The following is a 127,509-nucleotide window of genomic DNA, read 5'->3' on the forward strand; positions in this document are numbered from 1 at the left end:
AAACACACAACCTTGTGATTGCCAGACAGGCACTCTGCCACTGAGCTATATCCCTGGCCTCTCTGTCTGTCCTTGAACTCACTGTGTAGCCCAGATTGGCCTCAAATTCACAGTGATCTTCCTGCTTCAGCTTGTAAGTGCTAGGCACAGCCCCAATTAATTCTTGACTTTCTCTCACTCCTTTCCCCTATAGCCAGATTTTGGTTGCTTATATTACTGAGGTTATTAATAACATTTACAGTATATTCTATTCTGGAGTACTAATTTTTTGCTGTTTAAATATTTTCAATGATAACCAATAATTTGTGTATGTATCTGTACACGTTTGTGTGTGATACTGGAGACTGAATCCAGGTCCTATATCCCTAGTCCCTCCCTTTTATTAAGTTTATTGATACAGTTTAGATTTGCATATGATCAAATTTGTCATAGGGGATTTGTTCCTATATATCCTATATATATCTTGATTGTTTTTCCCATTCCCTTCCCCTCCCACAACTCTTCTTCCCTTTGTAAAGAAGTTACAAAAGCTCTGTTTTTTCCTTCTTTTCTCATTTTTTTCTTTCCCCTTCTCCCCTCCCTGTTCCCCTTTCCATTTGAGCACTTACTTCCTATGTTTCACAATATCTATTATACTTTTTGGTCCTTATTTAACTCTGGTTTCTCACACCAGAGAGACAATGCAATATTTACAAGTGTGTCTGAATTGTTTCATTTGTGTATGGTTTCGAGGTGCATCCCCTTATCTAGAAATGACTCAGTCTCATCCTTCCATTGTATAAAAATACATTTCGTTATCCATTGATGAGCATTGGATTGTTTCTAAGATTTAGCCATTACAAACTGTACCACTATAAATATGGTAATGCATATTTCACTGTGCCATGATGCTTTTATTTCTTTCAGGAAGATACTAAGGAGGGGAATAGCTGGACTGAATGGAACTTTTAGTCTTAGTTTTTTGAGGAATCTCCACACTGATTTCCACAGTGGTTGTACCAGTCTACACTCCTACCAACTGTAGAGAAGGGTTCCTTTTACCTCACAGCCTCCCCCTCAGCATTTGTTAAATTTTTTGTTTTTGTTTTTTTGGTGCCAGGGATTGAACTCATGACCTCATGCTTGCCAGGCAGGCGCTTAGGCCACTGAACTAAATTCCTGGCCCAGCATTTGTTAATTATTGATATGTTGATAATAGCCATTCTTTCTGGAGTGAGATTCCCAGCCTCTTTTTTTTTTTTTTTTTTTTTTTTTTTAAGGCTAGTCAAGTGAAGCAGTGGGAGTGGAGAAGGAACAAAGAAATCTGTAACTGGTTGTGATCAATTAGTTGTAAACACCACTGCACTCGGACCAGCCCCAGCCTCCTTTTTTTGAGACAAGGTCTCAGTATGTAGTTCAAGCTAGCTTTTGAACTGATTGTGTAGTCCAGGCTGGCCTTGAACTCTTGTTGCTCCTCCTGCCTCAACTGCCCAGATGGAATTACAGACGTGTGCCACCACTTCAGCTTCTCTAGGCCTTTTAGAAAACATGGGGTTGTTCCTTTGGCCACATATATGCAAATCTTTCAAAGGGTCATATTATAACATCAAGGGAATGAGTACTGTGCAGAAAGGAACACCACACAAATGTCACCATGGCAAGACTGGAAGGGTCTGCAGCGTCACTCAGCATGCTGCTGGCATTGCCGTGGACAAGCAAGCAAGTCAAGGCCAAGACACTTGCCATGAGGACTGATGTGCGTATCGAACACATTAAACTCACAGAGTTGGGATGGCTTGCTGAAACAGGTCAAGGAAAATGACCAGAGAAAGAGGGACCCCAAAGAGAAGGCCACCTGGCTTCCACCGAGCGCCAGCCAGCCCCGCCCAGAGGCGACTCACTTCGTGAAAGGAGAGGGGCTGGGCAGGCTCCCATGTGCCCCGTGGAGCCTCAAAAACAAGATGGCCCAGTGTTGAAAGGATGGTTTTCCTAACTGACAGATGTGTGGCTCCTTTATCTAACAGAAACAGATGTTTGGAGCAGATGCTCATTGTACCTAGTTCATTGTGTCAGGCTTTTCTTCAGTGTTTCTCTTACTGAATGATGTACGGTATTGTGCAGGTATATATCCAAATGGTCAAATATTTATGAAATATTTATATTGGCTTGGGGGTCCTCTAAATCACCATGGGGAAAAGATGTATCAAAATAAATAGAAGTCAGTGTACAGCATTTCAGTTAATTGTTTAAAGCAAAAAAACCAAAACAAAACAAAAAAACTTTTAAAAAAATAATGTTTTTTTTTTTCTGATATGGTAGACTGAAGCTAGAGCATTCATACTGAGCTACATCAGACCTTTACTTTTTTTTTTTTTTTTTTTGTCTTTTTCCTTTTTATCGGTACCGGGGATCGAACTCACAACTGCCTGCTTGCAAGGCAGGTGCTTATGCCGCTGAGCTAAACCTCCAGCCCCCACTTTTTTTTTTGTGGGTACTAGAAATTGAACTCAGGACCTTGCACTTGTCAGGCAGGCACTGCACCACTAAGTTATATCCCTGGCTCTTTTACTTTTATTTTTTAATCTATAAGTGTGTGCCTGTAAATTAATTTTTTTAAAGCTGTGATAACATTTACTTGAAAAAGTAAAAGTGAAGAGTGAGAAAGAAACTATCTCTGCAGAGCAAGTTTGGGCAAGTAAAAGTGGAAAAAAACAAGATAAAAGTTCGCCCTACAGCACATGAGACAGGCATAGCCACGATGATCTCTTATTTTTAATTGTGATAAAAAATGCAAGGTAGGGTTGGGACTAAAACTCAATTTTAGAATACTTGTCTAGCATGTAGAAGGCCCTTGGTGTAATCTCCAGCACTGAAACAAGACAAAACAAACAAAAAGAACCCATCTGAGCATAGTGACACAAGCTTGTAATCCCAGTACTCTGGGAGATTGAGGCAGGAAGATCACAAGTTTGAGCCCACCATTGGCAAATTAGTGAAGCCCTGTCTCAAAAAAAAAAAAAAAAAAAACAGGGGGCTGGAGGTTTAGCTCAGCGGCATAAGCACCTGCCTTGCAAGCAGGCAGTCGTGAGTTCGATCCCCAGTACCAATAAAAAGACAAATAAATAAATAAATAAAAATAAAAAGAGAGGAAGATATAGCTTAGAGTAAAGGAATCGTGGTTCAGTTCTCAGTAACAAGAGAAAATGGAAAAGAAACCCATAAAAAATTTACCACCTTATAAAAAGAAACTTTTACAATGCTGACAGCCTTTATTCCAGAAATCCATGTAAAGCACTTGATCCTGGTTCTTAAACAAAAAGGTACATCTGTAAAAAGAAATGTAGTATTACCTATATCATAAATGTGAAGTGTCACACAGAAATTTCTACTGGCAGCAGAAACCCACTGCTGCTGACATCTGGTCCTCCAGGATACTGACCTGAGTTGTATGGCAGTGTTCTGTGACCACCACAGCCGCTCACACTGCTGGGTATTTCACTTCTGGGATGTCATTAACCAGTTTCTGGAAACTTTTGGGGAACCTTGCTTTTGGCCATTACCAATCTCAGAACTGACCACCGACTTCTCACAGAGAACTTTGTTTGCCTTTCCTAGGTCAGTGTATGTCAGACTCATTTGCTTTTTCGGATGTTGCTGATCTGTGTGACAAGAGCTCACTTAGTGGGTGTCTGCAGTGGGAACCCACTGAACCAGAAAATAGTTATGGCCCTATATATGATGGCACTAACTTTCTCTGGGACCCACAGGACTCTGTATTTTGTCATTAGAGTGCTCCACAAATTTTCCAGTTCCTTTCCTTCCAGGCTTGTGCAGAGTTCTCATCTCTGACCTCTTTTTAAGTATGGTTGTGACTAACAAAATATGAAACTTTTCATGTGTCACTTGTGAGCACAGTTATAAAAGTCAAAGTGTGTTTCACTAAGGTTTCCTGTTCCCAGTGATAATCATGGAAGCTCATATGGAGATGGATGGAGCCTCTTTTTCCACCTTATTTCTTGAATAACAACGAGCAGGGCTCCGCCGCTGAGCAACACTGGACCTCTCTGGTTAAAAACTGAAGTGTTGTTACGGTACATCCTGGCCTATGCTAGCTGACATGGAAAACTGAACTTCGACATAGACTAGAAGACTAAAAAGGAAGAATAGCTCTTCCTAGAAAGGAACCTCAGGATGAGCAGGCACTCCATCTACTGAATTCAGGGAATACATTCCAAAGTAGTAGACAGTTCTGTAATAGTCACTTTCCAGAAACCTACATAAAGCACAATATTGTGCTTACCAGATAAGTGCTTGAGCCACTGAGTTAAAGCCCTGGCCCTGGGGCTGGGGATTTAGCTCAGTGGCATAAGCGTCTGCCTTGCAAGAAGGCAGTTGTGAGTTTGATCCCTGGTACCGATAAAAAGGAAAAAGACAAAAAAAAAACAAAAAAAAAAAACCAAAGCCCCAGTCCTAGTAGGCAGTACTGAAAGCAGTGATGTGCCCCCTTCCCTTTTCTTCCAGCTTGTGAAATTGGTCATGACCAGCTTCTGAAACTGGTCTCCACCCTTTACCCTACGTGATTTCCTATGTGGTTTCACGCAGGAAACCACCACTACTGAATGATCTTAAACCATCCTTCCAAAGTTCTTAAAACTGAATGTGCCAGCCATTGTGGTACATGGCTGTAATCCCAGCCCTTGGGAAGCTGACGCAGGAGGAATACTGTGAGTTTGAGGCCAGCCTGAACTATATGGTGAGACCCTGTCTCAAAAAACAAAAAAGCAAATACACAAAGGAAGCAAAGGACTATCTGTCTATCATTTATCATCTCTCTATGCAATTGTATTGATAAAACTGGCTATAAACTCTTGGGTTCAAGGGATCCTCCTGCCTCAGTCTCCTAAATAGCTGGAACTATTGATGTGTGCCACCAAACCAAGTTCCAAATAACATTTTTGTAGACAGAAAAAAGAACTTATTGGGGATCACTGATGTTATGTTTTCTGAGTTTACTTATGTTTGAGATCTGACTGTTGTCTTTATATCTTAATGTCAATGTGGCTATATGATTTTTTCTTATTTTTTAACTAATTAAATTTATTGTTACATTTTAGGTACACATAATGCTCGCATTAATCATAGGAAATTTGTACCTGTACAGGATATATCTTAATTTCTTCTTTTTCCTAACCCCCTACCCTCTCTTCAACCTTTTGCCCCCTCATTTACAAGCACTTTGTTTAGGGGCTGGGGATTTAGCTCAGTGGCATATGCGCCTGCCTTGTAAACAGGCAGTCATGAGTTTGATCTCCGGTACTGATAAAAAAGAAAAAGATAAAAAAGAAAAAGACAAAAAAAAAAAAAACCCCAAAAAAGTGCTTTGTTTCCATTTTTTCCTTCTTTTCTCTTTTTTTCCAATTGGATTGTATTGGTACATTTTATATATATGTAATGGTTATATTACATATATATATAATTCATAGAGAATTTATACCTGTACATGCTATAACTTTTTTTCTCCATTCCCCTTCCCTCCCTTCAATCCTTCTCCCCTCCCTATTTACAAAAGCTTTGTATCCATGTTTTCCTTTTCTCTTGTTTTCTTTCCTCTTTTCTTCCTGGTTCCCCTTCCCATTTGAATACTTTTTTCCTATGTCACAATTTCTGCTTTACATTTTGGTTCTTATTTATACTTTTGGTTTCTCAAATCAGAGAAACGATGAGGTATTTACAGATGAGTGACCAATTTGTTTCACTTAAGAGTATGGGCAAGGTATATCCATTTAGCTAGAAATGTCTCAAGCTTATTTTTCTTTATGGCTGAGTGGTATTCCATTGTGTTAAAAAACACATCTTTGTTCAATCATTGATTGATGGGTATTTGGGCTGTTTCTAAAATGTAGCTATAAAGAAAATAAAATTTAGCTATTACAAGGGCTGGGGGTTCAGCTCAGTGGCACAAGCGCCTGCCTGGCAAGTACGAAGTTGTGAGTTCAGTCCCCAGTACAAAAAGTAAAATAAAATTTAGCTATTACAAATTGTGCTGCTATAAACATGGGTGGAGTTGGGCATGGTGTCAAATGCCAGTAATCCCAGCACTTGGGAGGTTGGGGTAATCTTCACAGAAAGATTTCTGTGCATTCAAGGCCAGCCTGGGCTACAAAGTGAGTTCAAGTCCAGCCTGAACTACATGGCAAGATGCTGTCTCAAAAAAAGAAAAAGAAAAAAAAAAAAAAGAAAACAGTGTTGGGGATATAGCTCAGCAGGACATCACCCACATGGCAAGTGGGAAGTGATTTCCGGTATAAAAAAAAAAAAGTCCATGGATAACTATTTCGAAAAGAACGAGAGACATTATGGCAGCCATTGTTGACTTCCCTATTGTCTGGTCTTGAAGACCTAAAATGCCTTCATCACTCTGTTCTGATTAGTTTAGTACTATATTGTTCAGTATGTATTCACTGTGTATGAAGATGTGGACAACTATTTGGAGGAAAACAAGAGACAATATGATAGATAGTGAAGATCTCCAATGGTCTTGCTTTGAAATCTGTGTTTCTTTCTTTCTTTTTTGTCTTTTTCCTTTTTATCGGTACCAGGGCTTGAACTCAGGACTGCCTGCTTGCAAGGCAGGCGCTTATAACGCTGAGCTAAATCCCCGGCCCCGAAATTTGTGTTTCTTAAAATTGTTTCTTTATGATTTGTTTTGTTGTTTAATTTTACCCTTTTTAAAATTAAAAAAAAAAAGTCCACAAAAACATGGGTATGCATATATTACTGTGGTATGATGCTTTTAGTTCTTTGGGAAGATAACAAGAAGGTGAATAGCTGGGTCAAACGGAATCTCTAGTTTTAGTTTTTGAGGAATCTCCACACTGATTTCTACAGTGGTTGTACCAGTCTGCATTCCCACCAACAGTGGAGAAGTGTTCCTTTTCCCCCACAGCCCCACCAACATTTGTTATTGGTGATTTGTTGATAACAGCCATTCTTCCTGTATGATAGTATTTTTCAACTTACATTTTAAGAATAGATAATTTTTGCTTATGATAAAAATTTTACTTATAAAGAGAAAAGTTTTTCCCATATCTTTTTTTTTTTTTTTTTTTTTTTTTTTTTGTCTTTTTCCTTTTTATTGGTACCAGGGATGGAACTCATGACTGCCTGCTTCCAAGGCAGGTGCTTATACTGCTGAGCTAAATCCCCAGCCCCTTATTAATTTTTTTTGTCTTTTCCCCATATCTTTATATGCAGCATCACTCTATCACCTTCCTTTCCACCCATAACAGTATGAGAAAGTGGACCCTCAATGGTCTTATTTTGGCTGCCTTAGGTGATAGAGTTGGGCTCACCATACTTACTTTAAGAGGAAGAAAGTGGGGTGGTGACTGTGGTAAACTAGGAAGTATGTGTCTTGTCCAAAAGGAGTAGCTACTGCCCTCCTCCACTGTTCTGTTCAAGAAATCCAGATCCAGTATTGCTATATTTCTGGATTTTGAAAATGGAAATAAATCCATTTTTGGATGAGAAATTTGTTGCTTTTGCTATGCTAAACTAAACACATATGGCTGGAGACCAGTCTGGGCTACACAGTGAATTCAAGATCAGTCTGGACAACATAGGCCCTGCCTGAAAAACAAACAAAAAACCCCAAAAAACAAACCTCCTCCCACCAAAAACCAAATATGGCTGGAAATGATCAGTCTCTGAATGTTGTAGCTCTGAGTGTGGGCTCTGAACTCTGCAAACTGGAATCTAGCTCTGCCACTTATCCCTTGTATATAGTTGAGGTGCCCAGTTCCCTGCCTCCATACAATAGAATTCAATGTTCTAGGATTTCTATGAGGATGTGTGACAATGAAAGATAAAAATATGATCACTTGGTAACATGTGAGATGGGCATCTCATAAAACAAGCCAGTGGAACAGACAATAACACACGAACTTCAGCTAGGAATTACAAAAAACATTCCTTGGGACAGCAGCATTGATTTTTTTTTTTTTTTTTTGGTAAGGATTTCACTATGCAGTTCAGCCTGGCCTTGAACTCATTTTGTAGCCCAGGCTGAACTTGAACAATTCAGCGACTGTCATGACTCAACCTCCTGCGTACTGGATTACAAACTGGGATTACAAACGTGGGCCACCACACCCAGACAGCAGCATTTAAATAGAGACCTGAGGGGCTGGGGATTTAGCTCAGCGGCATAAGCACCTGCCTTGCAAGCACGCAGTCGTGAGTTCAATCCCTGGTACCGATTAAACAACAACAACAACAACAACAAAAACAAAACAAAAAAACCCCTTTGAAATAGAGACCTGAAAGTAACAGTTAACTGGCTGGAGAAGAGGGATGGGAAGTGGAGTAGAGCACAACAGGCTCAGAAATCAACTCTTGTGAAAGCCCTGATGCAGTTCTGCAAGCTGAAGCAGTGAGAGCAAGGAGACAGATAAATCTCCAGAAGCCATGGATTTCTTGACTCCCGATAGTGTGCGCTGTAGAGAGCTTTAGTTTGGCTTAAGGATTGTCTCTGCCAACTTGGGACTTCACACTACATTGGCCAGTGGTAACTTCCTGACAGAAAAACCACACCCACCAAATATTCCGCAGGGCCCCTAAACGTAAGAGAGGGAAGCAAAGGGGGCTGGCGTGGGGTCAGCAGTGAGCAGTTTTCCAGGCGGAGCAGGAAGATCGAGAAGGCAGGTAAGATAGCGCCGTGGTGGGAAGCGATCCCACCAGCGTTGGTAGCTGAGGTCTAGGGCTGCGGAGTGGAAATCGAGCAGAGCAGGAGGCAGCGTTTACAACTTCAGGTTGAGGAATTTGGCCAGTTTGCAGGAGCTCATTTAGATGGAGGTGGTGCGCCCCCTGGGAGCAGTGTTTGGTAGTGGAGGCTGGATGACCCAGATAAGGAGGAGTGGGGGGCAGCTCAAGATGGGGGTAGCTTGCTTGGCAGTTTTCTTCTCATAAAAGCTAACTGTCCGGTATGATGTACTCCTGGGGTCCTAGAATGGCTAGGTTGGACGAGACCTTGAGAAACGAACTACCGTCGCGTGCCACATACCAGAACTGGGAACTTTCCTGAACATTGTTACTATTCCTAACTCTGCTTCGAGGCGGGTATCATCAAACCCATTTTTCAGGTGAGAAAACCGAGGTTTGGTGACTTCCCAGGGTGGGGCAGGGACTCTTTCTAAGACCTCAGAATCTTCCCTGGGGCCTTCACGACTCGTAAGATACTAATTTCCAGAGGTTTGGGGGGTAGGGTGGGGAAGCATCAGGTATGAGACACCCAAGCCTTCTAAGGGACAACGGTATGGGTGTATTTTCTGGCCAAAACTGCGCCTCCCTTGTCGTGACAGTACTGATTACTGTCGCTTTCCTTTAAAGGCCTTCCCTTGAAATACGAAATCCTCACCATACGGGGACTCGGATATTTCTCTCTCACCCGCACTGATCCCCACTGGTGACACCAATTCTTCACTGTCGAGTAGAAACTTGGGACTACATTTCCCTACATTTCCCTTCAGAAGGGATGGCGAGAAGAGGAGGAAGGAGACTTTCCGTTTCCAGAGGCTCGCACTTTGGCTTGTCCGCGGTGATGCACATTACTACAGCCCAAGTTCTTTCTCTGTAGCGCTCAAGAGGGGACTACGTCCCCCAGCAGGCTCTGGCGCACAGGTCAAGTGGCTCTGCTGCCATCTTTACTGTAGTTCGTCCCACCCACTCGCCCCCCTCGTTTCCGCTGGGGATGACCTTAGCTCCTGGACTACAAATCCCAAGTCGCCGCCCCCTTCCCTTCGGCCGCCATCTCGGCCACAGTCCCCGCCCCAGCCCTTTCCATTGTCTCTGCTGAGGACAGTTAAGGCGGCCGGGAAGACTGCAACTCCCGTCGGGCTTTGCGCCTCCGGGTGTGGGATTTTGATAGTAGAGGCGGGCGACGAGGCACTCAAGGTGGCTGAATGAGGCAACCAGGAGAGGTTAAGTGGCCTGCCATCTTTATGGTAGTCTGTTTGTTCGCCCGGTTCCGCCATCCTTAAGGAACAGTAGAAGGTTAGAAAACTACTATTCCCATCGCACCTCATGAGATCGACTGCTAGTCAGGTGTACGCCCCTCTTCCGCCATCTTGCTTGTAGTCCTCGTTCCTTTTCACCTTTCCATTGTTCCTGACGAGTAGAAATGGCAGCGGGAAGGCAGCAGATGGACTGCGACTCCCGTCAGGTACTACACACGCGGAGGGTTGTGGATAGGAGGGCGTGTGAGTGCCCGGGAAGGAGGCCGGGGCGGGGGAGAACGCCATCTTGTTTGTAGTCCTCGTTCCCGCTCCTTTTCTATGCTCGGCAACAGGGAGCCTCGGGCCAACTGGACTAACACTCCCGGCGTCCTCAGCGCCGGGCTCTGCGCGCCTTCCGCCATCTTGTTTGTAGTGCCCGCTGGCCCGGGGCTCGCTTGTTTCCGCAGCAGCGCTAGCGTCCGCAGAACTACAACTCTCGTCGTGCCTCGCGCGCGCTCATCCTGGAAAGCGGAGGTGGTCGAGGGAGGCGGGGGCAGGGGGCGGGGTTCCTCTGGGAGAAGGAGGGAGTAGGAGAAGGAGGAGGGAGGGGAGGGATAGAGAGAAGGAAGGAGGAAGGAGCTGAGGAGGGATGAGAGAGGCGGCCAGGGCCCCGGGCCGAAGCTGCGCGGGGCCGTGGGACCAGGGGGGCTGAGACACCCCAACTGCCCCTCCCCCCTCCCCTGCCCTCTCTACCCTTTCTTCCCACGCTCCCGCTCGAGGAGGGGGTTTATTCAAATTTTATTTAAATTTCTATCTCCCGAGGGTCGCGCGCTGGGGTGGGGGGCGAGGGCGGGGGCGCGCGCTGGCTGGGGGGGCGGGGCCGGAGCAGCTTCCTTCACCCCCTCCGCTTGCCCGGTCGCCGTAGAGCGGGGAGCCGCTGTCCAGGGGCGGGCCCAGGGGAGGGGGGCAGGTTACGGCGACCCCCCCCTCCCCGGGAACCGGAGGTGGGCGGGGCTTGAACCCCGGAAACGGCGGGGGGCCCAGGCCTGTCCCTGGATCCCTGGGCAGTGGGAACCGGGAAGGGGCCAGTTAAAGGGCCGGGGGCTCTGGGAGAGGAAGAGCAGGGTGGGGGAGGGGAGCTGGGACTCGGACCCGGGACTGAGTGGGGCCCGGGCAGAAGCTGAGCACCCTGCGCCCGAGGAGCCCCGGTTGGTCTGGGGGGGCTGAGGGTCTGAGCCCCCCAGAGGAGGACCTCCCCCTGGAAGGGCCGCGCCGCAGCCCGTGGGAGGGCCTCGCCCCCGGCGCCCCCCATCTCCACTCGCCGCCGTCCCGGCCTCCGCCGGAGGGAGGGGCCGAGCGCCCTCGGGGGGCCGTGGACCCCGGCGTTCTGAGCGTTCCGCGCCCCGCGCCGCCCGGCCCCCCCGCTGCCGATGGCCGCCGACCCGCCGGGAGCTGCCAAGAAGGGAGAGATGGCTCCCGGGACACGTGTGAGGTGGGTTCATGCGGCTCCTCCTCACCCCCAGACTCGGGCAGCTCCCACTCCCATTCATCCTCAGCCCAAGCTCTTTCTACCTTCCCCGCCCCTAGCCTCACCCTACCTCTTCTCCAAACGCCTCATCTTTAGCATTCCTTCCTGTGACCTCTCAGCCCGGGAACTGGCCTTCCATCCCAGCCCCTTCTTCCCCTTCTAGACCCCTCTACCTGCCCCCAGCGGTCGCCGCTCTCTAGGCCCCTCCCCTGGAGCGCTGGAGGGTCCTTTACCCCCGTGGATAGTCCCTGGAAAGGGGGAAACTGGAGTAAGACTGCACTGGAAAGAGACCCTCCAGGCCTGCTGAGCCCCTGTGGGATCTTGGAGGATCTGGTTTCCTTGGGGAGGGCAGCCCCCGAGATTCCAGACAATTAGGTATGGAAAGCAGCCTGAGAAGCTGGGGGGCATTTAAGACTGAGCCCATCCTGAGTTCTGTGGAGACAGGCTGACTTGTAGAATCCCAGGAAATGCGGGAGATTGCCCAGGTTTACCTGAGAGAGCCCAGAGGATGTGAGGGGACTCAGGACCAGAGGAATTGAGAGGCTGGGCTGAGGAGGCATTCTGAGGAAACATCTCAGGGGGTCAGAGGCTTGAGAAGTGGAAGGGGCACAGTGGATCATTAGGGAGGAGGGCAAGAATCCCATTGGATCTGAAAGGATGCTGAGATTTGGGAGAAAGAGATTGGATGGCTGTTACTGATGAGAAAGGGAGAGAGGGAGAAAGAAAAGTCTGGCTCTTCAACTTAGGAGTCTGTGGTGTCTTGGAGGTGAATCTGGGGAATTTTAGGTTGGTGAGAGCTTGGGCTATTCTACATTTGGATAACAGGGAAGAGTTGGGACCTCTGTGACATAATGTCAGACAGGAAGCCCCTGGCTTTTGCAGAGAGCTTTAGCTTGGGAATGTCAGGGGAGTGGCCTCAGTATCCCCACTTCTGGACTAGGGAAGAGGCACTGAGGAAGTATTAGAGGAGCAATGAGATTGCAAAGTCAGTTGTCATAGCTCCCTGAGGAGCTGGATAAGCTGCTGCAGGGAGAAGCCTTGAATAGGGAGAATGGACCCCAACCCTAGCACGCGCACACACACACAGACACACACAGACACACACACATACACACGGGAGAGGTGACCTCCTTGTCCCCCTAGGTAGGCGAGGGCAAGCTCTGGCTCCCCAGGGTTGGGGCTGAGCTGCCAGGAATCTTCCAGATCATGGCCCCCGTGGGCCCATTTGACCATGCCACTATCTACCCACAGCCCTCGGCGTTGCTGACGCCCCCAATGTCGTCGAGCAGCCGGGGGCCGGGGGCCGGAGCGCGCCGACGCCGAACCCGCTGCCGTCGCTGCCGGGCCTGTGTGCGAACTGAGTGCGGGGACTGCCACTTCTGCCGAGACATGAAGAAGTTCGGGGGGCCCGGGCGCATGAAGCAGTCGTGCCTGCTCCGGCAGTGCACTGCCGTGAGTTCTGCCCCCACTAATGGAGGGCCCCTTTGAAGTGCTGGGCACACTTTCCCAATGGTTACCTTTCACACTGGCCCATGCACCTTTTGGGGTGACTGGTAGCTGCTTCCCAAAGTTGCTGTTCATTCACTTCCTTTACTCAGTTGCTGATTTGTTGAACTGTCCATTTTGACCCTTATCTACGAGTTGGGGGGCAATGTTAAGGTAACATAAAAGGATCTGACGTAGCCCCTGCCTTTCCTGTCCCCAGCTTTCAGAAGCACAGGCCTACAGAAAGCTCAGCCCCAGCTCTGGCTCCCCAGTTACCTGTGCATGCAGTCTATTCCCATTATCTGTCTCCTAGGAAGAGCTCTTGTCTTTCTCTGGTCTCTTCCCCATCAGGGTAGTCTTGAATTTGAGACTAGACTTCCCCTTTGTTTCACCTTGAATAAGTCATTTTGAATCTCAGGTACCTTCTCCATAAAATACTCCCTTTGCTGTCACATGCCGGTAATCCTAGCACTCGGAGGCTGAGACAGGAGGAGGATTGCTGCGAGTTTGAGGCCAACCTGGGCTACACTGTGAGATCCTGTCTAAACAAGTTTTTTTCCTTTGCTGAGTTGTAAAGAGTAAACAAATCCCACAACATCCAGCACATAGTAGGTATGAGGCAAACGTGGGCTTCCTTAGCTTTTGAGAGGCCCCAGGCTCTGATGGTCATGGGGAGCCAGCTGCATCCTGCATCACCCTCCCACACCACCACTTCCCTTTCTTCCCCCTGCCACTCTTTCCTGGTTTGGACTTCTTATCCTGTAGCACCGCTCCTCCTCTGTCTCCCAAGCCCTTGCTTTAGTTTTCTGTTTCTTCTCTCTCTCCTTACGTTTTTTCTTGATCCTGTCTGGCAGCATCCCTCATGTGGTTCCATATCACCATTGTCCTCCCAGTGTTCCCATTATCTGAAGACTGTGCCCATTTTTCCCAGGATTAGGCAGTTGGCTCTAGTGTTCTCAGGCCTTGCCAAAATTGGGTTCACTATAGGATTTGGAGCGACCCTTGTGCTGCTCATTGAGCACTATCAGAGTCCACCTAAGTTGCTGCTGCGTCTTCTCCAATTTTTCTCTGCAGCAGTCATATTTCCCTTTCCTTGAAGCCAACTTTAATTTCAGGGTCACATTTGCCTTAGATATGGCTGTAACAGTCATAGCAGTGATAATAACTATGTATCGAGTGCCTTTCATCCAGTATCTTGCCTTGCTACTGTCTTGTTACAAGGGGATTCTCAGCCCCATTTTACAGATGCAGAAATAGAGATTTGAGGTTCAGTCAGTCTCTGGGAAGTGATACTGCCAAAAAGAAATTGGGGATTTTATTCAGCTTTGTAAATGGGTTCTGAATCTCAAGCAGCTGGTCAGGGTCCCCAGAAGGAAGACTTTCCCCTGTTTGCTTTTGGGGTCCCTAATGTCCCCTCTCCCCCAACAGCCCGTGCTCCCACACACAGCTGTATGCCTCTTGTGTGGGGAGGCTGGGAAGGAGGACACAGTGGAGGGAGAGGAAGAGAAATTTGGTTTGAGCCTCATGGAGTGTACAATCTGCAACGAGATCGTCCACCCTGGCTGCCTGAAGGTGATAGCTCTGGGAACCTTGGAGTCTGGGGTGGGCCAGATGTCAGGGAGCAAGGAGGTGGACTGCATTCTCCCTAGGTTTACCGGGAGCCCCTCATCCACTCCCTACCCTCTTGCCTGCAGATGGGGAAGGCTGAGGGTGTCATCAATGCGGAGATCCCCAACTGCTGGGAGTGCCCTCGCTGTACCCAGGAAGGCCGTACCAGCAAGGTAGGGGCACAACTGGGCTGAGAGCTGCCTTCTGGGTAGGTAGGGGGTTGGTAACGGTATCCAGGACCTCACCCCCAGCTTCCATCTCCCCAGGATTCAGGTGAGGGGCCAGGCCGCCGCAGGGCTGACAACGGCGAGGAGGGTGCCAGCCTAGGGAGTGGATGGAAGCTGACGGAGGAGCTGCCGCTTCCACCGCCTCCACCCAGGCGCAAGGGCCCTCTACCTGCTGGCCCCCCGCCTGAGGACGTGCCTGGGCCCCCCAAACGAAAGGAGAGGGAGGCAGGGAATGAGCCCCCCACCCCAAGAAAAAAGGTGAGCCATGAGGCATGCTCACTAGGTCCAGCCTAAAGGGTTCTGGGAGCTGTAGTCCTCTCTTCTGCTGTGGGTGGGCCTGGGAAGCAGCCTCCTTGAGTTTCTCCAGGGATTATTGGAACATGTAGTTCAGTAGTTTAGAGGTGGGGCATGCTTGCTGTGAAGAAAAGCAGGTGAGGGGGAACTGGTACAGGCCAGGAAACCTTGGGAGCTCTGCCTGGGTGGGTTAGGGAGGAAGAAGAGAGCATGCTCAAACTGCTACAGAGGAGGGAGGGGTTGGAAAGAGCCTGAGGGCGAAGAAAGAGGAGCTAAGAGCATGCTCAGTAAGCCAAGACTCTGTAAGGTGAGCATGCTCAGAGTTCTCCATGGGATGGGGGCTTCTGGGATTTGTAGTCTTAAGAGGAGGGCAAGGACCTTAGTTTTGCAGGCATTGGGGGCCTAATGGGGTCTGTCCCTTCCCCCATATCTCCCTCTTGCTCTGGTAGGTGAAAGGAGGCAGAGAGAGGCACCTGAAGAAGGTGGGTGGAGACGCCTGCCTCCTCCGAGGATCGGACCCAGGCGGCCCAGGCCTTCTGCCCCCCAGGGTTCTGAATCCGAGCCAGGCATTCTCGTCCTGCCACCCTGGGCTCCCTCCCGAGAGCTGGGAGGTGTGCCAGGGACCTCCCTCCCTTTCCACCTTTCCTTACCCCACCCTCCACCATGTTGATTAAGTTCTGTCCCTTCCTGCTCCCCTTGTCCTAGCCCCTGGTTACTCCATGGGTGGCTGGACCCCTGGGAAGAGTTGGGTGGGAGAGTGGGTTGAGTCCAGGCAAAAAGAACCTCTCAACTCCCAAGAATACCTAGGATGTCATCTGGCCCATTTGCTTCATCTCTCCAAGTTTTAAAGGGGAAAGAACTGAGTTCAAATTCCTGCCCAACTACTTCATTAGATCTTGGCAGCTTGGTAGCTGTTCTGAGCCTCAATTTCCTCATCTGTAAAATGGAGACGAAGCTATATACCATAAGCTACCCATCCTATATTATTGTATAAGTCTGTTAAAACAATGGAAGTAAATAAGCTTCGTAAATTACAGTGTTTACCTGGATTCAAGAGAAATGAAGCCCAGTGAGGTGGAGAGAATTGTCCAGTGTCACACAGCAAAGCCAGAATTTAGATATTACTGTGCACTGAGTAAATGCAAGGATCTATCTGATTGTTGTGTTCAAACCCTGTCTCCACCATTTGTCAGTTTTTACCTTTGGATAAGTTGCTTAGTCTCTTGGAGCCTCAGTTTACCATGTCTAAAAAGGGTGGCTCACATTGCCAGTACATTACACTGTGAGGACCTAATGAGTCAGAGAGAGTGTTCCAGTTCCACACAGGGCCAGATGATCATGTTACTCTCATGTTGTGGAGTAGACCTTCAGAGTTGTGTGGTGTAGCCTTTGCATGTTATAGCTGATGAAGCAGGGACTTCCCAAGATCAATCAGTTGATTGGCAAGCCAGCACTCCGAAATTTTCTTTGTATCTCTCTGTTTTGGGAAGTTCACAAGCCAATGAAAGCCATAAGCCTCTGAATCCTTGGAACTAACACCTTCATAGTCCAGATAAGGAAACTGAAGTCCAGAGATGGCCAAGGTCTCACATTGTTTGGGAGCAGTGTGGAACTCAGGCCTGTCCCTTGGGCTGTCTTCCCCTGGTCACACTTCATGGGTGGAGGGTGGATAGGAACGTGTGTTCTAGGTCCTAGAACAGTGTTACCCTGTCTCTTTGCAGAAACCAAAGCCTCCTTTAGCCTCTGCTGAGGGCCCAGCGGTACCGTCGCCATCTCCACAGAGAGAGAAGCTGGAACGATTCAAGCGGATGTGCCAGCTGCTGGAGCGGGTGCCTGACACCTCCTCTTCTTCTTCAGACTCAGACTCAGACTCCGATTCATCAGGCACATCGCTGAGTGAGGATGAGGCCCCTGGCGAGGCCCGGAATGGGCGACGGCCAGCCCGGGGCAGCTCTGGCGAAAAGGAGAACCGTGGGGGGCGGCGGGCTGTACGCCCTGGCAGTGGGGGACCCCTGCTCAGCTGGCCCCTGGGCCCGGCTCCACCACCCCGGCCTCCACAGCTGGAGCGGCATGTGGTACGGCCCCCACCTCGAAGCCCTGAGCCTGACACGTTGCCTTTGGCTGCTGGATCCGACCACCCTCTTCCCCGGGCTGCCTGGCTTCGTGTCTTCCAGCACCTCGGGCCCCGAGAGCTGTGTGTCTGCATGCGAGTTTGCCGGACTTGGAGCCGCTGGTAAGTGACTGGACAGGCTGAGTTTTGTTGCTGACACACTTCTCTCTTGCTGTATAACCTGCAAAAGGTTATGTAGTCCTCTCTGGGCCTTGTACGTCTGCAGTATGTGTCATAGTGTATACTTTCTTATTTACTGTGCATAGGCTGCTTTCCACTTATGAACTCACTCAGTCCTCATAGCAGCTTTGTGAGGAGGATATTAGTCCCCCATTTCAGATGAAACTATGGCCCAAAATCATGTGGAAAGGAAAGTGGCCAAACCAGGAATTTGTTGTTTTGTTTTGGGTACCAGGTATCGAACTCAAGACCTCATACTTGTCAGGCAGGTGCTGCACCACTGAGCTAAAACCTCAGCCAGGAACCAAGAATTTGAACCTAAGCTCTCTGGCTCCATTATTTTTCCCCTTGACAATAGTTGTTGCTATTGAGTGGGTAGTATATGCTAAGCACACTGTTAAATGTTGTAATGGGTGCTGTCATATGTTATCTCACTTCTGAAGACAATCTATTGATCCCCTTTACATATCAGAAAGTCCTGCACTGGGGTAGCCTCTGCCCTAAGGTAACTATACTTGGACTTTCCAGTGCGGTTCTCCCTCACCCCCCACTGCCTCCTGGACCTTGGTCAGAAATTTCTGTGATCCTCCCAAGCCTCTTGTTTTTTTCCCTGATCCTGCCCCCAGTAGGATTCCTCCTCCTCTCCATCATACTCTCCTAGCACTCTGTTCCTCTACTTGAGCGCCCAGAGGTCATCTGTTGACAAGCCTTTGTTCATTTACTTATTTTTATGTCTATCAGTTGCTGGAACATGGGGATGGATACTTTGTCTATTTTTTTATCTTCATGTACCCAGCATAGATGAGACAAAGGGCAGTGTAGATTTTTTTGAAAAGATTCTTTCAAGAAATGTTTAATGCAAAAATTCAAGCTTTTTCCCATTGCTCACTGTGGATTAAGCTTCCTGTTGGACACTTCATAGCTGTTTGCTGATTTAATTTGTTCCTCATAATAGCAGCTCTTTGAGGGAACAAGGGAATCTGAAGTAACAGTACAATTTAGTAGCTGAACCCTAACTCCAGTCCTCTTTTTGAGGACTGGCTCTAGAAGGCTAGAGCCCAGGGGATTAGAGTGCAAGCTCTGGAGGCAAATTACCTGTGAAAGCTTATTGTTCTTTCTCTGAGGATCTGTATACCTTTGGGTCAGTTTCTTAACTTCCCTGTGCCTCAGTTTCATTTTGTGTATACCGAGGATAATTAAAGCTGTCAATCAGTGGTTTTGTGTGTTGAGGCACATAAAGAACTGGTAAGAGTACCTGAAAATTAAAAAAATAGTTAGGGCCTTAACTGATCATTGTTACAAATGAGTTGCAAGTACTTATTGAAAGTCAGACTTTCTGTCCTCAACATAGATCTGTGCCCTTGAATTTCCAGTCAGTCTGTAACATAGAAGAAGATAGTTACAGCAGTTGCTGGGAATTACTGCCCTCCTCATGTATTAATTGAGAAAATGTTTGTGAGGCCCCTTCAAGGTCATCTCTGTGCTTGGCATGTGAGACTCAAAATTGAAAAGGAATTGATTCCTGCTTTGAGAGAGACCTGTGAACAAAGCAGGCTGAATTGCACAGGGGTTTCCAGCATGAGCCCTGGAACCTATTGCATACAGTTTTCATCAGTTGTGAACTCTATGGCCAAACCTTAAAAGACTAGTTTCTCATTTGTAGTCTGGGGTCACTTTTAATACAATGGTGCTAAGTGTATGGTGCACACTTATTATCCTAGCACTGGAGAGCCTAAGGCACAAAGGTCACAGCAAGTCCCAGGCCATCTGGAATACATGGTAAGACCCTGTCTCCAAATGTTAATAGTCTTTACCTTAGTAGCCACAGCTGACTCTGAGATACATACACACAGATACCAAAATCTAAAGATGCTCATCTTTTATGTAAATTGGTACCAATATTTGTATTTAATCTATGTACTCTCCCATATACTTTGTTTTGTTTTTTGAGACAGGGTCTCAGAAAATATGTAGTTCAGGCTGGCTTTGGACTTAATATGTAGCCAAGGTTGACTACAAACTTGTAGCATACTGCTTGCCTCAGCCTCCCAAGTACTGGGATTAGAAGCATGTGCCACCATCCCCAGCTCTCCTATATATTTTAAAACATCTGTAGATTACTTATGATACTTATTATAGATGCTATATAAATAGTAAGTACTGCTTAGAGAGTAACAACCAAAAAAGGTGTGTATATGTTCAATATAGATGCAATTGTTTTAGTATATTCTCCTCTCTTTCTTTCTTTTCATTCATTTATTTAAATTTTTTTGGTGTTACTGGAGAAAGAAGCCAAGGCCTCACACATGCTAGGCTAGTGCTGTATCACTATGCCTTCAGGTTTTTTTTATTTTGAAACAGGGGCTCACTAAGTTACTTAGGCTGTAGTTGAACTTGTAATTTTCCTGTCTCAGCCTCCTGTGCAGAAGGTAGTATATTCTGAATATATTTAATCTGCAGATGGTGGCAGATATGGAACCCATGAATCCAGAGGGCCAATTGTATTTATTTAATGCACATTAACTAAGGTAGTTCCCACAAAATCCATAGCACAGTGCCTGAAGGATACTAAACACTTAATAAAATGGTGCTTTTCAGGGCGAAAGATAAATGTGGGGCAGAGCAGGGTCCAATAGGACCATAGTGTGAGACAAATTAGGTTTTATAAGGTTGCACATAGTGGCAGATGTGTGGGGTGGGGCTTGAGTTGAGATGATTTATTGCCTTTTTGAGACAGGGTTTGACTATGCAGTTCAGGCTAGCCTCAAACTCACTGTATAGCTCAGGCTGATATTGAACTCATAGTGATCCTTCTGCCTCAGCTTCCGTAGTGCTGGGATTATAGGCATGTATCACCACACCTGGCTAAGAATTTTTTAAGTATAGGAATGGATTGGATGTTGTGACTCATGAGCTATGAATGTAACAGAGGAAATCTCAACTAAGTTTGTAGCCTAGGACCTGGATGAGAAACTATCCTTCCCCAAACTTGAGGATCAGAGGAATGGGCTCCAAGGGAGAGTGAAGAACTCAGGTTTGACCTGTGAAAGGCAGGTAGGCCAAGAAGATGGAGCAGGAACAGCACCTGGAATTGCTGACTCAATGCTCAAGAGAAAGATACACGTTGGGAGTTTTCATCCTGTAGGTACCAGCTTCAGTGGAGAAAGGGTGTCAGTGTTTGTGGTTAGAGAAAGTAACCCAAGAATTGGAGGAGATCAGGATGGAGATGGGCTTTAAAGAGAAGAGAGAGTGCTTTAAAGAGACGAGAGATTGATCGAGGAAGGGAGGGAAAAGGAAGAAAGGGTGGGTGAATAGGGATAGATAATGGTGAGAGGTCATGGGAGATTAAGGACAAGAAGGTGGCAGTTGAATTTTGCTAGAGAAGGTCTGGGTGTCTTTGTGCTGTGTGGGATTAGATTCAACCAAAGCCAGACTGCATGGAGTTGAGCCTCATCCCTGGCTCTGTTTAGAGTTCCAGCTCTTTGCCCAGACCAGCTACCCTTTAGTAACACGTGCTTGCTGCTTTTTTTTTTTTTTTTTTTTTTAAACAGGGTCTTACTGTGTAGCCCAGGCTGCTTATAAATTCGCATTGACCCACCTGCCTTAGCCTCCCAGGTGCTGGGTTTACAGGAATGTGCCACCTCACCTGGCTGAACAAATTTTGTTTTTTGTCTTTTTGATGCAGGATTTCACCATGCAGTTTAGGCTGGTTTTGAACTCACTTTTTTTTTTTTGTCTTTTTCATTTTTATCGGTACCAGGGATCGAACTCACGACTACCTGCTTGCAAGGCAGGTGCTTATGCTGCTGAGCTAAATTCCCAGCCCATGAACTCACTTTTGTTGCCCAGACTGGCCTGACTGTGGTTCTCCTGCTTCAGCCTCTTGAGTGCTAGGATTACAAATATGTGCTACCACACCTGGCCGAACAAGTTTTTTAACTTCTCTAACTGTAGGAAGGAAGAAGATATGCCAGGCATGGTGGTACATGTCTGTAATCCTAGCACTCTGGAGGCTGAAGCAGGAGGATCTGCAAGTTTGAGGCTAGCCTGGGCTACAAAGTGAGTTGAAGGCTAGCCTGCACTACATAGGAAAACCCTATCTCAAAAAGACACACACACACACACACAAATAAAAATGAACAATAACAACAACAAAATAGGATGGATTGCCCTTGGTTCCTGCTGCCTAAGGTTCCTAGAGGTCTCTGTGTAGATTGTGTCCTGTGCCTAGACACAGGCTCCACACTCCTCCCCTTTCTCTGACATAACACCTGCTCTCCTCACAGTTCAGGCATCATCTTCCAGGATACTTGCCTGTCTTGTCCTTGAGTTGACTTACTGTATCTCTTACTGCCTCAGTAAATTTAAAGTGTTTCTTTCCTACTTGTATAGCAAGAACCCTGCCATCTTTACCTGTTCTCTGCCCAGTCAGTGAAGCTGGATACTTGTTGTCTGTGGACCTTTCAGTGATCACTGGCAGTGACCGTCTAATCCCAGTGTTGTAGGACTAACTGCAGTAGCAGAGACAGGCTTAAGGAGACTTTCTGAGCAAAAATACTGAGCTGAGCCTTGATGCCATTTCCAGTAGAGGCACTGTGTGTGCCAGTTGGCCCCAACAGCATTGCTTGTCTGTAGAGAGGCAAGATGGTTTGGCCTTGCTCTTGTGAAGTATAACACAAAAATACAGTTAGGGACTTGGGAATGTCCTCCAGGAGAGGGTTCTTTTCCAGGTAAAGATGATCTAGTAGCTCCAAGGCAGGAGGATTGCTGTGAGTTGGCCAACATAGGCTGCATTTTGAGCTCAAGGCCAGGCTGAACTACATACATAGTGAAGTCCTGTCTCAAAACCAACCAACCAAACAAAAAGATAACCCAGGGAGGGCTTTGAGGAAGTGGTAGCATTTGAGCCAAGGACTGAGGGCTCAGTCAGAGGGGGCAGAGAGAGGCTTTGCATCCAGCAGTTCACTGAATGGAAAGAAAAGGAAGAGAGGTTGGCTTGTGTTTTCCTCTACCACCACCCCCTTTTTTTTTTCCTTTGAGCCAGAGTCTGTGTAGTGCAGGTTGGCCTTAAACTCACTATGTATCGTAGGCTGGCTTCCAACTTTGAGTAGTCCTGCTTCAACCTCTAGAGTACTGAGATAACAGACATGCACCAACATGCCCAGCTGCTTTACTGTTCATTCTTTTTTTTGTTTTTGAGATAGGGTCTCACTGTGTAGTTTAGACTAGCCTAATTTTTTGTTTTTGTTTTGTGTTTTTTTTGTTTTGTCTCTGTGAGACAGGGTCTCACTGTATTTTAGACCTTCCTTGAGCTCACTTTGTAGCCTAGGCTGGCCTTAAATTCATAGCAATCCTTTTGCCTCAGCCTCATGAGTGCTGGGATTACAAGCATGTGCCACCTCTCCTGATTTTTTTTTTTTTTTTCTTTTGAAGCAGGTTCTGGCTTTGTAGAGCAGGCTGACCTTGAACTCTTAAGTAGCCTAGGCTGGCCTCAAATCACAGGGATCTTCCTGCCTCAGCCTTCTGAGTGCTAGGCTTACAGGTGTCCACCACCACACCCAGCTTTCACTTTTCATTCTTAAAATTATAAAGATTTGCAAATGTTGACTGAGTGGAGGAAATCAGGAGAGATGCAAGTGGTGGGGGTGGAGTGGGGAATGGTTGGAAGGGACAGGTGGGGGGGTAGCAGAGGGATTTTGTTCTCACTAAAGCCTAGGTGAATACTTCCAGTATTCACTAAAATGTCACGTAAGGATTCTGAAGTGTACTTGGCAGTCTTTGTTCATTTTTGAGTCAGAGTCTAGCTAAGTGCTCAGTCTGACCCAAATCATGGGCTCTAGCAATCTTCCTGCCTCTGGTTCCTAAATAGCTGGGACTACGACTGTCTGCTACTTTACTTGGCTATATGGCAATTTTTGATTGGAGGGTGGTGGTGTTTTGTTTGTTTGTTTGGTTTTCTTAGCCAGGGTCTCAACTGTGTACATAGTTGAGGCTGGCCTAGAACTTGTGGCAATTCTCCTGTATCAGCTTCTCAAGCACTGGGATCACAGGTGGCACCACCATGTCTGGCTGCCTGGCAATTTTATGTTGTTGTTGTTGTTGTTTTTGGTACCAGGGAATCAAACTTACGACTGTGTGCATGCAAGGCAGGCGCTTATGCCATTGAGCTAAATCCCCACCCCTGTTGTTTGTTTGTTGGTCTTGCCAAGTAGCCCAGGCTGGCCTCAAACTCATGGCAGTCCTCCTGCTTCACCTCCCGAGTACTGAGAGTACAGGTGTGTGCCACCATTTGTGGCCTGCCTGGCAATTTTTATTTTATTTTATTAATTTTTGGTACCAGGGATCAAACTCATGACCTTGTACTTGCCAGGCAAATGCTATAGCACTGAGCTGTATCCCTGGCCCATGCCTGGCAGTTTTAAGTAAAGAGTGGATAATTTGAAGGTAAATTTCGTGTTCTGTATGTAAGAGGAGACCAAATGAGGGGAGTTGGGATATCTGTGCTTCAGCCCAAGGCTGGAAGGGAAAGCTTTTTAGACTATTGAGGAATGAGGAAGGGCATAGAGTTCTTCCCAGGCCCTACCTGTTGGTTCTGACAGCCCATTCAGTTCAGTAGGTATCTTCTGACATTTCCTTCAAGAACTACTGAACTAGAAGACAGTTCTCAAACTGAATCCAAGGCACTTTAGCGTACTATAGGTTGTTAATACTAACACCAATCACTTTAGGAGAGGTGGGAAATGGTTCTGTGATGAAATAAGTTTGGCAAGTCCTTCTCTCATTCATAAGATGCAGACTACTTGAGGCTCTTGAATGCTGGTGTTAGAAAACCTGTTTTAACTCAGACCGAATTTCTGTTTTTTTTTTTAATTTTAAAAATTTTGTTTATTGAGGGCTGGGGATTTAGCTCAGCGGCATAAGCACCTGCCTTGCAAGCAGGCAATCATGAGTTCAATCCCCAGTACCAGAAAAAAGAAAGAAAAAAAAATTTTGTTTATTTAACTTTTTGTTTCACACCTCATTTCTCTTTGAAGCTTCAGTACCTGGGACCTACTATACCCTCCATAAACACTGAGTGAATAAATGCAAAGCTGCAAAGGAGGTGTCAAGGGGAGTGCTTGGTGGAAGCATTAAGTTCATTGTTTTTACAGATGTGCTACTAACAAAACTATATTTTATACCTGAAAAAAGCTGAATCTACCTTTGTGGAGTTTACATTCTGATTAGAGGAACACAGTAATCAGAGAGAGAACATATTGGGGCTGTAAGTCCAGCATTAACAGTCATGATGGCAGAGATGAGTAGAGGAGATGAGATGTCCATAAGTCACCATAAGTTGTGACAGGGAAATTAAGAAGCCCAAAGACAGGGAGCTGGGGGCTGGTCACAGATCCCTTTGGCATTACATCAAATAGTGTTGCTGGTGTTCGTATAGTTATTTGGCAAAACTCTGTAAGTTGTAGGGCCTGCAGTATGTAATTACCTCATTTGATCTTGTAGCACCCCTGTGGGGCAGTCTGGGTTATTATCTTCATTTTATAAAGGAGACCTCTGAGGCTCAAGGAAAGGAATAGACTTGCCCAGGGCATTGCCATCTATTCAGTAATGAAGTTGGGTCCCAAACCCAGTGCTCTTGGCCCCAAGCCTGGAGCTTCTCAGTGCCAGAAAAGAACTACAGTGAACTGTTGCGAGTACGGGAATTGTGATTTCCCCAAGAGCTGAGGCTGTCTCTGTCTCCTCCATGTGGCTGGCAGGTGCTATGACAAGCGTCTGTGGCCGCGAATGGACCTAAGCCGACGGAAGTCACTGACACCACCCATGCTTAGTGGGGTGGTTCGCCGTCAGCCCCGTGCCCTGGACCTCAGCTGGACAGGTGTCTCCAAGAAGCAGCTCATGTGGCTTCTGAACCGTCTACAAGGTAGGGTAGGGTAGTGGGTCAGGATAGGGTAGGGACAGGGACAGGCCAGGGGTGGAGTCCCTAATGTACAAATGAACTCTGTTCTGGGAAAATGTTCCTAAGTTGGATTCGTTTGTAAGTCTGACAATAGTGGGTCCTGTGCACCTTTGACATAGATACACAATGTAAAGCATAAAAACCAAATATGATATCCATTTATACCTGTAAAATTTTATAGCTCGAATGTTTTGTAAGTAGGGGACTTACTGTATTGCTTTCTGACACCCCCCACAACACACACACCAGGCCTGCAGGAGTTGGTGCTCTCCGGCTGCTCCTGGCTGTCTGTCTCTGCCCTGGGCTCAGCCCCACTGCCAGCCCTTCGGCTCCTGGACCTCCGCTGGATTGAGGATGTCAAGGACTCCCAGCTCCGAGAGCTGCTGTTACCTCCACCAGACACCAAACCAGGTGTGGTGTCTGTGTGCTCATCTGTGAAATGGGTCGGCAAGATGGGCGTGTAGTCCTTCGAAACCTCTCATGACTTAAGTTGGGTATTGAAGGATGAAAGGGATGAGCACGTGAGTTGAGTAGGGAGGCCCTTTCTGCTACTATTTGTTCATTCATGTGCTATGTGCTTTGAACTGAATCTTGAAAGGACAGTGTTTTTCCAGGGAGTATGAGGCACAGGCACGATATGAACAGATGGGTGGGACAGGAGGCCCATGCTGGCAGAAGCGGGTGCTAGGAGCAGAGGCCTGATCACCTTAGGGGTCATAAGAAGGAGGTAGAGGGACAGGGGCCCTGAGATCTCAGGGCTCATTGTAAAGGCAGGAGATGGGATACTAGCTACATCCTTTCTGGCTCTTGTTAGTCTTTTCTCTGCCCTGGAACCAGGGGAACCACCTAGAAAGGGGCATATCTGCCCACGTCCACCTTGTGCTCTGAACTGCCATTATTCCCAGTACTTCTTGGATAAGGGCCAGTATTTTACCTCAGTTGCTGAGACCTAGTATGAACTGGCTCCCACTATTACTGTCTCTGTAATGTAGCCTAGGTCCCTTCCGCTTTCTTCTTTTTGTCTCTTATTCTCTGTTCTCTATCTAATTGACATCTAAACTTCTGTCAGGCCTCAGCATAAATGTCTCTTCCATGAAGTTTCCCTGACTACTCCTCACCCTCCCTCCAAGTATATTACCGGGCAAGTGAGAAGTGATCTGATGCTTACATTAGGCTCTTACAGGCAGTCCCTTATAGGCAGGGACTGTCTGCTCACCTAATAACTTAGCAATGTATTCAATAAGTATCTGTTGAAAGAAGGAATTGAATGAACAAATAGGATGTGAGAGATCCACTTTGAGGGGAGCGTTCCCAAAGGGGATTTACTGGACCCCGAAATAAGAGAATAAAAGAATCTTCCTTCTCAGAGCTCCTTTATGGCTCTTTGTGGCTCTCTTTCAGCAGTCCTTGAAGAGTAGGGATCTAGGTTCTTCCCATTTTCTAGATACAGTACTGTAGACCCAGTTCAATGAGCAAGGGGTTGAGTGGTTATTGCCAGTTAACCACTTTCACTAGAATTGGTGAAAGACAAGAGGATGAGGTAGGGATTGGGACCATATGTCTCAGGTGGTGAGAATATGCACCAGCTGGCTAATAGACCAACATCTCTTACGCTGTGCACAGTTCAGTTCAAGCCCTTTGTCTGGAGCTTGCAAAGAAGAGCTTTCCTGGCCCTCAGGCCTGTTGTGCAAATTAGGGTTTCACACTCACCTCTCCTCTCCTGGTTCCCTGGCTCCAGTAGGATTACCCTAGCAAAACAAAAAATTCTGCTTCCTGGCTTTTGCCCTCTGCCTAGTGTATTCCTCTCCCACACTGGTATACTTTAAACCTTGAAGGCCCAGCTTAAGTGCCACCACTTCCTTACTGATGCCACTCTACATTGTCAAGCCACAAGTGATCTCTTTTGCTCTACTGACCATTAGCTGTGGTCAAGGTTGAGGGCATCTGCACGTTCCCCCTCTAGGCTCTCAGCTCCTAGAACCAGGAAGAGAGAGTAGAACCTAGGCAGACCTTTTAGAGCCTTCAATAATAAACAGCTGATTCCAGTTACATGTGCCATAGGTTTGCCACCACTGAAATAGGGTGTGCCAAGCTGAGCATACACAGAGGTAGCTTGGCACTTAAAACAAGTAATGTGTTGGTGCAGGAGATCAGAGAGTGGCACTGTCAGGTCTGCTATAGCCAGTTGTCACCAGGTGGGCTGGGAGCCCAGTGATACCATATTGATAGTCACTTAAGAAAAATTTTAGCACTATGCAGATTCCATAAATTGCTTAGAGGCAGGTTTTATGAATCTGACATCTGATGGAGTTTCTGTCAGGGTGGGGATACTGTCTGACAGTCAGGTAGCCTTGTGTTAAGAGCTTGGTTGCAGTCACCAGGCCTGGGTCCCCTGGCTCTGTTATTTCCTAATTGTATGATCTTGGACAGAAGGCTTTATGGTACGAGCCTCAACTCTCTCTCTCTCTTTTTTTTTTTTTTTTGTCTTTTTGCTTTTTATCGGTACCAGGGATCGAACTCACGGCTGCCTGCTTGCAAGGCAGGCGCTTATGCCGCTGAGCTAAATCCCCAGCCCCAACTCTCTCATTTTTTAACAGTGTTGATAATCAGATAACTTGTCTTCCAAGGCTGGAGTTTTTTTTTTTTTTTTTGGTCTTTTTCGTTTTTATCAGTACCAGGGATCGAACTCAGGACTGCCTGCTTGTAAGGCAGGCGCTTATGCCGCTGAGCTAAATCCCTAGCCCCCAAGGCTGGAGTTCTTACAGTTTGATTTTTGGCCCTGTGGCATCAAGGAGGATTGGTCAGAAAAGTAAACCCTGCTGGTATGGTGGTGCACATCTGTAATCCCAGCACTTGAGAGGGTGAGGAAGAGGATCCTCAAAGCAAGACCCTGTCTCCAAAAACTTTTAAAAAGAAAAGCCAACTCTAAAGGTTCACACTAGACACTGTTACAACTCTAGGGTAGGACCAGCAGCTCAGCCTCCCAGGGCAGAGGAGCAAGGTGCTATGCTTTGGGTTCAGGGAGGGGAGGCAGTGAGCGCTTCACCCTGGAGTGGAGAAAAGGAAGCCTCTGAGCTCAGACCTGAAAGCTGGGCTTGGGGACAGTCTCTTATGCCGAGCCTCTGTGGAGTGTAGCCCAGTGGTTGTGGTGATGGAGAGGAGTTAGAAGCTGAGCTGGGGATGAGACCTAATAGGAAATGGAATGTCCTACAAAGGAGACTGGATTTCTTTGAGTTGTTCTCAGTTACTTTCTAGTGGAGGAGACATTGCCCCATTGGTATTTGAAACAAGCTCTCTGAGTGTCAGGAGAGATTGGAAAGAGTAAACAGGACAGGAGCAATTCAGAAAAGTGTGGACCTAGTGATGACCAAAGGGGCTAGAGAGCTCCAGATGGTGACTTTAGTGATCATAGGAAGGAGGAAGGAGGGGAGTGTGGGATGGGAGTCCTTTTAAGGATTCTTATGTTGGGTAAGTGGATGAAAATACGTTGAGCACTCTGCTTTGTCTCAGTTGCTCGGGCTGCAGCAGTGAAGAAAAAGTCTTGCCTTCACAGACCTCACATTCTCATGGGGGAGAAAGAAAGGTTAAATATGAAAAAATGCATATAATGTGTCAGGTTATATTTTATAATATTTATACATATTACAAAAATTATATGCCAGATAAAGGGGGTACAGGGAAGGGCTAGGAATGAGAGGAATATTTCAAATGTCCCCTGAGGTGGTAATGTGAGCCGTGGAGAGAGGCAGTGTGGATAATGGGGAGAAGAGTAAATCATTCAGAGTACAGAGCCACTTGTGGCTCCTGTATGGCAGGAGCAGGTTTAGAGGAGTGTTAAGGAACGTGAGTAGGGAGACACTGGTTTGGATGTAGAATTGGGAGTGGCCAGGAGTGCTGATCTCTCTTCTCTGTCCAGGGCAAACAGAGAGCCGTGGGCGGCTGCAGGGGGTGGCAGAACTGCGCCTGGCAGGCCTGGAGCTGACAGATGCTTCCCTGAGGCTCCTGCTGCGCCATGCACCCCAGCTGAGCGCCCTGGATCTGAGCCACTGTGCCCATGTTGGAGACCCCAGTGTCCACCTCCTCACAGCTCCTACTTCTCCACTCCGAGAGACCCTGGTACACCTCAATCTTGCTGGTAAGCATGGCCCCCTGTCTCTCTTGAGTCTTTTGGTCTCTGTGATTAGCGTCTCCTGCCTACTTACTACCAGCATCTCAGCTGCCACTACCCCTTTTCCAGGTTGCCACCGCCTCACGGACCACTGCCTCCCGCTCTTCCGACGCTGCCCACGTCTCCGCCGCCTGGACCTGCGCTCCTGCCGCCAGCTCTCACCTGAAGCGTGTGCCCGGCTGGCAGCTGCTGGGCCCCCTGGTCCCTTCCGCTGCCCTGAGGAGAAGCTGCTTCTCAAGGACAGCTAGTTGGGTGCCCCCCACCTTCCCCCAGGACTCATCAGGAGCCTGGACCTCAGGCCTTCATTTCACCCCCTGCTGAGAGGCCAGGTTACCCACCTCATGACTTGGGGTTCCTCCCCAGGGACTGGAGCCAGCCTCCTCTGTCCTCCCCCTGCACTGATATCTCTGGGGGTCTCCTTCCCATCTCTTCCCTCTTCCACCTGCTTCATTGTCCATCCCCTGGGGAAGTGGGTCAGAGGTCCTGGGGGTGCTGAGCCAAAGGGATGGTGGGAGGGGGGTTAAAAGTGCAAGTTGGAGGGAGGGAGAATGGGAAGAGGGTGTCTGCACACAGTATACTAGGAGCCAGGGGCCTGGGGGAGGTGGAAGATGGGTGGGGGAGGGGCAAAAAGCAGAACCACCAAGGGTTCAGGGAACAAAGACCAGAAACTTGGGGGGGGGGATCAGAGGAGCAGTTGGCAATCCAGGCATCAGTGGTACAGGGACCTGGAGAGCCAGCCTGAGGGACAAGAGTGGTTGTGGGGGCAGTAGCAGTCCACTGTGGGGGTCACCTCTTCATCCCTCTGCCCAGATTTCAGTTCCTCCCCTCACCCCCACCCCTGACTCCTTGAACGTCACTGAAAATGGCAGCTATTGCGAGGAGTGGGGCTGTGGGCCTACCTGCGTTCAGCTCTTGGCCCAGGGGAGTGGTGAGGGATACCCCAGCCCCTGCTGCCTCTCCGCACAATACTTGAACATTCATCTGTACTGAAGTGTTACTTGAACCGGGGGAACCTTGGACCTGGGGGAGCCGGAGTGGGAGGAGACAAGACCTGCTCGGACTGAGACTGAACCAGTGGTGGCACCCAGTTTGGATTGTGCCACCCCAGCGCTCTAGCAGTTCCACCTCACCAGACCTGAGTTGGGGGTGGGATGTGTCAGCCCAAGGATGGGGAAGATGGGACTCCTCCAGTTTGGCTCTTCCCACTGTTTCATCGTCATGGAAACATGTAACCCATTTGCCCAGGGAACTGCCACTCCTGGTTGCCATGGAAACCGCAGCCAACGGACACCTCCCTATGCCAGTGCTATGGCTGGAAATGGCCCCCTCAGTTGCCATGGGAACTTAGTCACAGATTCTCAGCCTTTCTCTTACCCACCCCTTACTCTGTTGTAGAGGTGGGGTTTCTGGGGGGGCCAAGGGGGAGTTGGGGCCAGGTCCCGCCCCCTTGCTCGGGTTTGGAGAAACCCGGGTTGTACCGTGGGGGGAATCTATCCACATACCTCAGGTAACGGGGAGGCAAGAGGGTGGGGGGAGGGACTGGGCGGACCAAAGGCCGGAGGGGAGGGGGCCCTGGGGACGGCAAAATGCTTGAAGAGGCCACTTGTGGGAGGGGGACAAGGCAACCCGGCACAAGGGCAAGTAGGGGACCCAGCCGGGTTGGGCCCCTGGGTCCCGGGTCTGTACAATGTGGTTTACTATAAAACTCAAACTTCCAGCCGGGACCGCTGAGTTTGCCTGTGTATGGGGGGGGGGTGCTTAATGTATGAGGTTCCTACAAAAGATATGGGCTCACTTTGAGAGTTGTGTACTTGAGGGGCTTGAGGTTCTGGGTACTTGGTGATCTGCACATGTCACTTGCTCTGGGGATGTTGGGACTGGGTGTTATCCTCGGTGGAGCATAGGCCTCTACATATATTGGGCAGAAGGCGGGGGGGGGGGGGGGATGCGGGGGTCCCCTTGGGACTTAGACGCCTCTGGCCTGGGACCACGGGACTCCCTACCAGCTCCACCCAGTCATGTGGTCGCCCAGCTCCGCCTCTGCCCCAGTTCCTGTTTCGAACGCGGCCGTCTTGCTCCGGCCATCGAAGCAGCCGATAGAGGCCAGCTTGGTTTGGCGGGGCTGTGTCTACGCGGGCGCGTGCCACTGCACTCTCGCCTGCCCGTCCCGTCGGGGAATGGGGCCTACCCCCGGCTTGGGCCGAATTTCTGGGGGTCCCTGAGGTGTCTTGACGTCATCGTGACTATCCCCAGAATGAGGGGCGGCGAGGGGGATGCGGCCGAGCAGGCCCCGCTGAACCCTGAGGTCGAGTGCCCCGCGGGTTCAGCCACGTACCGGGAGTTCGTGCACCGCGGCTACCTGGACCTCATGGGGGCCAGTCAGCACTCACTGCGGGCACTCAGCTGGCGCCGCCTCTACCTCAGCCGGGCCAAACTCAAAGCCTCCAGCCGCACATCCGCTCTGCTGTCGGGCTTCGCCATGGTGAGGGGCCACATTGTTTGGGGCACGGGGTTCGGGCGAATTGAACGGGGCTCTAAGAGAAAGTAGAGGAAAAGTGGGTTCTCTAAAGGGAAAATAGAGCCAACACGCCCAAAGGACTTTTCTATTGGAAGAGAAGTGTAAGCAGGACCCCGGAAATATGAACTGGATTGTAGGAAGATTAATCCCAAAGATGTGGGGGAAGGTGGTAAATCCTGGCAGAAGTGGTTACAGCGTCATGAGAATTTCAAAGGGAGATCAGTTGGGTGAGGGCTGTATCAAGGAGTCAGGGGGTTAGGGAGAAGACACTGCAGGGAAGGGTCACAACTGAAGAACTCATCCGAGGCACTACTGCCTAGCAGCTTCGAGGGGTGCTAAAGTCTCAGGAACACTCTGAGAAGAGCTGAATGTGGGAAAGCTGCTGGGGAAGGAAGCTGATGACTGATACTCAAACTGATAAATTGAAGGTGTGGGAGGAGAGCAGCTAACGGTCCCAGCAGTGGCCTCAGAAAGTGGGACTAAGGAAGGTTCCAGGGCACAGAGTTAACAGATGTTAAGTCCTAGTTTCTCCCTGCAAGTGGCCAGCAGTGTGATCTGGGATAGGCCTCTACTCCCTCACTGGCCGTTTTGAGATCATGTAGATCAGATGCATCTTCGGTAGCCTGGGAATCACCCACCCAGCATGAGCTGTGACTGTGTTGTCAGCAGAAACCCTAGATCCAGGGGTGGCAGAGCATGACCTACATACCAGGTGTGGCTCAGACCACCATGCCAATTGGACAGGTGTGGAAACAGGCTCTGCCAAGGATTCTTAGCAGAGCTTTCAATGACACAAACAGGTTGTGCCACAAATGCCTTGGTTTGCCACCACTGTCTGGGGTTTCCTCACTCTTATCACAGGGAGGACGGGCTCCTTTAGGAATGTGCTCCTGTGTGGGGGAGTATTAGAAGCAGCTGAGGTGGGGGTCAAGCATTAGGTGATTTGGCTTAGTCTCTGCTCCTCTGTGCCACAGCCTCTGTATCTGATAGGGATGACGGGAACTTGAGGGTCATACTAGATCAGTGGTGGCAAACATATAGTACATGTGCTGCAGCTGGAATTGAAAGCTCTAGAAGGTAGGGCTGGGAATTTAGCTCAGCGGCATAAGCGCCTGCCTTGCAAGCAGGCAGTCCTGAGTTCGATCTCTGGTACCGATAAAAACGAAAAAAAAGACCAAAAAATAAATAAATAAAAATAAAAAAAAGAAAGCTCTAGAAGGTTTTCCATCACTGTCCTAGACCTAAGTGTTCTGTGGGGCTTCCCAGAATTCATAGATCAGCCCACTCCATATTATGAGGATGATATCTTGGGACTGGGAGTTAGTTCTCCATCTGTACAGCCTACACAGGAAAGGGAATTGTCACACAGGGACCTAAGTGAAAAGGGTCAGCCTCATGGTCCAATGTACAACCTAGAACACAATCTGGCCTACTATAGAATTGGCAGGTTGCTGGGGGACAGCTTAGGGCCCAAAGCCTTTTATCTGCAGGATCAAGAGGCTGGATATATAGCTTCTGGAGGCATGACTGACCCCAGTTGGTAGGGAATAACAAGGTTGGGCCACGCCCTGGGAGAAATCAGGACTAACAAGTTTGGCCCAGATCCTTTTTTCTGGAAAACACCTACTGACATCCACCATGGCCCAATTTCCCAAAATATTCAGCCTTGTCTTCCTTCTATCCTCTGCCAACCTCTACATCTCCTTCCTCCTCCCAGCCTAAGCCCCAGAGCAATCTAATGGATTCTGCAAGACCCAGGGAAGGGGAAGGATCCAGATTCAGAAACTCAAGTGGCCTGACTTAGAATAACATCACACAAACTATTCAACTGTCAGTAACAGAAGTTGAGATTATGTGCATCACCTTTCTGTTTTCCTATGAAATAAATACCACTATAGTGGCCATTTTTGAGTCAGAGATGTTAAGATACCTGCCCAAGTTCCCATAGTAAATAAGTGGCAGGAATTGTATTTAAGCAGTCTGGCTCTAGAGTTCAAATTTATACATTCCTAGAACAAAGTCATCAATTCAAATGTTTGAAAAGGCCAGGCAGGGAATATGAATGCCAATTTGGCTAATGGGGACTCAATCAAAAGACCTCATAAACTACCCAAACCCAGAAATTCGATCATGATTCAACTCTAAGTAACAGTTATCACATAAGAATGTGGGCCTGATGTAACCAGGTCTCCCAAGTTTTCAGGAGACTCTTGTAATAGGGATATTTATGTGAAATTCCTTGAGGTGTGTGTGTGTGTGTGCACGTGTGTGTTTTGTCTTTTTGAGAAAGGGTTTTGCTTTGCATTCAGACTGGCCTTGAACTTAATTTGTAGCCCAGGCTGGCCTTGAACTTTCCATGTTCTGCTTCAGCTTCCCCGAGTGCTGGGGTTACAGGTGTGTGCACTACACCCAGAAAAAATAAAGCATACTTTTTTTTGAAATAGGATCTCACTGGGTATCCCAGGCTGGCCTTGAACTCAGTATGTAGTCTAGGGTACCCTAAAATGGCAATCCTCCTGCCCCAGCCTCCTGATTGCTGAGATTACCGGCATGTGTGACAATGCCCAGCTCTTGAGTTTTAAAAGTTGGCAGTTCATGATCTAAGTGCACTGTGGCTGTTTGGTCAGGACCTTACCTTGTGGCTATTTGGTGTGTACCCTCTGCTGTAGAATCCTTTGCCATTATCCACACACAGGACTTCCTGTTTCATCCTCCAAAAGATGGGCTTCCAAAGCACTGTTGAATACTGAGAATTTTGTTTTTGATGTGAATGTTGAGTGAGTTGAATTGTACTTTTTTTTTTTGTCTGTTTTTGAGACAGGGTCTCATCATGCTGTTCAGGCTGGCCTTGAGCTCACTTTGTAACCCAGGTAGGTCTCAAATGTGCAACAATTTTCTTGCCTCAGCTTCCCAAATACTGGGATTACAGGTGTGCACCACCATGCCTGGCTTTTTTTGATGGGAGAGGACAGTCTTGCCATGTAGTTCAGGCTGGCCCTGAACTCACAGCAATCTTCCTGCCTCAGCCTCCCAAGTGCTGGGATTACAGGCATGCACCATCACACCCAGTTGTGAGTTGTACTATTGTAATCCCAAATACTATGTACAGTCATCCAAGTATTGTAATTTTTAAAATTTTCCTCACAATCCAAAAGGTTATATTTGTAATCTCACTGAGATGTTATTGGAATCCCAGCAAGTTAATTTTAATCTATTGCCACCAATGAAACCCACAGCAAGAGTAAAGACACCAAGACATATTTTAAGTTAAGGGCAGCCAAGGAGTCTTAAGTCTAATCCTTAAGAGGATGTGTGGACAAAGGCCTCTCCCAGAATTTATTATTTTGCGAAGAAGGGGTGGTGGCTCAGGGATAAGTGACAGTGAGGATGGTGGGAATTATGTAACTAGCCAGCTGGGGAGAAAAGCATTTTTATAAATTGTACAGATTAAGATATGTAGAAGGATCAGTTTATATAATCTAATTAAGGTAGCAACTTAATTGTTTTGAGAGGCTGTCACTTTGGTTTTTGATATGTAAATTCTTGTGTCCTGGGGAGTCATAGCCTTTATATCTTGGGGCTCATACCCAGTTGACATTCCCGGAGCTATTTTGGCTATAACATCCCCCTGTGTTCATATCTTTTACACAGAAAACATCTTACGAAAAACAGGACTGTCTGTCAGCTTTAGAGGTTTTATTTACAATACTTAGAGCCAATTAAAGAAAAAAAAATACCATAGCCAGCTCTCTACATATCAATATAGTAAAATAAGTCTCCAAATAATCAAAGTTGCAGTAATTGCTTTGTATTCAAGGGGAGACACTGGAGTTGTCTCCCACATTGTACTTTAAATAACAAAGATTATTAAGTAAAGACAATGTTTGGTTATTTATTTATTTATTTATTTTGGTCTGTTTTTCATTTTTATCGGTACCGGAGATCGAACTCACGACCGCCTGCTTGCAAGGCAGGTGCTTACGCCGCTGAGCTAAATCCCCAGCCCCGTTTGGTTATTTAATAACAAAATACTGGCCATTTTGCCAGAGATAGTAGATGACTGCCCAGCACTCAGGAGGCTGAGGCAGGACTGTCTCAAACTTGAGGCTAGCCTAGGCTACAAAATGAGTTCAAGTCTGGACTACATAGTGAGATGCTATCTCAAAAAACAAACAAAAAAGTTGGCGATTTATTCAGGTTTTTGTTTTTTTTTGCTCTTTTTTTCTATTTTCTTTTATGATACCAGGAATCGAACTGAGGGCCTTGCACTTGCCAGGCAGGCAAGTGCTGCTGAGCTGGCAATTTATTCAGTTTTTAAAAATGCACACTGTGTGGACCAACCAAAACATGTCTGCTAGCTGGCTTTGGTTCATGATGTGCCAATTTGCAAACTCTGGCCTTGAGGGATTTTAGCATCAACTTTAGTAAAAGACAAATACCTAGTGCTTACCATATTCCCAGTACTATCTATACTCGATGGTACTCTCTGTACTCAATGTGTGTTATTTAATTTTGCCAACAACTATATAAAGCAAGTAGGTGCTACTTTTAATTCTCATTTTCCAGATAGGAAATTGAGGCACAAGGAGAACTAAGTTACTCGCTCAAGATTACATAGCCAGGGCTGGGGCTATAACTCAGGGGTAGAATGGTAGATTGTGGTTCAATCTATAGCACCACACACCCACACACACAAAAAAAATTACAGTTTGCTAGATGTGGTATGCACGTCTATAATGACACCTCAAGAGGCTGAGACAAGAAGACTTCACAAGCATCCTGGGCAACATAAGAGCCCAACTCAGGGCTGGGGATTTAGCTTAGTGGCTTAAGTGCCTGCCTGGCAAGCACAAGGTCATGAGTTTGATCCCTGGTACAAAAAAAAAAAAAAAAAGAGCCCATCTCAAAACAAGCAAAAATTCTTGCAGTGTGTAGAGCTGAGAACCTAGGTATCCTAGAGTTTATAGTTTTTCTGTTAATAAAAGGTAGCATAATAAAAAGGTAAAACTGTAGGAAATGCCAGCTACTCTGCGCATGGGCACACACACACACACACACACAAGTGTGTGTGTGTGTGTGTGTGTGTGTGTGTGTGGTGTGTGTGTGGTGTGTGTTGGAGATTGAATTCAAGGCTTTTGCACTAAATTACATACCAGTTTTTTGGGGTTTTTGTTTTTGGTACTAGGAATTGAACTCAGGATCTCCCATTTGCCAGGTAGGCACTGTGCCACTGAGCTGTATCTCAGCCCTTTTTTCCTTTTGAGACAGGGTCTCATTGAGTTGCCTAGACTGGGCTCAAATTTGCCCATCTTCCTGCCTCAACCTTCCACAATGCTAAGGTTAAGAGAGTATGGTACTAGGCCCTGCTTATTGTATATGCATTTGTTTTGACTTTTTTGAGACAGGACCTCACTATATAGTCCAGGCTGGTCTCAAATTTTAGATCCTCCTGCCTTAGCCTCTGAAGGCTGAGATTATAGGTGTGTTCCACCATATCCAGATTTTCATTTAGTCCTCTTGATGACTAGATGGGGAAACCAAGGCCAAGGACAGGACAGAGCCTTTTAAGACCAACTATATTTTCTGTCAGGCACATTGTTCTAGGTCCTAGAGATAAGAATGGTATGTCCAAATTGGCAAAAACAAAACAAACCTTTATTATGGAGGACATGGGATTCAGTCTGTTCCCTTTTATGCCTACAGGTGGCCATGGTGGAGGTACAGCTGGAGAATGACCATGAATATCCACCAGGACTGCTGGTGGCCTTCAGTGCCTGCACCACTGTGCTAGTGGCTGTACACCTTTTTGCACTCATGGTCTCCACGTGTCTACTGCCCCACATTGAAGCTGTGAGCAACATCCACAACCTCAACTCTGTCCACCAGTCGCCACACCAACGACTCCACCATTATGTGGAGCTGGCCTGGGGCTTCTCCACGGCCTTGGGCACATTTCTCTTCCTGGCTGAAGTTGTCCTAGTGGGCTGGGTCAAATTTGTGCCCATTGGGGCCCCCATAGACACACCAGCCCCCATGATACCTCCATCCCAGGTGCCTGGGACTCCATCACCTATGGCTACCTCCCTTGGTCCAGCTTCTAGCCTCCTACCATCATCTGCTTCTGCATCCCCATCACAGGCTAAGCCTTCTGAGGCCTGCCCACCTCAGCAAGCATGTGGTGGTGATGGGACCCATGGGCCAGGCTGGCAAGCAGCAATGGCTTCCACAGCAATCATGGTACCTGTAGGACTTGTCTTTGTGGCCTTCGCCCTGCATTTCTACCGCTCTTTGGTCACCCACAAGACAGACCGCCATAAACAGGAGCTAGAAGAGCTGAGTCGCCTGCAGGGGGAGCTGCAGGCTGTATGACCCTACTGTTTGCTTCTGCTGCCAGCACTGCCTCCCTCAGGGGTCTGTGAAAGGGCCCCACCAGCAAGTGGACCTCATTTCATGTCCCTGGCAAGAGCCACTTCCTGTGGCCACTCTAGGGTAGAGACCAGGTTCCTCTCCATAGGGTTCCACATTCCCAGGGATTGTGCCTGTCAGTCTGTTTTGCAAGCTCAACACCTGGGCTGTGGGACAGTGGAACTTCCTTAGTCCAAAGATGTGGGGTAGATGGAGGGGAGGCAGGGGAGCCCCTGTGGGATCTCTGGTGCTGACCCTCAGCTGCTTGTCTCTCTATAGGATGTGGAAGTCAGATGGTTACATGTCCATACGGTTGCCCACTGAATGCTGTCAACCCTTGTTATAGTTTAATCTATTTCATGGTCTGCATTTTAGGGCAAGTCTTTCCCATTCCCCAAACTTGCTTTGGTTGCTGAGGGAATTTGGATGTTGCTACAGCAGTCACAGGTCCAGCCTTGGCTAGAAGACTTCCTATTTTTGGAGAGTCAAGCCAACTCCCCACCATTGATGAGGCCACATGCTTGCACTAGTGTCATAGGCCTACACTTACACATTTATATCACAGTGGGCCAGGCTGGGAGTTGGAGGGGTAGTCTTTGAAGATTGAGGATCTTATGTGCATGGCCTGACTCCTTAGAAAGGATTTGGGGAGAATGTTTTAAGGGAGAAGGTCCAGTCCCCAGCCCTTGGAATGCAGAGCTCTTCTGACACTGAATTTTTGATGCACCTTGTTTTGTATAATAAATTGTATTTCACAGATATCCCTGTGGCTATGAATGGGGTGGAGGGAAGGCCTTCTGGGTAGTCACTTATTTTCTACAGTTCTGGGGATTAAATTTAGGGCCTTTGCACTGTGCTACATCCCTAGCCCTTTTTAAATTTTTGAGACAGGATATCAGTAAGTACTAAATTGACTGGGTGGAGCTTTAAGTTGAGATCTTCCTAACTTAGCCTGCCAGAGTGTGGTAGGACTGCAGGCTTTAGCACCACACCCAGAAAGTTTACTTATTAAGAGTCAGATGCAAGTGTACTTGGTGGGGAATGGGTTCCAGGTGTGGCTCCATTAGGTGCTGACAAGGGTCAAGAGCTGCCAAATATGGAGACAAGCTATTTTAAGGCTATAGATCTGTGAACTTTCTTGTTTTGAGATAGTGTCTCAATACATTCTGCTGGGATTACAGTGGCAGGGTTACAGTATACATCACTGCACCTTGCTCCAAGTGTTTTTAGTTGTCTTTTTGAAACAGGGTTTCACTATGTAGTTCAGGTTGGTCTTGAACTCACTTTGTAGCCCAGACTGGCCTCAAACTCATTGTAACCCTCCTGCCTCACATTCCCAAGTGCTGAGATTACTGGAATATACCTTGTTTCTGAGCTCAGGGTCTCTGTTTTCTTCCATTAAGGATTTCCTATAAGTTTCTCTCTTGATGACTGTGTCCTAGGGGCTTTTCATAGGTAATCTCATCTAACCCTCACAATCGCCTCAAGAGACAAGTCTTTATCATTTCCATTTGAGTTAAAGAAGCACCAAGAAGGCTGATGAACTTTCCAAAGCTATATAGCTAGTCAGTGAGACTGTACCATCACATGGGAAACTTTCTGATTAAGATAAGGAAATAGTACCTTTCATTTGGGGGAAAAAAGGAAGCTTGCTTTCATCCTAAGCCTGCATGTACATATTTTTTTTTTTTGTCTTTTTGAAACAGTTCAGGTTGGCTCACTTTGTAGCTCAGGCACTGGTCTCAAACTTGCAACGATTCTCCTGTGTCTGCCTCCCAAGTGTTGGATTTACAGTTATGCACCACTATTGACCCGGCTAGTGGATCTGAAACTTAAAAAGGATAGGTAAATGGCTTGCCCAAGATCATATATCCAGGGACAATTGTATGGATGTCAGGATCTCAGGACATCATCACTCAGGCAGAGCGCGCTGGTGAAAATCCAGTTCTCCAGTGGCCAGGGTGCTTGTGATCACACTGCAGGAAGGCAACTTCAGCCCCAGGCGATGAGATCTTGTAAGCACAGGGAGCCCCAGCTGAAGACAGTAAGACTTGTAACCTCGATGAGGGGATTCCTGTAGGATCTTCCTTTTTACAGGACCCACTTAAGGGTCTTTAGGTCCACTTAAACTCATCAGAAAACCCGGCGACGACCTCAGATTGAATCACCAGTGGTAGGCTGAGCATGGTAAAATCTGACACCTTAAGAGGTCTGTCTCATTTGTCAAATGATAGTTTAAAAGGGCCAGACGAAATAACGGGAAATCGCTTCCTACGTTCTTTACGACGCCAAACAACTGCCTGAATCATCGCTACTATATTCGGGGAAGCTTTCTGCCTTGAGAGCGCCAGTCCCAGCCGGCCGGGTTTTGCGGGTCCTACAGGAAGCGCCCCGCGATGCTGAGCTCTGTACACTCTAGCCACACCCCTTTGCGCGCGGCGCCTTGGTCCCGCCTACAGCGGGGTCGGCAGATTCGCTAGGTCGGGTCCCCAAGATTCTTCGAGCACTTCTTGGTTGAAAATTCTCATTAGATTCTACGGGACTTTTGGGCTGTAGTTATTCCTGCTGGATAGGAAGTAGGCTGTCCCTTGAGTTGTCCTAGTAAGGCGACCTGTCCGAGTCTGCCACCTTTGACAAGACTTGGCTGACCCGGAGTTATTTTCTTGATTCCACCAGGGCAGGTGAAGAGAGGAAGCAGTTAAAGCCAGGGACAGTGGCGAACTTGCAGGTTTTCAATCCTTTGGCCGCGTAAGGAAGGAGCAAGAGAGACAGGCAAGGGAGCGTGCATCTTAACTGACTCGCCCCGCCCGCCTGACGAATCTGCGTCTATTCAACGCGCCACTCAAGCCTCCCGAGTTCTGGCTGGCCTCCTCCCCCTCCGCCCCGCCCCCTTCCCCTTAGGGACTAGTCGCAAGTTTCATCGCCGCCGATTCGTCAAGAACTCCAGACGAGAGCAGCTAGATACCAGTGGTGAAGTCTGCCCTCCAGGGAATGCGGCCAATCTCCAGGTCCCCTAGGCTGCAATTTCAGAGCCTCCCAAGGCACCGACCGAGGCAAGGTCGCTGTCCTCGGCTTCGTGGATCTCCCGGCAGCACCCGTGGCGAAAGTGCGAATGCAGACGCTGTGCTCGCTGGACCTCGCGCAGGTGGCGGTGGTGTTTGGTGCGCGCGCCGGGGAGGAGGTGGTGGTGGTGGGGGGGCGCCGCCGCCGCCACCGCTGCGGGGCCGGGTGTCGCGCTGCCGCCGCCGCCTCGCGCCCCTGAGGTGCCGCGCGGGTGGGGGGAGGGGGAGCCGCTCGCCGACAGCGGGTGAGTAGGGCCGCGGCGCGCGTGCGCGGAGACTGGGGGTGCAGAACGCGCCGGGGCGGGAGAGGGTAGCGGCGCGCGTTCCCTCCACCCCCCCCGCCCGAATCCGGGGCTGAAGCCGGGTCTCGGGCTCGGTCTCGCGGTGTTTCCAACGCCCCGAAGAGGTGCCACCTCTTGGCCGAAGGATCGGGGCGCGGGGACGGGAGCGGCGGTGTGGGAGCGGGAGCCGGGCTTGGCCCGGGCGGCTGGCCGGTGAGGAGGCGGGAGGGGGCGGGGCCTGCCAGGGGGCGGGGGAGGGGTCTTGCGCGGAGGCCAAGTGGGGCGCGCGCTGGGAGGACGGGAAGGGAAGCGGGCGCGAGATGGGCCTGGGAGCTGGAGGGTAGAGTTGGGAAGTGGGGAGAGAATGGGGTGTTGTGAAATAGGGTACTTGGGGCAAAATTTGAGGGAGCCCCGGGTCATGGTGAGGTGGGGAAACTGGAGTGATGGGAGAACCTGGAAGCTGTGCTAGCCAATGGAGGGACAGCAAGGGAGTCAAGCTAAGTGCTGGACCCCTCTGCGTATCCCTCTTTTCCTAACAGTGTAAATGAGCAAAGATGGATCAAGAAGGTGGGGGAGATGGGCAAAAAGCCCCAAGCTTCCAGTGGCGGAACTACAAGCTCATCGTGGATCCTGCCTTGGACCCTGCCTTGCGCAGGCCTTCTCAAAAGGTGTACCGTTATGACGGAATCCACTTCAGTGTCAACGTGAGTGCCTCTTGTTTTTTCTAGCCTTCTAGGGAATGCCAGGCCTTCCTTTTCTCTGTTACTCTGTCCAGCACCATACTCATAGCTTGCCTTGTCAAAAATGAGTGAACCCAGCTCTTTTGCATGCAGGATTTCTAAATGGGCTTCTTAGAGCTTAGTAACTTGGTTCCATCCTAAGCAGTCTTTCTGTTCCTGCTTTCTAGGACTCCAAGTACATACCAGTGGAAGACCTCCAAGACCCCCGTTGCCATGTCAGGTCCAAAAACAGAGACTTTTCCCTTCCAGTCCCTAAGTTTAAGGTAGGTGTCTGTTGGTTCCTGGTGTAGTGGCCCTTGAATAGTATGGAGGGTACTGTCATTCTGCTCTTCAGATAGCCCAGTAAAAAGGGTAGTTCACTGAAAGATCTGATGACCTCTGTATCTGTGAGACTGAAATGTTCTGGATAAAAGACACATTTGTATAGTACGGGTGTCCCAATTGTATCACCGGTGGTAAAGGTGTTGATTCTTAAAGAATGAGGTAAGGACAGACAGATTTAGGTGCTATATCTCTCATTGTGTGTTCTTAGATAGTATGTAGCACAATAAGATAGTTTAGTTTCTTAGTAAATAAGGAGAGCAACAACCCCACTGCTTCCCTGGAATCTTCTTTCCTTACCTCTTATTTGGCCATGTGACCCTCCATCTTGGTTCCCAGGAGCATTCCCATATCCCTTTCTAAGCAGGATAGTTACCAGGCCTTGACCTAAACTTAGTGGGTTTTGGATTTCTTGATTCGTTCTTTGTTTTGTATTTTTTTTCCCATTAATTCTTCTTTTAAAATAGTTTTTGGGGTCCCCTCATCCTGTTTTTATTTGGTACATTTTCCGTGCATTCTGTTTCACAGCTATGGTTTTGATTGTTGTCTTGGTGTTGATGACTGTTTTCAGCTATCATTATTCTTAAACTTCAGACTTGTGTGCCTGGCAGAGGAATAATTCCATTTGTATGCTCCATAGACACCTTACACTTTTGAGATTTAAAGTAATTTTTATTCCAACAATCCTGCCATCCCTTTCATTTTCTCTTTATTGATAAATGACAGCACCATCTACTGAGTTACACAGGGTAGGCACCCAGTGTTTTGTTTTTATCTTAATCTTTCTATTTTCACTGCAGTTTCCTTAATGCAGATTTTAATATTAAATTTACTTGATTTCCTTGCTTCCATACTATTTCTTTTTTTTCCTTTTCTTCCTTTTTTCTTTCTTTCTTTTTTTGGTACTGGGAGTTGAACTCACAACCCCACATTTGCCAGGCAGGTGCTTATGTCACTGAGCTAAATTCCCAGCCCTCCATTCTATTTCATACTGACTACTGCTGTTACTTATTTCTTTGACTTTAACTTTTTTTTTTTTAATCAAGTCTGTTTCAGGGTATAAGGTTATTGATCTAAGCTTTAGTCTCTGCCTTGACATTATTCCTGTGTTATATCCACACCATACAATTACACAGTTTTTAAAAATACCATGTTCTATAGTTTTTTTCTTTTTTTTTTTTCTTTTTTGGAGACAGGATCTCGATATATAGTTTAGGCTGTCCTTGAACTCACTGTGTAGCCCACGCTGGCCTCAGACTCACAGTGATCCTCCTGCCTCAGCCTCCCAAATGCTGGGTTTACAGAAGTGAGTCACCTGTTTGGCATGTTTTCTAGTTTCTTGTCCTGAAAGTTGTTGTTATTTTGATGAAATCGCATATAACCAAAAAGCACAGTAAGAATAATGCCATCTTTATTATTCCTTTCCTGATTGTCCACTATACAAAGGTTTCCTTCTCTGTCAGTTCTGCTGACACTCTGGCATATTGATTATCTTTTCTACTTTCCTGGATGAGAATCTCTTTCCAATTTTGTATTTCTAGTCCCTTGCCCATGTTAGTAACTCCTGGAGCCAGTAGATTGTTTCCTTATAACCAGTTCCTTTTATGTTTATTCCTGAGTTGTGCATTTTCTTTCTTGGTTCTTGGCATTCTGTGGTGAGAGGAATTCAGGGAAAGGGGAATCAGGTAAGCCTTTTAGAGAGTCCACCCACTTAAACCCAATTAAACCTGAATGTTAAGGTTTTAGTTTAGAAAAAGACAACACATGCATGCATATTTTTTATTTTAAAAACAAGTAACATGAGTGCCATAGGTTCACTACCACTGACATAGTCTCCAGACCAACTCCTGTCTTGTCCACAGCTGGATGAGTTCTATATTGGGCAGATTCCACTGAAGGAAGTGACTTTTGCACGGCTGAATGACAACGTGCGGGAAACCTTCCTGAAGGATATGTGCCGAAAGTATGGCGAGGTGGAAGAGGTAGAGATCCTTCTTCACCCCCGTACTCGCAAGCACCTGGGCCTGGCCCGTGTGCTCTTCACCAGCACTCGGGGTGCCAAGGAAACAGTCAAAAACCTCCACCTTACCTCCGTCATGGGCAACATCATCCATGCCCAGCTTGACATCAAAGGTGAGGGCTCCCCTGCCTGCTGCTCAAGGTTGGTCTTCAATTGAAAGTGTACTTGTTAATGCCATTGAGATCAGGCAAGTAATCAAAATCGCAATTTTATATCTGAACTTGGGGCTAGATGTGTTTCTGAACTCAGAAGTATTTTGGAGAATTATGGTACATATGTGATATTTTTTGTATCTTTGGGGACATGGTTAGGACTATACCCTGTAATCAAGCCCCCGACTAGATCCACAAGAAATTGTGTGAAGGACAGAGTGAATATAGTTAGTGTTGTAAATCAGGACAGAATTTTTTTTTTTTTTTGGTAGGTACCGGAATGGAACTCAAGACCTCATGCTTGCCAGGCAGTTGTTGTGCTACTAAGCTATATCTCTGGCCCAAGGACAGATTGTAATACCAAATTTTTTAAGATACTGAATTTTCAGGGTTTTTTGGTTTTGAAATTTTACATGTTAATTCTGAAGATTGAGGGTATATAGCTCAGTAGTAGAGCTTTTGCCTAGTTGATGTGAAGCCTTGGCTCAAAAATTAAAATATAGCCAGAGATGGTGGCATATACCTATAGTCCCAGCACTGCTGAGCCAAGGGGATCACAAGTTTGAGTTTAGCCTGGGGAACTTAATGGCTTAGTGAGACATTATCTCAAAAAATAAAGGCTGAGGTTTAGCTCAGTGGAAAGGCTGAGTTCAATTGCTAGTACCACCAAAAATCAGTCAAAAATTAATTAATTGATTTATTTTCTTGGTTTTTTGAGATAGAGTCTCACTGTGTAGTTTAGGCCGGCCTTAAACTTGAGACTATCCTCCTGCCTCAGCCTCCTGAGATTTCAAGAAGGTTTTCAGGTGTGCACCACTAAGCTGGCCTCAAAAATTAAAAAAAAAGAAAATTAAAAGAAAAGGGCCTGGAGATATACCTTAGTGGTAGAGCACATATTTAGTATGTTCAAAGTCTTAGATTCAGTCTCTACAACTAACAAAATAATTCTAAAAGAAAGACCTGGAAAGATAAATGAAACAGTCCAAACTGCTTTGTTAAGGTACTATAGGATAGAGTAGGATCTAGCAAACTTAAGTTACAGTGCTATCTAAAGGAGATACCTATTAGTTGGCATTAGTCAGTTTGCAAAGGAAAAAGGACTGACAATTTCAAATTTGATTTTGCTTTTTTTGAGTGTCTCACTTTGTAGTCCAGGCTGGCCCAGCACTGGGGATAGTCCTGCTGCCCCAGCCTCCTATGTGCTGGGACTGTAGGTGTACATTGCGATACCCAACCCAAATTTGATTTTTAAAAGCCAGAATAGTAGATTTTTATATATAATCTTAAGAATTTTAAGTAGTACATCCCTTCCAGGGTTTTTTTGTTGGCGGCAGGGGGGCGGGCTTGGTCTTTTATTTTTTGAGATGAGCTTCACATAGTCCAGGCTGGCCTCAAACTTAATGATCCTCCTACCTCAGCTTCCCAAGTACTGAAATTATAGCCTTGCATCATACCTGGCTCCTTTCAAGATTTTTTTCTTTGTACTGGGAACTGAACTGCGAGCTTTCACATTGAGATACATCCCAAACCATTTTTAAATTTTTTGTTTTGAGACAAGTTTTATGAGTTGTCCAGGTTGGCCTCAAACTTTCAGTCTTCCTGCCTCAGCCTTTCAGAGTGTGGGATTACAGGCACCAATCACTTTCCATAGGTCCTCCCAAGTCATTATGCAAGGCGAATAAAATTAAATCCTTGATTGGATTTAGTCTTCAGGTTGTCATCTTACAGTCTTTGTAGGATAAAGAGCGTGGAGGTATTTAGCCTCAGACAAGCTGGGTTTGAATTCCAGTTCTTCCACTGACAATTTTGTGACTTTGTGCAGGTAAATTTTCTTTAATTCTTTTAAGGGGACAGTTTCCTGTTTATCATCTGTTGTAGTAGTATGGGTAGATGTATATTTGTAAACTGGGAAATGGTGTAGAATATGTTTACTTGTAGTAGTTAATTGGTAGAGATGAGATAGTCTCAAAGATAGAAATAAGAGAGAATTGAAGTCTCTAAATCCAAGATTCTAAGAAATTGTAGGAAGTGTGAGGCCTAAGACAGAAACAGGCCTGCCAAACTGGAGAAGAGTTTTATTGTTTTGTTTCAATACTGGAGATCAAACTGGAGTATTTTACCCCTAAAATACGTCTCATTTGTAGTTTTATTTTTTATTTGAGGCAGGATTTCACTGAATTGCTTAGGTGGGCCATGACTTTATAATACTCCTTCCTCGGCTTTCTAAGAAGCTGGGATTTCAGCTGGGATGTCCTTGTGCCTGGCCTGGCTAGGCATTGTTTTTTCCTTCTGATTATTTGTTCTAATTTCTCTCCCCACAGGACAGCAGCGAATGAAGTACTATGAATTGATTGTCAATGGTTCCTACACCCCTCAGACTGTGCCCACTGGGGGCAAGGCCCTGAGTGAGAAGTTCCAGGGTTCTGGTGCGGCCACTGAGACGGTGAGAAGCTTGTGGTTGCCACAGCCCTAGCCATGTGGACGCAGTGCCTAATTGCCAGGAGCAGGAGCTGCCTTTGGGAGGATCTAGACTTTACTGTTAAGTATGGGAAGAGCCAAAAAAGATATGTAGAAACTTTCAAAAAACAGGGCTCTAGGATTCTTTTGGAGCAAAGCAAGTTTTTGAATGGTGCCTGATCTTTTTTCTTTTCTCCTTGCCCCACTCTCCCTCTAGACCGAATCCCGCCGCCGCTCATCCTCTGACACGGCTGCCTATCCATCAGGCACTGCTGTGGTGGGCACCCCTGGCAATGGCACCCCCTGCTCCCAGGACACAAGCTTCTCCAGCAGCCGACAAGATACCCCCTCTTCCTTTGGCCAGTTTACCCCTCAGTCTTCCCAAGGAACCCCCTATACATCTCGGGGCAGCACCCCTTACTCTCAGGACTCTGCCTACTCTAGCAGGTACAGGGCACACACCATGTAGATTCTGGGAGCTTCCATCACGAAGAAGTATGAAGTTTCATTGAGAGAGAATTGGCAGTTATCTGATCTACTCTTTGTAGAGTCAGCCAGCAAAATTTTATCTTCAGGGACACTCCATAGAAACCTGACCTACGGTTTTTTGGGGGACAGTATAGAGAGGCTTTGGCTTCGGGAGCTGGGATGGTCAGGTTTGGTCATACAGAGATGAGCCCAGTTAACTCTCACACTTGTTTTCTAGCACCACTTCAACCTCCTTCAAGCCCCGGCGGTCAGAAAATAGCTACCAAGATTCCTTTTCCCGTCGTCATTTCTCAGCATCTTCAGTCCCCACGACTGTCTCTACAGCCATCTCTGCCACCACTGCAGCCACTGCCGCGTCCTCCTCTTCTTCCTCCTCATCCTCATCTTCATCAACGTCCTCTTCTTCCTCATCTTCTCAATTTCGTGGTTCTGACTCAAACTACCCAGCATATTATGAAAGCTGGAATCGCTACCAGCGTCATGCTTCCTACCCACCACGCCGGGCAACTCGTGAGGAGCCCTCTGGTGCCCCTTTTTCTGAAAGTACTGCTGAACGCTTCCCACCCTCCTACACTTCTTACTTGCCCCCTGAGCCCAGCCGGTCCACAGACCAAGACTATCGGCCTCCTGCCTCAGAGGCCCCGCCACCAGAACCTCCAGAACCAGGTGGAGGTGGGGGAGGTGGAGGACCCAGCCCCGAGAGAGAAGAAGCTCGGACCTCCCCCCGCGCAGCCTCCCCTACCCGTTCAGGCTCCCCAGCCCCGGAGACCACCAATGAGAGTGTACCCTTCGCCCAGCACAGCAGCCTGGATTCCCGGATCGAAATGCTGCTGAAGGAGCAGCGCTCCAAGTTTTCTTTTCTGGCCTCTGACACAGAGGAGGAGGAAGAGAACTGCAGCGCTGGCTCTGGGGCAAGAGACACTGGAAGTGAGGTGCCTTCTGGGTCAGGTCATGGGCCTTGCACACCACCTCCGGCCCCAGCTAATTTTGAGGATGTGGCACCTACAGGGAGTGGGGAGCCGGGGGCTACCCGGGAGTCTCCCAAGACCAACGGACAGAACCAGGTGATGTTGGGGTCAGCTGGAAAAGGTACCTGGGATCTGGGAGGCAGGGCTGGACTCCTGGGGAGAGGGAAATAAACTAGAGAAGAAAGTGGGTTTGAGGAAAAGTCCAAGGAATGGGCAACAACTTACTGTGACCCTCCTCTACACCCCCATAGGCTTCTCCATGCTCTTCTGGAGAGGACATGGAGATCTCCGATGATGACAGGGGTGGCTCACCACCTCCAGCCCCGACACCCCCCCAGCAACCACCTCCCCCTCCTCCCCCTCCTCCTCCCCCTCCCCCCTACCTGGCTTCCCTTCCCCTTGGTTATCCTCCTCATCAGCCTGCCTACCTCCTCCCACCCCGACCTGATGGGCCACCACCCCCTGAATACCCCCCACCTCCTCCACCGCCCCCCCACATCTATGACTTTGTGAACTCCTTGGAACTTATGGATCGACTTGGGGCTCAGTGGGGAGGGATGCCTATGTCCTTCCAGATGCAGACCCAGATGTTAACTCGGCTTCACCAGCTGCGGCAGGGCAAGGGATTGACTGCTGCCTCGGCTGGTCCTCCTGGTGGGGCTTTTGGAGAAGCCTTCCTCCCTTTCCCACCTCCACAAGAGGCAGCCTATGGTTTGCCCTATGCTCTGTATACACAAGGGCAAGAAGGCCGGGGGGCATACACTCGAGAGGCCTATCACCTACCTTTGCCCATGGCAGCCGAGCCCCTGCCCTCCTCCTCAGTCTCAGGAGAAGAGGCCCGGCTGCCTCCCAGGGAGGAAGCAGAGCTGGCAGAAGGCAAGGCCCTACCGTCAGCAGGCACTGTGGGCCGTGTGCTGGCTACCCTGGTTCAAGAGATGAAGAGCATCATGCAGCGAGACCTCAACCGCAAGATGGTGGAGAATGTAGCCTTCGGGGCCTTTGATCAGTGGTGGGAAAGCAAGGAAGAGAAGGCTAAGGTGAGAGACAGTGCTTGAGATTAGGGAACTTGGGACTTCTGGACGAGGTAGACCTAGTGCTTCTGCAGCTGAACAGCTCAAAATAGAAGAGAGATAAGATGGCTGGGGACTTAGCTCAGCAGCATAAGTGCTTAAGTGCCTGCCTAGGAAGCAGGAGGTTGTGAGTTTGATTCCAGGTACCAAAAAAAAAAGAAAAGATCAAGACAAGTGGAGTATAAGGCTGTGGGCACTCAACAGGACAAAGCAGTTTTGAAGGAAGTTAGGGGACACAGAGCAGCAGATAAGCATGAGCTTGAGAGTTGGAAGAACTTTATCTATACTCCATTGCTGCCATTTATAAATTGACAAAATAGTTGTTTCATAAGGTTTATAGGCTAAATAAGTAGACTTTGAGAAAATTGCCTGTAAGTGGCTGGCAGATGTTAAGTAAGTGAGCAAGTAAATGCATTTCTGTGGTCCTGGGGCCTGAAAGTGGGTCTCAGACGAGGGAATGCCTGAGATCTCGGTCCCCATGCTGCCTGCAGCCATTCCAGAATGCAGCCAAACAGCAAGCCAAGGAGGAGGATAAAGAGAAGACCAAGCTGAAAGAACCAGGCATGCTGTCCCTCGTAGACTGGGCCAAGAGTGGGGGTACCACAGGCATCGAGGCCTTCACCTTTGGGTCAGGGCTGCGAGGGGCCCTGCGGCTGCCTTCATTTAAGGTATCCAGAACTGTGGTCTTGCTAAGTAGTGTGGGAAAAGTGGGGAGAGGGCCTGTTGTCCTTGGGCTGGAGGTATTTGGGAATTGTGTCTAAGTGGGCCTTATTTCTTACCTAATCCCCAGGTAAAGCGGAAAGAACCATCAGAAATTTCAGAGGCCAGTGAAGAAAAGCGGCCCCGACCCTCGACTCCAGCTGAGGAGGATGAAGACGGTAAGTTGGGGGTTGGAGAGAAGGGTTGGGCATTTTAGATTCTGATAGGAAGATGAGAAGCAGAGACAAAGGGATCGATAAGGGACCTTCCTAAGATCAAGGAGCCAAATAGAGATCTTGGCAGAATGTTGAAAGAGAGTTGCTGGTTCATGCCTGTAATCCCAGCAGTCAGGAGGCTGGGGCAGGGGCTCACTGTGAGTTTGAGGCCAATCTGAACTAGCACTTCTAAGAGGTGTCAGAAGCATCCTCTAGGGTTTTCTCTGGATCATAGTTACTATAGTATGTTAATTTATGTTTTTCTGTGTCTGGGTTTTTTTTTTTTCTTTAAAATAAAAGTAATAATTTCAATATCTGATATCACAGAACTCTGAGGTTAAACAAATTGTCTACCCAAGTCTAGCATCTAATGCATACATTTTACTACAGCTTTCCCTGCAGTCTGTCAAGTCTGATCTATTGGCTAAAATTTGCACATGGCTGGGAAACTTCCTTATCAAGTCACGCATACTTCTCTGGAGTCCTATTGGACTTAGTATTCTTTTCTTGGGGGTAGGCATGACAAGTAGCCTCCTTCTTCCACCTAAGTCAGAAAAGGACAAAAGATAAAATGGGCGGGATGTGTTAAAAACTATAAAATGTTAAGTAACTGTGAAATATTTGTTTCTCTGCTGAGCTTCAGCTTCCTGACTATACACAGGCCTGTCAAAGTCAGCAGTAGTGTAAGGAAAGCTCCTTACAAGTGGTAGGGAAGCAGTAATTTGTTGTCGGTAGGAGTTTTTGTAACCTCTGTACAACTGCTCCAGATCCTGAGCGAGACAAGGAGGTTGGTGAGCCAGGACGGCCAGGGAGCAAGCCTCCAAAGCGAGATGAAGAGCGAGGAAAGACCCAGGGCAAGCACCGAAAGTCCTTTGCTCTGGACAGCGAAGGGGAAGAGGCATCCCAAGAGTCTTCCTCTGACAAGGTTAGGAGCTACGGTGTCCAATCCTGCTAGAAGCCTACTTCCCAAATGCTTATTCCATAGCCATCTTCTCCCTGGCCTGAAACCCAGGCATCTGTGGCTCAGGGAGAACTAGCTGTTGCTTTCCTGTTAATCCTGCTTCATTTCCTGAAGGATGAGGAGGAGGATGAGGAAGATGAGGAAGACGAAGATCGAGAAGAAGCTGTGGACACCACCAAGAAGGAGACAGAGGCATCAGATGGTGAGCGCAGAGTTGAATGGAATTCTCCTCCCACCTGAGGAGAAAGGGATTCAGCCACGTGGCTTGCTCTTTGCTGAGCCCACATGGTTTTGTGCAGGACTTATTCTCCACCTTGGCCTTCCACAGTAGCAACTGTTTAGCTATATCCTTTGAGGCACTAGCCCTCTGGATTAAACCTGGTACTTGAATGTTTTCTCCTTACCTCTTTCTGAGGATACCTTAGCAAAACTTGTTCATTTTCCTAAGTGCTAGAGATAAGGAATCTGTATTCCATGAATGTGGCAAGCTTGCAACTTCCCACCTTTGAATACTGCTCTTCCTTGAAGGCACAGCAACCAACTGTGCCCTGCACTCTACCCTTCCTCACAGCTGCCATAACTGGACATTCTTCTGCATGGTTGAACACTTTTTGGCTCCTTACATTCTGCCAGGTATTGAATACGTGGATTGGTTTCTTTTTCATTTGTTCATTCAGAAATGTTGTACCTTCCCTTTGGTACTTGCAACATTGCAGTGACTGAGACAGGTGTGGTTCCTGCTTTTGAGAGGTTGTTGGAAGGAGGTGCAGAGCTTAACAAGCAAATGAATCCTGTCACTTGAGTTAGAGACTATATTTGAAGAAAATAAAATAATGGAGTAGAGAATGACAGATTGTGGACCTGGGGAAAGATGTACTGTTTTCCATGTGGTGGTTAAAGGGTGCCTCTGAGAAGGGTCACTTTAGCACCTTCTCTTCACCAAGACAGAAGGCTCAGTTTTCTGATGAGAGTAAAGGTACAGAGCCCTCCCCGTTTTGTTGATCAAGTCTTATCAGTTTTACCTTCTGGGTGCTTCTTACATCTGTCATCTCTGCTTCTGTGGTTTCTCACTTAGATTCTTGGAGCAGTCTTGACTATTTTGTTGCTATTTCTATTCTTCTTCCTCCATTGTATTCTGGCTTCCAAACTGCTAATGGAATGATCTTTCCTAAAATAACACTTTCTCTTCATACAGTATCCTCCTGGCTCCCTGCTTTCCTGCAGCCTGACTCTGTAGGCCTTTATAACCTAGCCCCTGCTTATGTGTTCAGCTCCATCTCACCATTCTCCAGCCCCCTCCCTATCTACAACTACCTACTTCATTTTCCCAATTATGTTCCTTAAAGATCATAGAGCTCTTAAGAGTTTTTTTTTTTTTTTTTTTTTTTTATCGGTACCAGGGATCAAACTCACGACTGCCTGCTTGCAAGGCAGGCGCTTATGCCGCTGAGCTAAATCCCCAGCCCCCTCTTAAGAGTTTTTAAGGTCCTTCTCATACATTATTAATCTAAGTGTGTAGAGCATGTTGTTTTTGAAGCTTATTTCATACCAGAATCCTTTCTCACAGACTCTATCATGCAGGCTGCCTTTAAAGTCCTCTTTGGGAAGGTTAGGCGTGGCACATGCCTATAATCCCAGCACTCAGGAAGCTGAGGCAGGAGAATCATAAGAAGTTTGTGGCCAACCCAGACTATATAGTGAGTTTAAGACTGTTCTTCTGAACTACATAATGAGACCCAGTCTCAAAGAACAAAAGTGGTATCCATTTTAAGAAAAGCTTTGGTAGTAAGAGCACACTGCTTGCTGGTCACAGGAATCCCTCTTCTCTTGCCTTCAACATCCCTGCTTGTTCCTTGTTTGGCGTGACATCCCATGTTTACATGGTGAGACAATTCCTTGTTCTTTTGATTTAACATCTCCATTTCAGAGATGTCTTCCTTGACATGCCTATCCAGGCAAAATCCAGGGCTTGCTTCTTCAGGATCTCTAGCCCCTTGTACTCATATTTGTCATTTTATGAACAGATGTTTGCTTGTCCATTTCCTTGACATATCAAACTTGCGTGTACCTGGTATAGAGCCAGATACCCAGAATAATGAGTCAGTGAGTGAACTCCCAGCTTGACCAAGTGAGGGTCTTCTCACCTCACCTGATTGCTCCTTTTGGATTTGCAGGTGAGGATGAGGAAAGCGATGCGTCCTCCAAATGTTCTCTGTATGCTGACTCAGATGGTGAAAATGGCAGCACATCAGACTCTGAGAGTAGTACCTCATCTTCCTCATCTTCCTCATCTTCCTCTTCATCATCCTCTTCATCATCGGAGTCCTCAGAAGAGGAAGAGGAAGAGGAGCAGCCAACAACCATTCCCTCAGCCTCACCGCCCCCCAGGGAAGTTCCAGAGCCCCTCCCGGCACCTGCCAAGGAGCCTGAGCCAGAGACTGCAGTAGGCTCCCCTGTCGTGCCTCTCCCTGAGCAAGAGAAGTCTCCGGCAAGGCCTGCAGGTAGGTGGTCCAAGACTTGTGACTCAATCTTTGTATATGTGTGTCTGTGTCTGAAGAACAATGGAATCAGAATTAATTAATTTGGTACAAATGTGTGTGACTGTATTAGTTTTTTTTTTTTTTTTACATTTTTTTTTTCTTTTTCTCTTTTTATCGGTACCGGGGATCAAACTTACGACCGCCTGCTTGCAAGGCAGGTGCTTATGCCACTGAGCTAAATCCCCAGCCCCCAACTATATTAGTTTTTAATATGAGAGCAGTAGAAAGCCCTCAGGAGTGACATGATCAGATTTGAGATTTGAAAACATAACATGAAAACCTAACAAAGAAAAAGTCATTTTCTCTTGTCCTTTTCTTCCTTGGGACCATAATGGCCTAACATACACTATGGCCTAACGTAACACTATGGCCTGCCATAGTGATTTACAGAGCCAAACCAATGTGTTTGGCTCCTGCTAAAGTAAAACAGATAGTCTTCCAAGTGAGTTTGGTAGAAAAATTTCCAATTTAATAAGTTCCTTCTCATTTTTCTTATGCCTGTTCTTTCAAGGGCTTTTTTTTTTTTTTTTTTTTTTTGGTGACAGGTTCTCAGTATACAGTGCAGGGTGGCCTTCAACCTACTTATGTAGCCCAGGCTGGTCTTGAACTTATGTGATCCTTCTGCCTTAGTCTCCTGAGTGCTGGAATACAGGCATGTGCCACTATGCCCAGCTTAAATGGGCAAAGATTAACATTAGCTCAGAATGTAGTTCTACCTTTGCTTTCTTTTGTGACTTTGTACATACCATTGTACATACACATGCATATATTTTTTCCTGCTTTGGAAACTTTGTTCAGACTAGATATTGAGTCAGTAGTAGGTACAAGGGATATAATCGTGTATCCAGCAGATATTTTTCTCACCTCCATAAGGCTTACAGCCCATATTGACAGTCAAGTAGTAAATACATTAGAAAAACTGATAAGCCTCATGAAGGAAAGCCTAGGGTACTCAGAACCTGCATGCATGTGCAAGCCTGGTGACACCTTCCTGCTGAAGCATAGTTGGGTTGAAGTCCAGACAAAGCAGGTAGGAGAGAAAGATCATCAGGTTTAGAGGCCCCAAGGCAGGAGACCTAGCAGGTTGAAAAATCTGCAAGAAAGTGAGTTGAGACCTAGGGTTAGTAGGGTGGCCAGAAATGGAGGGATGGGTGAGGGCCAGGCCATGCAAAAAGTGCATAGGCTATTGAAGAATTTGATTTTTATCTTGAGAGCAGTGGACAGCCCTTGGAGGAGCAATATGATTCGATTTGTGATTTGAAAAGATGCAGTGCAAAGTGAACTTGGCCAGTGGCCAGTGTGATGCAAAGACAGTTGAGAGACTGTGCAGTAAGGAAGAAAATAAGTCACTTCTCACACGGGCCTGCATAGGAGCTCCCAAGTTGGGGAGGGACAACAGGAAGTCCTTCTAGTGTTGGTGTATGCAGTTCAAGTCCAGATCCTACAAGATGAGGAGTTGAGCCTCTCCTGAATGAAATCTCAGATACTTCCAGCCTCTTCTAAGTCAATCAGTAGCACAAATGAGGCTTAGCAAGAGAGCCACACAGGAGTGTGCTTAGGTTACCCAGTTGAGACTGGAGAGACAGCAGGAAGAGAACACGGGGTTGACAGAGGGTTTAGCTTTTCAGAGTAGGTAAAATGTGAATGTGAAGGGAATAAGCAACAGGTAGATGGACAAGAAGAGAGAGAAATCCTTACCAAAATGGCATTTCTGGGAAGCCAGAGGAGGGCCTCTAGATCTGATGCAGGTTATATGCCCTAGTGGAGAAGCAGGGAACCCTGTGCCCCCTTGGGCCCTGTTTCTCCTGTCTTCCAGTCTGCTTCATTCACACACACACACACACACACACCCCTTCAGATAAATCCTCTTCTGCCTGTCTTCCAGTCTGCTTCATTCTTACACACACACTTCATTCATATACACACACACACACCTTCAGATAAATCCTCTTCTGCTTCTCTATTCCAGCACAGAGGGTTTACTCCAAGCGTCAACACTGGCTGTGACAGACCTACTACTGTCCTAGGGACATAGGGACATACATAGGGAAGTTTTTGATGGGGCAGGCTTGGGCCAGGTCACCATCTTAGTGGTCTGTTCCGGGTAGCCCTGGTCTGAGGGCACTGAGAGTAGTTCTCAAAGAAAGGTGAGAGTTCTGTTGACTAAACAACACCCCCATTCCGTCTTCCAAATGAAAGGGCTGAGCAAGCCTTAATCGAGTGGAGGAACATAGTGAAATGCGTGGGGAAATCCTTGATAGAAGGGGAATTAGCTCTCCCTGACAGCCAGACTTCTGAAATACACAGGATCAATCTAAAAGGGTGTTCTTGCCCAGTCTGACAGAAGAGAGAAGAGGAGGGCATGGACCAAGTACCTGGTGCTGCCAGCTTCTAGGTGTGGATTGCTGCTGGTTGAGATCTCAGGTGATATCCAGAGCCTAGCATGCTACAAGGCCAAGGGTCTTCTTCAGGTTGTCAGATCAAGAAGCATCAGTTGAGGCTTTGGACATGGGGTGATTAAGGCCCTCTCAGGCCTGGCCTAGTCCTATGTGCCCTTTAGTTCTGAGTGGTAGAGCCAAGGAGAAACCCCTGAGTCCACAGGAATCCAAGGCAGCATACAGTGGGTGCATGCATTACTGTGTCACTTGCCAATTGTGTGCCTCTGGGGAGGTTATTGACCTCTCTGGACCTAAATTTTCTTGTTTGTGAGATGAGGATAATATACAAGCAGTGTTCAAAATACGCAGTGAATGTTCATTTGTGTATTTATTTTTTTGGTACCAAGGACTGAGCTCATGACCTTGCGCTTGTCAGGCATGCTGCTGAGCTAAATCCCTGGCCCCACTGTGAATGTTTAAATTTAAAAAGTATATATTTATTATACTAAAAAATACATTGCCATTTATCTTTAAATTACTTTGAGCACACTTATCCCATCATTCTTTTTTTTTTTTTTTTTTTTTTTTGTCTTTTTCCTTTTTATTGGTACCGGGGATTGAACTCATGACTGCCTGCTTGCAAGGCAGGTGCTTATGCCGCTGAGCTAAATCCCCAGCACCTTATCCCATCATTTTTGTCACTTTCTGAAGCAATTCTGCAAGTCCTCTTTCCTGGATGTCTTTATGACATGTAATCAAAAGTATAGTGAATGCTGCTGCCAACTGCCATCTAACAGAAAAGCAGGGTTGTAAGAATGTTAGGATGTGTCTTCATCCACCTTAATCACCAGATCTGGCACTGCAATTTCTGACACTGCTCCAAAGTCAAAATGACCATGAAAGATAAACATTTTGAATCAATTTTAGGTCAGTGAGGCAGACTATCAGGAAAGCACTTCTAGAACTACTTCAGAAAGTGAGAAGAATGGTGGGAAAGTATATTGAAAGCAAGGGGGAGTATTTTGAGGGGGACTGATGACTATGTCTTTTAGGCTAATAGATTTTTATTCAACTTTCAGTGTATTTTTTTTTAAAATATATATATATTTTGTCTTTTTGAGACAGGGTCTCACTATGCAGTTCAGGCTGGCCTTGAGCTCACTTTGTAGCCCAGGCTGGTCTCGAACTTGCAACAATCCTCCTGCCTCAGCCTCCCGAGTACTGGGATTACAGGCGTGAGCCACCACGCCTGGCTCTTTCAGTGTATTTTTCAGTCATATCTCAGAGGGCACTAGGGACACTATGTTGTTTGGAGAATTAAATGAGTTCATATGTAGATGTGAGGTGTACTGTACTAGCTGTTAATTTGCTGCAGCCAGATGCAACTGCCAGCCATCTGGCACTGCGAGGAAGGCGTTAGCAATGTCTAAAGGAGTGGGGGGCTGGGGATTTAGCTCAGCGGCATAAGCGCCTGCCTTGCAAGCAGCCAGTCGTGAGTTCGATCCCCGGTACCGATAAAAACGAAAAAGACCAAAAATAAAAAAAATAAAGGAGTGGAACAGGTCTTCACAAAGACCACACTATACACTGGGATGAGAGCTGCATGCATGGATGATGAAGGATGGAAACAAGCTCTCTGACATGGGGTTGAGCTGGAGAGATGCAGTGATACCTCTTGAAGAGATGTGCCTCACCCTTCTCTCTCAGCTTCCCCAGGGACTATCTCCTTACTCTTCCCACTAAGGCACATCTCCAGTTCTGTCTGTGGTAGGTGGGATGGGAGGAAAGCAAGTTTTGTCAATTTTCTTTTTTGATAGGAGGGACTCAGGACCTTGGCACTGAGCTATTATCTCCAGTCTGTGTGTGTGTGTGTGTGTGTGTGTGTGTGTGTGTGTGTGTGTGTGAGAGTGTCAGAGTTTCACTAAGTTACCAAGGTTGGACTCAAACCTATGATCCTTGCTACAAGTTTGAGACCAGCCTGACTACAAAGTGAGTTCAAGGCCAGCCTGAATTGCATAGTAAAAAAGCCAAAAACTCGTAATTCTCCTCTTTTAGCTCACCCACAATTGAGGGATCACAGGAATGCACCACCGTGACCAGTGTATAAAATATTTTGAGATTCAGATTCTTACATTGTATCTTGTTCATCTCAATAAACCAGAGAATATTGTTTATAGTTGAGTTAATGAGTATTTTAGTTCAGTCTGGCTAGAGACCTACAGAATGTGGGTGACAAAAATTGTCTTGGTTTGTGTGCCTAGTCATTGGCTGCAGTTCTGTTACTGCCAGGATAATAAAAAGGCTGGAATTCAAGTGTCCTCATCTTCCAGTGTGTCTGTGCATTTGGTTTGTGTTGTCATCTCCCATTGGACTGAGTTGTGTGAGGACGTGAAGTAACTGCCCAGAGTTTCCACTGCTCCCATTATGGTAGGGCTCAGTGCATGCTCGGCAACTGGATGAGTAAGCAGGTACAGAAACCCATGCTGTCAAGGGAGCCCACTATGCTGCAGCAGTGTGGGGTTGGGGGACTCTGTCCCCTGTGGGCAGTAGTGGGGAGTGTCCATAGGTTGGCCTGAGTTTGCTGGGCAGACTGAGCAGAACCTGTTGAAACCAGGCAGCGATGGCCCAGTTGAGCCCTAAGTCTTTTGACCTTAAGGACTCTGAGGCTAGATCTGGAAGCTGACCTCCTTTCCTCATGTGCTTCCTTCCCCAGGTCCCACTGAGGAACCACCTCCCAGTGTGCCCCAGCCTCCCTCAGAGCCACAGACTGGGCCCTCTGCTCCATCCCCGCACCTGGATGAACGCCCCTCTTCTCCTATACCCCTTCTGCCACCACCCAAGAAGCGTCGAAAAACTGTCTCCTTCTCTACTGCGGAGGAAGTGCCAGCCCCAGAGCCACCCCCAGCTGCCCTCCCGCAGGCCAAGTCTCCTGGCACAGTGTCTCGAAAAGTCCCTCGAGGTGCTGAGCGGACCATTCGCAACCTGCCCCTGGACCATGCATCTCTGGTCAAGAGCTGGCCCGAGGAAGTGTCCCGAGGGGGCCGCAACCGGGCTGGAGGCCGAGGCCGCTCCATGGAGGAAGAAGAGGTTGAGCCAGGTACAGAAGTGGACCTGGCTGTACTGGCTGACCTGGCTCTGACCCCAGCCCGGCGCGGGCTGGCTGCCCTGCCTCCTGGTGACGATTCAGAGGCCACAGAGACCTCAGATGAAGCTGACCGCCTCTGCCCCCCACTCAACCACATCCTCCTGGAGCACAACTATGCCCTGGCCATCAAACCCACACCCTCCACACCACCCCCAAGACTCCCGGAGCCAGTCCTGGCCCCTGCAGCCCTCTTCAGCTCCCCAGCAGATGAGGTCCTGGAGGCCCCTGAGGTGGTGGTTGCTGAAGCAGAGGAGCCAAAGCCACAGCAGCAGCTGCAGGTACAGCAGGAGGAGGGGGAGGAAGAGGAGGAGGAAGAAGAGGAGTCTGAGTCCTCAGAGAGTAGCAGCAGCAGCAGCAGCAGTGATGGGGATGGGGCTGGCCGGAGGCGCAGCCTCCGCTCCCATGCCCGGCGCCGTCGGCCACCACTCCCACCACCACCGCCACCACCCCCCTCCTTTGAGCCCCGTAGCGAGTTTGAGCAGATGACCATCCTTTATGACATTTGGAACTCAGGCCTAGACTTGGAAGACATGAGCTACCTGCGGCTCACATACGAGCGGCTGCTGCAACAGACCAGTGGGGCCGACTGGCTTAATGATACCCACTGGGTCCACCATACAAATATCCTGAGCCCGGAGTTTGACCTGCCTGCACAGGACAGGAAGACGAGGGGCGGGCAGTGTCCTCTGCTGCATGGATCCCCATCTTCAACTTGCTGTGCCCTGTTGTGCTTGTGGGTTTCTTCTCTGGCTGCCTAACCATCTTTTCTCTCTGCCTCAGTATCTCTTTTCTGCCTCTCCAAGTTTTTCTGGTGGAAAGGTAGAGTCTGAGCCTGACTTCTGTCATCTCCAGTCCCCTCACACTGAGTTTGCCTGCCAGCTCAGAGTAGTTGCCCTTCGGGTTAGGGTTGGAATGGTCAGTGAGGTATGGGCCCCAGGGATTGGAGTTAGTCAGGAGCTGGTTCTGTTCCTTAACGCCCTGCACTTACCAACCTGAGCACTCCCAAGCGCAAGCGGCGGCCCCAGGATGGGCCCCGAGAACACCAGACAGGTTCTGCACGCAGCGAAGGCTATTATCCCATCAGCAAGAAGGAGAAAGACAAGTACCTGGATGTGTGCCCTGTCTCGGCCCGGCAGCTGGAAGGAGTTGACACTCAGGTGGGTCCTTCTTTAAGGCCTTGCCCACTGCTGCCTCTTCCCAACCTCCTGTCAGTCACCTTCCCTGTCTTCCTCATAGGGGACTAACCGTGTGCTTTCCGAGCGCCGGTCTGAGCAGCGGCGGCTGCTGAGTGCCATCGGGACCTCAGCTATCATGGATAGTGATTTGTTAAAGCTAAATCAGCTCAAGGTGAGGAGTGGATACCTGGGAAGGGTGGAGGCTCAGTGAATAGGCTAAAGCAAAGCAAGCTGTTGCTCCTAGAGTCCTTACTCCCTAGGGTTTGAAGCTGGGGAGGTGGGTGGTCAAGACATCCTGCTTCCTGGGAGGTCTGCAGGAAAAAGCAAGGAGCTAGGTTGAGAGAGGCATCCAGCAGTACGGTCTCCTTCTGCCCCCCAGTTCCGGAAGAAGAAGCTCCGATTTGGCCGGAGCAGGATCCATGAATGGGGTCTCTTTGCCATGGAACCTATTGCAGCTGACGAGATGGTCATCGAATATGTGGGTCAGAACATTCGCCAGGTGAGGCTCCAGGCCTATGTCTTGGTCTGACATCAGACAACACAGGCTTTTGCAAGTATCATTTCACTCTGGACAAAACCTCACTTCCCTCAGCTCCAAGACAGCCAGTGAAACCTGTGTCCTTGCTCCATCCTTGGTTAGTGGATGGATTGGTTGATTGATTGAATTGTTTTTGAGACAAGGTCTCACTGTGTAGCGTAGGCTGGCCTCAGACTCTTAGTGATACTCCTGCCTTGGTCTCTGAAGTGCAGATGTGGGAAAGCGAGGTGGTGGAAGCTCATAGCAGGACTTAAAGAGCTTCAGAAACATTGATGTTTAAGCTGAGAGCAGCAAGATGGGAGGAACTCTCAGGCATAAGTTGGGGAAGTACGCTTCTCAGTTTCAGGACAGCATGTAGAAGGCCTGAAGATAGAGCAGTAGTAGAAGGATGAGGTCAGTATGGCTAGGTGGAAAAGTGGGGCCAGTGGCAGTGATGTGAGTCTGGAGGGGCAGATGGAGCTTGGGACTTATGGCACTGAGGAGCCAAATTAGTAAGTGTGGGCCTGTGGTGAGGGATGGTCTTTGGGAAGCTAAACAGAAGAAGACCTAGAAGTTTACTGAGTTCCTTCTGGCCACCCTGGAGAGAGAACTTTCTGGGCTGAAGCTATGGAGCTATTGCAGAGCTCCAGGGCAAGGTGGAGGCAGACTGGACTCTAGGCAGTGACAGCAGGGGAGTCTGGTCTGTGGGTCCAAAGTTTTGGCAGACCCAAGCAGTGCAGGGACGTAGGAGAAGATGAGTCCTTTCTTGGGATGCTGCTGCTGGCTTCTCAGAGATGGGAGTGAGTGGAAGGAACAGATGTGTGATAAGGAAGATTTCCACTCAGAAGTGTGAGATTGCAGGGCCCTGGGGAGCTCTAGCAGTTAATGTCCAGCAGCTCGACTGAGATGGAGTTTGGCTAGAGATGGGATTTTGGGAGGACTCCCCACTTCTTCGCTTGTAGCTACAGCTCGGGGAGTGAGATCACTCAGAGAGAGTGCAGAGAGCTTCCCACCTCTTGCTGGGAAGCAAGGCTTGCCTCTTCTCACATAAGGGCCTACCTCATGACATAGATGGTCTGCTATCTACACTGGCCAGTTGGACCAGTGGAGTGCTTATTTTGGAGAAAGGGTCCTAGGAGAAGACACAGTAGGGCTGTGTCTCCCCAGCCCCTTGAACAATCTAGAGCCCCACAACCAGGCAGATGGCCTCAGAGGAGCTAGTGCAGATTTCCTTGGAGTCCTTGTGTGGGTGGCTGAATCAGAAGGGCAGCCAGAATCAGGCCTGTGGCACAGACCTATAATCCCGCCCCTCTGGGAGGCTGAATTCGCTTAGTTACAGGAGAATCACAGGTGCAACCCTAGCCTGAGCAAGTAAGAATTAGCAAGATCCTGCCTCAAAATAAAAAATGAAACCTGAGGATGTAGTTCAGTATGAAGGCCCTGGGCCCAATCCATGATAGTGGAAAAAGTGGGTTGGATGCGCCAGAGGGTTTGGAAGGGTGGCCTGAATTCAGAGGGATGAGAGCTCCTGGAACCAGAGTTGAGAGCGCCGTATCCTGGAGTAGTAGCTGGTAGACTGTCCAGAGGAGTTGGTGGGATTCAGGCCTGGATGCCAAGCAGCAAACCGTGACCTCCACATCCCACTTTACCAGATGGTGGCTGACATGCGGGAGAAACGCTACGTGCAAGAGGGCATCGGCAGCAGCTACCTGTTTCGGGTGGACCATGATACCATCATTGATGCTACCAAGTGTGGAAACCTGGCGAGGTTCATCAACCACTGCTGCACGGTGCGCTAGGAGCCATGTGGGGGTGAGAGAGGGTGTGGAGGGGCCCCTGGCTCACACGCCTTCCCTTTCCACAGCCCAACTGCTATGCCAAGGTGATAACCATTGAGTCACAGAAGAAGATCGTGATTTACTCCAAGCAGCCCATCGGTGTGGATGAGGAGATCACCTATGACTATAAATTCCCACTGGAAGACAACAAGATCCCATGTCTGTGTGGCACAGAGAGCTGCCGTGGCTCCCTCAATTGAGGTGGGGCAGGACTGGTGCCCACAGCCCTATTTATTCCCCCTTGGTGCCCTGAGCTCCCAGCACCCCCCAGCCTTAGTGGGTTCAGCAGAGCTCTCACACCCCCATATAGAAGGGTTTGGGACTCTGAACCCAGCAAGGGAGCCTCAGTCCCTTTTCTGCCTCCCTGTTGCCCCTGCCCACCCACCCACCCCTAATTTTTTTTCTTTGCGGAGAAGAAGCTGTAAATGTTTTGTAGCTGCCAGCAGCTGTTTCCTGTGGAAACCTGGGGTGCCGGCCTGTACAGATCCTGTTCTTGGGGGCTACTCAGCCCTCTTGCATTGTGTTATGGGGATTTCCCCTTTGCCCTGCGTGCACCCCTCCCCAGTTTAGGGGTCTCTAGGGGCAGTGGCCATGTTCTTCCCTGGGGGGGGCCCTGTGGCCCCATCCTGGGGACTCTGTGCCTGGAACCCTGCCTCATCTTCTGTTCCTGCCAGACCCTGTGGGTCACCCTCCCACCCTGGTGTCTGGAGATTCCTGCTCAGCCAGCCAGGATGGTGGGGGGTGGGCCCTTGTTGGGCTGGATTGTACATATGTTAATAGTGCAAACAACACCACATTTTTATAATTGTGATTAAACTTTATTGTACAAAAGTGCTTGGTCAGTATCTTTGGGGAAGAGCAGGCTGGGGTGGGGGCTTGAGGATGCAGGGTGGGGCAAGACAAAGAAAATGGGTGGCCTGAAGTTTGGACTGAGTAGAGGCTTTAGGCAAGAGCCTGGACCTGCAGACCCAGCTCCACTGTTCTGGATGACCTGCCAGGCTGCGACAGCCATACCAAGGGTGCCCCATGAAAGCAAGCCAGATGGGGCCAAGGTCAGGCCTCTCTCCCCTTTCCTTCCCTCCCCAGAACCACAGCTACTGCTAGCTGGCTGGCCTCCCAGGAAGTCTAGCAGGAGGTGAGGACTAAAGTCCTACTATGGGAATGAGGTCACTGCTGCCTCCGTCTTGTGGACCCCAAGCCCCTCAGCATCCACCTGGCAGGTTTTGACTTTTCTCCAAAGTGCTTTGCTGTATCCGAATGCCAGTGAAGTGCTAAATCCGCTAGGGGGCGCCCTATGCAAGGGGCGAGAGGGGTGCGGGTGTTCAAGGGAATAGAGGCGGGGCTGGTCTCCTTCCTGGAATGGGCCAGGAGGGAGGAGAAGCAAGCGGAAGGAAGACGGGTCTGTGGCTGGGCGGCCAGTCCAGGAGCCAGCCTCTCCAGTGGCCAGTTAGGCGTCCTGGGATAGTAGCTGCAGGTAGGCAGAGGTGACACCAGAGCCTAAGCAGCCCTTCCCACCTTCCTAGACCCTTCCTTTCTTTTTCCCCAACTCTCCTCTGTTGCCCCCCAGCCTCTGTCCATCCATCTCAAATGCTGACCCTTTCTTGAACTTAGCCCTTACCCCTCAATAATTCCCTGGTTAGCATTTGCAGGACCAGAGGGCAGGTAGCCCAGCCAGTGGCTGCAGCTTCTAGCAACAACTCTGACCACTGGCCATAGCACTGGGCTCCTGTCTACTAGGCCACCAGGCCTTTTCTTGAGGAAATGTGGTTGGGACAGGTGGCCCCAGGCAACCCAGGTGAGCCAAAGTCTCTTCCTGCAGCCAGGCATGGCCGGATCTGCAGAAGCCCGAAAGTTGGTCTACCTGGTCACAGGCGGCTGCGGCTTCCTAGGCGAACACGTGGTACGAATGTTATTGGAGCGAGAGCCACGGCTCCGTGAGCTGCGTGTCTTTGACCTGCATCTGAGTCCCTGGCTGGAAGAGCTGAAGACAGGTGACGGGGAGGTTGTGGGAAGGAGGGTATGGTCTTCCTATCCCCTCCCAAGCTGGAATGCCCCCGCTTGGTGGAAAGGATGAAGCCTGTTTACATGTAGTCCACATGGATGGGACGAGTGAGTCATACTGGGAACATGTGGCTCTTGAGGGTGGGGGCTGAACCCAGCATCTGACTGATGCTCTCAGCTCTAATTGCCTCTGGCCTCCTCTCACACTGCTAGGGCCTGTGCAGGTGACTGGCATCCAGGGGGATGTGTCTGAGGCTCATGAGGTGGCAGCGGCCGTGTCTGGAGCCCATGTGGTCATCCACACAGCGGGGCTGGTGGATGTGTTTGGGAGGGCCAGCCCTGAGACTATCTACAAGGTCAACGTGCAGGGTGAGGTGCCCCTTCGTGTTCTAGCTGTGCCCCTGGTATCTCCTGACACCCAGCCTTCTCTTGCCTGTTCATCCCCCACTCCCTTTGTTTGTCCTTAACCTCCTGTGATCTCAGGACAACCTGTCCACATGATTATTTACTCACCCCTGTCTCCATCTCACCCAGCCTCTTGTGGTTCTCCCTGGGCCTGGGATGGGAGTGTAATGATGCAGAGAAGGGACCTCAGCTTAAGTACCACCTTTGTCCTCCAGGCACACAGAATGTGGTCGAGGCTTGCGTGCAGACAGGGACTCGGTTCCTGGTCTACACGAGCAGCATGGAGGTTGTGGGACCTAACATCAAAGGCCATCCCTTCTACAGGTGTGCTGAGGTTCCTGATACTTTAGCAGCCCATTCTCCCCCTCCTGCTTCCCCCACTGAGTCATTTTCCCTTCATTAGAGGCAATGAGGACACCCCGTATGAGGCCGTGCATGAGCACCCGTATCCTCACAGCAAGGCTCAAGCTGAGCGGCTGGTCCTGGAGGCCAACGGGAGGATGGTGAGCCTGCACGGATAAGCTGGAGACAGGGGCTGAGTGAGACAAGTGGGCCCCACCTTCCCTCTCAGCTGCAGATAAGGGGGTCGAGCTAGAAAGGTGGCCGTTGAGTACTAGGTCCTAGCAATGCCTGCATTTTGCCAACAGGTCCATGGGGGGCTGCCTCTGGTGACATGTGCCCTACGCCCCACGGGGATCTATGGTGAAGGCCACCAAATCATGAGGGATTTCTACCACCAAGGCCTGCGGCTGGGGGGCCGGCTCTTCAGAGCCATTCCAGCTTCTGTGGAGCATGGCCGGGTCTACGTGGGTAAGGACCAGGCTGGACCAGGGGAGACCACAGAGAGGGCCAGAGGTCCTGCTGTGGGACTGGCATGCTCGAGTGGCTCTGGGAAGGGCCCCATGTGCTCAGGCCCAGGGAGACAGTGACTGTGTGAGAACTGTTTGCATGGGCCACAGAGGAAACAGCATCTGTGCAAGATGGAAAACTGAGTCACAGGCTAAGGGGGGAATGCAGGGAAGAGTGCAGTGATATGGGCAGTGACTCCTCAGAAGGGGGAGAACAGCATCTGCGTGGGACTAGGATAGTGTGTGTACAAGCCCGCTACCAAAGCAGCCTTCACAGGCTATAGTGGAGATGTGGGCAGCACCTGCAGGAGCACATGAACCTTTCTTCCTCATTGGCAGGCAATGTGGCCTGGATGCACGTGCTGGTGGCCCGGGAGCTGGAGCATCGAGCAGCACTCATGGGTGGCCAAGTGTACTTCTGCTATGACAAGTCACCCTATAAGAGCTATGAGGATTTCAATATGGAGTTCCTGGGCCCCTGTGGACTGCGGCTAGTGGGTACCCGCCCGCTGTTACCCTACTGGCTCTTGGTGCTCCTGGCCACCCTTAATGCCCTACTGCAGTGGCTGCTACGCCCTCTGCTGCTCTATGCACCTCTGCTCAATCCCTACACTTTAGTCGTGGCGAATACCACTTTCACCGTCAGCACCAACAAGGCACAGCGCCATTTTGGCTACGAGCCGCTGTTCTCATGGGAGGACAGCCGGACTCGTACCATCCTCTGGATGCAGGGCATGGACAGTTCAGCCCAGTGACCATGGAGCTAGGGGGGAGGCAGTCCTGTCACCTCTGTCCAGCTCCCAAGCCTGGGGTGGAGGGGTGAGATGGTTTTATTTCAGAGCTGAAGGCTCTGTACAGGACTGGCTATCCTGGGGCCCTCCACACTTTAAGTCCTTAAGCCTTGAGTCTGAATTGCACCCTAAACCTTCTAGGTTCTTTCTATGGCAGAATCTGGGGACAAGAGCATCCTCACTGTCAATGCAGGCCTGCTAGCCAAACCTTCCTTCTCATTACCCTATGACATTCTGGCTCCTGGAGCAGCAACTGCCCTTTAGGCTGTGCCCAGTGCAATCTTCTCCTAGGCTCAGCGTGAAGAGGCTTCTCCAATTCCCCCATCACGTCCTCCCTCCTTAGTGGGTAATCCTCTCACTATTTAAAAACAATAAAGGATCACCTTTAGATGCTTATCTTTTAATCCCTCTCGGTGACCCTGCACACTAACTCAGTGCCTGCAACCGTTGTTAGTTCTCTACCTGAGGCGGCCTCCAGTAACGCTATTCCTGGCCAACTTCCAGATTAAAATCCTTGTCCAAGCCTATGTCCAGCTGTCTGTCCAGCTTCTCTGCCCACCCTCCACCACAGATCTCACCTCCCCACGACGCTGTCCCATGTGGGGACAGAAGGAAGTGAGCACACAGTACACCCGCTGTTGGATTGGTTGCTATTTCTCCCGTCCCACGGGACTTGTCCTGGCCCGGGGTAGGGTTGGGGGGCTCTGGGGACAGGACATGCAGGGCTGGGGTGGGGGAACAAAATTTCCTGTGTTTTATCCATTTGCAACTTGGTCACCAATAGAGAGAAATGAGACTCTGAGGGCTAACAGGAGAGGGTGGCCTGGCTCTGGGCCCCCAACCAGGCCCCAGGAGTCCTGTCCCCTCTGGGAAGGGGAGGGAGAGAGCTCTAGAAACCAACGGAGAAACAGAGAGGGCAGGGGCTCATGTCAGCAAACACAGCTACATCACGTGACACGCCAGCGACACAGAAACACACGCCAACGCACACGGCTGCACAGCAGGGAGGGGAGAAGGGAGCTGGGGCCACCCATCTTGTCCTCTTCAGGGCAGGCTGGGGGCAGGGTGAATGCATAGAACACATCATGTGTACACGCTCAAGGCGTGGCAAGAGCGTGTGTCGACCCACGGTCACATGGGATGGTCACGCAGTGTGCTTTGTGAGAGGAAGGGACAAGGAGGAAAGGGAGGGGGAATGCTGAGCCCCAGCCAGGCGCAGGACCACCCACGGGGCATACCTGGCCTTGACGGCTATAAATGCATGGAAGATAGACAGCACACCCTTGTCTGAGAACATGCAAGACACCGACCCCAGACCACACTCAGCACACACACACATGTAGACAGCAGCCAATAAGCAAACCCGTCATACGATGGATGTGCATGACTTGCAGAAAGCCATGACGGCCCAGACACTCAGGGATCCCAGTCCATCTCAGGTCCAGAGATGGGCAGCCAAGGGCCCAGTGCCACTCAAGGAGGCAGGAGCAGCACTCTAGCCACAACATCACCATTTGTCTTTATGAATTGCAAGGCTGGGGGGCTTTGGGAAACACCTGGGCTGAAAGGAGGTCCTGGATGGACTGCAGGAAGGAAGAAGGGGGCTGGGTGCTGGGGCCTGCATGACGTCTCCAAAGAAGCCTGAGGTGGAAGTAGAAAGCTGCAGTCAGACTATGGGCGGATTTCCTGACCTGTAAAAGGACATCTGGGAAAGGACAGGCAGGCTTTCCTCCTTAGAACAGCTGACCTGGGGGTTACAAACAGGTGGTCACACTGACACACACAGGCCAGGAGGAGGCCGAGGATGGAAGAGGTTGGCTGAGGGGGCCGGGAAGGGTGCTGTTTTCAGAAGGTCACATCTGCAGCTCTCCCCTGCCTGTGTGTGCACACACTGGAGTCTGTCACCCAGGACATACATGCCTCTCCCTTCTGTCCTTAGTGCTCAGCCTACACGCTCCTGGCTCTTAGAGTGGGGAGAGGGGTTCTAACGCCGTCTTTTCTCCCTGAACCTCCTCCGTCACCAAACCACCAACCCACAAACTATGTGTGCTGTCTCCCCAAGCTGGGTGCTGCCCGTCCCTCATCATGAGTCCCAGGCTTGAGTCCTCAGTCTCACCCTGGTAGGTGATGTTTCAGCAGAGGACAGGTCCAGGAGATGAAAAACTACCACTGACCACTGCCACAACTGTCCACTCTAGTGGAAGAGCCTAGAACACTGATTAAATGGGGCAGTGAGACAAAGCACTGGCTTCTTCCAGGTCCCACCAGAGTGGACTAGAGACAGAAAGGGGCAATGTCCTGACTTTCCACTTGTCATTTTCCTTGACATTTTGCCTCCTCACAGACCTCCCAAGTGGTATTCGCGTGCACACATGTGTGGGCCTGCAGGAGCACCACACTGTTGGCAGCACGCATGAGTGCCGTGTGGAGCATGTGCGTGTGCCTGAATGCAGCCACCTTCACAGGACCTCCTCGGCCTTGGTCTGAGGTGCTCCAGTTGGCGCAAGCTCAGACCTGTCCTCGGACAGACACAGAAAAGATAAGGATGAAAGCATGTGTGCATAATACTGATGTAGCAATGCGGCCACACCAGCCATGGGTCAGGGCCACTGGGGAGGAGGGCAGGACCAAATAAATCTGATTAAACAAACCCGGAATGATGGGGCACATGTCCTTAAAGGTAAATGTGCATGTGTGATATGCAGGGGCAAAACACTATGTAGAAAGCCCCTAAACACACACACACACACACACACACACACACACACACACACACACACACACAGTCACAGCTATATCCTAGGTAGCATACAGATAAATTCATATCCACCCTCAGTAGGTATCTGTCCACAATGTGGAGGGTTCCTATCAACACTTCCAGTGTGTGAGCTTGCACACACATGTACATATACACACTCATTCCTCACCACATCTACTAGGAAAAACACAAGTCTATAGGCCAAGCTAAGCCATTTACACATGATGCTTCCACTCACCTCCACAGGCCCAAAACACACAAGTGCATGCAAGGACACATAGAAGCCCCTGCACTGACCCGGAGGGTTTGCTCTACATCATGTGGGTGTCTGCCATGGGGTCCTCTGAGAATGTGAACATCTGTACACACTGCCGCTCCATTTAGAGCAGACAGGGAGGAGGTGTGGGTGGAGGAATTGATGTCACTCAAGTTGCAAACACTAACATAAAATTCCATAAACATAGTTTGGGTGTCCACAGATCTCCAGCCACTCACAGACACACATACCTATTCACAGAAAACAGGAGTATGGCAGGCTGCTGTTACACTCAGTCAACACCATGACCCTAATGACAAGGAGGCTCGGACCACAGACTTAAGGTGGATGCAAAGGGGAATGATGTGTCTCTACATACATCACACACACACACACTCGCTGGGGTGTCCACACGTCTTGAGCATGTGCCGGCGGCATGCATGTTGGTGTGCATGTGTAATCACGCCTGCTGCTATCTACGTGCGGGAAAGGGGAGGGTGGTCCTTGGCAAGGTGAGGTCCAGGGACTCCAGGGTCTGCCGTGGGGATAGAAGAGGGAGTGGGGCTGCTTGGGTCCATTTTGGGGTTGAGCTTGGAGCAGGGGATGGAGTGAAAGGGGCAGAGGGGGTATTGCTCCCAATGTGGTAGGGAAGGGGCCTGGAAGGGATAAGGGCAGGGGGCCTACAAGCCCAGCGTCCCCCCAATGGATGAGGCCAAGACCACCCCCAGCACCACACAGCAAATGATGATCATGATTTTCTTCTGCAGGTAGAAAAAAAGACAGCAAGACAGAGAAACAACAGAGAAAGACAGAAACAGAGCCAGAGTGATAAAGGGAGACAAACCAACAGACAGATGGGGGAGTGAGGGAGGTGTGAGGAAAAAGGAGGGAGAGAAAACAGAAATAGGAAGAGGTCAGAGCCGGAGATGAGGCCTCTCACCCGACTTCACCATCACCTCGGCCGGCCCCGGCCTGAGCCCAGCCCCCAGCCCCAGCCCTCCTCAGCCCCAGGTCCTGGCTCACCCTCCGCGCCTTGCTCTGATATTTCACAGCTTTCTTGGTGTCGGACACAGCTCGCTCCACGTAGTCCACAGAATGTTCCACGTTGTACTCGATGCGGTCAATCATCTCACCCTGCGGGCAGATGAGGGGTGTACGGGACGGGCGACCTGGGGGTATGGGAGAGGGAACCTCAGGACTTAAGGAGGTACCCAGGGTAGCAAGACGGAGCCCATACCTGGCTTTCCACAAGCATGGCCATGTCCACAAACATGTCGTGCAGCTCTCGGATGCTGGTTTCCAGTTTGATGATCTCATTGTGCCTCGTTTCAATCTCATTCAGTGCTTGCTTTGTCATCTGTGAGTCCATTTTGATCTAGGGCAATGGGGGGGGGTATCACTCTTTGTCCCATATGAGGTTTGACTCAGCAACCACAGGCAAATTATTTAGCTTCTCTGGGACTGTTTCCCATCTGGAAAATGTGCATATGACAGTTTCTACTTCACAGGTTTTTGTTTTGTTTTTGTTTTGGTACCAGGAATCAAGCTCAGGACCTTTCCCTGACCAGAGGAGCACTGTGCCACTAAGCCATATCCCCAGCTCCCCACCCCACTTCACAGGGTTATTGTGTAAGAGGAGTATGTGCACATGAATTGGAACACTACCTGGTACACAGTAAGCATTAAAGAGAAGTGCATTAAATTATAAGAACTAGCTGGGGATTTAGCTCAGCTGTATAAGCACTTTCCCAGTACCACAAAAAAAAAAATTCTAATAACTAAAACTTTCTGGAGTTCTTCCTGCTAGCCACAGAGCTTCTTCTAGTATATACCAGAGACACCCAGGAAGACAAATGACCAAAAGCAGCCAGGGTGGCGAGCAGGTGAGAAGCAGCCAGCAGACATGTGGCCCTTCGGAGAAGGTGGTGTGCCCACAGTTGTCTGGGCCTGTGTGAGACGAGGCGGGCAATAGTAATAAGGACATCTGTCTACCTTTCTGCCCATAACTCCTGCTCCTCCTCCAAGAGCCGAAATCATCCAATGGCTGTTTAACAAGCGGTTCCTTCTCCTTGTCTCTGCTCTATCTGTTCTCTCTTCCTGTATCCCCACATCCAAAAGCTTCCTGTCTCTCGGCGTGCAGCTCAAGGATCTCCCCCTCCAGGCTTCTCTGACTCTAGTGTTACCTTCAGCGAACACCTCAGCGCTCACCTGCAGTTTCACATCTCTGTTTCACTACCCTGCTTTATAACGGTGAGTTTCCACTGTGATGACACTGGGCCAACTCGAAGGGGTCAGCTATGTCTGTCCACCGAAAGTGGCCCCTGGAGGCCACCCACAGGCTTACCTCCACTGTCACACAGACAGACAAGACAGTCGGCCAGAACTGCTTTGGGAGGTTCCAGATTAACTGGCTCACAATCAATTTGTCCAAAATTAATTCACTGAAGACCAATTATCCAAATAACAACTCACTGAGGGCTGTTAGACAATCACAGTACACACTGTAAACTTGGGTGAAACCACTATCCAGAAACATTTGGTCACCAGAACGCTAAGCACAGACAGGGCTGGGCAGAGCAGGGCAGAAGTCCAAAGGAGAAGGAAGAACTATATGTAGGGGAAGCCCACTGGTTCACATATAAACAAATTCAGTATGCGAAAATAAAACTTATGTTTTTAAAAAAATCTCCAAGATGTAGACAAATGAGTCACCTGGCATACGATGTGCTTCCAGGAAGGGTGGGGGCTTGCAGCGGCCCCTCCCTGTACTGAGGCCTGCGCTTCTGGGCAGGTTATTTCACCTGAACCAGTGTTCCCCATCTGTGAAATGGCCTCCCTGTGGCATTCTGGAGGGGGTTAAATGTCAGCAAATGTAGGCATGGGAAGTGCTCAACACTGCCTGCCACCTCTACAGAGCTGTTTTCCTGCCCTGCCTCCGTGGAATTCCCCTGGTTCTGGTCCACAGCTCAGGAACCTGGTCCACCCTGACCTTTGGGGGAGGGGCAGCTTTCCCAAAATAGACCCCACCCTCCCAGCGCTCACATCATCTGTGAAGATGGCCAGCTTGCCGCTCTCCAGCATGTCCTCCAGTTCTTCGTTGGTCGTGGTCCTGCCGGCTATGGGGAGAAGGGACTCAGGGCCTGGGCCTGCCAGGCAGTCAGGGTGGTAGGATGGGGCAGGGACCCCGGAGCCACCCTCCCCTGGCCTGGGGCCTGGGATTCTCTCCACAGAGAAAGGGCGAGAAGGGCGCTGGGCAGACCCAGGGTGTGGGGAGGGCACACGCACTGATCTCCAGCTGCCGCTGGATTCGGTCCTTGCAGCGGTCCCGGTACTTGGACTGGGTCGCGTTGTACTCAGTCATTACCTCCACGAACTTCCGGGAGAGTGTGGAGTGCTGGGGTAGGAGTGGAGGAACGGCGGGCAAGCAGGTTGGGGAGGTGGTGTGCGGGTGGGGGGACAGGACAGGCTATGTTAGTTTACAATCCTTCCTTCAGCATGGACCCATGACCCTACCACTCCACAAGCTCAGTCCCCTGCTCCCTCGACAGGCACCCCCAGCCCACGCATGAACCCGCAGGTGACCCGAGGAACCCAGCCCCAAAGTCCAGCCGGGTGGCCTGCTGCCTCCTACCTGGGTCTTGCGGATGCGCAGGTCTGCAGAGGAACGGTTCAGCCCCTCTTCCTGTTCGATGCTTTGCTCGATCGCTGCGGGAGACAGGGCACAGTGAGGGAGACCTGAGGCATATAGGGTGGGGGTCCTAGACGTAAGAAGGCTGGACACCCCAAGGCAGGCTCTGGGCCTGGAAAGATCAGCTGTGCCCATGGCAAGGGGGTGCAGTGGAAGACTTTGGGGCAGACCAACAAATAAGCAGTCACCTGACGGGGTCCTGAAGGCGTGTGTGTGTGTGTGTGTGTGTGTGTGTGTGTGTGAGAGAGAGAGAGAGAGAGAGAGAGACAGAGAGAGAGACAGAGAGAGAGACAGAGAGAGAGAGAGAGAGAGAGACAGAGAGAGAGACAGAGAAAGAGAGAGAGAGGATGGGGGGGCGGTCAGAAGTTACCAGATAGAAGCAGCTATTTGTTCTGGTGGAAGGACTGGGTCTTAGAAAGTGCCAGCAGCCACCACTCCTGTTCCAGCCCGGGAGGAAATGTGGAACCAGTCCATTAATTAACAGGAGTGAAGTCTCCACTTCTTATGGCCCCCAGACAGGGGCAAAAATCCAAATGAGGATTTTTGTTGTTGTTTCCTGGCATTCTTGGGCTCAAAGGACCCATCCTCCTGTTTCAGCCATCCAAGTAGCTGTGACTACCGGAAAGAGCCACCACAGTAGGCTAACCTGTGACTTTTTTGGTGGAAAGTAGGCATCCAGTTGGTTCAGATTCTGGTGGTCATCCTTTTCCTGAAGAATCTCAGGACAAACGGATGCTCCAACAGAGAAAACAGCCCTCCCCCTGCCCTGCCAGGTGATTCCTGTCTCAGAAGTCCCACTTCTACAGTGTGTTCTGGAGAAGTGTGCAGATTGTCGGGCATTCTGGATCACGTGCTCCTGACACTATCATTCAGATTTTCTGAAAAAGAGCTTGCAGGAAGATCTGCTTCAGTAAGATCAGAAAATGCAGCAGGGATGAATCACCAGTCCTGCTCAGACCTCGAAGGGCCTCCAGGCCATTCCTGAGAACATCACTTCTCTGTTCTGCTGGCAGCGGGGGAGGCATGGGGCTAGATGGCACCCCAAGGCCTCCCTGCCAGCAGCAGCAAGCACAGTGACTGAGTGACAGCCAGGGCACAGCAGATTCAGGAAAAGCACAGGGACACTGGAATCTCCTGGCCCAGCCTGGAGCCCTATAGTCAGATTTGGGGCAGGATGAAGTCTGAAGGGAGGGATCTTTCACTGACCCTCATTGACTCTGCAACATCCTGGGGGTGCAGGAACTCAATCCCATCTTTCAGACTGCAAACAGTTTCAAACCAATACAACAGCTCACTCAAGGTCACGCTCAAAGCCTCAGCTCATGCCACCAAGTGGAAAGAGACGGAGAAGATGTACATCTTTTCCGTTTTTCTGGAGGGCCAGCTTCTGAAACCACTGCCATTTTTCTTGTCTTCTTCCTGGGTCTATTCCTGAACCCCCAAACCACAGCTCTCCTCACTGTCTTCTAGAGGGTGTTCAAGGTCAGAGCTCAGTGTGCCCAAGGAAACACTGAGCGGAGGGGTTTCTAAATTGCATGTTGGCAGGAACCTTGCTTCTGAAAAGGAATTTTGGGGGCTTCTGCAGGGAGTGAAGGGGAGGCCAGTATAGAGGACCTCCTAACCCGTTTAGCCAAACCAACCTGGCTTTTGTATGTTTATATATTGGGGTTTGTTTTATATATTGGGATCTTTGTCAAATTTCATTTGGAGAAAAAGACTTTGTAGTGGGAGAGGGCTTTGAAATTGCTTCCATTTCTCTTGCAGACTGCCTGATTTGCCTTCGTGTTATCCCAGGCTGTGGCATTTTCCATTCCAGCCTGCTCACTGAGTGCAGAGGGCTTATTTTTACCAATTCCCTTCCGAGGCTCCCATCTGGCCTCCCTTGAACCTAGGAGGACATACAGCTTCTTCTGTCTCATCTCCCCAGGCCAAGGTCAGAGCTCTCAGTCAGGCAGCTGATAAAGCTCCTTTCCCCAAAACCTAGCAATGGGCCTCAGACACTGTAGGCTCCAGGCAACTGTTTTCTCATGCTGAATTACCGGGCACACACAAATTAGCATCACGGTAACATTGCTATTCCCCTGGCACTGCAGACAAGGAGGTTCCCAACCCACAGTGCTTTGGGGAAGGTGGTTATTACCAGCACCCAAGTCCTTAAATTAGAGTGACTACATGAGCATTTGGCAAAGCCTTCCTGAAAGAATGCCAGCCCCTGATGTCAGCCACATGGTCCAATCTGTCCTGAGCCGAGGATACCAATTCAGAAGCATTTGCTGAGCCCACCTACTGGATGCTCAGCTCTATATTGGGGACCTGTTCAGGAGAAATTGGCATTTAAAACCAAAACCACTTGGAAGACAGCATTTTTCTGATGGATCTTTACATTCATGGAACCAACAGAGCTCAGATGCAATTTGGACAGAAACCCTCCTCTCCCTCATTTCCCCATTATGTCTCTCTGAAGAATCTGGATCAATGGGACAAATCTAAAGTGTTGTGCGTTCTCACTGTTTAGGAATCTGGCTCCTGGAAGTCAGTGAATGTTTCTTACAAAAGGCACACTTTGGCCCACAGTGACAAAGTGCCTCTTTCCCCAGTTGCAAGATCACATTCCTTACCTTTCAACTTGGACCGAACCTTATTGGCCGTCTTCTTGATGTCAGCAGTGAGGTCCTCCAGCTCCTGTTTGGTCTCTGAGGGAAGGGTGAGGCGTGAACACAAGAAGCCTGGGTGGGACCCCAGCTCACCGCCCCTTGCTCAGCAGCAGCACTCACTCTCATCTGGGTTGGGGGCGGCCAGGATGGCACTGTGCTGCTTTTTCACCTGTTCCACGTCTTCAGACAGTTTCTCAATGCAGCCTCGGATCTCTTCCACCTAGGGCAGAAAATCCAGCAACAGTCCGCCAACTTGTTAGGCCAGATGAGCAGATCTGCAAGGGCTCAGGGAAATGGGCCAGACTCAGAAGGGTTCATAAAAGGCCAAGGTGGGTGAGGAGTAGAAAAGGGGCACACACGGAAAAGGAAGTAGCTGGCTAGGGGACAGGCGCTAGGTCTGGGGGACCTGGGAACTCATTACCTGCTCAAAGAACTCATCCATAAAGTGGTCCCGATCCACGTGAACCACCTCCTCCTCATCGTCACTGTCTTTCGCCTGTGAGGCAAAGGAAGGCTGGATCCATGAGCAGCCCCTACTTGATCCCCAAGACAGGCACTTGAGCGGTTTTGCCTTCTACCTGCTACCCATACCTCTCATGTCCAGGCTTAGAAAGGGGTCTCGGGAAGGGTCATAGGCAGGATGCATGCTGAGAGCACCAAGTCGGGATGAAGACTGGGCTGTGTTGCGGAGCCAGGTCCTGGACGCTGACATAGCTGACAGCCCAAAAGACCCTCGAGGAAATTACCAAAGAGCATCTTTTGGGATGCGTGTGGACTTGTGGGTCAGATTTACCCCGGAAGGGAATGGCATTCAGAGCAGCTGCTACTGGCCAGCTGGTACGGATGCATTTCAATATTTTAACAACCGAGTACTAAATGTGAGCCTTGCAACAAGAAGAGGTCTCAAATAGTCTTCCAGAAGCCTGGACCTCCCAGGGAACCTCCAGCAGCACCTGCCTGGGTCTCAATTTACTCCTGTTCTCTTCCCCTACTGCCCCCACCCAACCAGCCATGTCCCCTGCGCAAGGTCACTTCACTGCCACAGCAGGTGCCAAGTTGAGCAAGCACAGCCAGGCCCAGAGAGAGCCGGAGGAGAGTTGCAGGCAGCACCCTGGGCTCCCTTGCTCCCAGGGCCTTCCTCTCCCCGCCCACTCTTGATCCCCTCCTAGGCAGCTGCGCATCCCTGGCTTCTCTGCTGTTCACTCCCTCTCACTCAGCCCTTCCAGGCACACACCCACCTACTCTCCCTTGCTCGGATTTCCCAGTTGCAACCTGCAGCTGCTCAGCTCTCCACCCGCAGAACTCAAAGACACAAAGGGATTTACCCACCCACCCTCACCACCGCTGCCATCACCGACAGACAGACCAGGAACACAGACAGAACAGCTGACACACAGGCACACAGAAATAGGCCCCTGACACCCACACAGAGGCACAATGACATGCTGATGTTCACGTGCATACAGACCCACAGCAAAGGTGTGTGCTGACGGGCAAACACGCGGAGTCAGCTGCACCCCCAGGGACCCCAGCAGGGACTTGTTCTCTCTGAGCCTCAGGTCTGGAAGCACATCCAGAGTTGGGAAGAGGGAGCAGGGAGGCCTCCCAGCGCCCCCACTGTGGCTTCACACTGCTCTCTGCTTGGGACAGAGGTTTGGGGGCAAAATCTGAGCCCATGAAACTTAACTGCATCTGGAGCCCTAGTCAACTCCAATGGAAATTTAAACAGAGTTCATCTGATTTCCGGAAAGAATCTGTTAGAGTTCAGGCAGAATCCAGCTTTGAGAGCCCAAATAAAATCAAGACAGGATCCAAACGGCCTGCACCTCGGGGTGCAGCCCCTGGAAGACCTGACAGGTCTCAAAGCAGAAACCAGACAGATCAGGTTGAACTAGACTAGGCTCAAACAGATACCAGACAGCTCAGATCAAACCTAGACAGAGCCAGTGGGACTCATACACAATCCGAACAGGCCAGAGAGCTCAGGGATTGCAGAACCCAGCAGCCCTGGGAAGAACCTCCTGCTAGACGCCGCCAAGCCACTTGGCTTCCAGATAACCCCCAATACGTGCTTAGTAAGAGAGGTGTTTTTTTAGCCCACGCCTGCTGGTTTCTCAAGCCCCCACCTGACTCCAAAGAGACTCTGAGTTTCTCAAGGCTCAGTGCTATGGGGCTCAGTCTGGAGGACCCATCAGTCTCGCAATGGTTTCCAGCTCCTCAAAGCCAGCTGCCCTATGAGGCCTCCTGCTGCTAGAGCCCGAAGCCTTCCCCTACCTCTTCTTCTGCCTTCGCCCACTCACTCAGCCTCAACCTGGCCTCACTCATGTCCCAGCTGCCCTGGCAGGTGCCTGAAAACTCTCCTGTTCTCCATCTCTTTCCCTTTCCCATGCCAACTTTAGGAAGTCCTTCTTGAAGTCTAATTTTGCTCTCTCCTGTTGTTCTCAGAGCCACTTCCCTTAGATTCATCCCTGGAGTATCCCAGGCTGCCTGTTGCCCTTGAGAGAGGAAGAAAGGTAGAAAGCCCCAAGGATAATTTGTTTAGTATCAAAATTACTAAGAGAGCTGAAAACCAGTAATCCTCTTCATTTACAAACACTTTTACATCCATAATCCCTTTTGATCCTGATCACCAGAGCCCTATGAGAAAAAATGAGCAAATATCATCGTCCCCATTTCACAGATGAGGGAACAGTGGTGGGGTACCCAAGGGCACCAGGCTGAACAGGACAGGAACACAGGGAATCCAGGACTTGCCTCCCCCAGATCCAGTTGAAGGCTGTAGGCCGGGCACCCACCTCCCAGGGACCGTTGGCCAGGAGCTCCTTTACCCCAAGAGGGGTTCCTGTCAGAGCCTGCTCCAGGTGAGGCTCTGTGCCCCCCAAACTGAACAAACTATCATCATTCACTGCACCTTCTGCATGAGTCTTTCATTCTTGTTATCTCTTTTAATCTTCATTAAAACTCTGTAAGGACCATTGGCCAACATAATTGCAATTATGACAAACATTTAAATAGTGTTTTACAATGTGCTATGAGCTGTTCCTTCTTGCATTCTGCATATATTTATCCATCCCATGCATTTCATGCTTACAGTCCCTAGCAGTTCATGCTTATATTATTATAAAAATTTCCCCCTCTTTTTTGGTTTGGTGTTTGAGACAAGGTCTCACTATGTTGTCTAGATCAGCCTTAAACTTGCCAAAATACTCCTGAACATCTCCCAAGTGCTGGGATTACAGGTTGTACTACCATGCCCTGCTTATAAACCCTTTCATAGATGGGGAAGCTGAGGCAGATAAATGTTAAAAAACAGGCCTCATGGCCAGGTATGGTGGTAGATGCTTATAATCCCAGCACTCAGAGGCTGAGGCAGAAGGATCTCAGCGAGCTCAAGGTTAGCCAGGGCTACATAGTGAATTCAAGGCCTGCCTGAACTACAAAGAGAGACCCTGTCTGAAAAAAAGGAAAAAAATAATGAAAACAAAACAGTGGCCTGAGATCAGCAGTTTAAAACCACATGACTGTCTCTCTGAGCTTGAGTCTCTGCATTTGCTGTAACAGTAATGTCCACCCCACATGGAGGCCAAGAGGACGCAATGAAAAAAGTGAGAAAGTGTCTAATGTTCCAGAGACAATGTGCTTGGTGTGGGGTGGCTACTACCTCCTGCCCCACCAGGTCTCAGATGAAGAAAGGGTTCACAAAGGTTGCCTGACCTGCTTAGGGTTTCATTGCCAATAATTTGAACCCAGGACTGCCAGATCCCACACTTAACCCATCCATCCTGCTGTCAGATAGCATCCGCTTTATTCCTACCTGGTCCCTAAGGGCCCACTCTGTTGTGTTCTCAGTGCTTCCTAGCTCTATAGCCAGGACAGAAATCAATCAGAGGGGTCCATGGCTGTAGGAAGAGCCTAAACAGGAAGCTGGGGCTTCCAGTCTTGGCTTGACTTGTTCCGTGACCCTAGGCAACAGCAATCTGGGACCCCAGGCCCCTCACCTCTGAGATGGGCAGGCCCCAGGCATGCATTCAGCACATGCCCTTCCTGCTCTGATGTGTGTGGGTTTGGTTATGAGCACAGCTTCCACTTCTGGAAGACATCAGACCAGTATGAGGAGCCAGGCTGGCCAGGGATGGTTGCACATCCCTTGTGATCCCAGCACTCTGGGGGTCTGAGGCAGTTTGAGTCCTAATCGCAAATTTGAGTTCACTTAGCAATCTATGAGACTGTCTCAAACAGGGGCCCTCCATGTAGTTATGATGGGCTTGAACTCACTATGTAGCTTAGGCTGGTCTCGAACCCGTGGTGATCTTCCTGCCTCAGCCTCCCGAGTGCTGGGATTACAGGCATGTACCACCACACCTGCCTAAATTCTTTTTTTTTTTTTTTTTTAAAGGACTGGGACTGTAATTCAGTATGAAGGCCCCAGGTTCAATCTCCAGTACCAGAGACAGAGACACAGACACAAACAGACACAGAGAGACAGACAAAGAGACGGAGCAAGCAAGTGGGCAGGTGTGGGCAAAGGAAACCCTCTAGGAACCCAGGATCAAATGTGCTGGATCTGCTCTGTGGTGGGTTCAGGTTACAGATGGATAGTTTAGGTCTTGGTTTTGGTTTCCTTATGAGCAGAATGGGGAGGTTAAAGATGGACAGGCAAAAAAAAAAAAAAAAGATGGCTAGACAACTAGACAAGTGCTTGTGTTTCTTGTTGAATCCCCACAAACACTCCAGGGGATGGATTCTATTCTCCTTCCTTCCTATTTGACAGATGAGGCTCAGAGCAATCCAGTAACTTGCCCAAAATTATTCAGCTACTGGGGCGAGAGGGAGTGGCCATGCCTAGAACTCTGCTCTTCACTGCCCACGGCTGATTGAGCGCCTGTGGGGATCAGAGGCAGCAGGACAGGGCTCCTGCCTTTAGTCAACTGCTGGAACTGCCTGTGGCAGAGGAGTCTGGCCTCCTCTGCCCCTCACAGGCCAGGCTTGCGCTGGAGATGTATCACAAAAGCTCTCGTGTATGTGTGTGTGTGTGTGTGTGTGTGTGTGTGTGTATGTGTGTGTGTGTGTGCTCACGCGCACGCACACACACACACACACACACACACACACACACAGATGACAACGGCAGATTCCCAAAAGAAGCGAGGAGAGGGCCACGGTAGCCAGCTAGTGAGTGGCCAGAGAGACAGATGGCAAGGTGGTAAAGGAATGGGTGGGTGGAACAGGACGGAACTGGGTGGTGAAGTCACGGAGGGGGTGTGTGTTTTTGCAAACACCCATGTGTGCCCAGGCATGCTGACACACTGCGCACCCTCACTCCTAGGGGTGCAAGCAGCATTTGATCTTGAGGTAGCAGCCACTCTGCCGCACCCCCTCCCGCTTCTGTCCATCTGTCTTCCTGCCTGGCCCCTCCTCCCCATGCCTCCCTCCTAGAGCAGGCCTGCTCCTCCCAGCTACTCTCCTCCACCTTCTGCACCACCCCTCACTGAGTTAGCTAGGGACACAGTGGTGAACGAGGCTGGCAGGAAGGGCTGCCTGCAAGGAAGTGAGGTTTCCATGGAGCAGACAGGCAATGAGATGAAGAAGAGAACCTCCATGGCACTAAACAGCAGGAGGGAGGTAAGCAGGAAGAAGTGATAGAGAGAAGCAGGTACGAGGGAAGCTTCCTGTGGGCTGGTTAGTTTGGGTTTTTGTTTTGTTTTGTTTTTTGAGACAGGGTCTCCCTCTGTTGTGCAGGCTGGCCTTGAACTCAGAGATCTTCCGCCTCAGCCTTCTGAGTGCTGGGATTATGGGGCATTTGCTACCATATGCAGCCACATGGAGTGGCTAGGGAAGGCCTTTCTGGGGATGTGACATATGAGCTGAGTCCTGAAGGAACCACTGCAATATGATGTGCAGGAAACTGAGTTTGAGGCAGAGGGAACAGCATTCTGGGAATAAGTTCTTGTGTTCTGGGCATGGGGAACAGCATTCAGAGCAGAGGAAACAAAAGCAAAGCCCCCAAAGAAGGATATACCATGTTTGAAATGCTAGAAAGGGGAAAGTTCAGTGCGGCTGAAGGCCCCAAATCCACTGCCACAGGTGCTCTCGGCTGCACCTACTCGCTTGCCCCTGGCTACCCTTTCCTGCTGTTATTTCAGGCCTACTTTCTAGAGCACATACGGTGGCTGCCCTACTCCTGAGTGCCACACAGGGGACTTAGCCCCTGCCTGCAGGAAGTATGACTTGGCCTTCAGCAGCTTCAAATTCCCGTCAGCGCCCCTCCTCCCTCCCTTCCAGGTACCCACCTCCCACGGCTGTTGTTTCCACTCCATGTCCCTGTGTCCCTCCTGTCTTCCCCTTCCCCTCTCCTCTCCAACCTGCCTCACTTACTCCAACCCCCCCATCGGGGTCCAGCCCAGAACCTCCCAGTTTCCAGCAAGGGTGCTTGTTAAACCCAAGGGTGCTTGGTGACCCGGAGACAGAAGCCAGCTCCATTGCTAAGAGCTATGTGACTTTTGGAAGGCAGTTTTTCTATTTCTTTCTGGTCTTCAACTAACTCCCAAATAAATTAGAGATCATATCCTGCCCATCTCAGGAGCTTACGTGATGCCCAAGAGCAACCTCCGAGTCATCTGGAGAATCACAACCACAGGGTTCCAGGTATGCTAGGCCCCTGACAGGCATGCTGTGCACACTAAGTACATTTTTTTTTTTTTTTTGGTACCGGAAATTGAACTCAGGACCTTGTGCTTGCCAGGCAGGCGCCTGTGCCACATCCCTGGCACATTAACTACTTTTAATCTTCCAGATAGCTATTACTCCCAACTCATACAGGAAGGAAGTGAGAACCAGACCAGGATAAGCAACTTCCCCAAGGTCACATGAGAAATAGCAAAGTTAGGATTTGAACCCAGTGTGGCTCCCAAGTCTGTGTGCAGTGTCGGTATGATGAACAGATTTAGAAGCTGTTGGGAAGATATACCTGCTGGAAAGACAAGCAGGTCCCTGGGCTAAGTGTCCTCTCCGCAGTTTCTTTAGCATCTTGAGCTCTTCCCAGGCTCCCCTGCACCCAGCTTCCAACTCTCCACTCTGAGCCCCTGCAGGGAGACCCTTACACTTCTGGCATCTAGCAGCTTCTCCCCGACCCAAATTTCCACTTTCCCTGAGCAGTGACCAACCCCAAAGCCATCAGCATTCAGCCAGCCCCTCCAGCTCCTCGACACCCCTGCCTCCCTTCCCTCGGCTGTCCCAGCAGCCCCAACCAGCAGGGCTGCCCTGAGGGCAGGGTGCCCTGACTCACTCAAGCTCCCTCAACCCTCTGCACCTCTCTCCTCCCTCCTTCTGATTCTACTATGACAATTTCAACACCGCCTCACCCCCATCTCTTCCCCTGGGGGTTTGTAGTGCAAAAAGTGTGGGTTCACGTCTAAAATTTCTCCATTGTTAGTTGCGTAACCTTAGGGTTAAACAACTCTGGGGCTCACTTTTCTCAACTGTAAAATGAGGTAGCTTCTCAATCCTAATGAGATTAGGACTACAGCTTGCTTTGGGAACTCTGCATGAGGGAGGGCAGTTCAGAGTGTGGATGCGCAGGTGGCTGGCCTGAATTGGATCTGCCTTTTTCTCCAGCTATGTGACTTTGGTCAAGTCACTCAAACACTTTTGGTGTTCTTATCTATATAATAAGATAAAACTAGCACAGACTCATGACTGTGAGGATCAAAATTATTTACTTATTTAGTGCTTTTGAGACAGGACCTCACCATGTAGCTCAGGCTGGCCTTAAACTTACTATGTAACTCGGGCTGGCCTTGAACTCATGGCAGGCCTCCTCCCTCAGCCTCCTGGGGGTCAGAATTCTAGGTGTGCGCCACCACACTCAAGTCAGTGATTTAATATGAATAAAATGCTCAGAACAGTGTTGTTTGTTAACGTGATCGTTATTTTCTTTGTGCCTGAGTATACACGCTGTAAAGTTAAGAAATAAATTCAAATCAGATGTCAAGGTGCATGCTTGTAATCCCAGCATTCTGGGAGGCAGGAGTTCAAGGCCAGCCTGGGCAACTTAGTAAAACCCTGTTTTAAAAAAAGAGGGGTCGGGGCTGGGGATTTAGCTCAGCGGCATAAGTACTTGCCTTGCAAGCAGGCAGTCGTCAGTTTGATCCCCGGGACCAATAAAAAGGAAAAAGACGAAAAAAAAAAAAAATCTTAAAAATAAGAGGGGTGGATAGGTAGGTGGGGTGGGGATGTAACTCAGTCCAAAGGTCCTGTGTTCAATGTCCAATAGCACAAAAAACAAATAAATAAATGAAAATAAACCTTCCAAATGCCCTCCCACTACTATTAGCTTTTCCTTTTTCTTACTTGCTAACTTATCTCCTCAGAGAAGGCAGACACACTACACTCTCCAAGTCAGGTCTTTGCTCCCAAACCCCTCGCTCTCCAAAGACAGAGTTCTATACCTCTAGCATCAAGTTCAAAGCTAGAAAAGCAGAGACCCATTTGATTTGGCAGATTGGAAACTTGGATTCCCCCCTTTGCATGATGATGTTGGACAAGTCCCTGCCCATCTCTGAACCTCAGATTCCTTATCTATCAAATGGGGTAATAACTCCTGGGGTAATAACCAACAGGCTGCTGGCACAGACCTGGTGCATCAGGACACCGTGGCCCCTGGCCAGGGCCAGTACTTTGATTAACGTAACACCACAGGCCACGATCATACAACCAGCAACCAGCTTTGCCTCCTCAGGCCCCAGGTCATTTCTGCAATGCCCCAGCATCCTCCCTGCTCCCCCAGTCATTCTCACTGAGTTTCCTTGCCCAGGCCCTGCAAAGACAGCTTCCTGTGCACCTCTGGGCTGCCCTCACCCTCCCCAACACCAGGAACTGCCTGGCAAGCCTCCTGGCAACTGGCCTCCTCAGGCCTGCGGACCTAGGCCCACATCAGCCTGCCCATATCGCTCAGCATGCCCTAGTTCCCCCAGCGGAGCACAGTCCTTGTCACACAATTCAATTCTACGCCTTGTGCAGGAGCCTCCTTTCCCACCTCTAGGGTTACACTGCTGGGCCTTGGCCCTCTGACCAGTCTCCAGAGGCCACCCTTTGCCTTCCCTTCTCCAGAAGCCCCCTCCTCACAGGACTCAACATGCAATTGCACACACAAGAGCGCACACACACACACACACACACACACACACTTTCATTCACTGCCAGGTGCTGGCACTTAGTCTCAACCTGTGTCCTTCTCCATAGCAGCCCCCAAATCTAGGTCCTGCCGGACTCTGGGCTTGGCTCAGTCACCATTCCCCATCCTTCTAATTTGGGGAATGTGTTCCCAGGATGACAGTATTCCCCAATCCTCCCCTGCAACTCACTCCCCCCTCATCCCCAGGTTAGACCTTAGGGGCCTCCTAGGAGACCCCTGAAGGCTCTCCTGCCCTCTTGTGTCTTAATGGACTCCAACCTTTTCCAACCATCATTCCCAAAATACAGGTTCCCTGGAGATGGAGACATCAGGCGCCTCGAGATGTTGGGGTGCCTCGGTTCCCAACCTTCAGCCTCATCATTCGCCCCTATGTCCCAGCGCCTCCCCCACTCATCCCCAAATCTTGGGGTCCCGCCCCCCATCTCTCCCACCCAGAGGCTCACACTCCGCAGCTCCTGAGTCCGATCCTTCATCCTGCGACGGCTCCTCCTCCTCCTCGTCCTCCTGCCTCCGCCGCTGCTCCCTGCCTCCCACCGCGGTGCTGGAGGCCGGGGTCTGGGGGCGCCTAGGGGCGCCCGAGTCGCGAGGGGTCCTGCGGGCGGGGCGGCGGCGCGGGTCGACAGGGGCCGGGCTGGGGCCGGGCTCCGCTCCGCCTGGGCTGCGGTGGTGATGCGGCTGCGGCACAGGCTGGATGGAGGGATGCGGGCGCTGAGCGCGGGGGAGGGGGGCGGAGGGAGGCGGAGGGGGGGGACCGCGAGGGGGCGGGAGCAGGGGGCATGCGCAGCGCCCAGGCTGGGGGCGCCTGGGGCTTGTAGTCCGAGGGGAGGGGTCGCAGGAAGGGGGCTGGCAAGGCCTGCAAGGGGGCAAGGGCCAGAGGTGGGGAAGCCTGGCGCGCTGTGCGGAGTCCGAGGTGACTCGGTCAGGGATCCTGGGGGGCGGGTAGCGGTGTAGGCTGGCAAGATGAGGGGCCAAGGACTGAACTGCGGGAAGAGTGGAGGAGAGGGGATGTGGATCCCTTTACACCGAGAGATAGAGATAGATTTTGTTTTGTGTCTGTATCTCCGTATGAGCCCGCACACGACCCCCTCTGACACTGGAAATAGACAGACTGATCCTCTGTGTTGTTTTTTGATGCAAGGAACCAACCAGTCGCTTGCTGAGAAGGACGTGGGGCTTATTTTGCACATCCTTCCTCACCCTAGTTATGAGCCCCCCGCAGTGGTGGGTCTGGGAGCTCAGCTTGCCACCTCCAGGGACAGGGTGTCCATTACTGGACCTCCTCAGACCTTCTGGCCTGCTTGAGGTGGCTCTGACAGTTTAAAATGAAATTTGTCTGGGGCCAGGGAGGTAGTGCAGTGATAGAGCACTTGCTTAGCAAGTGTCAAGCCCTGGGTTCATCCCTAGAAGGCAACAGGAAAGAGAGAAATCTGTCCGTATTGGGAGGACAAATCTGGTGTCCTGGAAGGTCCAAATTACCCTGCATCTCCTCCCTTTCATGCTCACCTTCCCTCTCGCCATTTCCTCAACCCTCTCCCTGCCCCAGCAATGGCGCTCTGGCTCCTGATGGGCAGGTTGCTAAGTACCCCGCCAACCTGCTTGATACCAGTTCATCACCCACTGATCAGCTCTTCCTCTCTTTGACCTTTCAGCAGCACTTGACCCTGGTGACCTCCGTTTTCTGGAAACCTTCCCTTCCTGGGCTCCCTGCGTGCCTGCTGCCCCCAAACTTTGGATGCTGTCTCCCAGCATCTTAGCAGGCTGCTCCTTTCTTCCAGAACCCTCAACCTCAGCCTGTACTCTCCCAGGGTCTCCTCTTTTTCTCTAAGCACCTTTCTGCACCTGCATACCTGCAGCGTCCACATCTGTCCCTGCAAGCTAGATTCCTTCTCTTTTCTCCTAAAAAAGAGAAAAAAGAAAAAGCTCCTACTGTGTGTCTGAGATAGACACCAAGAATTCGGACACAAGCAGACACAGGGAGAGAAATACTTGGGGTGAACAAGACCAGGCCTTTGTTGGGAAACCCAACACTACAGCGGCTTTTTCCTGTGTTCTCCATCCACCCAGTCACTCAGTGCAGACAGGAAGCTCTCCTTGACTTCTTCCCCGGGTAGTACTACTCCCATGTTCTGAACATACACCGTGTAAACCCCATAACAGCTGTTATTATTCCAAGTTACAGATCAGGAGACTGAGTCTTCAAATGGCTAAGTAACATGTCCAGGTGTTCACAGGAGGGGCAGCTTTTGATTGCCAAGTCCACTCTTACAAAACCACAGCTAGGGTTCCTCTCTCAGCTACCGCATCCAGAGCTGTCTCCTGGTGCCACTCTGTCCGGGACAGTTTCTGCAGAACGTTAGTCTCAGTGGAATTCTGCTGGGACAGCATGAGATGCTTTGCTAAGATGCCCAAAAGAATGGTAAATATGGGGGCTGGGGATTTAGCTCAGCGGCATAAGCACCCGCCTTGCAAGCAGGCGGTTGTGAGTTTGATCCCCAGTACCAATAAAAATGAAAAAAGACAAAAAAAAAAAAAAAAAAAAAAAAAAAAAAAAGAATGGTAAACATGAAGGCCAGGTATAGCTGGAGATGGTCCCTGGGATAGTTAAACAGTTAAGTTACCACTTATCTGTACTTTACCCCTCCCATTTCTCACCTCTGCTTTTTGTAAAGAGAAGACTCTAATAAATAACCAGAGAAAATTATCATCAAGGCTTCAGTCCTAGAGAATCCCATAACTTCGTGTCTCTCTTGTTTTTATCCACTGCATCTCATTTTTGGGACCTGTCTCCTCATGGAAACCAACAAATTTTCTCCCTGATCTCCTGACTTGAAGCTCCTTTCCTTCATATCCATCTTGCTTTCTGACCCCTTGTGTCATTGCCCCAAAAACAAATATGATAAATTTAACCCCCTGCATCAACACCTCCTATGACCCCTCACCTCTGGATTGTGTTCAAAAGCCTGCTCTGATATTTGACCCCCACCCTTAGCTCTTCTCTCCTGTGGCGACCTCGCTATCTCATGGAATCATGGGCTTCAGACACCTTTGAATCTCACTGTATCACTGCCTGGAATATTACTGAGCTTCATGACTGTCCAACTTCCCATCCTTTAAGGCCCGCTCACACCTCTCCCAGCAGTCCAGGAAGACAGCGGACAGCCTCACCATGCGTAGGCTGTCTGCTTACTCACCAGACAAGGCTAGACTGACTGGTGTCTGCTTGCACAAAATAGTTGCTAGCTAAAAATCTGAATGAATGAATGAATGAATGAATGAATGGTATATCCTTTTACACCTTTCCCCAGGCTTAAAGACAATGAAAATAAACTCCATGGGCTGGGCGTAGTGGCACACAGTGGATGCTGAAGTCCTAGCATCTAGGAGGCTGAGCAGGAGGATTGCCACAAGTTCAAGGCCAGCCTGGGATACATAGCGAGATTCTGTCTCAAAAAAGAAAAGACACTCCACGGAGGCAGAGACTTTCATCTGTTTTGTTCATTGCCGGTTCTCCAGTGGCACTGCTGCCCTGGTATGTAGTAGGTGCTGCTCAGTAAGTATCTGGTAAACGAATGAATGAGTGAAAGGTGTGCAACTCAGATCTGGCTGTGGCTCCTAAGATGCACACAGCACCCATGGGATGGGGGCAAGGGTAATTTCTTTTGTTGTCCAGTCATTTTAATGCTGGTTTGTTATTATTTTTGTAGTGCTGGTCATGGAACCCAAGACTTTGCACATGGTAGGCAACTGCTCCACTCCCATGATTTTGAGCTTATCATCACTTCAGATCTAACAGACAACCTTGTGAGCTAAGCCTGGATCATGCACTAGTTTCCGATGTGTTCTTCCTGCCTGAGCAGCCTTTCAGTAGTGTCAATACCAAGACAGTCCTGGTAGACAAAACCCAGACTTCATAACATGGTTTGCTACTTTAGCGTGGGCCTCTGTTTCTCATGCAACCTGTGATTCTAGTCCCAAGTCATTCTCTGCATTTTCTTTCTTTTCTTTTCTTTCTGCTTTGCTTTGCTTTTTTTAAGGTAAGGCCTTGCTTTGTACTCAGGCAGGCTTTGAATTCATTATATAGCCCAGACTGGCCTTGAACTTGCAGCAATCCTCCTGCCTCAGCCTCCTGAGTGCTGGGATCACAGGCATGCACCACCACAGCCCACATCCCTGGATTTCCCCACTTCCAGTCTTTCTTCACATTGTTTCTGTCCTGTAGGACCCTTTTCCCTTTCATATCTTTTTTTTTTTCCCCTTTGGTGCTGGGAATCAAATTCATGACCTTGTGCTTGCCAGGCTGTGCTGCTTAGCTATATCCCTGGCCCTAAAACTGACATTTCAAAAAAGAAAGAAGAAAGAAAGAAAGAAAGAAAGAAAGAAAGAAAGAAAGAAAGAAAGAAAGAAAAGAAAGAAAGTTGAATTGCTGGAGTTTTCTTCCCTCTCCTGAAAATGGAGGGAAAGTCTACTACATATACAAATTACTGGGACTCTTCACCATAAATTCTGATTCAGTAGATTCGACCTGGAGCCTAGGAATCTGGGTTTTTTACAATTACCTCTCACAATCCTTATTTTCACTTTTTTTTTCCTTTTTATCGGTACCGGGGATCGAACTCACGACTGCCTGCTTGAAAGGCAGGCACTTATGCCGCTGAGCTAAATCCCCAGCCCCACAATTCTTATTTTCAGTCATATTTGGGAAACACAGTATATTAGGCTGGCTAGGCTGGATTATGCGGATACAACAGTGATTTGTTTTTATGGTCAGTTGTCTTGCTTCCCAGTGCACCTGTTCCCCTGGAAGACTCCCTCCTCCTGCTGTTGAGATGTAGATACAGAATATAAACATGGTGCCAGGCACAGTGGCACTGGGGCTCAGATTCTCATGTGCAAGGACCCAGCTGGTTACTTTCTGCTTCCTCCATAACGCAGGACCCATCATACCTGCTGTATTCAGGAATAAATGAAAAGCCATTTGTTCGCCAGTGTTGACTGAGGCCCTACTCTTAGGACCATGCTTTGGTGCTAGACATGTGCTGTGCCATGCAAACATATGCACTGTTCTTGTAGAGCCAGTGACCTACTTTTTCTAATCTCAAATTTCCAAATCTGTAGAGTGGCCCTAAAACCCACTGCATGGAGGGTAGATTCAATGAGCACTGTTATTCTGGTGTGTAGCCCTCCCCATTCCTCTATCCGTTCCATCCAGCATTCAAGTTTGTTCTCATTAAGTCCTGAGAGTATCCCCTCCTCAGTGTGCACACTAGTCTAACCATTAAGAATCTGCAAGTGGTTGGGCGTGCTGGTGCACATCTTTAATCCCATCCCTGGGGAGGCTGAGGGAGGAGGATCAAGTGCGTTCAAGGCCAGCCTGGACTACATAACAAGACTCTGTCTCAAAAAAAAAAAAAAAACACCTGCAAGCAAATATAATGTTAATAATGTTAATAGCATTAATAATAATGAACGATGGGAATAACTAATTTTTTTCAACCACTGAGCTACATTTCCCAACCTTTCTCTTTTTAAAAATGTTTAGACAGGGTTTTGCTGAATTGTCCAGGATGCCCCCAATCTTGCAATGCTTCCCCCTCAGCCTCCCAACTAAAATTACAGTCTTAACAGGTGCTGCTGTTCCTGGCTGATAATAGCTGATTTGTGCATGCCATGCCCTGTTTTATTTTACTGGTATAAACCAATTTCATCATCATAATAACTATCAGAGTTTACTGTAATTATTATCTCTACTTAAAGATGAAGAAACTAAAATATGAAGAGCTCAAGTAATTTACTCAATGCATAAACTGTCACCTAATGTAGACAGAAATCATAGACTCAAAATAACCTGGTAAACTGATTTCTGTCTCCCCAGGGACTCATCCAGCCCTACTCTCCACCAAAGCCAAAGTCAGCATCATGCAGCAGAGACTGAACTATTGTACTGCTGCTGTCAGTGTATTTAGAGAGAACTGATGACCTTCTGACACTGAGTTTTCCTATCTGTTTTCATAGCATGTCTATTAACTTAGAACTTTCTTAGTTTTTTTAAATAAAGTTGAAAAAAAAAATTTTTTGGTCTTTTTCTTTTTTATCAGTACCGGGGATCGAATTCAAGACCGCCTGCTTGCAAGGCAGGTACTTATGCCGCTGAGCCCCAAAGTTGAAAAATTTTAAGCCAGGCGCATTGTTACACATCCATAGTTCCAGCTGCATGGGAGGCTGAGGCAGCATAATAAAACTCAGTCTTAGCTGAGCCTGGTGGTGCACACCTGTAATCCCAGCATTTGGGAGGCTGAGGCAGGAGGATTGTTGCAAGTGCAAGATCATTCTGGGCTACAAAGTGAACTCAAGATCAGCGTGAAGTGCATAGTGAGGTCGTGTCTCAAAACAAACAAACAACCACAAAAACCCAGCCTTTTAAGATTATTCTTGGATATCATACATTTCATAATTGGTGGGGCTTAAAATTTTTTATACTTCCTAATAGTTTGTTGTTATGGTTTATAAAGGAAATTTATTTTAAAATCTTTCTGTTATTTAGCAAAGGTTTTGTTTTGTTTTGTTTTTTTGTACCGAGCTCACAACCATGCGCTATGCTCTTGGGCAGCGTGCCACTGAGCTAAATCCCCAGCCCTACTTTAGCAAACTTAACCCCACATACTGTGAGCCAGAGACCCAGGAGTGATCCAAGACCCACGTACTCCACATAGTTTACAATGTGCATCCCTGTCTGACAGATTGTTTCTTGATTCCCCTTTCCCTCTCTGAGGAATGAACCCAGAGCCCTTGCACTGAGCTCCATCCTCGCTCCCTTTTAATTTTTATTTTGAGTGGGGTCTTGCTAAGTTGCTGAATTGCCCACTCTGGGCTCAAACTTGTGGTCCTCCTGCTTCAGCCTCCCAAAGTGCTGCGATTATAGGTACGCACCACCATTTCCAGCTGGATCTCATCTCCTTGGCGAATGTTCTGGCTCCACCTCCAGTCCTCTGCAGAAGCCGAGGTATTTTTGGCCGGGAGTGATTCCTTCCTGATCTCCCAACCTCCAGAGTCAGAGCTACTGCCAACCTTACACGCATCTTTCTGCAAACTAGCAGAAGTTATTCCTTCCTCACCACGCTGTACCTCTGTCTGTCTGTCACACAGTTGTAACTAACAATCAAATGCATGAGGCCTCAGTTATGAAGAGTGTCCCTCCAGTGCAGCTCTCCACACTCCGGCACAGCCATCTGTGATGACCCAGTACGTGGCTACATGTAGAACCTTTGTAAAATCAAGGTTTGATCGTGAATCCTGAATGCCGGCACCCACCCCCCACCCCCCACCCCCCGTCTATCCATATGTTGATGCTCCAATGGCCATTGTGAAGGTATTAGGAGCTTCAGTCTTTGAGGGCGAGTTAGGTTTAGATGACATGGTGAAAGCAGAGCACCTATGATGGGATTAGTGTCCTTACAAGAAAGAGAGTATCAGAGCTCCCTGTCTGACTGTGATGACACAAGAAGGTGGCCATCTGCAAACCAGGAAGTGAGACCTCACCAGGAAGTGAATCTGCTGGTACTTTGATCTTGATTTTGGATTTATCAGCCTCTGGAGTTCTTAGAAATAGAATCTGTGGTATAAGCTCTCCAGTATACGGTATTTTGTTAAAGGAGAACTCAAGCTGAATAAGATGTTTGTTGTCTTAAAATTACTCAGAATATCATTTCACATTTTATTTATTTATTTGTTCATTGGAGACTGGGGATATAGCTCAGCAGCACAGTGCCTGCCTGGCAAATGTGAGGTTGTGAGTTGAGTTCAATCCCCAGTACCAAAAACAAAACAAAACAAAACAAAATAAAACAAACAAAACAAAACACCATCAAAAAGCAAACAAACAAAAAACCCCAAACACTATCTTTTCTTTCTGGTGGTGGTAGTAGGGATCAAAGCAAGGTCTCACCTGTGCTTTTGCTGCTGAACTACATCCCCAGGCCTTCCTTACCACTCTAAGATTTCTGTCTTTCTCTCTCTATTTTACTTCCTCCCACCATGGGGATCTCCCTGAATTGTTGAGCAGTTCTCCTCACAATTTTTTTGCTTCAACCTCCCAAGAAGCTAACATTATGAGCACACAGCAGCACCATGATGGGCTCTTTTTTGGATTAGGTAGTATTTTTATATACACTCAAAACTGAAATAATATAAGAAGCACACAGTAAAATTCTTGCTCTAACAGGTGTACTAAACATTTTGTTCCAACAACCCACCCCTAGGAAAGTTATATGAGTTTCTTATGTAACTTTTCAAGATTTCATGAGGATATAAGCAAACATACATGCACTTTTTTCTCTTTTTGAAAATTTATAGCAACTTTATTAATAATTACCAAAGCCTGAAAGCAACCTGATGGTGGAATAGTACTCAGCACTGAAAAGAACTATGAAGCCATGAAAGAACATGGAGAAAAGTTAAATACATGTTGCTATGTGAAAAGCAATCTGAAAAACTACATATTAGGTGATTGCAAGTGTATAATATCCTGGAGAAGGCAAAACTATGCAGATGGGGCTCTCAGAGGTTGAAAAGGCAATAAATAAGTGGAGCACTTGGAATTTTCGCGGCAGTAAAAATATTCTGTATGACACTATATTGGTTACAAGTCATTAAATATTTGTCAAAGCCCACAGAATGTACAACACAAAGAATTGAACCTAGTACAAACCACAGAAGTTGGCTAATAGTAATGTACTCCCTCTGATTATCAGTTGTAACAAATGTACCACACTAGTGCAAGATGTTAATAAGAGGAGAAGCTGGATGCGGTATCACATTAGGACTCTATACATTCAGCTTCATTCTTTCATGAAACTGAAACTAGTTTTTTTAAAAGTCTATTAATTAAGACAAAACTGAATTGTACCCTATGTAGCTAAATTCTGACTGTCAGGCCAGATGTGGTGGTGCATGCCTGTAATCCCAGCACCGGGGGGGCCGAGGAAGGAGGATCCCTGTGAGTCCAAGGCCAGCCAGAACTGCAGAGTGAGACCCTGTCTCAAAAAAAAAAAAAAATCTGAGTAAGTCTATACTCCAGGCATCAAGGACACAAGGATGGCTAGGGGCTGGGGGTTTAGCTCAGCGGCATAAGCGCCTGCCTTGCAAGCAGGCAGTCGTAAGTTCGATCCCTGGTACCGATAAAAATGAAAAAGACAAAAAAAAAAAAAAAGGATGGCTAGGGCACTGTGCAGCGGTCACTGGGCTGCAAATCACTCTAGGGGACATCTCTCCTCACCATTTGTGCTTGCTGGCAGAGAAGGGAGGAGGACCTTGCTTGTGTCCTGCTTCTTGGCAAACAGTAGGAGGCCAGGGGGTTTCCTTGTAACTGCTTCTTGGCAATTGCCTTCAAAATAATACACAAGTGGCACATCTTGGGGGGTATACTCTGGCCTCCTAGTGTCCTCAGATCAGATTGCTTCTCCTCATGGAATGCAACACCCATCAGTCTCTCCTCCTCTTCCCTGCTCCTCCTCTTTTTCCCTCCCTCTCCTCCTCCTTCTTAGCATATTCACAGCACAACACATCTAGTCTTGGGGACAGGACAGTGCGGGCCCATAACAAGAAGAGAGAAATCACCCTCCCAGGAGTGCCTGTCACCCAGCCTGACAGGCACCACTGCAAGGAATGCACAGCTTTTCTCTTTTGCAACAGTAAATATGATATGTTTATTCTATACCTTCATATTTAAACTAATAAATATTTCATGTTTATACCTAGTGAGGTTTCTAGTTATTTTGGGGGGACGGTACTGGGGATTCATCCCAAGACACATTGAATTACATCTCTTTTTATTTGTTTAATTTTGAGAAAACATCTTGCTAAATTGTCCAAGCTAAGTGCAAAATTGCCTCCTGCCTCAGTCTCCTGAGGGGCTGCGATTACAGACATGTATCACTATATCCAATGTTAATTCTTTGTGATATCTTTGTATCTACTGACAGGCAAGTTTCTGGTATATTGAACAATAACAATAAATACTGATGAGGCAAAACTGGGTATGGTGGCACATGCTTGTAATCCCAGCACTTGGGAGGCTGAGACAGGAAGGTTGCCATGAATTTGAGGCCAGCCTGGATTACAGAGTGAGTCTGAGGTGAGCCTGAACTACACAGAAAAACCCTATCTCAAAAACAACCAATCAAACAAAAAAAAACCACATGTAGTGAGTTAAAATTTGATTTCCCCACCCCCTGAAGTCGGTATACACTTGTGACTTACTTTGAATAGAGTATGTCAGAGGTGACATTGTACAGATTCATAACAGAGTCTCAAGAGGTACTGTGGCTTCCTCTTCCACCCACTTGGAACCCTGAGGTCACTGTGCTATGAATAAATCCAGGATGAAAGATCACATGGACAGAGTGGCTCAACTACCCCAGCCAGCTTAGCTAGAGCTATGATCCCATATGAGCATTCAGGAACCCATAGTAGATCATCCCGCCCCAGCAGAGGCATCAGCTGACTGAAGCTACTTGCATAATCAAGGCCAGATCAGCAGGAAAAAAATGTAGCCACCCTCGGAATCTGGAAAAACAATAAATGGTTGTTTTAGCCCACTAAGTCTCTCCAAATTTCTGGGGTTGATTCTTACGCAGCAGTAACTAACTCATACAGCGGGAAGCTCCTTTAGATTTTTGGAAGTGGGACTGTTGGCTCAAAGCATACATGCAATACAACTTGTGTAAATATTTTCTGGGTTGTATCATTTTGCCATCCCACCAACAATCTGTGAAAGCACCTGTGTTCCTACAGTCTTGCCAAAAAAGTATCTTTCAAACTTAGACTTTTTTTTTTTTTTTTTGGTGCTGGGGATCAAACTCACAACCTTGTGCTTGCCAGGCATTTATGCTACTGAACTAAATCCCTGGCCTCTAAACTTCCAGCCTTAAACTAATACAATAAATAAAAAACACTAGCTTAGCACTGTTTTAAATTTTATCATGATAAGTTGTATCAGACATTTGCATGTATGTTTAAGGCCTCATGAATGTTTTGTTTTGCTTTGCAGTCCTGAGGATTAAACCAGGGCCTTGGTGCTGAGCTGCAACCCCAGCACCTCTTGAATTTTTAAAATTTTGGTCAGGGTCTTGGTAAATTATCTAATTGCCCAGACTGAGCTTAACTTCTGATCCTTTTGCCTCAACCTCCCAGAGTGTTAGCCACTATGCCTAACCTGTTATATTCTCTGGTTACATTGTTGATGTTTCTTAGTGACATAGGGAAAATCTTTAGCTGGTGGAGAGATTAGGTGTTTATATATAGCAAGAATTGCAAACATCTTTCCTAGCTTGTCTTTTGATTTTATGATGTTTTTGCTACACAGAATTTTTTAGAGACAAATGTATTGGGGGTGCTGAGGATTGAACCTAGGCCTTCCCCATACGCTACATCCTCAGCCTTTTTTTTAATTTTTAGAATTTTGAGACATGGTTTCACGAAATAACTAAATTGCCCAAACTGGGCTCTGACTTTCGATCCTTTTGCCTCAGAGTTGGGATTACAGTCATGCACCACTATGTCTGGCTGAGATAAATGTATTAATCTTTTCTTTTATACCCTTCTTCACTCCAAGAGTTATGAAAGATTTTTGCCTGTATTTTCTTAAGGTATTTATCCTGACAAATTTCATGTCTGTTATGTTTATTTTTCTTGTTGCAGTGTTGGAATTGAATCCAAAGTTTTGCAAATTAGGTAAGTGGCCTAGCAGTAAGCTACATCCTGATCCTTTTTACTTTCAAAGTTTAAAGTCAAACTAATGACTTAAGTGACCCAGTGTCACCCATGTGAGGAAGAAGCACAGGAAGAGAACCTGGTGAAGGAGACTTCTGGGGAAAAGTGGTGGATCCTGTTTGGTACACAGTGAGATCAAGGTGCCTACGTGATCTCTAGGAAACAAGTAGATTTGGAGGTCTGAGCTCAGGAAAAGGTCTAGATGGAAACACAGATCTGGAGGCCACCATACAGATATCTGCCACAAGCATGTGTAGAAGGCAGGTGTGGTGGCACATCTTAACTTCTTATTTAACTTCTCTTAAGTACTTAACTTGTCTGTACCTCACTTTCCTTTTCTGCAAAATGAGAACAGTAATAGTACCTATCTCACAGAATTGTTCTGAGAATTAAATGAGTTATAGAGTGCTTACATTGGTACCTGGCATATAAAAGTGTTACATCAAATTAAGTTAAAAAGAAATAATTCCAGCCAGGCATGGTGGAATCAGGCACGCTGTAATCCCAGCACTTGGGAGGCTGAGGCAGGAGGATCCTTTCGAGTTCGAGACCAGACTGGGCTACAAAGTGAGTTCAAGGCCAGCCTGAACTGCATAGAGAGACCCTGTCTCAAAAGAAGAAAAATAATGTCATTCATTCATGAGTATTTGTTGATCAGTTAGTATGGGCATGGTACTGTTGGAGTTATAATCTAGGGGGTGGGGTGGTGGTAAAGATACAATATACAAAGTAAACCAGCAAAGTATACCTCATCCCCAGCCCTTTTTTATTTTTAAACAGGTTCTCAGTAAGTTGCCAAGACTGAGCACAAACTTGCTCTCTTCCTGCCTCAGCATTCCAGAATGCTAGGATAACAGGTGTGTGCTACTGTCTCCAGCTTTCCAATTTCTCTCGATACTATCCAAATCTTTCCTTTGGCAAGGCAAAAATTTCCAGACCATGTTTTCAATTGGGGAAATTGAGTCTCATAGAAGATCATGGGCATAGGAGTCAGCTGTCCAAAAGCCATTCCACTGTATCATTCAGAGATAGGGTGTGAGAGAAGTGGAGCGATGAGGGCCCTCTCGGTCATCCTCCCTAGGTCCAGACAATTCGGCAAGCTATGGTCAAGTTGGAGAGTAAAGTACGGGAGTTAGAGAAGCAGCAGGTCACTATCCCGGCCACGCCCCTTCCTGAGGAGAGTAAGCAAACCCCTGGGTACTCGCAGGCTCCTTGCTATGGGTTGTAGTTTTACGCAGAAGTGGAATGATGAGGCTAATTAAGTAGTTAATCAGAGAGACAGAGGCATTCTCTTTGTGGGTTGATCGGTGAGCATCATCTTCACTTCTTCATTCCCAAGCCCAGGCAAGCCTGGTTGTAAAGGGAAGAGAAGCACTAAAGCCTCTTATACAGAATTATATAGCACTTGACAGTCTCCAGCTGCACAATCACTAAATTTTATTTCATTTTAGAGACTGGGTCTCTCCCTATGCAGTTCAGGCTGGTCTTGACTATAGCCCAGGCTGGCCTCTACTCACAGCAATCCTCTTGCCTCAGTCTCTTGAGTGCTGGGACTACAGGCTTGTACCACCATGTCTGTCACTAAACTTCAGAGCAGGGTATAGATAAGGATGGTCTCATCATCCCCCTACTATTACCCATTGTACAGATGGGAGATCAAGGCCCAGAGGCAGAGAAATGCCTCTCCACAAGTCTACAGCAACTCAGAGATAGGAATCCACGTCTTCTGACTAGGGGATACTCGAGAGGAGGGCATTCTTTCCCTAGCTTGTACCTTCTTCATGCTGAGTTTCTGGAAAAAAGCGTTGGGATCAACTAATATCACTTCTTGTCTACGCAGAGACTTGCTGAGTGACCTTGGGGACTCTTCACTTAAGTTCCACAAGTGCAGGGATTTTCATCTGTTAGTCCCTGATGTATCCCAGCCCCAAGGTCAGTGTCTAGCCCATACTATGTACCCAATAAATATCAGTCAAGTGAAGGTCTAGAAGGGCAGGATTAGGAAAATCGCACAGTAAGAACCTGACACCTAATGACCAGGGAACCAGGGGCTTTATCTTCAGGTGCACGAAAGGCTAAACTTCTGTTCACAAATATTTTGAGGGCCCCTTATGTACTGGATGGTGAACTTCGTTAATTTACAACTAGATCTCTGGTTCAAGGTCGGCATAGCTGGCAGGGAAGCAATCCGCACAACATAATACAGACACGCCGCTCAATCCTAGTTGCCCAGAAGGTGGGCAGTCAGAGGGACTGCGGTGCTCACGCTGGGCGCCGGCCGCCGGCCGCCCACCTGTCAGAGGCTGCGCCACGAGTAATGCTTGGGAGAGATCTCTGCCTCGGTGAGGTCATGTCCCACCCCCGGATTCTCCGCCTACGACACCTTGCAATTCTAACAATGAAGTCTCTAATATTATTTTCTGACTTTCAAGTCCCAAATTCTAAGTCACCAATCTGTCCACGCTCCAGTATCCAAAAGAAAGGAAGGAAATTTCAGCAAGGGCCCCACCATCCACGGCCTCGGTAGGCCTCTGCGTAGTCAGAGTCCTCCTTCCACCTCGCAGGAGCTGTAGGGGCGTAGCTTGCACCCGGGCGCCGAGGACACGGTGAGATGGGTGTCCCAGGGACAGCGTTAACAGAGCCGGAGCATGTGACAATCAGAGTCACGTTCTGCGGGTCCCAAGAACGCAGCCGGGACGGTCACGTGATGCGGGGGCGCCATGGGGTGATGTGAGACACTAGGCTCTCAGATTACGTACGAATGACGCAGCCCCCACCCCTCTGGCAACTACCAGATTTCCGTCCTAGGATGTGACTGTTCGGTAAAAGGGGCGGGTCCTCGCGTCCCTGCAGCTTGGTTTCCGTTCGGGGCGTCGTAGCTTCCGGCCCTGCCTTTCCCTCTGGCGAGGAAGCGACGCGACCTCCTGCGCATGCTCCGAACCATCCCGGAGGGGCGGGACCGTGGCTGTGGGAGAGGGAGGGAGGGGGAAGGAGGGGAATTTCCAACCTGTGGAACTTCGGGGGTCCTGAGGTTTTGTCCTTTCTATTGGCTGTGGACTGTGCAAGGCGCGGGGCCTCTGGCGGCTCGTGGAGTTGTTGGGGCCCTCAGGGCGAGAGAGGGAAATGTCAGTGTGATTTGGGTCCGGGACGTCCGAATTTAGGATCTTGAGGCCATCGAGGTTCAGGTACCGAGGAGAGGGACCTCGGGCAGTCATGAGGGACAGAACCCACGAGCTGAGGCAGGTGAGAAGTCGGGAAAGCAGGGGTGGGGGCGGGCGACGGGCTGGAATGCAGGACTCCTGGCTTTGGGCAGGGAGGGGTGGCAGGTAGCCAGTATGGAAAATCCCGGAAGCCTGCGGGTCTTGCAAGGCGAGAGCCCCAGCAAGGAACTCGTACCAGTGACTCCGGCCCTGGCAGGGGGATAACAGCTCGGACGAGGAGGACAAGGAGCAAGTCGCGCTGGTGGTGCACCCGGGCACTGCCCGTCTGGGGAGCCCGGACGATGAGTTCTTCCAGAAGGTAAGGATCTGGGGTCTTGGCTTGGCTTCTCGAGGGGGCTGGAGGACTGAGGAGCGGCGGCATGGTCTGGAGCAGCCCATATCTCTTTCAGCCCTCTCGGTCATCCTCCCTAGGTCCAGACAATTCGGCAAGCTATGGTCAAGTTGGAGAGTAAAGTACGGGAGTTAGAGAAGCAGCAGGTCACTATCCTGGCCACGCCCCTTCCTGAGGAGAGTAAGCAAACCCCTGGGTACTCGCATGCTCGTTGCTATGGGTAGTAGTTTTACGCAGGTGGTGGCCCGCGTGGATTTCTTGAGGCTGGGGCTGTGATTTGTGTGGAAGTCATAGCTTTGTTTGTGTAGGCATGAAGCAGGACCTGCAGAACCTGCGTGATGAGATCAAACAGCTGGGGAGGGAGATCCGAACACAGCTGAAGGGTGAGCTCCTAGGACCTCGGACAGATCCTCCCTTAGGGTCCCGCCCTATTCCTGATCTCTCTGGGGAATGTTTGACCCTGAGATGCCAGTAATACATCCAGGTCACACAGCAGGCCTGTGTCTAGAATCTTTGTCCCCTGTCATCTAGTCCATGGTACTTTCCATAACACAAGGCTGCCTCTCAGGTTCCTTTATTTACAATGAAACAAATTACATAGTTCTTGCTGCCCAGGGTGCATTCTTTGGGCAATCAGATGGGGGTTTCTGTTAGGAGGCCTCTTAGACTCGTGGGAAGCCACTGGTGTTAAGAAAAGAAAAATAAATTTAATCCTATCAGAGGCCCAGCATTAGTATTTATTTATTATCGTGGGTATGAGGATCAAGCCCAAGGCCTTGTGCATACCAAGCACACACTTTACCACTGAGCTACATCCCCAGCCGTTGGTCGTTATATAATTGTTTCTCTAAAAAAATCTTATGGAGACAAGAAACTCCCTGTTTTGTAGTTGGGATATAACTGTAATTATAAGGGATATAAGGACACATGGCCCTGTGTCCTTGTCTCCAAACAGTTTTCAGAAGTCTGAGATCAAGCCCCCTTTCTCCATGTCCCTTGTGTCTTCCCACAGCCATAGAGCCTCAGAAGGAAGAAGCTGATGAAAATTGTAATTCTGTCAACACAAGAATGAGAAAAACCCAGGTGGGTTGTTTTTCCCAGAACTAGGAAATTTCAGCCAGTGTTTCGTAAGTTATTTAATGGTAGAGGTATGATGAGATCCTCAACTCCAACTTGATGATTTTCCAAATGGGGAAGCTAAGTGCCAGAAAGAGAAAGAACTCAGTCACAGTTGAGAACCAGGTCTTGTGATTCGGCACTGCATTCTGACACCCTGCTTTCTTTTCCTCCTTTCAATGAGAAGTTGCTGTGTCTGCAGACATGACCTAAGCTTGGCTATAGGAGACATGCTTTCCACGAGATGAGATGGGGAATTTTTGTTGGGTAGGAGACAAAGACATTAGTCACGTAGGACTTGGTGCCTAATGGCTTTGCCCAGGGAAGAAGAGGGAGAAGTCAGAAATGACTTGGCAAGGTTTTTTCCTATATAACAGGGACATCCTTGGCCTTAGGGACAGAATTCAAGAAATCAGGAAGAGGAACTTCCCTAGGACAACACTGAAGAGGAACTTCCCAAGGGTGACTTCTTAGTAAGGAGATTTGAAATCATCTGCCTGCCCCTCCCTTATGTCTACTGAAGAATAGTTTGGGGTTCATAGAGTCCTGAGTTGGAAAAGGTAAACCCAGAGCTCAGTGAAGACCTCAGATCAAAGATGGACAGATTTGAACTTCTTGAAAGGATGCTGCTGGGTCCAGGAAAGGAAATAATGTCTTTTTAAAAGGTACTCTATCCTGGTGCTCAGGAGGTTGAGGCAACTTGAGTTCGAGGCGAACTTGGGCTACATTGTGAATTCAAAGGCAATTTGAATTACAGAGTGAGACTCTGTCTTAAAAAGAAGGTACTGTAAGGAGGGGGGACAGAGAAGGAAAAGGAAGGGGAAATAAAGAGGAATTAAGATGTGTTATATACATGTACCAACTCCCCATGATGAATGTAATCATGTCCTACAAACGTGCTAATAAAAATAATAATAAAAAATGAAGATGCTCTGAACTGGGTGTGGTGGCACATGCCTTTAATCCAAGTACTCTGGAAGTGCAAGGTCGGAGGATCACGAGTTTCAACCCAGCCTGGGTAACTTAGAAATTTATTGAGCTCTTGTCTCAAAATAAAAAGTAGAAAAGGAGCTGGCTCAGTATAAAGGTCCTGCATCCAATCCCCCAATGTCAGAGAGCTTATTTAAGGCATTGGTGGGATAAAATGTCCCAGAGAGGGTATTTCAGAGGGAACCTGTGGTGGTCCTTGATGGGAAAGTCCAGGAATCCAGAGGGACCTGTTACACATGGGCAGAATGGTGACCATCATATACATAAGCACACCTCTAGCCTAGCACAAGGCTGGCGTTTAGCATGTATAGAGTGCCTATTGTGTACCATCACCTTTTTGGATAAGAAAATCCCTATCTTCGAAGCGCTTCCATTCAAGTGGGATGAGACAATCACCATAATAAATGAGTTAATTATTTTATTTTATTTTTAGTACCGAGAATTGAACTCACAACCTTGCACTTGCCAGGCAGGCACTGTGCCACTGGGCTATATCCCCACCCTGAGTTAATTATTTTAGGCCACAGTCACCATTAAGGAAAGAAGAGCAGTGGAAGAGGGTAGAGAAAGGTGGGAGAAAGTAGGGTTGCAGTTTTTTTTTTTTTTTGTCTTTTTCCTTTTCATCAGTACCAGGGATTGAACTCACGACTAGTAGGGTTGCAATTTAAATAAGGTGAGTGAGCTGGAGGTATAACTCTGTGGTAAAGTGTGCACCTAGCATACACAAGGTTCATTCCTCAGCACCTCAGAAAACAGTTAAGAAAATGAACCAGGCAGGATGATGTATGCCTGAGATGCTGAGTCAGGAAGATCCCAAGTTTGAGTCTAGCCTGGGCAGCTTAGCCATTATTAAGACCCAGCGTTTAGGCCCTGGATTTAATCCCCAGTACGGCAAAAACACATACATACTTGTACACATATATGTACATACATACATATGAGAAAGCTTCATTAGGAAGGTTAATAAAAACTTGAAGACATGTGAGCATTCTACACAGCGGGAGCCATAGGTTGAAAGGCCTGTGGGTGATGTGTGCTTTGTTCAGAAGGGATAAGGAAACCACTGTGGATGAGGCAACAGTGAGGAAAGGTCAGAGAGGTGACAGGGCAGGAGATCATATAGGGTCATATAGGCCCTGGTGCAGGCTTCGGCTTCCACTCTGAGGGAAGTGAGGGAGCTTGACAAGGTAATCAGCGAGTGTTGAAGGCAGCAGGCACCTTCTGATCACTTGTGCTATTTGCTTACTGTACCCTGGGGTGCCACGGCCCAGAGGGGCAAGGGTCCTGCAGTACCCACCCTGTGTCCTCCATCCCTAGCATGGCGTCCTATCCCGGCAGTTTGTGGAGGTCATTGACAAGTGCCACTTGGTGCAGTCTGAGTACCGGGAGAAAAATATGGAGCGCATTCGCAGGCAGTTGAAGATCAGTGAGTGGGGTTCCAGCCTCTGGGAAGGGCCAGGTAGTACAGAGCCAGCTCTGAGCTTCCCTTTTCTTCACAGCCAATGCTGGATCGGTGTCCGATGAGGAACTGGGACAGTTGCTGGACAGTGATCAGAGTGAGGTGTTCATATCCAACGTGAGTGGTCAAGCCAGCCTCCCTCCCCGGGCTTCCCATCTTCTCTGAGCCCTCTTGCCTTTTGACTGAGGGCAAACTGACGCCCTGGAGGAATGAAGGAGCACCCCTGGAGTTACCATCAGACTCAAGCCTGGCTCATAGGCCAGAGGGCCGCCCCAGAAGGCCAGAAGGAATATCTGACCTGTTGCTGGCCTCCCAGTGAACTGTTCCCCCATTCCTGTACACTGACAGATACTAAAGGACACAAAGATGACCCGACAGGCCCTCAATGAGATTTCAGCTCGGCACAGCGAGATCCAGCAGCTAGAGCGGAGTATCCGTGAGCTTCATGAGATCTTCACTTTTCTGGCTACTGAGGTGGAGATGCAGGTGGGTAGTCTGGGAAACACCCCAACAGGAGGCTGTACAGTTGGAACTCAGCTGTGACATAGGCTGGCCTCCTCCCTCAGACTTTCCACTGAAGTTTGTGTTCTGTCACCCTTGGCCATCCCTCAAGGTGGTCCTGACTCCTACCCTTAGCCAAATCCCCAGAATTGTGCCTGCTTCCACACCTGCCCAGATAGTCACTCCTATATACATACGTAGCATCCTATTTGGCCCTCTAACTTGTGCTCAACCTAGGTACTGCTCAGCCGTGGCTCCTTTCCTCCTGACAGAATCTACCATTATGCTTCTAAGAACTCCAGTCTGAGTTGCCCTCTAGAAGCCAGGCATCATGGCAGATGTTTGTAATCCCAGCTACTCAGGAAGCTGAGACAGGAGGATGGCAAGTTAGAGGCAGCGTGGGACTCTTAGCAAGGCCTTATCTCAAAAGTAAAATAAAATAAAAGTGAAAGAGCTGGGGATGTAGCTCAGTGCTCCCTAGGGTCAGTCACTAGTACCTTAAAAATAAAGTACTAGATGGCCTGCCTTCTAAAATCTGTCCAAGGTTGGTGCTCAAGTGACATTCTCCTAATCCCAGTGAGAGGCTCAGGTAAACGTTCAGCCTGTCCTGGAGGAGCTGATGTCTGTAGTACTGTAGCCAGTGCTCTTTTATAGCTGCGAGTCATGAGAAAGAGCTGTCTTTCTGTGGGAACGTCAGGACCTGAAGCCTGGTAGTGCCAGTAGGAGGCAGGGACGGAGGGCTTCATAGCAGCTGGAAGGCAGGCCTAGAAGAATGAGTGAATTCAGACAGATTTGTGAAGGGGACAGAAGTTAATTTATGAAAAACATATGAGCTGCTGGGTATGGGTGTGCATGCCTGTAATCTCAGCACCTGAGAGACTGAGGCAGGAGGATACATAGTAAGACCCTATCACAAACAAATGAACTATATGTGGTCCTTGGCTCAAGACTGCTGCTGTACTTGGAGGTTGTATGGAATGAGGGAAAAGGGGAGAAGGGGCCATTTGATTGAAGAGGGCCTAGAAGCCATCCCTAGGGGTTTGAGCCTGTGCCAGGCTGGTCCTGCCAGATGTTTGTGTTGGGTTTTTATTTTTTTCCTGCCAGGAGTATCCTTTAGTCATCTGAGGCAGGGATGGGCAAAGTTGCTGTTCTCCTGTGACTGGTCATCCCTGGTTCCCTGAACCACCTTGTTCTCTGAGCAGGGGGAAATGATCAACCGGATTGAGAAGAATATTCTGAGCTCAGCAGACTATGTAGAACGAGGGCAAGAACATGTCAAGCTAGCCCTGGAGAACCAGAAGAAGGCGAGGAAGGTGAGGCACAGCCCTGTCCCTGACCCCTGGTACTCCTGAATGATATCCCCTGACCCTTCCTCTCCCACAGAAGAAAGTCATGATTGGCATCTGTATATCCATCACGGTCCTCATCGTGGTAGTCATCATTGGGGTCACCACAGCAATTGGATAATACTACACGTTCTTGGTGAGACATGGTGGGCCTACCCTGTCACCACCTATACCTGCCTCCTCCTTTCCTCACACCCTCTTCTTCCTCCTTCCCTTGCAGGCACTGGGAGCACCAGGGACCCAAGGCCTGGCCTTCTCTTCCAGCAGCTGTGGGGGCAGGCAGAGCCTTCTGCAGACCCCATCCTCACTCACACTGGGCCCTATGCAGAGGGGCTGATTGCTCCTCTGGAGTTGGCAGCTGCTCATTCATGGGGGCCTCTCCCATCAGTGCACTACCAAGGCGAGGGCCTACAGCATCCTGTTTGGTTGAGACACATGATTTTGTAAAAAAATTAAAAAAAGAAAAGAAAAAACAACTTGTAGACCCCTGTACATGTATGTTCCTGGAGGGCTGGCCCAGGGCAGCAGACCCTGCTGTGCCCCAGAAGACAGCTGTCCTGCCTGTGCTGCCACTGCCAGTCTCAGTGTCACAAGTTGAGTAGCGTGCATGGGCGTGAACCAGGCAGTGGCTGGGTCGTGACTGGAATAGAATTGTCCAGCAGACCTAGGCTATCCCTGAAGAGCATCGGGATTGGGTCAGCCACCCACCTCCCAGCCATCCCTGGGCTCACTTGAGACTGCCCTCAGCAGCCAGGACTACAGGCTGCTAGTTCTTCCCTTCTGCTGTCCCATAGGGGGACTGGAGAGATGACATAAACAGCTGGTGCCCAGCTCAGTACTGTGTGCCTCCACTGTGATTATGTATCCCTGAACATGGCGAGGTGATTGCATGTGTGTGTGTAAAATCTGATATTCCTGAAGCCAAGAGCAAGAGGCATCATGAAAAAGATACCAAGTCATTGGGCCTGTTATTTTAGATTTAGTTATCGAAAGCTCTAGTTTCAGAGAGGACAATATTTGAAATGTTAAGTGAGGAGGAACCAGTTGTACAAGGAGGCCCTGCAAGAGCCTGGGCAAAGGGAAGAGCAGGCCAGGCCCTATGACCAGGCAGAGGCCCTACCTTTTTTTTTTGGTACTGGGGTTCAAACTCACGACCTCGCACTTGCCAGGCTGAGCTCAGAACCTGACCCCCAAAGTTGTACCTTCTATGTGAGCATTCTGCTTAGAGCAGGTACACCCTGCAGCATCCCAGGTTCCTTAGAGGTCGCTGAGTGCGAGCAAGTAGAGGAGCATGCATCCTGCTCCTACAGGCACTTGAGTGTAAGTCCTGATGCTACATTTCAAAGAGTTCCCAAGCCAGATGCCTAATTTCTAAAGAGGAGTGTGGGTCAGGCCCAGAACAACAGGCTTCAAAGCATAAGCTAGTTCCTGACCTCATGGCAGCAGGGCAGTGTTTTGCTCTGTTTCCCAAGGTTGGCAGCTACATTCAAGCCTCTTGAGCCCTATCCCATTCTGGGTTGGCGAGTGGCAAGAGGATGAGATCAGGTTCCTGGCCAGAACTAGCCAACCCTGGCCTGCTGGGCTGCATCCCTGGCTGGTGGCCAGCCACCCTGCTGTGCCCCAGAAGACAGCTGTCCTGCCTGCGCTGCCACTGCCAGTCTCAGTGCCACAAGTTGGGTAGAGAGTGCATGGGCGTGACCCAGGCAGTGGCTGGGTCGTGACTGGAATAGGATTGTCCAGCAGACCTAGGCTATCCCTGAGGAGCATCGGGATTGGGTCATAGGGAAGTGATCCCTCCCGTTCAATCCTGAACAGCTCCAGCTCTAGAGCAAGCTGCTGTGGTGGTGCCGCCACAAGTACTCCTTACACATCTGTAAGTGGTTAGATCCCAGAGTGCCCAAGGCAAGATCAAACTTCCAAAGGAGATGGGAAGGCAGAGGGCTCACAGAGGGACTGGCAGGGGCAGTGAGCCAGACACTTTCCCATTCCCAGGAGTGTGCAAATGACATCTAGATGACCACCCTGTAGAAATGTGTGGGCCTAGATATATCGTTCCTCAGCACCAGACTAGGCTGGTTTGGACCTGGGACTCGGGGCTTCCCTGATTTTCCATCTCTTCCCCTGAAGTCTGCATCATCAATGGATCCTGTAGGCTTCCAATGTTCGCTTTCTGATCTCTCTGTCTTCACAGTGAAATGCAAAATCCAGGCACCTATGGGATCTGATGCAGACTCTGGACATACACTATACCACATCTGTACAGCTGGATGTCCAAGTACAATGTATGCCTTACAGTTATGCTGGACAGCGCCTGAAGTGGAGCTCACCTGTCTCACCCCGGAAGCCGTCCAGGAAGAGGTAGCTAGATGCCCAGTCAGGTGAGGCAGTGGGTCACGAGTGGGCTCAATAGTCTATAGCCCTGCTGTGATCAATAGGGACCCAGGAAAGATTTGGACAAATGAGTAACAAGTTTGGAGCAGACCGGTCAGGGCAGTGAACAAGTAAAACCATGTGCTGGAGTGTACCCTATGGACACCCCTTCCCTGTTGGAAGCACCTCATTGAGGACCTAAGGCAGGCAGATTTGGCACTGAAATCCTGACTTGGTTGCTGTCAGCTTCACTTCAGGTATTGACTAGCTGTGGCTATTCTGTATCCACCTGGTGTTACAACCTGTCACTTACAGTTTAATCAGGTTTTTTTTTTTTTTTTTTTTTTGTCCTTTTGGGACAGGGTTTGGCTCTACAATTCAGGCTGGCCCTGAACTCACTTTGTAGCTCAGACTGGCCTTGAACTCGCAGTGATCCTCCTGTGTCAGCCTCCCAAGTGCTGGGATTACAGGTGTGCGCACCATACCTAGCCTTAATCAGTATTTTGTAATTTAAATTTCCAAGAAAAGGAATAGGTGTAGTTCACACTATAGGTCAGGCTACACTGATTGACCTACCTAGGAACTATCTGCCTTTGAGTCAAGACTTCACCCTTTGACAAGATGTATGTGGGGTGTCAAATGGTATGAATCACTGCAGCACAGTGCGTGTGTGTGTGTGTGTGTGTGTGTGTGTGTGTTAGAGGCAGGAGTGAATGAGCTGAATGTATCACCATTGGGCAGCTGGCACCACTCATTGGGCCTATCCCATGCCACCCAAGCATATTTCACTGGCGGTTCAGAGGCACCCAGCAGTGAGACATAAAATGGCTCCATTGTGGATATGTTAGCATTTCTAGCACACCCCTGTGACTGACTGAACTATTGCTTCAGATATTCACTCCTTATCCACTGTGTGTCTGCTAAAGAAGGATTATACATTCATGCCCTGGTGACATAGGCTTGGCTCTATGCCTTTGCATTGGCCAATGGAATCTGAGTAGAAATATAAAACACTACTTAGAAACAGATGTGGGGAGAAGTGGGATGGTGGAGTGATGAGCAGTGAGGAGGGAGCCTCTCTGAGAGTTGCCATCAGATCCTGAAATACAGCAAGGTGGCAGGTATGGGAGGGAGGGAGGGAGATGGGTCTCCTGGACCTGGGAAGGATCTGAGGCATGGGTTGGGGCCTATGTGGAAAGTGGAGAGAGGGGCTCCAGTGAAGAGGGAGGAGGTGGCTGGCAGAACCTTCTTCCTGAGACAGAATTCACTGCATAAGAGGACTGATTCAAACCTGTAGACACATGGTAACTGCTGGCAAGCCCATAAGCTTCTACAGAAAGGTGCAGCAGTGGAGGAGGGAAGCAGCAGATAAAAGGACTGCCCCGGCTGGTAGTGAGTGCTGAATTTTCAGTCTTCCCGTGCAAGACAGCAGTTGTCCTGGAGCTATCTTGGAGAGGGGCTGACTGAGCTCAGAACTCTCAGTGGCTACTGACTCCGTCTAGGACTCCCAGCTGGGCTCAGGCCCACAGAAGGTACACTGACTGCAAGCTGAATGAGTCTGGTCTCAGCCAGAAGGTGCAGGCTCTTTGAGATTATTCACTGCCCTGCCAAAAAGCTACTGTTCTGTAATCCCAGAACTCAAAGGCTGAGGTAGGAGGATCACTGTGACTTTGAAGTCACCCTGGACCAAAGTTTAATAGCCCAAACTGCATAGTGAAACCTTGTCTAAAAACAGAAAAGCTACTGCTGGCTTGCTGGGATAAATCCACATGGATTGGGACTCTGTCTCTACACATTTTCTGCTGGTGGTAGCAGAGACAAATCTGGAAATGAACCCCCACCTCTCTCTCTCTCTCTCTCTCTCTCTCTCTCTCTCTCTCTCTCTCCCTCCTGTCTCTCTCTCTCTTGCTTTCCCTCTCCCTCATTTGTTTTGCTGTGGTGGTTTTGTTTTTGTTTTTTCTTTCCTTCATTGTTTGATCTTGTTTTTATATGAATATAAACATAGTTTCTAGCCTTTTTGTGGTTCTGGTTCTGTTTTACTATTTTTTATCTCTTCTTTCTCTTTCCCAGAAGTCTTCTGCACCAATTTCCCAAAGTTGGTCTGATCCCCTTTGTCCTCCAGCCTTACTTCTAAACTTTTCTCTATTTTCTCCCTAACTCATTTTAAATTTTAACTCTTGAGGGCAAAATTGGCATAGTAAGGACTTGTTTACAGCATATAGTTTTTTGGTTTGTTTTAGATTTTGTTACAAAATCTAGTTCATATGGTTAAAGATGGCAAAATAATTGTTAGCTCACTTTGTCATTTTCTAGGTTGGTTTTGATGCTGTTGTCATTGCTGATGGCACCACTCTTGGTATAGCCAAAAGTGACACAGTTGTTTTAAACAGCTGTTCTGCCTGGTATTCTAACACTGAGATTGACTAAGGATCACAGAAAATACTGTGGTAGAGAGTCAAAGAACCAGGGGCTGGGTCAAACAGGCAGCAACTTCTTAACCCCAACAAACTGAATAGGTGGGGTCTTGCAACAGACTCAAAACCCAAGAACCAGCTGCACCTGGAAGATACCTTGGAGAAGTAGTCATTTCCTAAGGGTTCTAAAGACTGGCAAGAAAGCAACCTACCATAGGCAATTTACAAGCATCATCTGAAGAATTAAGCTAAACAAAAAAAATGAAAATGAAGAGACACTTGAGCAAGGTATAGCACCAGACATTCAGTTCATCTGGGTAGGCCCAGGGACAATGAGGTAGGATGGTCTGAGGGCCACCCACCCTGGCCTCTGACGTGGTGGCAACAAAGCAGCTCAATGGGGCTCTAGAAAAAATCAAGTCAGATATAATTTCTCAGATAACTGCAAAGATGGTGGCCATAATGAAAACTAGGCTTAGCAACAGCAGAACAGATACAGACCAAAAAAACAAAAAACGGAGCTTAAGAAAATTATGGAAGCCACAAATGCTCAGCATAGGAAAGAAATGGAATCTGAAAGGAAGATTCAAGCAGATATCCAGGAGAATAAAAATTCCATTGATAATTAAAAGAAACATTTCTTAAAAATATCAAGGAACCATAAGAAATCAATCCAACAGATACTAGACAAAGCAAAGAAGAATAATTTTAAGATTGATTGGAGTGAAAAAGCAGAAAATAGCACAAATGATATAAAACATTGTCAACAGATGTTGTGGCAGAAAACTTTCCTAGTAGAGAAGAAAATTTGACATACAGACAAATGAGGTATAGAGAATTCCAGTTAGCCATGATTTAAAAAAAAAAAAAATCTAAACCAGGAATATCATAGAATTCCAGAAATTTGACTCAAGAATAGAATCCTTTTTTTTTTTGTTTCATACCAGGAATCAAACTCAAGACCTTGCGCTTGCCAGGCAGGATAGAATCTTAAAAACTGTTAGAGAGAGCAAAACACAGGGACTGGGGATTTAGCTCAGCGGCATAAGTGCCTGCCTTGCAAGCAGGCAGTCGTGAGTTCGATCCCTGGTACCGATAAAAAGGAAAAAGACCAAAAAAAAAGCAAAACACCTATAAAGGAAAGTCCATCAGAATCACCGCTGGCTTCTTAGCACAAACCCTCAAGTCAAGGAGAGCTTGGAATGAAATATTTCAAGTTTTTTTTTTTTTTTGTCCTTCAATCCATTCCAAGATTTCAAGTTTTAAAGGAAAACAATCTTCAACCCAGATTCATGTGTCCTGAAAAAACTATCTTTCAAAACTGTTGGAGAAATAAGATACTTCTATGACAAAGACCATCTGAGGAAATTTATGACCACTATACCAGCACTCCAAAATCTTATTTTTTTTTTTTTTTGGTACTGCGGATAGAACTCATGACATCTCACTTGCCAGGGAAGCGTTTATGCCACCGAGCTAAATCCCCAGCCCTCCAAAATCTTTTGAAGGACATTTTAGAAAGAGATACTAAGGACTACAACTCCATGAACTCTAAAGAAGGACTCTACCAGGTAAGGCAAACAATTAAAGCAGGGGGGGGGGGAGAGAAGTAACAGAAAAATAACATAAGGATAAGTCATTACATATCAGTTATAACCATCAATGTTAATGGTCTCAATTCACCAGCCAAAAGACACAATTTGGCAGAACAGATCAAGAAGCAAGATCCGGGGCTGGGGATTTAGCTCAGCGGCATAAGCACCTGCCTTGCAAGCAGGCGGTCGTGAGTTCGATCCCCTGTACCAATAAAAAGAGAAAAAGAAAAAAAAAAAAAAAAAAGAAGCAAGATCCAACACTATGCTGCATACAAGAAACACATTTAATTCAAAAAGGAATTCATATGGCCAGGGATATAGCTCAGTGGCACAGTACCTGTCTGTTAAATGTGAAGTTGTGAGTTTGATTCCTGGGACAAAAGAAACAAATCCATAGACTGAAAGTCAAAGGATGAAAAACAGTACTCGGGGGCTGGGGATTTAGCTCAGTGGCATAAGCACCTGCCTTGCAAGCAGGTAGTCGTGAGTTCGATCCCCTGTACTGATAAAAATGAAAAAGACAAAAAAAAAAAAAAAAAGAAAATACTCCATGTGACAGGATCCAGAAAAAAGCATGGGTAGCTATAGTATGTGCAGACAAAGTAAATTTCAAGTCAAGATTGATTAAGAGAGATAAAGATGGTCATTACATCTTTGTAAAGGGGACAATCCAAGAGGAAGAGATAACAATTATATATGCAACAAATACCAGTCAACTATATAAAACAAATATGAACAGGCATGAAAAATCAAATAAGCACTAATATGATTGCATTGGAGGCTCTCAATATACCACTGTTACAAAAAGATAGATCTGGGGCTGGGGATTTAGCTCAGCGGTATAAGCGCCTGCCTTGTAAGCAGGCAGTCATGAGTTCAATCCCTGGTACCAATAAAAAGGAAAAGGAAGGGGCTAGGGATTTAGCTCAGCGGCATAAGCACCTGCCTTGCAAGCAGGCGGTCGTGAGTTCGATCCCCGGTACCAATAAAAAGGAAAAAAGACAAAAAAAAAAAAAAAAAAAAAAAAAAAGGAAAAGGACAAAAAAAAAATAAATAAAAAGGTCAACTAGACAAAAAAAAAAAAAACTCCAAAATACTAGAACTAAACCGAACTTTTCAACAAATGGACTTATTAGATGTCTACAGATGTTCTACCCCACACCACCAGAATATAGTCTTATCAGCTGTACATGGAACATTCTCCAAAGTAGACCACATACTAGTTCATAGAACATGCTTAAGAAAATGCAAAGGAACTGATATTATCAGACTATAGTTCAATAAAACCAGAAATCCATGGCAAAAGAAACCACAAGAACTTCATAAACACATGGAAATTAAGTAACACTCTCCTGAACAACCGCTAGATCAGATGAAATTAAAGAAGAAATTAGACACTTTCTGCAATTAAATGATAATGCCAATACAACATACCAGAACTTACAGGGCACAGTGAAAGTAGTCTTAGGAGGGGAATTTATAGCAGTGAATATCCATATCACGAAAACAGAGCAAATGCAAATAATGTAATGGTGAATTCAAACATCTAGAAAAAGAAGAGCAGGCTAAGCCAAAAGCTTATATAAGGGAGGAAATTATAAAGATCAGAGCATAAATTAACACAGAGACTAAAAATAATACAAAGAATCAATGGATTGAAGAGTTAGTTCTTTGAAAGATTAAATGAAATCAAAAAACCCTTATCCAGCCGTATAAAAAAAAGGAAATAAAAGACAAATCCACATATCAGGAATGAAAAGGGTGAAATCACATGGCCTCTGAGAAATCCAGATCATCTATACCTACTTTAAAAACTCTGGAGGCTGAGTCAGGATCATTATGAGTTTGAGACCAGCCTGGGCTACAAAGTGAGCTCAGGGCCAGCCTGAACTGCATAGCAAGACCCTGTCTCCAAAAAAAAAAAAAAAGGCCCAAACAAAATGAAACAAAAACTTATGCAGAAGAAATGGACAGATTCCTAGATACATGTGGAACTAACTCTTAAACCTGAATCAAGAAGATATAAAATGCTTTTTTTTTGGTCTTTTTCCTTTTTATTGGTACCAGGGATCGAACTCACAACTGCCTGCTTGCAAGGCAGACACTTATGCTGCTGAGCTAAATCCCCAGCCCCAAAGATATAAAAATTCTAAGTAAACCAGTATCAATCAATGAAGTTGAAGATGTAATTTAAAAATCTTTCAACAAAGAAAAGCTCAGGTCCTGATGGATTCACTGCTGAATTCTACAAGAAATTTAGAGAAGACCTAACACTACTACTTCTCAAACTCTTTTTAATGAAATCAAAAGGGAAGCATTACTCCCAAATTGATTCTGGGAAGCAAGCATTACCCAGATAACAAAGCCAGAGAAGGACCCAACTAACAAAGAGAATTACAGTCAGTTTCTAATGAACATAGATGCAAAAATCCTCAATAAGATACTGACAAACAGAATGCAGCAAATCATCAAGAAGATTATATACCATGACCAAGTGGGGTTCATCCCTGGGACACAGAGATGGCTCAACATATGTAAATCCATAAATGTAATACACCATATTAACAGCACAAAGAACAAAAATCATATATGATCATCTCAATAGATGCAGAAAAAGTTTTGACAAAGTCTAGCACCTGTTCATGATAAAAAAAATCCTACAGGAAATTGGAATAGATAGTCTTTGTCTCAATCTGATAAAAGCCATTTATGACAAACCAACAGCCAACATCATATTAATGGGACAAAACCAGGAAATTATCTCTCTAAAATCAGGAACAAGACAAAGATGTCCACTGTCTCTACTCTTGTTCAACATAGTCTGGAAACTTTAGCCAGAGCAATTAGACAAGAGAAAGAAATAAAAGGAATAACAAAAGAAAGAAAGAAAAGGAAGAAAAATTATTATTTGCAGATGACATGATACTCTATTTTAAGATCCTAAAAACTCCACAAATAACTGCTAGACTTAATAAGCAAATTCAGTAGTGTAACTGAATACAAAGTCAACACTGAAAAATCAGTTGCTTCCCTGTATACAAAAAACACTCACTAAGAGAGAAATTAGGAAACAACAATTTTAACAATAGCATCCAAACAACCCCTTCCCATGAGCCAGCAGCATTCATGGGCAGGAGGCAAACCAAGAAGCCAACCCCCTCCTGTGTGCCAGCTGGCACATGGGTTGGGAGACAAGAAGAATTGAATGCCACCCCCACCATAAGCACCTGATTCAGAGGAACAGAGGCTGAGATAATAGCTACTGAAATACAAACAAACAAACAAACAAACAAACAAACACCTTAATGCTTGTATTGTTTGATAGACTTTGTAGGCCTCAAGTGAGTAATCTGAGCATCTTTTTAGAAGATAACAATATGCAATATAGCAACTATGGGATATTTCCTTTTGTCTTGTTTTTAAAATCTAATATTATTCTTAAAAATAGCATTCAAAAAATGAAAAACCTATGAATCAATCAAATGAGGGGTGTAAAAGGTCTCTACATTGAAAACTACAGGAGACTAAAGATGTTATTATAAAATGGCGCGAGATTCCATGTTCTTGTGTAGGAAGAACCAATATAGTGAAAATGGCCATACTTCCAAAACTGTCATATACATTTAATGCAATTTCAATAAAAATTCCAATAGCATATCTCACAGAATCAGAGAAAACAATCCTAAAATTCATTTGGAACTAGAAGAGACCTAAAGTAGCAAAGACAATTCTGGGAAACAAAGTAAGGCAAGGCACATCACAATCTTTGACTTGAAATTGTACTATAAAGCTACTGTGGTTAAAAAATAGCATGGTACTGGCCAAAAAAAGGAAAAAAAACCTGAAGATCAATGGAACAGATTAGAGGATGCAGAACAACTACAGACATTCTCAATCACCTTATATTTTTTTGACAAAGATGTCAAACACAATCACTGGAATAAAGATAGCCTCTTTAATAAATGGAGCTGGAAAAACTGGCTCTACACATGCCAGATATTAAAGTTGGATCCATATCTTTCACCATATACTAAATTTGAAATGGATCAAAGATACAACTATTAAAAGAGAAATTAAATCTTTTGGGAGATAGAATAGATAAAACTCTTGAAGACATTGGTGTAGGCAAAGACTTTATGAATAAAAACACAATCACACAGGAACTATCACAAGGAATCAACACCTGGGATCTCATCCTGTTAAAAAGCTTTTGCACAGCAAGAAAAATCACCAACAGAGTGAAGAGACAACTCCCAGTGTGGGAAAAAAAAATGTTTGCCATCTGTTCCTTAGATAAAGGATTAGTATCAAGAACATATAAAGAAAAAAAATATAAAGAACTAAAAAAAATCAGACCTCCCAGATTTAAAGACTCTATCCAAAAATGGGCATCTGAAGTGAATACACACTTTCAGATGAAGAAATACAAACAGTAAATAAATGTATGAAAAATGTTCAACATCACTGGTCATTCAAGAGATACAAATTAAAACAATGCTGAACTTCCATCTCACCCTGGAAAGAATGATTGCTATCAAGAAATCAACCAACAGCCAGGTGTGGTGGTGCATGCCTGTAATCCCAGCACTCAGGAGGCTGAGGCAAGAGGGTCTATACAAGCTCGAGACCAGCCTAGATTACAAAGTGAGCTCAAAGCCAGCCTGAATTGCATAGCGAGAACTTGTCTTAAAATAAAAAGATAAAGAAAGAAAGAAAGAAAGAAAGAAAGAAAGAAAGAAAAAAGAAATTAACAAATAACAAATGCCGACAGGGCTGTGGGGAAAAAGGAACACTTCTCTGTTGGTGGGAGTTCAGACTGCTGCAACCACTGTTGAAATTAGTTTGGAGATTCCTCAAAAAATTGGGATTAGAGGTCCCATTTGACCCAGCTATTCCTCTTCTGGGTCTCTTCCCAGAACAATTAAAAACAGCATATCATAGTGATATATGTACATCCATGTTTATAGTAGCGCAATTTGTAATATCTAGATTTTGGAACCCAAATACCCATCAACTGAGGGATGGATAAAAAAGATGTGGTGTGGGGTTGGGGATTTAGCTCAGCGGCATAAGCACCTGCCTTGGAAGCAGGCAGTTGTGAGTTGGATCCCTGGTACCGATAAAAACGAAAAAGACAAAAAAAAAAAAAAAAAAACAGATGTGGTATTCTTATACAATGAAGTACTACTCAGTCATAAAGAAGGATAAACTGGAAACTTTTCTAGATAAACGGATGCAACTTGAAGCCATACTCAGAGTTGATAAGATTATATCCAAAAGATGAGAAGTATAAAACAAAAGAGGCCTTTATTCTGAGAACACGCCCCGACTGCTGGAGTCTGGCTTTCTCTCTGGTGGACACGTGGTGTGGGGGGTATATAAGTAGCCTCAGTTTGGGGTGGAACCTAAGGAGGCATTAGGGATGCATGGGTAGCCCATTGGTCTTTGTTTGGCGCCATAGGTAAATTCCTAGGGGGGGGGGATGGAGTCACAGGTAAATTCCTAGGGGTGGGGGAGATAGGAGCTCCTTGGTTCCGCCTCTAAGGCTTTACTGGCTACAATGTCCTGTCTGGGCCAAAACTCTTTCAATAGTGAAATAAATCAGATGCACACATGTAAATGTAGTCTTAGTGTGAGAAGCTGAAAGTAAATAAGATTTTAAAATGTACAATAGATATTGTGTAATATATATATATATATATATATATATATAAAATGGTTGAGAGTTAAACTACTAATTTCTCTTCATTTATTGAAAAGAAAGGTTTGTGCTCATAGAGTTTGGACAATTAAATGCCTATATCTTGTACTCTGCGTAACTAATTTAAAGATAACAATACACGATATTATTAACCGTTGTTACTGTTCCATTATATTGCAGTTTTATCCTTTTTCTCTTTAAAACAAGAATGAAAGAAACAGATGTGGTAAGCATCAGTGAGCAGCATGGCAGCTCTGCTCTGTCCTGTCTGCCGTGAACCTTCAGTCTGGAACCCAGGTTCAAAACTGGCATAAGGCTGGGCCTTAGCTGCTGTTGGGTGCATTTCACAGGTTACCATAGGAAAAGTTGGTCAGTTTTAAAGCAGAAATATAGGAGAATACAGAAACTCCAGGCAAGTGATCTGCTCTGTGTGTATTAGTGGGGATAGAACCCAAAGCCTTCCTCATGCTAGGTAAATACTGTGCTATTGAGCTACTTCCCTACCCTTCCCTACCCTACCCTTGTGATCTATATTTTAACCAGTAGAGGTTACAACGGAGAAGGGCCTTAAAAGGTAGTGTAATTCTAGGAGGCTGAGGCAGGAGGATCACCGTGAGTTTGAAGATAGCCTGGGCTATGTAGTAAACTCAAGGCCAGACTGAACCACATAGACCCTGTCTCAAAACAAAAACAAAAAAAAGGATTTTAAGTGACAAAATTTGATTAAAACTCATCTTTGTGGCAAGAGCCATATCAAGTTTGACTGTTATCCTTTTGTGGAAACCTTTGAACTGTTTGTTCTCAACAAAGTTAGTCAAGATGATTCAGAAGAAAGAGATTAAGAGGGTTTTTTTATTAAGGGGGTTTTTCTTGTTTTTTTTTTAATTTTTTTTGAGACAGGGTCTCACTATATAGTGCAAAATGTCCTTGAACTCACTTTATAGTCCAAAGTGGCTTCAAATTCACAGTGATTCGCCTACCTCAGCCTCCTGAGTGTTGGGATCATAGGTGTGTGTCACCACACCTGACTGAGACTGAGAGTTTAGTTTTCCCAAGGGATTAAGTAGGCTTAGTCCGTTTATAATTAAGAGTATTGTAATAAGCTAGTATTGAAAGCATCATTACCCCTACCCCCTCAAAACCAACAGCTGGTATCTTTTTTTTGTTTTGTTTTTGGTACTGGGGATCAAAGTCACAGCGTTGTGCTTGTCAGGCAGGCACTTGTGCCACTGAGCTATATCCCCAGCCCAATAGCTTGTGTCTTAACTGTTGAGTTTTCAAGGTTTAATATGACCTCTGGGTCTCCTAATTTCTGTGGTTATGAAGGAGATCAAGAAAGCCACTCCTTCTCAGGAGCATATGACCTCCAATGGCCTCTACAGTGAGTCAAGGAGAATAAATGGAAGAGGACGGTCCATTCTAAGGACACAACCAAGGATGTGGAGATGAATGAACTAGTGGACTACTTCCAGGACGCAGTCCCACTCCCAGGAATAGTCAGGACCTGTTTCAGCATCTACCCAGCTTTTCTAATTATCATGGAGCCATAACTGGTTGTGTTGCTTTCATTTTTCCCTCTGCATGGGAATGTGTTCTGTCGTTCTTTCGTCCTTGTTGTACTTTATATTTGGATGTATGTGCATGTGTTGGGAGGTGAGATGCAGATAACTTTTTTTGTACTGAGGTTGGAACCCAGGGCCTCAAACACTAGACAAGTGCTCTACCACTGAGCTACATCTCCAGCTCTTGAAAAAAAATTTTTGAGACAGTTTCCTTCTGAGTTTTCCAGGCTGGCTTCAACTTGTGATCCCCCCCTGATCCATCTTCTTAAGTAGCTGGGATTATAGGCATGTCTGTCTGTCTGTCTGTCTCTGTCATACTTTTTCATAGGTTGCTGGATCAAGAGACATATCTAGACATAACAGAGACTACTAGAAATCTTAGACTTGTGTTTAATGCCATGATTAGATTTGGGAAGCAGATACATTTATTTTGTACTGTATGTGCAAAAAAACTCAAAGTAATTCTGATAAAGAAAAAAGACTGAGCCAGTTGTGGTGATACATACCTGTAATCCCAGCACTCAAGAGGCCGAAGCAGGGGACTGTAGTGAGTTCAAGGCCACCCTGAACTGCATAGTGAGACACTGTCTCAAAAACACAGACACAAGGGGCTGGGGATTTAGCTCAGCGGCATAAGCACCTGCCTTGCAAGCAGGCAGTCGTGAGTTCGATCCCTGGTACCGATAAAAACGAAAAAGACCAAAAAAAAAAAATCTTATAAAAACACAGACACAAACAATTTTTTAAAAAGAAGAAGAAATAAGACTGGAGATTTCGTATCTGTTCAAAAAGAATTCACTGGCCTGCCTTAAGGAGCCCTACCACATGGGAACACTGCATTCACTCTACTGATGCCCTGTTTGGATATGCAACTTGCTTTAACCAATGGACTTTGAATGGAAATGACATGTAGACTTCCAAGAAGTTTAACAGCTACCCTGGGGGCTGCTACCTTTTCTCCTCTTGAGATTGAAAGTTCCAGATTGGAGCTGTTCCCCCCCTCCCCACCATGATGGCATAGACCAGAGCCATAGTTATTTCATGGAGGATGCAGAGTACAAGAATCAACATTTGTTGTGGTGAGCCACTGTAGTAAAACTTGTCCTGGCTGACTGACAGAAGTTCCTACTCACTTCAAAGTCTCCCCTGTTTAGTTCTTCCTTCCCATGAATCAACGGTGTGTCATGATGAGCTCTGGTGATGTTATGAGTCTCAGCTTTTGCACCCTGTTCAGAGGTGTTTATTTGCAGGTCCTATTCAGGGAGGCATTTGGGTTCATGCTAGCACTTGGCAGCTAGTGGCAGCTCCTCATGGGAATGAGAAAAGCATCCTTGGCAGATGGGGTAGCTCCAAAAGTCATCCAAGGCAGATGGGCTGGGCACCTTCTAATATAACTTGCTACTTAGTAAACGTCAACCTCACACACAGCCTTAGACCACAATAGCAAAAGAGCTTTCCAAAAGGAAAAAAGGAGAAAAGTAAAACTGAAACTTGACTAAGTCCATGGATTCCCATTCTTGGAAGTGGTGTCAATACTATGGATGGTAAGTAGGAATTCTCTGTTTCTATAAAGGACTCATTTCTTTAGCTGTGTGACTCAGAGACCCAAATTCACTATAGCTTAAGACAGAAATTTATTTCTCATGCAAAAGTCCAAGTTAGTATGGTGGGTCTTCAGGACCTATGTACTTTTTATCTTGTTGCTATTATATCCCTAGAGCACTGTTGTCACCCAGTGGCCCCAGATGTGCCACCATCATTTTCGATTGTGTTGCCTCTGTGGTGGCAGAAAAGTGCAGGAATGACATGCACCTCCCTCCCTCGCTTCCTTCCTTCCTATGTGTATGACACTGGAGACTGAACCTAGTGCCTTGGCACGGAACTACATCCCCTGTCTGGTTTTTTTTTTTTTTATGTTTTGAGACAAATTCTCACTTAGTGACTAAGTTTCCAGGCTGGGCTTGAATTTGTGATCCTCCTGTTCTCCTGTCTCAGCTGTTTGGAGTGCTGAGATTATAGGTGTGATTCCACCATGCTCAGCTCTAGAAATCAAGACTGTTTTTAGAACTGGGAATATAGCTCAGTGGCACAGTGTCTGCCTGGCAAGCATTAAGTCCTGAGTTTGATTCTTAGTAAATAAAAAAAAAAGACTGTTCTTAAAGTAGGATTATTTTTGTTCTAATCCCATTAGACAGAATATAACTCACATGACCATAGAATGTAAGAAATATGATTTTTACCCTGAGCAGTTTTTTTGTTTTGTTTGAGACAGGGTCTTGCTATGTAGTTCAGATTAGCTTTGAATTCATTGTAGCCTGGGCTGACCTCAGATTCATGGTGATCCTCCTGCCTTAGCTTCCCAAATCCTGGAAATAACAATAGCGCTACCACACCTGGTTCCTGAGCAGCATTATTGGTTTTTTGAGATAAGGTCTTACCCTGTAATCCAGGTTGGCCTTGACTTACTATATAACTCAGTCTGGCCTTGAACTGATGGTGATCCTCCTGCCTCAGCCTCTTGAATGCATGGAATATAGGCATGTACACCACCATGCCCAGCCTGAGCAGGTTTTTGTCCAGATAAAAGTTTTATTGCTCTGATCCCCGGTACCGATAAAAAAATGAAAAAGACAAAAAAAAAAAAAGTTTTATTGCTCTGAAAGGAAGGGAAGATGAGTCTTAGGGGACCACTAGTAGTTACAGTCAACACTACTAAGGGCAGTCTGATATGACAAATGATCATAAACTTAGTGGCTTAAAACCACACCCATTTGTTCTCTTACAGTGCTGGAGGTCCGAAGTCCAAAAGCAGTTTCACCAAGCTATTTGGGTGTTGGCAGGACTGATTACTCTTGGTGGCCCCAATGGAGAATCATATCCCCTGCCTTTTTCAGCTTCTTATTCTTTTGATTGGTGGCCCCACCCTCAACTAGAAGGCACATTAATAACTGCTTCCGTCATCATACCACCTTCTCTGCTAATTTACTTCTCCTGTGCCTCCTCCCCTTTTTAGACAGTTTCCCTATGTACTCCAGGATGGCCTTGAATTCATAGCAATCTTCCTGCCTCAGCCTCCCAAGTGCTGGGATTACACATGTGTGCAACCACTCCAGGCTATCTGTGCCCCTTATAAAGATCCTTGTGATTACATAGGCCAGACCCAGATAATCTAGGACAATCTCCCCATCTCAAATTCCTTAATTTACTCTGATCTTCATAGTTTCTTTTGCCATATAAGGTAACAAAGATTCTGAAGGTTAGGATGTAGACATATTGGGAGTCATAATTTAACTTTATTTCACATTTACCTCATTTGTTCATTTATTCATAAAATATGTATGTATGTATTTATATGCATGTATGTATTGGTACCAGGGACTGCACCCAGAGAGTGTTGAGTTACACACCAGTACCCTGTTCCTTTTTTGACAAGGTCATGCTAAACTGCTCAAGTTGGCCTCAAACTTGTGATCCTCCTGTCTCAGCCTCCTGAGTAGCTGGAGTTATAGGCAAGCTACACTCCACTTGGCTCATGAAGTATTTATTGAACAAGACCTACATTTCAGGCATTGTAGCATGTGTTTGAAAAACAGAAATTAAAATAAAGACAACGCCTCTGCTTCCATGAAATTTATATTCTAGTGGAGAGGTCAAGTGAATAAGTTGCTAAGATATTTAAAAACAGTAACACAGTCTTTTAGAGTAAGTAGTGTGATATAATAAAAACAAATGACAAGGATTGGTGATGACTGTTTTAGGAAAGATGACTAATCCACAGGGTGGAACTGGGAGTCCAGATTTTAGGCCTTTTAACCCAAGAGAATTTTCTCTGTTGGATTTTGAAATCGCTTTGGATTGTGACTCCTTTTTGCTTTCCATCTGCCCCTACCCTTTTCTTCTTCCTTCTTTTTATTTTTCCTCCCCCTTCTTCTTTTTCCTCTTCCTCTTCTTTTTTTTTTGTCTTTTTCCTTTTTATTGGTACCAGGGATCGAACTCACGACTGCCTGCTTGCAAGGCAGGCGCTTATGCCGCTGAGCTAAATCCCCAGCCCTTCCTCTTCTTTTTTTTTATTGGAACCAGAAAGCAAACTCAGGACCTTATGCTTGCCTGGCAGGCACCATGCCACTGAGCTGTATCCCCACCCCTCAGATGTCCCTTCTTTGAACTGGATTGTATTAACTGTTGTCCTGTGCCCGCACTGCCAGCATGTGTTGCCAGGAGCACAGGACTCATTTCTTTAGTGCCAAAGGTGAAGAATTATGCTCAGGATGGACTGTACCCAAAGCCTCATCTGTATCTGATTTACATGATGAAATTTTGATGAGTTTTTTTTTTTAACTTTGACTTCTTGCTGTAAGAGAATGAGAATTTTAGGAATGTATTTTACATGTGGGACACATTTGAACCCAAGGCCATTTTTAATTCTGTCAATAATTTGGATGAGTCTAGAAGTGAATTCTATACCAGGGATCCATTAAGAGCCCAGGATGTTCAACACTTTGGCTTAGCTTCCTGAGACCAAAATGGAGAACTCAGTCAAAAGCCTGGATTTCTGGCCTATAGAACTATGAGAAAATAATTGGGTACTATTTTAAGATGCTAAATATGTGGTAGTTTATTGTGCAACAACAGAAACAAGTCCTGTGGCATGCTAGTGCCTGACTGTGGTCCCAGCTACTCATGAGGTTGAGACGAAAGGGTCATAAGCTTGACCAGCCTGGACAATTTAGCAAGACCCTGACCCCCCTAACCTATAAAAAAGCAGAAGGAGGAAGAAAAGAGAAAAAAAATTAATCTAGTGACATTCAAACTGAGATGAACATCATGGGCTACTCTATGGCAGTGGGTCCCACCCATCCCCAGGGCACAGCAAAGGCAAAGGTCCCAAAATTGGGAACAAAGAAACAAATCAACAGATTGTTCAGGCTGGATCATGCTTTGTGGAAGAAGTGGGTGGGAGATGAGGTTTTGGCTGGGGTGGAGACTGAAAAGAAGGCAGCCTCCAGGAAGAGATTGCAGTTGTGAGTGGGCTGTGTTGTCAGTTCAGAACTGGATTTGAATCTCTTCAGCTGAATCCAAAATAAATGCCCTGCCAGTAGATTCTGCAGCCTCCAGCCTCAGCCTCAGCCCATCCTAGCACATGCTCCTGTGAGAAGCCTTGTTTCTGCCTGTCTGCTTGTCCCTCAACCTGTCTGTTTCTTTTTTTCCCTCCTTGCGTCCTTCCTTTCTGTGCCAGGGATGAACACAGTGTCTTGGGTGAGCCCTGATTCATTTAGTCACTTGGCAAGGGAGGGGATGACCACAGTGCACTGTACAGACTGAAAGCTGCTGCCAGGGCTTCTGATTCTGCATTTCCAAGATGCATCTACAACCTGAGAAAGACGTGCAGGGGGACTGGGGAGGTAAGGGATGTGGGACAGAAGAAAAGTGAGGTACAGAAGTCAGACTGTCTAGATGTCACCCAGATAACAAAACTGGGCAAAGACACCACAAGAACACAACAGAATAATATGAATACAGTCATAAATATCACAAATAAAATACTAGTAATACATTAAAAATATTATAGAGCATGGCCAAATGGGGTTAATTCCAGGAATACAGGATGGCTAAACATCCCAAAAACAATTAATTTAATTTAATACAGATTAAGCCATATGCACATTTACATGGATTCAGGAATTTTTATTTATTTATTTGTTTTTAGTACTGGGAACTGAATGCAGGGCCTTCACACTGAGCTACATTTCCAGCTTTTGTGTGTGTGTGTGTGTGTGTGTGTGTGTGTGTGTGATAGCATCTGGTTAAGTGCCCAGGCTGGGCTTGATCTTTTTTTTTTTTTCCAATTTTTTAAACAGGGTCTCACCATGTAATTCATGATAGCCTACATTGGTTTTGAAATCTTGCAGTCCTGCCTCTTCAGGCTTTCAAGTGCTGGGATTACAGGTATGTGCCATGCCCAGTACAAGGTTGCTCACCCCTTTATAATCTGTGCTAAAAGTTCCAGCCTGATAAATTAGGCATGAAAAGAAATAAAAGCTGCCCTGATTGGAAAGGAAGATGTAAACTATCTCTGTTTATAGATAGTATGACCTTGTATGAAAATCCTCAGGGATACGCAATACACACACACAACTATTAGAGCTAATAAACAAGTTCAGCAAGATTGTAAAATATAAGATATATAAAAATATACTGTATTTTCATAACTAGCAACAAAAATCCAAAAATGAAAAAAGCAACTCATTTACAATAGTGACAAAAGAATAAAAATTTTTGATATAAAGTTAATCAGGTATAAGATTTGTTCACTGAAAATACTGCTGCAAGAACTTGAAGCTCAAGACCCTGTTCTCTGGCCCGGTGGCCCCCCTTCAGGCTGTAGGCTGGACTTCACTTCTTACGGTCACTTGCCCCAAACTAGTTCTGCAGAGCCTATTTATTTTCCTACACTTAATAAAACTTTGGTATGGTTAAAAAAAAAAAAGATGTAACTAAATGAAAAAACATCTCATGCTTACAGGTTAGAAGATGTAATGTTAGGATGTCAACATTCCTGAAATGGATCAATTAATCCAGTCAATCCGTATCAAAATCCTGTCTAGCTTTTACTTCTCCCAAGGCAAAAATTGATAAGCTGATAGTAAAATTCAAATGGAAGGGCAAGGGACCCAAAGAAGAAATAATCTTGAAATAGAAGAAAAAGTTGGATGACTCATTGGTCCTGATTTCAAAATTTACAAGAAAGCTACAGCTGGGTGTGGTGGTACACAATTGTAATCCCAGCATTTGGGAGACAGGCAGGAAGATGACTGTGAAATGGAGGCCAGTCTAGGCTACGTAGTGAGGTCAAGGCCACAGTGAGACCTTGTTTTACACACACACACACACACACACACACACACACACACACACACACGTGGTACTAGCATAAAGACAGCTATAAAGACCAATGGAATTAATTGAAACTAAGGGGGTACCTCTCTCTAGAGGGCCCAAACTCTATTTAAGTATGTACTTTTAAATTCTGTCCCCCCAAAACCTCTTTATGCCTCTCAAACAATAAA

At 47.6% G+C, this 127,509-nt stretch overlaps 6 protein-coding genes and 1 long non-coding RNA gene across 21 annotated transcripts; 6 read left to right on the forward strand and 1 right to left on the reverse strand.

Moving 5' to 3' along the window:
* Positions 1–8,576: 8,576 nt before the first annotated feature.
* Positions 8,577–31,249, forward strand: Fbxl19 (F-box and leucine rich repeat protein 19). 7 transcript variants are annotated; one of them, XM_013141991.3, is made up of 13 exons: positions 8,577–8,682; positions 8,986–9,119; positions 9,367–10,198; positions 12,751–12,951; positions 14,413–14,556; positions 14,679–14,765; positions 14,859–15,077; positions 15,563–15,724; positions 16,835–17,346; positions 25,158–25,321; positions 25,607–25,768; positions 29,274–29,492; positions 29,595–31,249. In XM_013141991.3, exons 3-13 carry the CDS (start codon positions 10,157–10,159, stop codon positions 29,771–29,773), a joined length of 2,091 nt encoding a protein of 696 aa, XP_012997445.1. In that variant the 5' UTR covers positions 8,577–8,682; positions 8,986–9,119; positions 9,367–10,156; the 3' UTR covers positions 29,774–31,249. The 7 variants fall into 7 exon arrangements, with proteins under 7 accessions (XP_012997445.1, XP_063082931.1, XP_012997447.1 ...); XM_013141993.3 differs by lacking the exon at positions 8,577–8,682 and having other exon boundaries at positions 8,984–9,119; positions 15,563–15,595; XM_063226859.1 differs by lacking the exons at positions 8,577–8,682; positions 15,563–15,724 and having other exon boundaries at positions 8,984–9,119.
* Positions 31,250–31,552: 303 nt separating this feature from the next.
* On the forward strand, positions 31,553–39,207 carry Orai3 (ORAI calcium release-activated calcium modulator 3). The gene is made up of 2 exons (XM_003477883.5): positions 31,553–32,007; positions 37,747–39,207. The coding sequence occupies exons 1-2, from the start codon at positions 31,780–31,782 to the stop codon at positions 38,410–38,412; spliced, it is 894 nt and encodes a 297-aa protein (XP_003477931.1). The 5' UTR covers positions 31,553–31,779; the 3' UTR covers positions 38,413–39,207.
* Positions 39,208–39,354: 147 nt separating this feature from the next.
* Setd1a (SET domain containing 1A, histone lysine methyltransferase) lies at positions 39,355–64,307 on the forward strand. Of its 4 annotated transcripts, none has more exons than XM_013141704.2 (19): positions 39,355–42,004; positions 42,331–42,495; positions 42,699–42,794; positions 44,715–44,985; positions 47,346–47,467; positions 47,699–47,928; positions 48,188–49,034; positions 49,190–49,975; positions 50,500–50,676; positions 50,799–50,886; positions 51,690–51,847; positions 51,998–52,085; positions 54,058–54,384; positions 59,515–60,567; positions 60,931–61,103; positions 61,183–61,293; positions 61,501–61,620; positions 63,291–63,428; positions 63,503–64,307. In XM_013141704.2, the coding sequence occupies exons 2-19, from the start codon at positions 42,346–42,348 to the stop codon at positions 63,674–63,676; spliced, it is 5,109 nt and encodes a 1,702-aa protein (XP_012997158.1). In that variant the 5' UTR covers positions 39,355–42,004; positions 42,331–42,345; the 3' UTR covers positions 63,677–64,307. The 4 variants fall into 4 exon arrangements, with proteins under 4 accessions (XP_012997158.1, XP_003477932.1, XP_023416698.1 ...); XM_003477884.4 differs by having other exon boundaries at positions 39,355–41,755; XM_023560930.2 differs by having other exon boundaries at positions 39,355–41,593.
* A 293-nt stretch (positions 64,308–64,600) lies between these two features.
* On the forward strand, positions 64,601–67,909 carry Hsd3b7 (hydroxy-delta-5-steroid dehydrogenase, 3 beta- and steroid delta-isomerase 7). Of its 5 annotated transcripts, none has more exons than XM_013141706.3 (7): positions 64,726–64,950; positions 65,296–65,467; positions 65,691–65,846; positions 66,098–66,206; positions 66,286–66,385; positions 66,530–66,692; positions 67,070–67,909. In XM_013141706.3, the coding sequence occupies exons 2-7, from the start codon at positions 65,302–65,304 to the stop codon at positions 67,483–67,485; spliced, it is 1,110 nt and encodes a 369-aa protein (XP_012997160.1). In that variant the 5' UTR covers positions 64,726–64,950; positions 65,296–65,301; the 3' UTR covers positions 67,486–67,909. The 5 variants fall into 5 exon arrangements, with proteins under 5 accessions (XP_063082936.1, XP_063082932.1, XP_012997160.1 ...); XM_063226864.1 differs by having other exon boundaries at positions 64,930–64,950; positions 65,296–65,585; XM_063226866.1 differs by lacking the exon at positions 66,530–66,692 and having other exon boundaries at positions 64,601–64,950; positions 67,070–67,422.
* A 243-nt stretch (positions 67,910–68,152) lies between these two features.
* Stx1b (syntaxin 1B) lies at positions 68,153–86,796 on the reverse strand. The gene is made up of 10 exons (XM_003477886.5): positions 86,514–86,796; positions 77,299–77,373; positions 76,998–77,097; positions 76,842–76,916; positions 74,167–74,240; positions 73,821–73,929; positions 73,578–73,651; positions 71,773–71,910; positions 71,559–71,669; positions 68,153–71,296 (listed from the first exon to the last, which is right to left on the reverse strand). The coding sequence occupies exons 1-10, from the start codon at positions 86,541–86,543 to the stop codon at positions 71,216–71,218; spliced, it is 867 nt and encodes a 288-aa protein (XP_003477934.1). The 5' UTR covers positions 86,544–86,796; the 3' UTR covers positions 68,153–71,215.
* On the forward strand, positions 82,288–92,131 carry LOC134470755 (uncharacterized). The gene is made up of 4 exons (XR_010039905.1): positions 82,288–82,499; positions 89,376–89,599; positions 89,775–89,806; positions 91,943–92,131. It is a non-coding gene; the product is annotated as an uncharacterized LOC134470755 (long non-coding RNA).
* Positions 92,132–100,804: 8,673 nt separating this feature from the next.
* Positions 100,805–107,276, forward strand: Stx4 (syntaxin 4). Of its 2 annotated transcripts, XM_023560786.2 has the most exons (11): positions 100,805–101,079; positions 101,254–101,355; positions 101,469–101,568; positions 101,697–101,771; positions 102,401–102,471; positions 104,812–104,920; positions 104,994–105,070; positions 105,302–105,439; positions 106,657–106,767; positions 106,838–106,936; positions 107,021–107,276. In XM_023560786.2, the coding sequence occupies exons 1-10, from the start codon at positions 101,050–101,052 to the stop codon at positions 106,919–106,921; spliced, it is 897 nt and encodes a 298-aa protein (XP_023416554.1). In that variant the 5' UTR covers positions 100,805–101,049; the 3' UTR covers positions 106,922–106,936; positions 107,021–107,276. The 2 variants fall into 2 exon arrangements, with proteins under 2 accessions (XP_023416554.1, XP_012997540.1); XM_013142086.2 differs by lacking the exon at positions 100,805–101,079 and having other exon boundaries at positions 101,248–101,355; positions 101,447–101,568.
* The last annotated feature ends 20,233 nt before the right edge of the window (positions 107,277–127,509 follow it).

This window comes from Cavia porcellus, unplaced genomic scaffold (assembly GCF_034190915.1).
Source record: "Cavia porcellus strain 051 isolate PalLab524CR breed Dunkin Hartley unplaced genomic scaffold, mCavPor4.1 scaffold_16, whole genome shotgun sequence".
Taxonomy (NCBI): domain Eukaryota; kingdom Metazoa; phylum Chordata; class Mammalia; order Rodentia; family Caviidae; genus Cavia; species Cavia porcellus.

Excerpts from the sequence above, each read along its gene's own strand:
- Fbxl19 (XM_013141991.3), top strand. The coding sequence starts at position 10,157 with ATGGCAGCGGGAAGGCAGCAGATGGACTGCGACTCCCGTCAG. Across the intron at positions 14,557-14,678 it reads TCCACCCTGGCTGCCTGAAG|ATGGGGAAGGCTGAGGGTGT; the intron begins GTGATAGCTCTG and ends TCTTGCCTGCAG. Across the intron at positions 15,078-15,562 it reads CCCCCACCCCAAGAAAAAAG|GTGAAAGGAGGCAGAGAGAG; the intron begins GTGAGCCATGAG and ends TTGCTCTGGTAG.
- Orai3 (XM_003477883.5), top strand. The coding sequence starts at position 31,780 with ATGAGGGGCGGCGAGGGGGATGCGGCCGAGCAGGCCCCGCTGAACCCT. Across the intron at positions 32,008-37,746 it reads TGCTGTCGGGCTTCGCCATG|GTGGCCATGGTGGAGGTACA; the intron begins GTGAGGGGCCAC and ends TTATGCCTACAG.
- Setd1a (XM_013141704.2), top strand. The coding sequence starts at position 42,346 with ATGGATCAAGAAGGTGGGGGAGATGGGCAAAAAGCCCCAAGCTTCCAG. Across the intron at positions 42,795-44,714 it reads TTCCAGTCCCTAAGTTTAAG|CTGGATGAGTTCTATATTGG; the intron begins GTAGGTGTCTGT and ends TCTTGTCCACAG. Across the intron at positions 60,568-60,930 it reads CCACTGGGTCCACCATACAA|TTACCAACCTGAGCACTCCC; the intron begins ATATCCTGAGCC and ends AACGCCCTGCAC.
- Hsd3b7 (XM_063226862.1), top strand. The coding sequence starts at position 65,302 with ATGGCCGGATCTGCAGAAGCCCGAAAGTTGGTCTACCTGGTCACAGGC. Across the intron at positions 65,468-65,690 it reads GCTGGAAGAGCTGAAGACAG|GGCCTGTGCAGGTGACTGGC; the intron begins GTGACGGGGAGG and ends TCACACTGCTAG. Across the intron at positions 66,386-66,529 it reads TGGAGGCCAACGGGAGGATG|GTCCATGGGGGGCTGCCTCT; the intron begins GTGAGCCTGCAC and ends TTTTGCCAACAG.
- Stx1b (XM_003477886.5), bottom strand. The coding sequence starts at position 86,543 with ATGAAGGATCGGACTCAGGAGCTGCGGAGT. Across the intron at positions 77,098-77,298 it reads TGGATGAGTTCTTTGAGCAG|GTGGAAGAGATCCGAGGCTG; the intron begins GTAATGAGTTCC and ends TTTCTGCCCTAG. Across the intron at positions 73,930-74,166 it reads TGCGCATCCGCAAGACCCAG|CACTCCACACTCTCCCGGAA; the intron begins GTAGGAGGCAGC and ends CTCCTACCCCAG.
- Stx4 (XM_023560786.2), top strand. The coding sequence starts at position 101,050 with ATGAGGGACAGAACCCACGAGCTGAGGCAG. Across the intron at positions 102,472-104,811 it reads CAAGAATGAGAAAAACCCAG|CATGGCGTCCTATCCCGGCA; the intron begins GTGGGTTGTTTT and ends CTCCATCCCTAG. Across the intron at positions 105,071-105,301 it reads GTGAGGTGTTCATATCCAAC|ATACTAAAGGACACAAAGAT; the intron begins GTGAGTGGTCAA and ends GTACACTGACAG.